Below are 104,078 nucleotides of genomic sequence, written 5' to 3'. Positions count from 1 at the left end.
CACCTGTGCAGGGGAAGAGGCAGCTGAGATGGGAGTGGTTTGAGCATGGGAGAGCGGTGGATGTTTCAACAGGTGGGGGCATGAGCAGGCTTCTCCTCGTCTCTCCCGGACACCCCCTCACTGAAGGTTTCTAAGCAGAGTTTGTGTGTTCACCTCCAAAGGATCCTTTAGCCGTGATTCTCATGATATCACTGTATTACAGTGGTACGTCGGGTTAAGAACTTAATTCGTTCTGGAGGTCCGTTCTTAACCTGAAACTGTTCTTAACCTGAGGTACCACTTTAGCAAATGGGGCCTCCCGCTGCCACCGCCCGATTTGTGTTCTCATCCTGAAGCAAAGTTCTTAACCCGAGGTACTATTTCTGGGTTAGTGGAGTCTGTAACCTGAAGTGTCTGTAACCTGAAGCATCTGTAACCTGAAGCATCTGTAATCCGAGGTACCACTGTATTTATTCGCATTCTTCACAGCACACTTGTGGGCTTCCTGCACCCACTTGACACGACTGCTGTGGGATACTGGGCTGTTGGCACAATGCAGCAACCCAACCTCTGCTGGTCGAGAGATTCCCCAGGCAGATTTTAAATAGGCCTTCTTGTTTAAAAAGAGGCAGTGTGGTGTAGTGGTTAAGGGCTGTAGACTCGTAATCTGGGGAACTGGGTTCGATTCCCCGCTCCTCCACAGGCAGCTGCTGGGTGACCTTGGGCTAGTCACACTTCTCTGAAGCCTCTCAGCCCCACTCACCTCACAGAGTGTTTGTTGTGGGGGAGGAAGGGAAAGGAGAATGTTAACTGCTTTGAGACTCCTTAGGGTAGTGATAAAGTGGGATAAACTACGGAACTCCCTCTCCTCAAGAGGTGGCGATGGCCTCCAGCTCGGATGGCTTTGAAAGAGGGTTGGGCAAATTCAGAGAGAACTACCAATGGCCAGCTGGCCACAAAGGCTATGCTTTGCCTCCATGGCTGGAAGCAGGAAACGATGCTGGAAGCCACAGGAGGGGAAAGGAGACTCGATTTCGGGTCCTGCAGGAGGGTTTCCCATAATGGGCATCTGGTTAAAGGTAAAGGGACCCCTGACCATTAGGTCCAGTCGTGGCCAACTCTGGGGTTGCGGCATTCATCTCGCTTTACTGGCCGAGGGAGCTGGCGTACAGCTTCCAGGTCATGTGGCCAGCAGGACTAAGCCGCTTCCGGCGAACCAGAGCAGCGCACAGTAACGCCGTTTACCTTCCCGCCAGAGTGGTACCTATTTATCTACTTGTACTTTGACGTGCTTTCGAACTGCTAGGTTGGCAGGAGCAGGGACTGAGCGACGGGAGCTCACCCCGTCGCGGGGATTCGAACCGCCGACCTTCTGATCGGCAAGTCCTAGGCTCTGTGGTTTAACCCACAGCCCCACCCGCGTCTGGTTGGGTACTGTGAAAGCAGGAGACTGGACTAGATGGGTCTTTCCCTATGCTATTAACACAGCCTGCCTGCCTGATCTCTCAGGATCAAGATGCTTCGCTAGGCAGGTTCTTTGGCCGGATCATGTTTTTTCCAGCTTTGCCATTCTCGGGATGCGCACTCCCGCCTCTGTGGCACGAGGGAGCCTTGGCAGCGGCTGCAGAAAGGCCTCCCCCCACCTCCCCCCCAAAATGCTGTTTTGGAAACATCTGGGCTCAGCGCATGATGTGGAATGTGCTTCAGCAGCGGGGTGCAAAAGCTGCTCTTCCGGAGGCCCCCCAAATTCAGCCTCCCACAGGTCAGAGCAGAGGCATCTGCTTCCTCCAGCGGTGCCAACCTTGCTGCACTCCTGTCCTTTGCCATTTTAGATTTTTTGGGGGGTGGGGTGGGGAGACCAGGCTTGTAGATAAAATCCCAGGCTTGCGTGCGGCCCTTTCTTTGAAAATCAGATGCCTGCTTTAATTTCCGTTGGGGATTTTATTTACTCTTTATCTACATATTATTTACATTTTTAAAAAAGGTTTAAAATTTTTATTTTTTACCAACAACCAAAACACAAACAGTGAAACCCCCCAGGCGGCTGATACATTGGGTATACATTATCAATAATAACATATTCGAATCAACCATATGTACAATTTTATATACGTTAACACTCCTCCATCCACAAGGTTTATTTTAATTGCCCCAAATTGTTCAAGCCTACCTAAATAACTAAATATTTTCTCGAACCAATCCTCCTCTTTCTCGCTGACCTTAAACCCTTTCATTCTGTGTATCTGCACAGGTAGATATTCTAAAATTATAATATTATTCAGTTTTTTCCTCCACTGGTTCACCACTAGCTCTTCTGCATTTTTCCGATTACGCGCTATAACCTGTCTGGCTGCCGTTACCATCAATTTTACATTTATACCCCACCTTTCCTCCAAGAATTTTGAGTTGGAGTACAAAGCTGCCCTCCCCACTCCCCTATTTCATTTAATAATAATTATAATAATTTATTATTTATACCCCGCACATCTGGCTGGGTTTCTCCAGCCACTCTGGGCGGCTTCCAACAGAACACTAAAATACAATAACCTATCAAACATTAAAAGTTTCCCTAGACAGGGTTGCCTTCAGATGTCTTCTAAAAGTTTGGTAGTTATTTTTCTCTTTGACATCTGGTGGGAGGGCGTTCCACAGGGCGGGTGCCACTACCGAGAAGGCCCTCTGCCTGGTTCCCTGTAACTTTGCTTCTCGCAGCAAGGGAACCGCCAGAAGGCCCTTGGCGCTGGACCTCAGTGTCCGGGCAGAACGATGGGGCTAGAGACGCTCCTTCAGGTATACTGGGCTGAGGCCGTTTAGGGCTTTAAAGGTCATCACCAACACTTTGAATTGTGCTCGGAAACATAATGGGAGCCTGTGTAGGTCTTTCAAGACCGGTGTTATGGGGTCTCGGTGGCTGCTCCCAGTCACCAGTCTAGCTGCTGCATTCTGGATTAATTGCAGTTTCCGGGTCCCCTTCAAAGGTAGCCCCACCTAGAGCGCATTGCAGTAGTCCAAGCGGGAGATAACTAGAGCATGCACCACTCTGGCCAGACAGTCTGCGGGCAGGTAGGGTCTTAGCCTGCGTACCAGATGGAGCTGATAAACAGCTGCCCTGGACACAGAATTAACCTGCGCCTCCATGGGCAGCTGAGAGTCCAGAATGACTCCCAGGCTGCGCACCTGGTCCTTCAGGGGCACAGTTACCCCATTCAGGACCAGGGACACAACAATAGGACCAGGGAGATACCGACAAATGAACTGTTAAAACCTGCTCTCCCTTCTTCTGTCCCCTCCCACCCGGCCAGTTTTGATCTGACTCACTTTGCAGGGAGTTCACACTGTGGGTGGCCAAGCAGAGGCCCCCCCGCCCCGCCTGTGTCTGTCTCTCAGCGCATCGGAATGCGGCACATGCCTGCCCCGTTCCATGCTCCATGCGCCAAGGTTGGCATCGTGGCCGCCCTCTTGACGGAGAGATGCTCCCTGCCCCCGATTTCCCCCCTTTCTTGCTAAATCCCTGCCATTTGGCAAGTCATCCCCAGGGCAAAGAGAACAGGGCAAGGCGCCAGGGGAGGCCGGGGCTGGCATGGATGCGGAAGAGGCGTCCGTCATCGCTGCCGCCGGCTTGGAGAAAGGTTTTAATGTTTCCTTCCCGGCCTCAATCAGTTATGGCTCTTCTGCTGTCACCGGTTAACAACTGCCCTCCTGGCTAAGCGTATCGGGTCTGGCTGCCTCAAAAAGGATACTGTGGAGTCGAAAAGGGTTCAGAAAATTAGCAAGCAAAACGATCAAGGGGATAGAGCAATTCCCCTGCAAGAAAAGGGACTTTTTAGCTTAGGAAAAAAAAAAACCACAAGTGGCGACATGGAAAAGTTTGTAACATGATGCATGTCCTGGGTAGGAAAACGTCTTTCTCCCTCTGTCTTAATACTTTTCAGTTGTCGGCATCCAATGAAACTGAATTCTGGAAGGATTCAAGATGATGATGATGATGATGATGATGATGATGATGATGATGATAATTTGTACCCCGCCCATCTGCCTGGGTTTCCCCAGGCACTCTGGGAGGCTTCCAACAAAGATTAAAAATACATCAAAATGTCACACATTAAAAACTTCCCTGAACAGGGTTGCCTTCAGATGTCTTCTAAATGTCAGGTAGTTATTTATCTCTTTGACATCTGATGGGAGGGCGTTCCACAGGGCGGGTGCCACCACCGAGAAGGCCCTCTGCCTGATTCCCTGTAGCTTTGCTTCTCGCAGGGAGGGAACCGCCAGAAGGTCCTCAGCGCTGGACCTCAGTGTCCGGGCAGAACGATGGGGGAGGAGACGCTCCTTCAGGTATACTGGGCCGAGGCTGTTTAGGGCTTTATAGGTCAACACCAACACTTTGAATTGTGCTCAGAAACATACTGGGAGCCAATGTAGTTCTTTCAAGACCGGTGTTATATGGTCTCGGCAGCTGCTCCCAGTCACCAGTCTAGCTGCTGCATTCTGGATTAATTGCAGTTTCCGGGTCCCCTTCAAAGGTAGCCCCCACGTAGAGCGCATTGCAGTAGTCCAAGCAGGAGATAACCAGAGCATGCACCACTCGGGCGAGACAGTCCGCAGGCAGGTAGAGTCTCAGCCTGCGTAACAGATGGAGCTGATAAACAGCTGCCCTGGATACAGAATTGACCTGCGCCTCCATGGACAGATAGATAAAGGGAAGTCCTTCACACAGAACATAATTAAACTAGGGTACTCACTGCCTCAGGAGACAGTGGTGACCACCAATTGGATGGCTTTAAAAGAGGATTAGGCAATTTAAGGTTATCAGCGGCTATTATCGAAAATGATGTATGTTCTGCCTTCACTGTCAGAGGCCTCTGAATGCCCGTTTCTGGGAAATGCAGGGTGGCAGAGCACTTCAGGTGGGCAGTGCGCTGTTGCATTCAGACCTATTGAGGCATCTGGTTGGCCACTGTGAGATTAGGATGCTGAACTAGGTAAAGGGACCCCTGACCATTAGGTTCAATCGTGGCCGACTCTGGGGTTGCGGCGCTCATCTCGCTTTATTGGCCGAGGGAGCCGGCGTACAGCTTCTGGGTCATGTGGCCAGCATGACTAAGCCGCTTCTGGCGAACCAGAGCAGCACACGGAAATGCCGTTTACCTTCCCGCCAGAGTGGTACCTATTTATCTACTTGCACTTTGAGGTGCTTTCGAACTGCTAGGTTGGCAGGAGCTGGGCCCGGCAACGGGAGCTCACCCCGTCGCGGGGATTCAAACCGCCGACCTTCTGATTGGCAAGTCCTAGGCTCTGTGGTTTAACCCACAGGGCCACCCGCGTCCCTAGGATACTGAACTAGATGGGCCTTTTTTCTGTGACCCAGCAGGCTCATCTGAAGCCTACCAACAAATACATTGCCCAATGAAAGCTCATGCCCTTATTTCTTTTGCATTGATCCATGACCAAAATGCATTTAAAACTAGACACACACCCCACCCCAAAACTGTTTTTAAAAAATAATAATTTGATTGCTGTCAATTAAAGCACATCTTCCGAGGTCAAATTTGTGCGCTCTGCTTTAAAGGCCAGGGGGGTGGAGAAGGAGTGCTATCAGTCTGCTTAAAAAACAAAGGGGCTGCTGGGAGAGAAGAAATCTGATTGCTTGCAGATGAAGCTATTTAGTAAACTCGGCATTCCTTTGGGCCCCGTAAAAAGAGAGTGCTGCCCTCCGCTCCGCCTTCCACGCACGTTAATTGCTTTTGTTCCGACATCACAGCCCTGGTTGCATGCAGAGATGAGAACGGAGGGGGGATGCGGAGATACTCTGGCTCCCATTTGCGTTCCAAAAGGATGTTTTCCAAAGCCGGCAGCATCTGACGGAAAAACGCTGCGGTGGCGATAAAGAAAGGCAACAGAAACAGCCCTCCACGCAACAGACCTTTGGCACTGTGCTCACCGCAGGCAAGGTGCTCCTAAGCAAACTGAACAAATAACGCCTGAGTTTGGGGCAAGCTCATTCTTACATGTTTGGCATATACTCACCGTGACCAACTCCCGCCCGGAAACCTACGTCCCCCCACTGTGGAAGGACATGTGGATCCAGAATTGAGCCTCCACAGTCACTTACGGAGACACCGTTAAGACCGTGTTCATGGAAGACAATCTTACTCGGCCACAAGTGATCACTAAAGACGACCACACACACACACACACACACACACACACACACACACACACACACACTGGTTACAGATCTAGCATTTTTACATGTAGCTGTTGCGGGCCTGGACCCAATCCAAAACACAGGGCAGAGGAATGAGCATGGTGGAGTTCTTCCATGTTTTTTTTTCTGGGGGGGGGGGAGGAATCCTGCATCTAGAAAGCTAGCATGGCACCCTCTTCCTCTATGACAGGCTGCTTTTCCAGATGCAGGGCTTTCCACAAAGCCTATGGGATCATTCAGCTCGCCTGCCCATGTTCAACTACTCCATAGTAGTAATCCAGAGACAAACCTCACAGCCCTGGGTAGCTGTGTGGTTAGGTTAGGTGCAAAGGAGGAGATCTAAGCATTTCCTCCAAGCCTTAGGGAAACGGAATGACATCTCTCATTAGGGACTCAGGTTCACTGGCGCTACAAAACTGCCCGAACGCTGCTAACCCCTGCCAGATCTGAATTGGGATCATAATGGCTGATTACAGAGGGGAGCGGCGCCAGGGTGGAGCTGTTGCCTATGTGCCCTGAATGTGGAATTCCCTGGAGGGAGGCACCCAGCCGGGCGCCTTGGGGAAGAAGCAGGCTCTTGTGCTAGGCGGACTACCGGTCCGATCCTCAAAGGCTCCGCTTGCATTTTTACCCCAACTCTCTCTCTCTCTCGCTCGCTCGCTCTGCTGCAGGGGATTTGCACCCATCTTTCCTTCGCTTACCAGATGGTGAAAACGAGAGATGGGCAAGCGCTTCGTTGGAAGGGAATCAGAGTTGCATTCTGGAGCTTGCTGAGGAATGCAAGGAATGGGGAAAGGCCGTGGCTCAGTGGCACAGTGCCAACTCTGCAGGCAGAAGGTCCCAGGGTTCAAACCCTGGCATCTCCCTGTAGGGTTGGGAATGCCACCCCACCCTGCCACCGTCTGAAACCCTGGGGAGCCACTGCCAGTCAGTGTAGACAGATTGATGAACCAAGGATCTGACTCAGCACAAGGAAAGCTTCTGATGATCCTTCTTAACAAGCCATGATCAACTCAGCAGCACGAGAACTGGCCCTTCCCGAGACAGGTCCACCAAAATGGCTTTCGTAGACGCAGAGGACATCCTACACAGAAAGCAGATTCTCTCTGCAGCTGATCTGTGCTACTTCTATTCTGCCTCGGTCAGACCACACCTGGCGTCCTGTGCCCAGTTCTGGGCGCCTCAATTTAAGGATATTGGCAAGCTGGAAAGGAGGGCAACCAAGAACTTCCTGACAGTAAGAGCTGTTCGACAGTGGAATTTGCTGCCAAGGAGTGTGGTGGAGTCTCCGTCTTTGGAGGTCTTTAAGCAGAGGCTTGACAACCATATGTCAGGAGTGCTCTGATGGTGTTTCCTGCTTTGCAGGGGGTTGGACTCGATGGCCCTTGTGGTCTCTTCCAACTCTATGATTCTAGGATTCTAAGATGATCAAGGGTCTGGAAGGGCCTTATGAGGAACGGTTGAAGGAGCTGGGTATGTTCAGCCTGGGAAAGAGGAGACCGAGAGGAGATATGACAGCCGATATCTCAAGGGCTGTCACAGGACAGATGGAGCAGGCTTGTCTTCTCCCGCTCTGGAGGGTAGGACTTGAACCCACGGCTTTGAGTTACAAGAAAGGAGATTCTGACGAAACATCAGGAATAACTTTCTGGCAGTAAGAGTTGTTTGGACAGCGGAGCAGAGGTGGTGGACTCTTCTTCCTTGGAGGTTTTTAAGCAGAGCTTGGATGGCCATCTGTCAGGGATGCTTTAGCTGAGATTCCTGCATTGCAAGGGGTTGGACTAGATGACCCCTGGGGGTCTGTTCCAGTTCTGAAATTCTATGATTCTCCTAAAGGCAAAGTAATATTCTAGTGCTCATGGTTCTGAATAAAGGGCTAGTTTAAACAAGAAGCTGCCTTGCAGTGAGCCAGGCCCTTGGTTCATCTAGTCTATCCCACCCAGCAGCAACTCTCCAAGGTTTCAAATGGAGGACATTCCCAGCCCTACTTGGGAGATGCTGCTGGGGACTGAACCTGGGACCTTCTGCATGCCAAGCAGGTGCTCTGCTACTAAGCTACGGCCCTCCCCTTAAGGCGCAAGAATATAGGAAGCTGCCTCATAGCAGTCGGACCCTCAACCCAACTAGCTTGGAACAGTCAATGCTGACAGGCGGCAGCAGCAGCAGCAGCAACTCTCCGGGGTTTGGCAGAGCTACATCTCAGCCCTGTCTGGATGGCGGAGACTGAAATCGGGTGCCTTTGGCATACAGAGCGGGTCAGAACATCAGAAGAGTTCTGCAGGAAGCAGGCCAATGGTCCATCTAGTCTGGCATCCTGCCCTCACAGTGCCCAACCGGATGGTGCCTGTCTGCGGGTCTCCTGCCAGCTTTGAACACAAGAGCGCGTTCCCCTCCTGCGGCTTCCAGCCACTGGAAGCAGCCTCTGAATGTGTCAGTTGCTGCAATCACAAGTCACAAGAGCCCTGCTCTTGAACTCAGCTCCTGCTTCCCAGGCTCCCCTTGAGGGAATGTGGCTGGCCGCCATGAGAACAGGATGCCGGATTAGAAGTGTGTTTGCCCTGATCCCATGTCCTCCTGTTATCTGACACTGAGCTACAGGCCCCCATCTTCCTTCCCCATTGGGGCAGGACGCCAATGTCTCCAGCTAGACCCCATCCCCAGATCCTCTTCTATCTGCCTGCTCATTTATGAGTTTTGGTCTTTTTTCTTTAAAGACAGTCGCTGCTGCTAAAGGACATCTCCAGACTACAGCAGAGATAAAGAGGGTGATCTATGGGGTGGGGCTGCTTTTCTTTAAACGCAAACTGTAAACTTCAGCAGGGGCTGATTGCAAGTGGGAGAGGAACAGAGGACAGCTGTCACGGAGGGGGGGGGTGCCTTTCAAAGAGGAACTTAACCAGGTGGCCACAGCTGCTAGTTCAAACGGAAAAATAAGCCGTCCCACACATTCCCTTTCTACACACAGCAGACGGAGAAGGAGGCAAGGGGGTGGACTCTCGTTTTTATTTCACTTTCCAGAACAGCACCTTCCCCGTTTTTGTTTCCAAAAGAGGGATTACAAAAAAAAAAAAAAAAAAAAAAAAGATATTCGGTTCCAGGTGTCGTGGGGAAAAAAGAGCAACGGGCCGAGCGCTTCCAAAGGCCGTTGCCTCAAGGCCGGGACGCTTCGACCTTCCCAAGGAATTGCCAAGGTGCCGCTGATCCTCTGGCAAAAGAGAGGCGTGGGTCGGGCCTGCGTCATTGCTCCTGGTGGAAGGGGAAAAAACAGCTTGCGGTTACTCATTTGGCCTTAGGGTTGCAGGTCTGTTCCTGCTGCAGAACTTTAACAGAGGAACATTAAGAGCCTGCTGGACCAGGCCAATGGCACAGCAGCCACCCAGACACTTCAGTGGGAAACCCACAAGCAGACCCTGAGCACAAGAGCCCTCTCCCCATCTCTGGTTTCCAGCAACAGTGCTGCCTCCGATAGTGGAGGCAGCGCATAGCCATTGTGGCTAATAGCCATTGACAGCCCTCTCCTCCCCATGGATTTGTCCTATCCTCTCTCACAGCCATCCAAGAGTTACCTTTATATGAGAGGATCTCCCGCTCCATAATAAATATTAATAAAAAAATTTTATTTATACCCCGCCCTCCCTGGCCAGAGCCGGGCTCAGGGCGGCTAACACCAATAAAATTACAATAAAAACATAAGGGGGGGGGAGAAACCAATTTAAAATACAGGTTAAAAATACAATTTAAAATGCAGCCTCATTTTAATACTAGCCCATAGATCAAAACCATAAGGGGAGGGAAACATAAGGGTCAGACTGAGTCCAAACCAACGGCCAGGCGGAACAGCTCTTTCTTGCAGGCCCTGCGGAAAGATGTCAAGTCCCGCAGGGCCCTAGTCTCTTGTGACCACAGCTATCCCCCTCCCCTTAGATCCCTGACATGAGGACTCCCTGGTCTCCAAGCACATAAGGGGAAATGGATCCCTGCATCCAGGAAGTCTCAGCTTTAAGGAAAGGTGCTGTTGTGCTACTGCTGCCTTTGCAAAAAGACACTCAAAAGCCTACAGAGCCAAATGCCTGGTGGCATTTCAGTAGAGCATGAGACTCTTAACCTCAGAGTCGTGGGTTCGACCCTCACGTCGGGCAGGGGGTTGGACTAGATGACCCTCATGGCCCCTTCCAACTCTACGATTCTATGATAAGAGCAAAAGAATACATTTTTTCTCCCTGCTCCCCCACAATTTGAAGAAAAAGAAGTGCTAATATATGTTTGTGTGTGTGCGACACAAAAGCATAGAATTGTTGGATAGTGTTTTTGAGGTTACCAGCATGAGTTTGACCAAATTGCGGGAGGTAGTGGAGGACAGAGGTGCCTGGCGTGCTCTGGTCCATGGGGTCACGAAGAGTCGGACACGACTAAACGACTAAACAACAACAACAACGATCCTTATCAACTCCTTCCTTCTGCTCCCATATAGACAGTAATTATTTTTTAAAGAAAGCAATAGGTTTTATGGAATGTAACAGACTCTCTAAACAGTGAATATAATATCTGAAGATCAAGAGTGTTTGTATTAGGTCGTCTGAGGGAGGGTGATGGAGGGAATAATGAATTTCTATTGTTTAGCTCTCCATTTGCATTGGTTATACCTGCAGTAATGAATTGTAATTCTATTTTTTACATAAAACAATACCCCCCCAAAAAAGTACACCAAGCCCCAACATTAAGCGACGTAGAGTTGAGTGCACAGAGTCACAACTTGCCATACTAGAGGGCTTATTCATGCCCGAGGCTGTTCTGCGATTTGCTCCTCCATAAGAGAGGTTTTGTGCGTTTGTGGGAGGAAGGGAAACCACGAATAGAGTCTGTTATAAACTTTATACGGCCGTTTCGCAAGATTGTAGGAAGCATGACGCAGTTTTGATGTGGACAGTTGAGTGGTCTGGAGGCCTCAATTCTTCCGGGGGGGGGGGGGGGGGACGGTGAGGCTGCTAGATTGGTCTCTCCCCCCACACCACTCCACCTATACCAGTCATCAAATTGGAATTAGCAACTTCTTCTCCCATCTGGAAAAAAGCCACAACCAACGCTTGCTTGGAGTTAAGTCATCAAACTAATTAGCACTGACGGTGTGCAAGGCCAGACAATTGAGGCCTGGACTGAGAGGTGGGCAGAATGTAGCTTAGGATCAACCGGCAGATCTCTGGGTAAATCTGCAATCGAAGGCAGCAATGCTTCTAAATATCAGTTGATGGGAAACACAAGTGGGGAGAGTTGCTGTTGCATTCAGATCCTGATTGCAGGCTTCCCAGAGGTATTCGACTGGTCACTGAGAGAAAAGGATGCTAGACGAAAATGCTCTTCAATTCTAACAATAAGACTTTTGCACCAGGCTCTGGTTGGTAAATCTTGGGGTTCTAGCAAAAAAAAAAAAAAGGCAGGCAAGCACGAAGCTTGCCAATTTCCAAGAGGGAGGGAGGGAGGGGAAGCAATTGCCAAAGAAAATTCAAGGGAGAATTAGGTGGCAGGAAACCTGCAAGCAAGAAAGAGGCTAAGTTGGCTCAAGGGTGGTTTGGCTAAGAGGATGAGGAAAGAGAGAAGCAAAGGGAAAGGGGGTTTGGTAAATCAACAAGAGTGTGGAGGGAAAACCCCACTCTTGGCTGAGTAGGCCAGGAAGCTCTTGCAACCAAGCCCCATAGCTGTACTCTGGTTACATTTCCAGACTTATATCAGAAGAGACAGCACTTCAGAGCCCCCTTGCCAAAGAAAAGTGGCTGAACTAGATCTTACATGCTGGGGCTCAACCAAGACCAGGGTTTCTTGCTGCACCGTGGGAAAATGGCTGAATCAGAAACTGGGTTGTATCCAACTAAGTTCACTGAAATGAATGAACCTAAATCAGGTCTGCCCATTAACTTCAGTGGGTCGGTTCTGAGTAGGGCTAGCACTGGATGCAACTCCCCAATCCACAACTTTCATAGTTCTAGTTGAGGGCTCAAATAAAGACCAGGGTTTCCTCACCCACTACAGGCGTGAAATTTACCCCCCAATTATTGGTGTTGCAAACGATCACATTGACTGCCTAGCACTCTTTTAAACTTTATGTATAATTGTCACAGACTTCTACTCTCTTAATTTTCGTGACCATTTGGTTCCACTGGTTACAATCACCCCACCCCAAAGAGCCGTGTGCATTTCTGCCAAATGTGCAGAGCATTCGACTCCAGAATGTGAAAACCTTTGCTGCAAGACATCCGTTTGTTTTCAAAAACAACAGTGTCCCATGGCCCTTTTTTAAGACGGCCGTCTGCTAGACCCACAAACCTCATACTCTCAACTGCACTGGTTGTTAAATGAAAAGGGGGAAAAATCTGGAAGGCTACCCGCTTTCCCCTGAGTTTAATATTTAATTATAAAAATATTTATATGATTCTATGATTTATATACTGCTGAGCCATAAAAAATATCAAAGTGGTTTAAAGCAATAAAAACACAGAACCATACAATAAAAACGTAAAAAAGTTAAAAACAGGGCATCAATTAACCACTGTGGAAACAGGTATTCTTGCTTGCCCGCATAGGCCTGGCAGAATAGAAAGGTTTTCAGCAGGCGTTTAAAAGTTGGCACAGAAGGTGCCTGCTGTGCTTTTAGGAATTACTCCCTACCCCAGACCAAGCAAATATCTATAAGGTCACATTTTAAGTACATTTAAGAGACTCTAAACTGTCATGGTTCCCCTAAAGAATTCTGGGAAGCGTAGTTAGCAGTTAACAAACTGCAGTCCCCAGGATCTTTTGGGGAAGTTAAAGTGGTATTTGTTGTTGTTTAGTCATTTAGTTGTGTCCGACTCTTCGTGACCTCATGGACCAGAGCACGCCAGGCACTCCTGTCTTCCACTGCCTCCTGCGGTTTGGTCAAACTCATGTTAGTAGCTTAGAGAACACTGTCTTTTAATGTATTATGTGGATGCGACCGAAGAGAGGAGTTCTCAAAAGCAGACTCACCTTGACAAACCGCCCGTGGAGAAGGTAAGGAGACCGGAAGTCATGCTGGCAGTTTGAATAAGCCATTCCTAAGCCCATTCCTGACCCGAGAGTGATGGGCCACGTCTTCCCTGGAACAAAAGAAGGTGGAAGGAAAGAGAGGGAGGGAAAGAGAGAAAAAGAGAGAGAGAGAACAGAGATGGAAGAATGATGGGAATGTCACTATGAAATGTGGTCCGAATCAAGGTCCAGATAATTAGCAATGCTTCGATGAAACAAGGAATTCTGCAAGGGCATCAATGATAGCTGGTACAGCAGCACAGTGAGAGGTTAAGGGACTGAACTCTGAATGGGGAAGTTCTTGGATCAAATCTGTTATGGGCCCACTGGTGGGTCCAAGGCAAGCGACTCTCGGGCTTAATTCTGAAACAGAGGGATATTACTGATAGGGATTTGCCTTATAGCAGAAGTGGCCCTCCAGGCCTTGCTAAGTGGCCCCTGGAATTCTCCCCAGTTCTGTGCCCCATCAACGGCCCACTCGCCACTCTCCTTGAGTGCTTTTGCCTAGTTGAAATACGTCCTTGAACTGGGAGAAGTGACTCTTGCTTGCCTGAATAGAGAGGCATTTGGGGAGGGAGGCTGCAGAAGCCTCAGGATGGCCTAGTACAGGGGTCTGCAACCTGAGGCTCCGGAGCCGCATGTGGCTCTTTTACACCTTTGCCGCTGCTCCGGGGCGGATACTAGCGAGGGGAGGAGGCGCATTGTGCGCCCCGACACTCCCCACTGTGGCAGGCGCTGTACTGGCTGTGACGTCGCATGGGGGCGGTGCGTGCGTTACTCACGTACCGTCCCGACGTCACCTTCCCGCCCACCCGCTACATTGTAAGGGGCATGTACGCTAGTCACTGTTTTGAAGGGGAGTGAAGAACACACACACACAAAAAGGTAACTTGTTAATTTAACGTTTATTTCTATGAGGGGGGAGTAATTCTGAGGGGTCAAACAAAGAAATAATAAAAAAGTGACAAAAAAGTTATTTTTATAATGACGAGTTTTGCGGCTCCCAGTTTTTTTTTCTTCGGAAACGGGTCCAAGTGGCTCTTTTTGTCTTAAAGGTTGCAGACCCCTGGCCTAGTAGATAAGAGATGAAAGCCATCCATTGCTCTGTCCACATTTGCACCTAGCCCTGCCCACTATTGACATGTGGTTTCCACCCCGCCCCCCCAAGAAGACTGCCAGTGAGGAAATGGGGCACTTGGGCTGATAAAGGTTCCACAGCCTTGCCTCGCAGGGCTGTTGTAGGGATTGTAACCAGGTGGCACATGAACCACCATAACAAAATTATTATTTGTTTATTTCATTGATTGCATTGTATTTATATCCCACCTTTTTCTCCAAAGAGATCAAGGTGGCATGCATGCCCCCCCCCCCAAAAAAAAATTAATCCCCACAGCCAGTGTTTGAAACTCCCATAGCTTTAGGCACATTTTGCGACAGGGAATTTCATTAGCGCAAGCAGTTTCTGAGCTCTGGGTGCAGCGCTGAGCCTAAGATTTCAGATTACAACTGCAGAGTGGAAGAAAGGAGGACCCTTTTCTTCCTCCTCACTTCCAGCCGCTCTCCTTCCCTTGGTAAGGAAATAGGAGGAGGAAAGTGGCTCCACTCACCTCTGGCTTGACCCCCCCTCCCCCCCCACTGACAGCAGCTGACCCCTGACAGATTGCCCCCTCCAAAGGTGGCAAAGCAAGGGAGGTTCCTCACCCAGGTTATAAAGAAATCCTCTTTCCACAGCTACCAGGTTGATCTTTTCAAGTGGCTCATCCCTGTTTGCAAATCCTAAAAACCTGCACCCCACCCTATCCCACAAAATGCATGGTGGAGTAAAACCTGTTTTAAAAATGGGTCACGGTGCTGGGCTTGGGGGACGGGACGCAGATGGGCTCCACAGTGCTTGTTGTTTTTAAACAGAAGGAAGTTATTGCATAAATATATATTAAAAATGTTTGTCAAGCTGCAAATGGCTGTTGGAAAGGGCTCTTCCCGTGTGCTCAAATCCCATCCTGATGTCAACAAGGCAACTTTTATTTAGAGAAAGCAAATACCGCAGTACGTTGTGAGGAGGATCTTTATTTAGAAGGGGCTACTAAACCTACCTTTGAAACTCAGGCTGCAAAACACACACATAGAGTTACTAACACATCACTGGTCATCCCTGATCCTGTGGCTGTGCTGGCTGGGGGCTCACAGGAGGTGGGGCTCCCAGCAACCACTGGAGAGCTACCAGGTTGGGGAAATAGTTGAACTCGCTCAGTATTTCCAACTCTGGTCGGCAGTGGAGCTCCAGGATCTCAGGCACAGAAGTGTCTTCGTCATCAGCTGCCTACCTGATCTTTTTAACGGGAGGTGTTGGGGATTGAATCTGGGACCTCTCGCATGCAAACAAAGTGCTCTAACGCTAAGCTATGGGTCCCTGCTGCCCTGCCATCTTCACTGGCCAGCCAATATCCAAAAGCATAAAGGGAGGGATGGTGGCACAAGTTCCCCTCAGAATGGATGTCAGGAAGACAAGAATCTGGACCGGAAGCGGGGTATTCACCTGGCAGCTACCCATCACTTACTTTTGAAGAAGATGACCGAGAAGACGACACCCAACCCAAAGCCAGCACCTGCAAGAGGAAAGAAAGAGTTAGCGGAGCCTGCCAGGCCTCCCCACATGCCCACAAGGAAACAATACTATTTGTTACAGGGCATAAGAAGATGCTGCTGGATAAGGCCAATAGCCCATCTAGTCCAACACCCCGTTCTCAGAGTGGCCAACCAGATGCTCTAGTAGGAAACCCACAAGCAAGACCCAAATGCAAGAGCCCTCTCCTCTCCCATGGTTTCCACTGATGCCTCCAGCTGTAGAGCATAGCCATTGTGTCTAGTAACCATCAATAGCCTTAATCTTCCGGAATCTGCCCAATTCTCCAAGCTGGTGGCCATCACTACCTCTCCCTTTCTTTTTTTAAAAAAGTGCACAAAAGCACAGCAACAGAAGGAAAAGGCTTATTAGCTTCTACTAGCAAAGACGGCAGGGACTTTAACTGACATTTCACATGCAAAGCAGGAGTGCCTACCGTTTTGCTACAGGCCTCCTAGGGATGCCTGATGCCGAATTGGGCCATTGGCCAAGCGAGCCCAGTGCTTGCTCTGCTTGCCAAAGGCTTCCCCAGGCCTTCTACCCAAGACTGAGCCATGGGACCTTCTACACACACAGCATGTGCTCCTTCAGCCCTGAGCTGCGGTCCCTGGCAAGCCCGGTACGTCTCGCTCTGGATTTAAATGTGGAGGCAGCAGACGGCCTTCAAAAATGTTCTCCAGATATTGATGGGCCCCCAAAATGTTCTGTGGGACACTAACTCAGCCCTGCGTCAACAGGCTGGGGTCGCCTGGAAGGCCAGTTTATTCCCAAGTCAAGTGGCCCGGAGCCGTCTTGGAGGAAAATTGCTTCCTTTGCGGTCTCCCCGTCCTCTAGTGCTCATCGTGGCTTGGGAAGGTGGGAACCAAAGGGGGGCCCTCTGCTCTGCTTTTATTCCCTGTCTGCTTGTTTTCCTTTTAAGTGAGAGCTTTCATCTTTTATTGTTATGAAGTTAAAGGCTGGCCTGGAGGTGCCGGTCTTTAGTGGAAACAGCTGCCTGCTGCAGTCCCTCGATGTCCCCTCGGTCAGGTGGGAGGCCCTTCTGGAGCAGCGCCTTGCCCTCTTAAAAGGAAATTGAGCGTGCAAGGCCCCAAACCGACATGGCTGGTTTATTGTTCATGGCAGCTGTAAAGCAAGCACACTCTGCCCATGCTCTGGAACACTGTCACGTCCTGAGGCTAAGCACTGGCACCCCCTCCTGCAGTAGAGTCCCAAGCTCCATTTATATGTCAACGTAAGTCATAGATTTGGATTTGGAAGAATATACAATACAGTGTGTGTATTTTTGCAGGAAGTTCTTCCTGAGATTTTATTTAGATGGTATCTTACACAGCTTAGGTTAAGCTGAATCTATTACGGGAACTCATTTGTTTATCTTGGCAGCGGAGCACAGGGCAGACAAGATCTGAAATCATATTTAGATGGTGTGCCCCAGGATTGTGAGATACTGCAAGCTGATTCCTGGCAAGATAGAAGAGATGACAGGATATTGTCCACCATAAAGATTATTAAGGAAAGCCCTGCTGGGTCAGGCAGTCCAGCATGACATTTTCACCAGATGCCCCAAAGCAGCGGTTCTCAACCTGTAGGTCCCCTTGCTAGCTAGGGGTGATGGGAGTTGTAGTTCAACAACATCTGGGAACCCACAGGTTGAGAAAGGCTGCCCCAAAGGGAAACCCGTAAGCAGGATTCGAGCACAAGAGCACTCTCCCCTCCTGTAGTTTCCAGCAGCAGCATTGCTGCTTACAACCATGGAGCCAGAGCATAGTCATCGCCTTCCTCACATTACAGAACATTTTGACTGGTGTGATTGGATACTGCAACCAGCGTTACCACACAGCTAGAAGCATGTTTTTTGTGGGTTTGTAATTTTAAAATTAGAAAATAAATTTTAAAATGATGCCCAGGGGGGCGGCAGGGCGCACCTGGAGTTTGTAGTCAAGCAGGCATCAAGGCACAAATGACTATTAGCAACAACCGATGTCTCCCCACCCTACTCCAGCTTCCCCGTGGAACAGCTGGTGTTGGGGGGTGTGTGGAGAGGGTGTTTATGCTATTAAACCCAAATTACCATCTGCACAGATCCATCAAAAGCACAAACTGGCCTCCTTGACCCGAGGCTCAAACAAACTCCTTCCTTTGCTACACACTGCCTTTCCTTTCTTTCTCGAGTACCACTGCTGGAAATCAGGCTGTTTAGAGAAAATAATTATTTCAACACGCAGAACTTGGGGAAGGGGGGGGGGACCGATGAGATGGGCGTTCGCTCAAACTGTCCAGCTCAGCAAGTCATGCTGCGGTCCAGGCTTAGACTTCCTGCTCAAGGATGGCTTCTCTCTCTCCCCCTCTGCCAACTTAAACAAGTTAGCTAATCAATGAGAAATGGTTTACATGGGAGATGGACTGTGCATCACGCGAACGCCGACCTTTAAACAGTTGCTTCTGTTACCATTTTCCATCCTGTTAGGGAAAAACCAATGTCCGATGATTGCCCAGAATACGATAACCGCAGAGCTTGGGGGAGGGGACAACTAGATCATTCTAAGTAGATCAAACTGGTGCCCTCCAGATGAGTTAGGAGTGAACATAAGAGCCTGCAGAACACAGACATCATGGCTAGTAGCCACTGATAACCTTATCCTCCATGAATAGATTCAGAGCAAGTTATCGTCTAAATAAAATCCTTGACCATGGGCTGTGTTGGGTGGGGCTGATGAGAGCTGTAGCCCAGCAACATCTACAAGGGCACAGGGTTGGTGAAGGCTGGATCGGGTGAGGAAGATGTGCTGGATTCAATAAAGGGGCAGCTTCTTATGGGAATGGCCCCACAGCTCTGGGGCAGAGGCTGTGAGGGTCAGGCAACTTTGGTAGATTTTCAAGAATGTCCTATCCAGCTTTCCACTGCAACCTGGAGGGCCGTAAAGACTGATGTCACATGCCAAGGTTATAATGGAGGGCACTGCCAGTCTTTATTGAGAAGAAAATGCAGCAAATGTTTCCCCCTCCCCTGTCTGCCCAACCAGCTGCTCAGTTCAAATAATTTCTATCCAGGACAATTTTGGCCTGCAATTCAACAGACACACACACCAAATTCGAAGCAAAAGCAAGAATTAAGATCTATGAAACTGTTGCTGTGGACTCTTCATCCAACCAGGAGGTTGTTGTGGTTCTGCTGTCATCTCCTTAATGTCGCCAAGAAAGCAAAGGGGAGTTTGAGTCAATCTTTCGAAGCTGTGTGTGTCCAACCCCACTGGGGGTTTTCCTAGACACAAATGCTGCTGGAACAAATGAGTCTCATCCAAGTGACGTCCCTAGAGGTGAAACGGCCAAGTGCCAGTTTGGTTATGGACGGTACTGTACAAAGGGACCAGCAAAGAGGCAAAAAGCCACACCAGCCGATGGCTTTTGCCCTTTTGGGGAGCTGCACGCTCAATTTCCTTTTAAGAGGGCAAGGCGCTGCTCCAGAAGGGCCTCCCACCTGACCGAGGGGACATCGAGGGACTGCAGCAGGCAGCTGTTTCCACTAAAGACCCGCACCTCCAAGCCAGCCTTTAACTTCATAACAATAAAAGATGAAAGCTCTCACTTACAAGGAAAACAAGCAGACAGGGGATAAAAGCCAAATATCTTGCAGTCCCAGACCCCCTCCTGCTTCTCCCTCCCTCCCTCCAGAGCCAGGAAAGGCACAAGAGGAGGGGGAAGACTTGAAGAAAGTGGTTTTCTTCTTTGAGATGTCTTCAGCCACTTGGCCTGGAGGAAATGGGCCTTCCGGGCAACCCCATCCAATTGACCCAGCACTGAGTTAGGGCCTCACACACCATTTGTGGGTCCCATCAATGGACGGGGAATGTTCCTGAACAAAACATACTGAACTTTACCAACGTGGTGCCCTCCGGATGTTTTGGAGTACAATTCCCAGCCAGCACATTGGGAGAGCCTCAAATTGGATTTTGAAATCAGTTCAGCCAGGCCATAACTGCTTTCCTCAATCCTTGGGGAGGCAGGAACTGTGCTTTTGTTCCCCACCCACCCCATGCCAAATGCCAATCTTCTCTGCCACAGATTAATTTAACCCCCATTTTTTACTCTGTTGCACCATCTGTAAGTACTGCAAATGGAGCAATGACACAGAAAGATGAATTAGATCCAAAGTTTTTTTTTCCAAACCAAAGGCACGTGCTACACTAGCCATTGCCATATACAATGTCATTCCAATTTCATAAAAAATGGGTTTTTCTTTTAAGGCCTCTTGTCAATTCACCCCTTTCCTCCCACCTCCTCAAAAAATAAAAGATAGAAGACTCTTTTCCAATAGCTGCAATCCTGCCAAATATCAGGTTTGCGGAGGCAATTAATCTACGTTCTTTTAATATAAGCACTGGCGAAATGGACGTTATCACCTGGCCATATTTTAATGCAGACAAGTGAGATCTGCAACAAAATCATGCAGTTTTATCCTTCACCAAGGTGCTGCTACTCACTGTTCTAGAAAGCCAGTTTTGCCCTCTTCCAGTACACTCCATTCTGCTCTTTCCCCCCACCACATTTTTTCCTTTACAACTGAAATTCAACATCCCTTGGCTGCTAAGTTTACTGCCTTGTACTGAGCTATTTGGGAGGAAGGTTGCCCCTTGGGGCTTCCTTTAAAAAACATGTCTTGCACTTGTGTATTTATTGAACTTATATCCCCCCCCCCCCCCAGTGAGATCAAGATGACATTTGTGGTCCTCCCTCTCTTTTTATCCCCGCAACAATCCTGTGATGTAGTTTAAGCTGAGATGCAGTGACTGGCCCCAAGGTCACACCCAGTGCGCTTCTTTGCCAGGTGGAGATTTGAACCCTGGTCTCCCAGGTCTTACTCCAACACTCTAACCACTGCAAATCTTGGGGTCCCCCCTGAGCATGCAGATACCTCCCTTTTCTCTCTCTCTCCACCCCCACCCCGGCATTTGCCACCAAAACTGGCTCTTCATACAGTTCTGATCAGCTTGACACTGATTTGGTCTTCCAAATCAGTCAAGTTCTGGAGACAGAAGGGCTATTTTGAAGTCTAATCCTAATCCCTCAAGGTCACCATGTATTTTCCAGTTTGGAGACTTATGCCAGCTAGTCGGAATTGGGTTTGAGAATGGAAGGAATACAGGGGCACAGGCAATTTCCCAGACTCTCTGCTCCAGCTTCAGACTTCAAAGCAACCCGCAGTATTATTTCACTCCCACAGAACCCATCCTCAAAGCTTTCCTTCTCCCCGGGCATCGGACCCCCACAGCTGCAGCTGTTGGGAAGCCAGACAACACCCCCCTTTATTGCCCCCCACTTATCCCACCACTTATTAGATCAACAGATGCTGAATAAGACTTTTCCTAATTACCTTCCACCCACCTACAAGAAGAGAACAGATTGGTCTCTTAAGAACCTAAGAAAAGCCTGCTGGCTCAGGCCAATGGCTCATTAAAAAAAAAAAAATAATAATAATAATAATAATAATAATAATAATAATAATTTATTATTTATTCCCTGCCCATCTGGCTGGGCTTCCCCAGCCACTGTGGGCAGCTTTCAACAAAATATTAAAATACAGTAATGCATCAAACATTAAAAACTTCCCTAAACAGGGCTGCCTTCAGATGCCCAGCATCCTGTTCTCACAGTGGCCGACCCAAACCTGGAAGCTCCATTTAGCTAAGGTTGCCATATTTCAAAAAGTGAAAACGCTTTGCTCAAGGTTCTTTTCCTGGACATTTCCGTCTGAGTACTGCTTAAGGGGGCTGAATAATTCTAGATGTATGGCAACCCTACATTTAGCTCTTATGATGTTAGGCCATGAACCTGTCCAATGTGTATCTGAGTGGTTCTCTCTGACTATAGAAGCAGAAAATCCCCTAAATTATAAACTGCAGGAAACTACAATCGAAGGTCAAGTTGATCACCTCCCCACTCTCAAAAGAAAATCCTTATAATTTAAAAAGGTGTATTTTGAAAGGAATATTTAATAGTTTGAAGTGTTTTATTCCAAGATGTCAAAACAAACAAAGGATTAGAGGCGAAAGGCACATTAGTGTCTTCGGGAGAGGAGCGGGCAATTTATGAACTTGCAGGCTGTTGCCAGTTCATGTATAGGCGTGGCTCTACGTGACAACATGGCTTGCAAAGGAGTGGGTGCCCAGAAGGGAGCCATCAGATATGCCTTCCTGGAAAGGAGCAGTTTTCTCGTAGTCACTTGCCCAGCGACAAGCGGATTAAAGCGCCTTAGATCACTTCCTTCATTTAACTGTTTCAAAACCCACCACTATGACAACTTCAAAACAGGCCAACTTCACTGCTTTTGAAGGATGAGGAAGGGCTGTTTCAGCTCGCAGCTCCTTTTGTGGAAGTGGAGTGGAATTGTGCCCACCCCACCGGGAAAAACAGCCCGCCTCTCAGCAGTGGCATTGCCGCTGCTGAACAGGGATGTGTTCAGCATACGTAACAGGCATGCCTTTCACATCACACTTCATCAGCAGAAGCTATCAAGTTCACTTCCCAACTCCAGTTATAACAGCAAAACAGGAGAGAGTTTTTCTCCAAGGCTCCTGATAAGCGGAAACTTATTCTGGGTAGGAACTGGAGGCAAAGAGGGTTGTATCAAACAACAGAGTAGACTCATTGAAATTAATGGGCATAGCTTACCTAGGGCCAGTCATTTCAATGGGTCCACTCCACTCTGAGTAGGATTAACGTGAGATACAACCCAGAGTTTTCAGGCCAAATAAGGTTTTCAGTGTTAGCCCTACTCGGAGTCAGAGTAGACTCATTGAAATTAAAGCACTCAGGCCCACCAATTCCAGAGGGCCTACTGTGGGTAGGACTAAGATTGGACATAACTCTTTCCTTAAAAAAACACCACAAAACCCCCTCTGCAGGCACTTTGCACCTGCCCCAGTAGCAGCTTACCAGAAAGAGCAGCAAACGATATGGCAAATCAAGCACACACAACACTTTTTTCAAAGTTAGATGCCTGAAATTTAGATGTATCCCCATACAGAGAACAGTATACATCTGTAAAGCATGTTCTTGCAGATCACTTTATAAGAACATGTTTTACAGATGTATACCGTTCTATGTATGGGAATACAGATTTTCATAATGTATTTTCAGGATACTCTGGAGAAATCGTAAAAAATAAAAAATTGTTTCATTGCCTTGTTGTTTGTTTTCCTGAAGTTTTTGCAGGTCATGTTTTGCTTTAAAAAACAAAACAAAAAACTTGTTGAATAAATATATGGACTTTTATTTATAAAAGGCTTTACATCTTAAGGTTTTATCAGGCCTGCACGTTTGGATTCAGCAAAAAAGGAAATCAGAAAGTGTTCCCAGAGAATTATGTGGGCCCTGGTGGGTTTGGAATGCCACTGTCAACTAGGCAAAGCTCCTTTATGCTTACCTCTGCAACTGCGGCCCTGGCTCTGTGCATACATGTCATTAATTCCTGATACATGTGAAATAAGCATCACTGCTCCCTTTCACGCTCTGGGCCAAGTGCCTGTGCCTAAACACGACTCTGGCCCAGTTCAAGCAGGCGGTGAGAAACTCCCGCTGGGAAACCTCTGGCAGGGCTTCGGTTGGGAAAAATTGAGTCAATTGCCTTGTGCAATCCTCAGAACAAGGCGTGTGTTCGGTTCAAGCAAGAGCTGGGGGCATGCACACCGACAGGGGATCTACATGCTCCTCTGCAGCAGTTTATTGTGAGGGCAGCCTGCAAACCTAAGACCTTTCCCCTGCTTATGAGAACAGGACATAAAGAGGAGCCTGCAGGATCAGGCCAATGGTGCATCTAGTCCAGGTTCCTGTTCTCACAGCAGCCAAGCCAATGCCTGTGGGAAACCCTCAAGCAGGACGAGGGCAACAGCGTCAGATGCTGAATGGTTCCCTCACTGGCACAACAGGCCCCATCTCTCAATGGTTCCCTCATTATTTCAGCCTCACACAGAGGCAAGATCCTCCGACTGTTTGCCACTGCTGTGGACTAATCAACCAGTATTCAGAAGTACTGCTGTCTCTGACTGTGAAGGCAGAACATAACCATCATGGCTAGTTACTATATCACAGTGTTTCCCAACCTTTTTTGGGCAAAGGCACACTTGTGTCATGAAAAAAATCTCGAGGCACACCACCATGCCAGATGGGGAAAGGCCACTTTTTACTTATGTAAAAAAAAAAAAAAAAAAAATAGTAACAGCATAGAAGGTAATGGTAGATGACTGTTAGGGTCTCCCCCCAAATGCAGAATTCTATTAATATCTTCCTTAGCGAGCCGCGTTAACCCCTGTAATGCTTTCTATAGAGTAAGCATAGGGGACACTGGGGGATGTGGAACCAAGGGGGCAGTGGGCCAAAAGAGTTCGGGATCTACTGCTTTAAACAGAAATAAGAGCCAGTGGGTTCTTCCTTTTTTAAAGTATCGTTTCAGCGGGGACAGCAGTCCGGATTTCCAAAAAGCGGCGCTTTTTTGCGTCTGAGCAAAGAAGAGAGAGAGGGGAAAAAAGAGAGAGAGATTGATTTGTGGCTGCGCAAAGGGGGGAGGAGCCCAGGAGTAAAAGTAGGAAGGACGAAGGGAGGGGAAAGGAAAGTTAATAGAAGGAAAGGCGGGTGGGAGAGAAAGAGAAAGAAAGAGGGAAGGAAGGGGGGAAGAGAAGTGGAAAGGAGGGAGACCGAGGCGGGGGAGAAGCGTCTGGAGAGTTGCTCCGAAGTTTGGGGGGCCACGGGGGTGGGCGCGCGTCCCAGGAGGCGGAGGCCAGCCCGGGCTGGGAGCCGCGCCGCGGCCCGGGGGCGGTAGGCGGACCGCGGCTCCTAGGATGTGGAAAGGGGACGGCGGCGCAGGGGGAGGAGACCCGCACGGCTAGGGCAGCGCGCAGGGGGAGGGGAGCGGGCCGGAGGCGGGCGAGGGGGGCCGCGATCCCGCGCGCCGCGAACATGGCCTCCTTCCCCGCGGGCCCCGCCGAGCCCCCCCGGCCGGGGAGGGCGGCACACCCCCGCCGCCGGAGGAGAGCAGAGGCAGGAGGAGGAGGACGAAGGCGCTGCCGAGGAGGCGCGCCAACCTCTGCCAACTTCGGCGCCCGCCCCGTCGCCGCAGGCTCCTCCCGGCCGAGAGCCAGAGGACGGCGGCGGAGCAGGAGGAGGAGGATCGGGTTTGGCGACGGCTGCTGCGTCCTCTCCAAGCGCGGGGCTGGCCTCCGCCGCGCCCGATCCTCCGCGCTCGCCCGCTTCTCGGCGGAGCAGGTCTCGTGTGGGTGCGAGGCGCTGCTGCAGGCGGGCGACCCCGGCCGGCTGGGCCGCTTCCTGGGCTCGCTGCTGCCCGACGCCGAGACGCCGTGCGACTCGCCCGCCTCCCTCCCACGGCACACCAGGCAACGTCTCGCGGCACAGTAGTGTGCCGCGGAACACCGGTTGGGAAACACTGCTATATCAGATACTCTACCCGGTGAGACTACTGATCCATCTAGAGCCGGTGTGGGCAAGTTTTGGCCCTGTGGATGTCACTGAACTACAACTCCCAGTCTCAGCAAGGATGTAATGAGAGTTGTGGTTAAGAAGCATCTAGAGCAGGCTTCCTCAATCTCAGCCCTCCAGATGTTTTGAGACTACAATTCCCATCATCCCTGACCACTGGTTCTGCTAGCTAGGGATCATGGGAGTTGTAGGCCAAAAACATCTGGAGGGCCGACTTTGAGGAAGCTTGATCTAGAAGGCCAAAGGTTCCCCATCTTTGATATAAAACACCATCAAGATAACACATCTCTTTATGAAGATCTGCAAAAGGCTACTTCTTCCCAAGCTGTCTGCAGCAAAAACAGAAAAGAGGTGGGTGGGTAGCAAGGGGAAAACAAAGGCAAATGCAGTACTTAAGCTTGGTTACTGGTGGGGATGAGGAGTAAGGTGTCAAACCAAATACATTGTAGTAGGAGGGACAGCTGCAGTACCAGCCACAAATAAGTCAAATGCTGACTTTTTAAATGGGACAGCTTCACATTGATGCAAGCTCTCACATTTCACAGAAGTCTTCATTACTCCATCTTACTGTGAACTCTGTGAAACCCAAGAGCTTACACACACTCACATCTAACTCAGCAGCCTCGAAATTTGCTGTGCACAAAGGGGCTCACCAAACCCACTTCTCAAGATGCAGAAGTATGCATATAAATGCAATAAATAAGATCTTCTGCTTAACTGCTTAAGAAAGCTGGAGGGGCCAGACAGGTTGTCACCAACCAAGCATCCAGAGATCTCCAAATGGTCACAATTGGGCCTGTGCCAATCGCAAAATGCGCCTGGCACTTAGGGGATTTTGGGCACTGACCCACAGGCACTTTGTTGTGTGATTATGCTTTGTTTTAAAGAAGTATGAATATGGAATTACTCTAAGCTCTGACAATTTCCATCAATACTTTGTAGATGGTTTATGAAAGGATTACAACAACTTCATGAAGGGGAAGTCTTATCAACCACTAAACTGTCCCTCCATCTTCCGACGCAATTTACCTATGACTGTCAGGTGCTAGGGACAAACAGTTCAGCGGAAGAGCACCCGTACTGTACACAGAAGGCCCCAGGTTCAATTCCCATCATCTCCAGGTAGGCTGGGAATGTCCCGTCTGAAATCCTGGAGAGCTGCTGTCAGTCAACATGGACAGAACTACCCTAGATAAGGCAGTTGACTCAGTCAAAGGCAGCTTCCTATGTGTTCTAAAGGAAGGGCCATAGTTCAGTATCTGCTTTGCAGTCAGACAGTCCCGGGTTCAAATCTCCAGGAGGAATGGGAAAGAGTCCTGTCTGAGACCCTGATGTGCCAGTCAGTGTACTGTGCTAGATGGACCAATGCTCTGTCTTGGAAGAAGGCAGCTTTCTATCTTCCTAAGGATAGCCGATGCCTCCATACTCTCCTTGTGGGCTTTTTGAAGGCATCTAGTGGGCCACTGCTTTGAACAGGATGCTGGACCAGAGATGGTTTCTCTTTAGCCTGATCCAGCAAGATTCTACTTAGGTTGTTTATCAACCCAGAAACCTTCTTATCACATCCTCAATCCCTCTTACAAAGCATGAGACACCTGCTCATTTAAAATCAAATTAATACCTACCCAGAAGAAGCCAGAGAAGAAAATTGCAACAGCAAGCACAAATCTGATTATTAACTCATTTACAATTCAAACTGGATCATTATTTCTTCTTGCTCTTCTTACCCGCCCCACTTGCATGTAAACAAGTCTTATAACACAAAACTTAAAAGCACTTTCTCCCGGTATGGGAACAGGGGAGTTGGCTGCAGACAGAAACCTCAAAACCACAGCCAACTCTGGGCGCAATATTACTGGGAACATGTTGCACAACTCTCATTTCAAAGGGGTTCATGCGAGGTTTTCTGTGTAGGATTGCAGGAGAATCAAGACACATCGGGGGCAGCCACCCTCCTACCTTGGGAAAGAGGGCAGAGTCCCAACCTCTTCTCACTAATGCTCATCAGTGACAACGAAAACAAATCAACTTAGTGACCCACAAAGCAAAACCAAGCCCGGATATGAGCACGCCAACGATTGGGCAAAGGACACATATTATATAGAATTTGTGGCTTCCAATGCAGATTGGCTGAGCTGAAATGATGGCATAGAATGTTCACAAACTTCCTAAGTGCTCAAGGAAGGGAAAATATTTTAATTTGGCTGGGATTAATATGATCACACAGGGACGCGGGTGGCGCTGTGGGTTAAAGCCTCAGCGCCTAGGACTTGCCGATCGAAAGGTCGGCGGTTCGAATCTCCGCGGCGGGGTGCGCTCCCGTTGCTCGGTCCCAGCGCCTGCCAACCTAGCAGTTCGAAAGCACCCTCGGGTGCAAGTAGATAAATAGGGACCGCTTACTAGCGGGAAGGTAAACGGCGTTTCCGTGTGCGGCTCTGGCTCGCCAGAGCAGCGATGTCACGCTGGCCACGTGACCCGGAAGTGTCTGCGGACAGTGCTGGCCCCCGGCCTATAGAGTGAGATGGGCGCACAACCCTAGAGTCTGTCAAGACTGGCCCGTACGGGCAGGGGTACCTTTACCTTTACCTTAATATGATCACACAGGTCCTAAAGACAGTAATAGCTTTGCAGGGCAGGTCAAAGACTGGAAAGAATCCCAAGAGGCAGCCAAGCTAAGAAAACCTTTTGACAAGATGGAGGTGATAGGAACCAGAGGCAAGAAGGGGCTGGTGGGGAATCAATTTTCCACATTAGTCTGAACTCATTCTCTGCTTGTACTAAGCTAGTAATTAAGTTCAGCTATTCCCAACTATTGCTTCCTTGTGTCTCAACACAGACCCACCCCTTCAGGTCTCCATTTCACAGCCATCAGAAGAGCCTGACTGCTGGATCAGGCCAAGGCCCAACTAGTACAACTAGCAGGATATGAGAGCAACTGCCTTCTCTATCACCTACTGTGAGATGGGTTAGGCTAAATGCGATCCGCCCAAGGCAGAACTTCATAGCTGAGTTGGTATTTGAACCCAGATCTTCCCAGCAGAAATCCAACATACACACCATCTACTGCACCAACATGGATCTCAGTTAGGCAGGTTCCTCCTCACATCACACCGCAGGAGAAATCCCAAACTCTCATCAACACCTCAGTCTCCTGCAAACTAAGCTCCTTGGAGAAAAAGATGGGATATAAATGCAATGGAACAAATAAAATAAATATAGGAAAGCCAGGGGCACCACTGTGGTTGGAAGTGACCCTACCCCCTACCATCAATAACCTGCAATGGCCCCATCAGCTAGGAATTGGGAGTGGTAGCTAAAATATAACACCACAGAACTAGTTACAGATGGGTAGCCGTGTTGGTCTGCCATAGTCAAAACAAAAAAAATTCCTTCCAGTAGCACCTTAAAGACCAACTAAGTTAGTTCTTGGTATGAGCTTTCGTGTGCATGCACACTTCTTCAGATACACATGCACACTTCTTCAGATACACGTGCATGCACACGAAAGCTCATACCAAGAACTAACTTAGTTGGTCTTTAAGGTGCTACTGGAAGGAATTTTTTTTGTTTTGACCACAGAACTAGTTATTAGTTTTGATTTCACCTCAGCCAAGCCCAAGGACAAACCAGGTGGCTTTAGGCAAATCACTCTCACAGCATTATCCCCACCCCCATACTGAGTGCACCTTACAGGACTGATACAACAACTGCTGTGATGGCGTCAAACGGCTAAATATTACAGAAATGATACACATATTGCTGCTATTTTGTAATTGAACGTTACCGCCCACTCTCGCAGGCAGCATAATCTCAAAGTCTTTCCCAGACTGGCTCACCTACAAACCTTTTATTTGGATGTGCTGGGAATTGAACATGTGACGTCTGCCATGCAAAACAGGCACTCAACCAATGAACTATGCCTCCACTAGACCTGTAAACACACCCTGACAGCATGATTTTTGTTACTGCTGAAGAAGACAATCCTTTTCAGTGTGCATTTTAGAAGTTTAACTGCAATGAAAGCTATTCAGCAGACACAACACAATGAAACATTATTGGTGGCTCCACAGCTATTCAATTCCTACACACAAACTTTGACTGACTGTCTCCAGTGACAGGCCATTTGAAGGCTAGCGCTGTATGATCCAAGTGGAGCACATAGCTGCCAGGGTCAGCGCTATACTATCCCACATTTCCCAGACAAAAATAGGGACACAGCACCATGGACCCCCATAACGCAGCTATGAACAGTGGCGGTTCTATTCACAATATTTCTGAATACTCCTGTCTCCTCAAGGCAACAGCACAGGACACCATATAGGAGGTTGCACCTTCTGAAGACTGGCTCCTGCGAAATCAGCTGCAGGGTTTGGGTGTGCTTCAAAATTGCTTTTGGGGGAACTTTTGAAATTGATGTAAAAACTGGGGTTTGGCTTTTGCTGCCCAACTCCCCATGGGACTCAGAGTCCCCTAAGTCCATGATCGGTCAGAGAAGAATGAATGGAGGCAGGATCCGGTGGAAAGCAAGGCAGATATTTATTTTTCTGTTGCAACAGAGTTCCCTCCCCTCCTTCCAGGAAGAAAGGTCTGCGATGAGGGGGGCAAGATATTATATATATATATATATATATATATATATATATATATACACACTCCCCCCGATTGCTTTTCAAAAGCAGGCTGCCGTATTTAAAAATTTGGTGGTTTTTTTAAGTGGGTTGCAATGTTTTGGATGCATTGCAACTCCTTTAAAAAAATGTCTTTGAAAACTGCGTGCGTGCATAAATAACTTACTCCTGCAGCACGACGATTTATTGGCAAGCCAGGCACCGACCCTCTAATCCTAAGGACATAGCTGCTAAATGCACGAGGCCTCACGCCAGGCGAGGATAACCTGAGCAGGGCCTTAGAGCAAGGACTGCCCCTTCCTTAACCCAGGTCTTCCTTCCCCCTCAGCACCACACCGTAGACACAGGGCGAGCCTCCTCCCGCTCCTTATTCCACAGCTCCCACCCTCGCCCCCTTACCCAGCTTGACGGCGGAGTCAGCCAAGCACCGGTCCCATTTCCTGCCCAAATCACCCTCCGACGCCATCTTGACCACCGCCTCCTGCTCCCTCCGAGAGCTGCCACTCAGCCTTCCCGCCCGCCTCCTTAGGCGTAAGTCTCGCGAGATGTACCGCTGCTGTAGCTGACAGCTGGCGGCTCTCGCGAGTGTCCCAAGGAGTTGAAGGGAGGGGATGGAAGAGGTTTTCCGCTTCCGCGGCCTCAGCTTCCGCTGCCCCACCCGGCAGAGCTGGCTCCCGTTGCCAAGGGTAACCTGGGGTAACCTTAGCAACCTGGGCCGGAGGCTTGACCTTGGGGCGGAAACCGGCTAGGCCCGAAAGAGAAAGGCTAGGATGAAGGACGCACCCTAGGCTGCAGGCCTCGTTAATTGTAATCTGCGGGCATCTTCGTCTCCAGAAGGCACCCGTGGCCCTTCAGCCCGTCAGTTTTATTGTGTGGTATTTACAACCCCCCTTTCCAAAGAGATGGATGTAAATGCAGGTCAAAAACAAACCCACCACGTTACTTTGGTTACTTTGGTTGGGCAAGGGCATAGGGTGGTTCTGGGTTCAAATCCCCACAGCCATGGAGCTCACGAGGTGAGGTAAGGCCAGCCACTTAGCCTACACTACCTCGCAGGGTTGTTGTGAAGATTAAACAAATGTGTGGGTGACTGGGGAGATTGTATGTTGCCCTGAGCTAGCTGGGGCTGGGGGGGTTAAATAAAAGGATATACATTCACTTACATATTCCTACTTTTTTCTGTTGCATATTTTAAATAAACAGTAAAAATATCCCGACTTGTAAAAAAGCAAAATCCACTTAGCTTCAGTTTGACATACAGAGGGCAGAGAAGAGTGATATGCAAATTAAGCTGCAATTGTTGGTGTTAACGAAAAGGAAGTTACAAATACACAAAGAATGTCCTTACTTGTATCTGTGAAACGGTGAGGAGTGTGTGTGGATGGGCGGGGTATAAATAAATTATTATTATTATTATCATTATTATTATTGCCCCCTGACTCTTGGTTTCATATGTATAATATGATATAATATAATATATTCATTCTTTATTCAATCAAAAGTATATATTCCATTAACATATTAAAATAACAATATTAAAAGGAAACTGCAACTGCATGATAATTAAAAATGAACATGCAAAATACAATTTGGGTCAGTGCATTCACAATACACAATTAACTATTACTGCTATTGGAGGGTAATAACATGCCATTAAAAAAATATATATTTGGTAAATATCAAGACGTTCTCAAGGTCTTATGCTATTCTCCCTGGCTGCTGATGGTAGTAACCAATCAGACAGAAACACTGACCCACCAAGTCTGTACCTAGGGTTGCCAGACCTTCAAGGCTGACCCGCAGTCTCCAGGTTTGCCTGTCTCCTCCACAGCTCCTGCAGGTGGCAAGGGAGTGTCTTGAATATCCAGGTAGGTGAGAGAGCCTTTAAATTATGATGATAACTGTGGCCACAACTTGCAAGCTTTAGCCTGGCTGGAGCCACCTACAAATTATGGCATAGGCTCCAATGATGGGGGGTTCCGCCCTTCTGCTCCCTCCCCACTCCCAATTAACCTCCGTCTCCAGGGCTTAGTGATGTGAGGAAATGCAAAGGAAGAAAAACCAGGCTGGGCTCAAGGGGAGGATAGGGTTGCGAGGGTGCATGCATGCCTGGCATGGGACTTGCCCCATGTGACATGGCAACACCGCCTGTACCACAGGACAGGACCATCACCATGTGGAATCTCGTGCCAATCTGGTTGCACCCTTTCCAGCACAGCCTACTCTCAGCTGGATTTGTGTGATGACATAACCATGGTAGTATACCAACAGTATACCAGTTTAAATGTATCTCTCAGTCTCACTGAGAAGGATTTCATTCTTGAATATGGATCGGATTATCCCAAAGAACTTCTCTTCCCCCACCCGTGGTCTCTGGCAGTCATCATGCATTAGATTCCCCAGGGTGCAAAATTCTATTTGAGAGGTATGGAAAACATCCCATCTAATTGTTTCCTAAGTCTGACTTTTTTTCTTTTTTCGGTGAATTCCGTCTGCTGCTTTTTAATCCGGGAGTCGCCAGGCTATCAAAGAGCAGTCTGGAAGACGTTTTCCATTAGCAGCCTTGAATCCATTTCCCACCTCCTGGGAAAGAAAGTTGATGGCAGAGCAAAAAATGTATACAAAAGGTCAGGGTCCGTTCGTCCCCCCCCCCCCCCCGTTCAGTTGCCATGGACACACACCAGCAATTAAACCCATCCGATGCAATTGTGGATATTTATTATCAGATGACGCTGTTCCCAAATCCTCCCCGCCGCCATCTCATGACTTTTACAAGCACTTTTCATAATGCCGAGCCTGATAAATAAATAAGGAAAAAGGAGAGGAATTTTTAAGGGCAGGAGGGGAGTCAGAGGGGAACCAGGTTCATAGCATGATAGTGAGTAAGCTTTTAAAGAAGCCACATTCACAGTGATTAGTAAATAACAAGTTAACCACTCTGTCACGTCCGCACCATGCATTTAAAGCACTCTTGTACCACGTTAACAGGAACGGCTTCCCCCAAATTATCCTGGGGACTGTAGAGCTGAGATTTGTTAGTAGGGTTCCTGTTTCCCTCACTGAGCAACAAATCCCAGAGTGGTTTAACCACCAGTCCCTCTTTCAAGGAACTCTGGTCCCAGTTAATAATTATAATCCATCTGATGACTTCTGCACTAGCTGCAGTTTCCAAACAGCCTTTGGGAAGTAGCCCCATGTGCAGTAATCTAACCTACAGGCTACCAGAGCGCACTACAATCTAACGCCAGTGGGGCCTCAAAGACTGATCTTAAAGCACAAACGGGAAACCTTGTCATGCGTGGATCTGACCTGTCCCGTAGCTGAACATTTGGGGGTTACTGAGTTAAAGAGAGCTCTCCTTTGCTTAAGGCCGGTGGTTATGGCTTCTTTCCACATGCAGTGAATCTTTGGGAGATCTGCCACAAACCCCACACACTTTAAAAAACCCTTTTAAAGAAGAAATCCTGGCTCACTGTGATGAAATGCTTTCCAGTGCTCATAAAGACAGCATCTCCCCCCCTTTCCTGTAACATAGAGAGAGAAAGTGCGTGTATGGGAATTGATTGTCACTGCCCATGCGATCCAAAAGACCCCTTATTAAAGGGGTGCCTTTGCGAACAGGTTAAGTGCTATCAAGCTAACCTCTTTGACTATGTTTGTTAGTACGCTTGTAACTGGGAGATACAGAATCTAATAAGATGCTTTATATGGAGCCAGACCATGGATGTGACTGCATTTGGAGTACAGCATACAGTTCTGGTCACCTCAAAAAGGATATTGCAGAGTTGGAAGATTCAGAAAAGGCAGCCCAAAATGATCAGGTGGCTGGAGCAACTCCCCTACAAAGAACGGTTGCAGCATTTGGGACTTTTTAGTTTAGAGAAAAGGCGACAAAATTAGTCCTGACATGGAGAAGGTGCATATAAGTTTTTGTTCCTCTCTCATAATAACAGAACTTGTAGACACTGCCTGAGATTCATCTTGGACCTCCATTCTCCTTTATAACAGAATACCTTAAAAAATAAATATATCATAAGCCAAGAGTACGGGGTGGGAAATCTCTTAGGATTTTCTCTTTTGGCTCGATTCAGTCTGCCCCCCACCCCATGGACGGTGGTACTCCATGTGTGTTCAAAAGGCCGTAGAGATTCCTGAATGATTCGTTAGTCCACGTAGCATCATTTCCTTAATCATTATTTAGTACACATCCAGAGTTCAAGGCAAGGATGTCCCCCCCCCCCCTTTATGGCTCAGAGACAAGCACCGGGGTGGTGGTGGTGGAAGGCGGGGGTTTGTATTTGCTCTTAAGAAGAGGTATAAAAAGGATCAAACAGCTGCTTTTCGTTTTTGCCCCAAATATTTGCATTTAAGTTCACCGGCCAAAAAATGTTTGCGCTCTCCAGCCTCCGAGAGAACATGGTCTGAAATGAGGACCAGCTGCATGCACGTGGATGTTTATGGCAGGGCCCGTTTGGAAATGAGCACATTTGTTTGGTGGGAAAGAGGATGGAGTGAACGGCTAGGGCGATGCGTTGTAGGACGTGGGGTAGGGGAGACCTCTGCATGGAGGGAATGAAAGCTTAAGGCTCACAGGGTGGTAAATGAGCACAGACAGCTGGACGAGGCTGAGTACCAAGTAATCAAGATCAGGAACGCAGAAAGCTCTTTTGCACAGAAGAAGCTCTCCTAAACATAAGAGGAGCCAATTGCTCATCTAGGCATAGAATCAAGAGTTTGGAGGGACCCTGAGGATCATCTAGTAGTCCAGCCTCCTTTGCAGCTGTTCCTTACGGGGATCAAAACTGCAACCATGGTGTTATCAGCACAATGCTCTAACCAACTGAGCTATCCAGTCGATGCGCTTCTCCCACATCTTGTTCCATGGGCGTAGCCAGGATTTGGGTTGGGAGGGGGGCAGCCAAAGTTGTTGAGGTTTTTTTTAAGGAAATCAAAGTTGCGGGGGGCAAGCTTCTGCTGGGGGGCAGGGAGAACCTCAGATAATTGCATACTTTCAATGCTTTTCAATAATATTTGCTACGCTCATGTTTTGTTCTCACAGTGGCGAACCAGATGCCTCTGGGAAACCAGCAGGTAGGGTTAGAGCGCTCTCCCCTCCTGTGGTTTACAGCAACTGGTATTCCAGCAACCGTGGAGGCAGAGGATATAGGTATTATCCACTGACAGCCCTGTGAATGTGTCTAATCCACTTTTACAACCATACAAACCGGTGGCCATCGCTGCCTCTTGTGGGAGTGAGTTCCATTGTTTAACTACGCGCTGCGTGAAGGAGGACTTCCTTTTCTCCATCTTGAATCTTCTGATATTCAGCTTCACTGGGTGTCCACGAGTTCTAGCGTTATGAGAGAGGGAGACAAGTTTCTCTGTATCTGCATTCCCCGTGTCAGGCGTCATTTTATGCTATCATGTGACCTCCTGCTTGCCTTTCTCTAAACTAAAAAGATCTCAGGAGCCCACTTGACCATAACACACAGCAGGGCCTTCGGTGTAGCTGCTCCTCTGCTGTGGAACAGCAACCCTGCCAAGAAACCACAGGCGATCACTTTATCTGCATTTTTTAAAAAACAGCTGAAGGCACTTCTGTTCCAACAGGCCTTCGCAGCTGGATACGTGGGTCTCTGCCATGGGTGTCTTCTTTATACTGTATTGCTTTTAAGTTTGTCTGTGTTCATTCCAGCGGTTTTAAAGCTGTCTTTATTGCATTTTGAACGTCACCTTGAGATGTGTGTGTGTGGAAGGTAAGGAAAAGGAGAAGAGAATTCAGCGGTCAAGGATGATGGGAACAAGCATAGATTGCAGTGCAACAAACATCGGGGGGGCACTAATTTGTCTACCCTTGGTGTGGGTAGTAATGAGCTACATGGATCAATGGTCTCCAGGGGTGAAACTAGGCTTTATTTCACCTGGATCAAAGACCCAGTTTAGTACACATACCCCTACGCATTTGCATACTCACACACACAGGCTGGAGGCGTCACATGGGGCAAAAAAACCCAGCTAGCCCCCATGTTGCTACGGCTCTACCTGACTCTGTGCAAGGCTGTTTCTTATGAACAACATTCTTCTTTGATGCTGCGATTTAAACCATGCCCTTTATGTGTCAGTGCACATCAGCAACCTGGAAGATTTCTGGAGGGCACCACTTTGGCTATCCTTGGAGTGGACAACAGCGAGCTACATGGCCTGAATCGGCGCAAAGCTGTTTCTTATGATCAACATTTTCCTCTGAAGCTGTGATTTAATCCATGCACCTATGCGCTGGTGCGCATCAGTAACCCGGAAGAAAGGGGGAAAGACTTGAACCGAGAACTGTCACCATGCACCAGTACCGGGATTAATTTTAGGGAAACCTCTAGGTCAAAACAGAAGGCAGGCGCAGCGAGAGAGGGGGCAGGGTGAATCCATGGAACAATAGAGGAACAGAAAGGCTGTCCTCCATCCATAGCAGTGGGCATTTTACCAATTCCGCGCGAGCAGGCAGCCTTTCTGCTCCCAGCCACAAAGCAGCCTGCCGTAACACAGTTCACAGCGAGATCAAAGCAGTTCTCCAGCCTGCAGGACCCGTGTGTTTGATGTGATGTCTGTGGAAAACCTGAAACAGTTCTCCCCCGGGGACATGCGGTTCCTGTTACAGCTCCAATATATCGGAGTACCCCGTCCCATCCACATCAAATACTGTACTGCACCAGCTCTGATTCTGTTATCTGTCCAGGAAATGTCTTTAAATTCTGCTGAAAGTGCAACAGTTTCTACAGTGCTCGTATCACTTCCTGGTTATGGGGAAAGCACATACAGTGGTACCTCGGGTTACATACGCTTCAGGTTACAGACTCCGCTAACCCAGAAATACTGCTTCGGGTTAAGAACTTTGCTTCAGGATGAGAACAGAAATTGTGCTCTGGCGGCTTGGCAGCAGCAGGAGACCCCATTAGCTAAAGTGGTGCTTCAGGTTAAGAACGGACCTCCGGAACAAATTAAGTACTTAACCCGAGGTACTACTGTAATAGGAAGACAGGGTAGGGTGGTATATAGAGTTGCCAATGGAGCAAGGCAGAGGCTGGCTGCCCCACTCTCGTGCCTTGATTTGCAGAAGTCAGGCGCTGAAGCGCCATGAATATTGCAACTACAGTAGTCTAATTGTGAGGTTACTAATGTATGGACTGCTATGGCAAGCCTCTCTCTGTTAAGGAACAGGCATAGTGGACACATCAACCAAAGCTGGAAACGTGTTCTGAGCTGCTGAGGTCACCTGGGCCTCTGACAAGTGATGGATCTAGGAGCACCCCAAAACTACGAAACTGCAGAAGGAGTGCAACTCCTCATTGCTGGTAAACAACCTTATTGGGACTATATAAACAAAGGAAGCGGCCGCATACGGAGTCAAAAATTTGGTTCATCTAGCTCAGCATTGTTGAGTGGCAGCAGCTCTCCGGGGTTTGAGGCAGGGATGTTGCCAGCCCTACCTGGAGATGCTGGGGATCCAATCTTGGATGCTTTGCATGGAAAGCTGATGCCCCTCCATCAAGTCTCCTCCTTCTCAAGATTCACAGCCACAGTTGTAATAGTGCCACTCCTGCTTAAACCCACAGGTTTAGGAGGTAGGAAAACTGAAGAAGGGCCTAGATTGTCTCTTTAGGGTGACCCAGCAGGCTCATATTATTATTTTGTTTTGAATTCCCCAAGGAATATAACAGCCATGACATTTAGGAAAAGAACCTCCAGGCTCAGGAGCAGTCTACCCTCTCTGAACCTCTTGTTGGGATCAAGCAGTGGGGAGTGGGGGGAGGCGCCCTTTCCCTTTAAATTCTGGGTAAATGTTGCAGATTAGGGGGGAACAGGCTCTTCCCATCTTGAGTCACCCCCCCCCGCACAACTTCTTGTTTTCCCCCTCTCTCTATTACCCACCAGTTGGTCTTTCCCTTCCCAAACCCTCCTCCCGCTCCAGCTAGCAAATGGTCTCTCCCTCCCAAGTCCTTCCTTTCTTGCTTTGGATTTCCCCTTCCCCTCTTCAGCATAATTGTCTCTCCCATGCCTTTGCGCTCACTCTCCCCCCTCATTAGTCCTCCCAATGGACTCTTCCTCCCAAACCCTTCGTGTCCCCTTGTTCGGAGATCCCCCTCCCCTCTTTAAACCAAATGGTCCCTCCCACAACCTGCGCCTGCTCCCCCTTTCCATTCATACCCAAAATGGTCTCTCCCACTCCTTCCCGCGCCGCGCACCGCCTCCAGCTCCATACTTGGCGATGGCCGGCGAGCCGCCTTCTGATTGGCTGACGAGCTGAGGGGCGGCGGCGGCAGTTCCTATTCTCGCGCGCTCGCGCGACGCTGACCCGGATGCGCTACTGCTAGGCAACGGCGGAAGTGGCAAAAAGAAGAAGAAGAAGAAGGGAGGCGGTGGAGGAGGGCTGCGGCCTGGCTCAGAATTCGGAGAGGCCGGACGGAGGGACTGAAGAGCCGCCGTCGTAGCCGCCCCCGCCCCCCCGCCACTGCTGAGAGGCCCCGTCCCGAGGAGGCATCATGGTAAGAAGACGGCGACTCCTCTGGGGAAGTGGGGAGCCGCTTCCTGTGAGGGAAAGGCCGGCCTGGGTCCTCTTGGGGGAGGGGCCGCTGCTGAGGGGAGCGGGGGGGGGGCGGGCGGAGAATAGAATCCAGGTGTCACTCGGAGGGCTCACGGGGGAAGCTGTTGGTGCTCCCTGCCTGGGGTTACAGCTCGGGGGCGGGGGAGCCAGGTGTGGTGGCTGCTGGTAGGGTAATCAGGGGTGGTGGTGTCGAGGGGGTCATTTGTGCTTCTGGCCAGGATCGGGGTGGTGAGGCGAGGCGGGGGATAAAAGCCAGGACCCGATCTGGTTCTGGAGCAGGGCTGGGTGGGGGAGAGAAAGAGTTATTCGCGCTCCCTGTCAGGTCCTGGAAGGGGGGAGGGCCGGTCTGAGACCTCCTGGGGGAGAGGGCACCGGGGAGGAAAGAAGACTCCAGGTTTCACTTTAGGCGGTTACCTGTGCTTCCTGTCAGGATCTGGGCTGGAGTAAAAAGTGGGGAGGCGTTGTAGATACGCTCGGGGGGGGGGGGAGGAGCCAGATGTGCATTTGTATTTTGGGGGAGAGGAATCGGGTAGTGGTGGCTTGAGGAGAGTGATTTGTGCTTCCTGTCAGGGTCCGGGTTGGAGTAAAGAGAGGCAAGGGGCTGGGTGTGGCTCTGGGGGAGAGGCAAGGCATGGGCCGGGGAAATAGAAAGAGGGTGTATCTGTCAGGAAGGGAAGTTCCTCCCCGTGTTCCTTTTTCTCCCCGCCCCACTGCATGCTGAATTGTTGGGGGTGGGGGGAGAAGAGGACAGATAGAGGACTGTAGGGTGCAGCTTGTTTTTGTGGTAACACCATGTAGCCAAAGCTACATGTGCAGGTGGAAGGCCTTGCAGGAGGCAGTGGTGGTGTTGAGGTCAAGAGGGCTGCATTTCCCCGCTGTCCCGGAGATTTCCCTATGGGCTTTCGTCTTGCGAAGGAAGCCCATAGGGAAATTCGTTTTGCGAAGCGCCTCCAAAACGGAAAACCCTTTCGTCTAGCGGGTTTTCCGTCTTGCGAGGCACCACTGTAGATAAATAGGTACCGCTCCAGCAGGAAGGTAAACGGCGTTCCCGTGCGCTGCTCTGGTTCACCAGAAGCGGCTTGGTCATGCTGGCCACATGACCTGGAAGCTGTCTGCGGACAAACGCAGCCTATAGAGCAAGATGAGTGCCGCAACCCCAGAGTCGTCCGTGACTGGACCTAACGGTCAGGGGTCCCTTTACCTTTAAGGCAGAGACATGAGTTCCATTTGGGTGGCCTGCAGCACAGTGAAATATATCTGTACTCAGCCCTGCACTGATGATAGGGAACTAAGATGCCCAGCAAGGGATCCATGATTCACATGGCAACACAGAAGCACATGACACTGGCTCAGTGGAGGTTTCAGTCGCTACCTGGCACCCAGAAATCTCCACATAGTCACAATTAGACCAGCTCCAATAGCAAAATGCACCTGGCTTTCGGGGTATTTTGAACACCTTGAGTAGGAGACAACTGGGGGTTTCCATGAGTGGGTGAAAAATAACAGTAAAAAAGAGAAAACAAAAAAAATTCCTTCCAGTAGCACCTTAAAGACCAACTAAGTTAGTTCTTGGTATGAGCTTTCGTGTGCATGCACACTTCTTCAGATACCTGTGCATGCACACGAAAGCTCATACCAAGAACTAACTTAGTTGGTCTTTAAGGTGCTACTGGAAGGAATGTTTTTTTGTTTTGACTATGGCAGACCAACACGGCTACCTATCTGTAAGTAAAAAAGAGAATTACCCATAGCCTCCTTTACATGATAAAATGTTTGTAGAGCTGGCTGTTAGGCAGCTGCTTGTAAATGGGAAGGACCTACCAATGTAGTTTTAAAGAGGCATCCTAATTCTTCTTGCACTTGGGGTTTTCCTGACCAGGACACTTGGAAATCAATTCCGGTAGAGCATTGGTGTTGGTGGAACTATAGCTTACGCTATACTTTTGTACTGTATAGCTTATGCTGTACTTTTGTACTGTTTTATTGTTGTTAGCCGTCCTGAGCCCGGCTAAGGCTGGGGAGGGCGGGATATAAATAAAATTTATTATTATTATTATTACCTGTAGAAAGTGGCAGTGTGTTCCAATTGTCTACGATGTCTCTTCACTATCTCATATCTCTTTCTTGGTCAACCTGGCACCCTCCAGATGTTTTGGACTACAGATTCCATTAGCTGCGCTGGCTGGGGCTGATGGGAGCTGTAGTCCAGAACATTTGTTGTGGAGTGGGGGGATGTTGACGAAGACTGTTGTATCTGCTGGGCTCGGTCGAAGGAGTTTTGGTGGGAAACACAGGCTTGTCTCATTGAGTCATAAAGGTGGGGCATTTCTGCAGTGACTGCTGTGGTTTGGTAGCTGTCACTGTGGTCTCTAAGACAGTAGGAGGACCTTGCACTAGCAAACACCGTATGGCACTCAGCAAATGTCATGGCTTTCCTCTTTCAAAGGGAGCTGTGGTTGTGTGCACAATCTCCTGGAAACCTGAGGTGGTGATGGTGTGAACAGAGAGGTTTACCATTCCTTGCAGATTGATACAAAAGTATGCCAGCTCATGCACAGGTCCCTTTGAATGACTGGGCAATCCATGTGGCAAATCTCTCTCAAGTTACTAATTCATTCTGTGTGATGGCTTGCTCTGCCCAATTACCTTAACTGTATGACTGCCCTTACAGAGAGCAAAAAAGGGCTCTTTAATTAAGCTGCTTGCTAGTCTGTTATATTTGAAGTGGTCTTATACAGAGCCAGACCCATCTAGCTGAGTATTATTTATTCTTACTGGCAGCAGCTCTCCAAGATCTCAGGCTGAGAGTCTTGCCAGTGACTGACTTTAACTGAAGGCCCATTAACTCCTTTAACTGGAGATGCCAGGTGACAGGTCTTGAGCCTGATAACACCTGCATACAAAGCAAATGTTCCTCCCTGAATTTGGGGGATTAGGTTTGGCGGTATAGATTGGGGAGGAAGGAGCCAGAACTTACAGTTGCCTCTGAGAACAGGAGGCTGGACTAGCTGGGCAACTGATCTGATCCATAGGGCATCTTCTCTCCTGTTCTTATGTTCTGCTCATGGTCATTATCATTTTTTCAGTTATACGTAGCTTTTTCACATGTTCAATGCAGCTCACAACACAAACAGCTGTGCAACAGCAAAAGTATACATTGAGACATGTCAGTGCCTGAGTAGACCTGTAGTCTGGAAAGTCTGTGTTAAGTGGAAAGATAAAACATCTTTTCCTGTCTCATATCTGCCAGATTTAGTTCAAGAAACAAGCTTGTTTCTGTTTCATATAATTTTGCACTAGTTCTGTTATCACCTGTCCTATATGAATATACTTGGGCACACTGACTGACTTGTGATCAGTCCAAACCTGTTAAGGCATTTCCATATAATGTAAAAAAATGCTATGCATTCATTCCACCCTGCTAACCTCAAAGCTGGGTATGTGCACATCAAAACATAAGAAAAGCCCTGCTGTTAGATCAGGCCAAATGCCCCTCTGTTCCAGCATCCTTTTCACACAGTGGCCAGGCAGGTGCCTATGGCCATGAGTGCAACAATGCTCTCCCCCAACATGTGATTCTCATACTGCCTCTGTCTCCCTCAGATATGGGGGCATGAAGTATATAGTCATGCATAAAATAGTTGTGCCTGCTGATAGCACAGTTGGCATTCGGGGCATGGTGTTAACTTCATAATGCAGGGCAGATCTTTTGCAAAGAAGCCGGGGCTGTTGGTAGTTAACGAGGAAGTTGTCCTTTCACACACTTGCATCTTCCTTGGGATGGTGGTGGGCAGATTGTTCCGGGATCAGCCAGGTGTGTGCACTTATACTTACAGAATTTCTGACTGCTGGGAACACATAACAGAGGTGTACATTTGTTCACTTACCCAAGTTCTGTTTGTGCATCCAGGCATCATAGGCATCTAGGGTACACAGGAACACCTGGCCATGTTAAGGGTTGCAAGTTAAGTCAAACGTAGGCAGATGTTGAAATTTTACAGACCATCAACATTTTAGGGGGGTGTCATTTCCTTTTGGGGAGCAGGTATGTCTGCCTAATGCACTTTTTAAAATAAAAAAGGAAAGCTTCCTTTTGTGTGAATTGCTGGTGGTTCCCTACTGAACTTGCAGGAGAATGGAATGCCTGGGTAAACGGGAACGTTTTTAGTCATGAAAGTCAATAATGAGGGAGACAGACTTTCCTCCTTAGGGAGGGCATTCCACAAATGGGAAACCAACACTGAAAAGGCCATGTCCTTGCTGACCATCAACTCTGGAAACCCCATGTGGTGGCGTTACCAACAAGGCCTCATCTGCTGTTTGTAGGGTTTGCAATGGTGAGATTCAGGAAGGCATCTTTACTTGCATCCCCAGCCTTTTAGGGATTTGTATGCTAGCACTAATACCAATTGAGCCCAGTAGCTCACTGACAGCTGGTGCAGTGCTTCCAGGACACATGGTCCATTGACCTGTCCCAGTTACTAGCTAGCAATCATGTTCTGCCCTAGCTGTGGCCTCTGGACCATCTTCAAGAGCAGCCCCACATAGGAAGCATTACTGTAGTCCAGGTGATAGGTCACCTAGCATGGACAACTGAGACCAGGCTGTCTCAATCTAGGAATGGCTGCAGCTGGTGAATCAGCCCAACCTAGTGGTAAGTACTCCTAGTCACAGGAGCCCCTTGAGACTCCAGTGACACATGGGAATTCAGTATTCCATGAATATGAACCTGTGCCTTCAGGGGGACTGCAGCCCTGTAGGACAGCTCATAAACCTAATTCCAAGACCAAGACATGGGAACCACCCACCCACAGTAACTCCATCTTATCAGGATTCAGCCTCAGTTTATTAGTCTCCATTCAGCCCTTCACTGTCCCTAGATAATGGTCCAACACCTTCACAGCCTCTTCTGTCAGATGGAGAGAGAGAACTATGTGTTGTGAGCATACTGGCGGCACTTCACTCTGAATCCCTGGATGGTATTTCCCAGCTGTTTCATATAGATCTCTAAAGCCATATTGCTGAGCAACCAACTCCTAGTCCTACTTTCGGGGAGCGACCTTGAAGGTAGGAGCTGAACCACTGCAAGATAGTGTTTCCACCTCCCAGCTCTCTGTGTGGCTTCAGAAGAACACCATGGTCATTGGAATCAAAAGCTGCCAGGGGGCCAAGGAGAACCAACAGGGTTGCACTCCCCCTTGCTCTTCCCTAATAGAAGTCATCAGGGCGACCAAGTTTAGTAGGTGGCAAACACCCTTACAAATGGCATATTGCAATATTTCTCTCATTGCACTGTATAGTGGTTTCTGGTAAGCTTGTTCCACACTCCTAACCACTACCTGTTCTTTCTTTCTTTTTTTAACTGAGTGTGCCAAGTCTTGAGCATGACAGTTACCTGGTTTTGGATTCGTTTCTAGTAGAAGCAATACTGCATTCATTGCCCAGGCAGTAAAACTTAAGCATACAGTATAATGTGGCGCTTGTCTATTTTTAGAGTGCTTGATACTGTACTTGCCCATAGGAATGGCTCCTTTTGGAGGAGATGGGGGCTGTCAGCAGGCGTTGCTTCTGTTTCTCTCCTCCTCCCCAGCTGACTTGGCACCCTAGAAATGGAGAGTGAGGAAGTGTTCCAAGGAAGAGGCGCCAAGTCCCATGGGTGTTCTCTGCTTCTGTCTAGACCAAGAGTGTAGTTACCCTAGTGTGGCATATTCATTTTCTTCATTATTCTGCCTTTCATCCGGTGTTTTTTTTAACCTATTATTATTGATTTATTGCATTTATATCCCACCGTTTTCTCCAAGGAGGGTACATGGCTCTCCTCCTTCTCATATAATCCCCAAAACAGCCCTGTTGGGTAGGTTAGGCTGAGAGGTAGTGACTGGCCCAAGGTCAGTGAACTTCGTGGTCTAGTAGGGATTCAATCCAAGGTGTTCTAAATAAAGCAGGTGGCCATTCCACTTCTGCTTAAAAACTTCCAATGAATGAGAGTCCACCACCTTCCATTCCACTGTAATGTGCAGCTGTAGTCAAGTCTTGATGTTCACAGGCTGATAATAGTGGCAAGACCATCTCTGACCAGGGGGAAGCTGCTGTTGGTGTGCTAGCTGGCGAAAAGCACTTTGTCCTGTGAATGTGCTGGCAGTGGTTGTCACAGTTGCCTTGGTGCGTGTGAATTTTCAGTGCACAAAACATCTTCGTCTGTACCAGTTCTTCTCCAAAGTGTGTGCTGGAGTACAACAAAGCACCTCAAAGTTGTATTTGAGCACTCACAGCACTGCCTACAAAGAAGGCTGCTGCTGCAACTCTATGTGAGTCTTTGCCCTAAGTGTACCACTTCCCACTGTTTGCCAGCTTTTAATTCCACAGAAATGTTTCCCATTGAGTGTTGGGGGAGGGATAGTATCTCTGGTGGGGGACACATTGTGTGCTTGCAGAAGTACAGGAAAAACCCAAAAAAACTCAGGGGAATTTTTTAAGGGGGCAAATAAAGCCCAAAACTGCACAAGGACTGAGCAAGAGGACTTGGGCACACAAGCCAAGGTTTATTAAGAGCACCTGTCATTTCTTTGGCTTTTCCTATTCTTGGCTGGAGTAGGATTTGGGTCTGAGGTAACCAAAGTGGTGCCCTCCGGATGTTGCTGGGAACTCCAATTCCCATCAGCCCTGCCCAACATTGCCAGTAACCAGGGATTATGGGTGCTGTAGTTCAGCAACATCTGTGAAGGGCACTAGGTTCACTATCCCTTATTTAGAATGCTTGCCCCCAGATTTAAGAGCAATCTTGATGGATCAGACCAAAGGTCCATCTTCTTTGGTATCCTATTTCCCATAGCAGGCAGATGAATGCTTCCATCAGAGGCTACAAGGAGGGCTCAGTGAGGTAATAGCCCTCATCAGCACTTTGTCCCCAAACCCAGTATTCATATATGCTAATAGTGAACTCATTCCCAGAATGTGGGTTGTGGATGTTGTTAGACTAATTAGCCTGCCCTTCGGCACAAGGTGCCAGGGTGGGGTCAACAATGTAAAATATAATATTAAAAGCGGCACACCAGGTATTAGCAGCTTGAGGGAACCCTAAGTTCCCACATTTCCATTTGTAGTTATAACAGAAAAAGTAAAAACAAATGATAATTTATAAAACTGCATTAATATAAGCATTCCAAATACGTATCTAAATGGAATTGATTGTTATAAGCTATGTGTTCAGACCTAGAAAGGAGAGTGAGATTTTAAAATGGCTGGATGACTGATGGTGAACATTTGTCCTTACAGTACAAGTCCCTTGGTCACTATAAGGGCTTGCAGAACCCACCTTTGCTGGCTATTTGTTAGTTCCTACACCACAGAAGCATCGGTGAAAATCAAGGATTTCCCCAAGACAAAGTGAATATGAACAATATCTCCACAGCACATGCCCAACACATTTGTTGTTGTTTAGTCGTTTAGTCGTGTCCGACTCTTCGTGACCCCATGGACCAGAGCACGCCAGGCACCTCTGTCCTCCACTACCTCCCGCAGTTTGGTCAAACACATAATATGCCTCAAAAAGGCCTTTTCAGTGTTACATTGCCAACACCTATCTTAACTTACAAAATTCTTTTGGGAACCTTGTGTTTATGGCTCATGTCAAAGTGGGTGGTCAGGAATGCCTTTTACCACCTTAGGCTGGTCTTTCAGGAGATAGAACTACTGTGGTCACTCATTCTTCAGTATCAACCGGGTTGGGACTTCTGCCGCAGTGTGTTTCACATGTGGCTAACATTTGGAAACCTTCACTGGCCTAGTATGTGGCTGCCAGAGTGTTGGGCTGGGCAAAATGTACTGTGCATAAGACGAATCTAATAGATCAGGCCATTGGCCCATCTTGTCCAGCATCCTTTTCTCACAGTGGCCAACCAGATGCCCTTGTTAGAAACTCTCAAGCAAAATCTGGGCATAAGACCCCTCTCTCCTCCTGTTGTTTCCAGCAACATTCAGAAGCATTTCTGCCTGTGGAGGCAGAGCATAACTCTGGTGGAAACAAGGGTGTGACCTGTTCAGTTGTGGTGCCACTGTTGTGGAATGCCCTCCCGAAAGAAGCCTGTCTGGCCCTGTTGCTGGTGCTCTTCTGTAGCAGCACTGTTGAAAACTGAAGTTGTTGTGTGTTTTTTGTAAAGTCTTGGGTGGAAGCCTAGTCAGGTAATGAATTTTGCCTCCCTACAGTTTGGGTTCTTCGCTGATTCTCATAATGTGCAGCTCAAGATGGCCCCTATAAGGAGTAGCAGTAAGTTGCAGAGAGCTCTCAGCATGTTCCTAGAACTTCTTTTGCAAGATTCAGTAAGAAGCATAAGGAAGAACTTCCTGACAGTAAGAGTTGTTTGACAGTGGAACAGACTCTCCTTCATGGGAGGTTTTTAAACAGAGATTGGATAGCCATCTGCTAGGGATTCTTTAGCTGTGATTCCTGTCTTGCAGGGGGTTGGACTAGATGACCCTTGGGATTCCTTCTAACCCTATAGTTCTATGATTCTATAAGCCTCTGCACAAAAGAATTCATTGTCACCAATTGAAAAGTAGAGAGCACTTTTAAATTTGAATGTGGGTTCAAACCATGCCCCTACTGCAGACAGGCCAAGCCATTTTATGGCCCAGGGGCCCAGTCCATAGAATAGGATTACGTGCATGGGAGCTGACAGAAAGCACTGTGAATCTGAAAGACTGTTATGCTTGTGAGCACAACTAACCCACTAATCACAATAATGACTGGTAAATAAGTCCTAAAATTTCAGAACTGAAGCTTGTACGTTTGTCCCAAATTGGTAAGAAAAACTAAATCCTGAGGGAAGTGGGTGGTGTGGTGGTTTGAAACACTGAGTCAGGATTCAGAGAGCTGTAGTTATAGCCATGTGGCCTTTGTACTTTGAGGTGGTCCCTGCTGCTTCCCTCCTGGGGGCGTTGTCCAACTTTCAACTTGAGGATGCTAATTAAGTGAGGAGGCTGCAGCAAACTGTGCTTTAAAGCAGTGTCTGGGCATGCTGGAGAAATCGACCAGATCCCTTCCTAGCTAGCCCTGTACGACTCTTCCTAGCCATAAAGCAGCTAGCTGCATGTGGTACCTCCAGCTTGTGCAATCAGCAGCACTCACCCAGGATGTGTGAAGCAGCTGCCTCCTAAGACAAATCTCCATTCTGTTATGCTGCGGACCATAGCATATATTTTTTGTAAAGGAGAACCACTGTGCATGTGGACTAACCTTTGTGCTTGAATCATTTTGCAAGCATGGTACAATGTCTAAGCAAGCAAGATGTGTTTAAGAAAGATAGTGTGGGAACATGGTTTTTTTGAGGATGGATGGAAGCTCTCAGGGTTCTAGTTAACGGGGTTAAGCTCAAGAGCACCTCTGTGTGTGTTCAGTTGTACACATTATCTCCAGGCTTTAAAGGGGTTTTCTGCGTGGTACATCCCAGGTTCCCCACCCTCTTTGCTCTTCTCTGTACCATATGCCGTGTTGATGCTTGCCAAGCATGATTGACGACGGAACTGAACAATTTGCACTTGGTTTCCTAGTCAACGGGTTAGCGGAGTTCCTCTTGAAATGTTGGAAGAGGAAGCCAGATGTCTTGCTTTTTAAAAAGCAAGGAGTGCATGTGTGCGGAAATTAAGAATGGTCTGCTCAGTTAGGTCATGTGTGACAGACCCTGGGAGTCTTTTGGGGTCTTTGAGGTGTTTGCTGTGTCTGATTTAGTGAGGCTCCAGGTGCTGAAAAATGAGTGAGGCCTTCCTCTGGCGCTCCCAACAGTGTGACGTAGAGGTTAGAGTGTTGGACTAGGGCCAGGGTTCTAATCTTCACTTGGCCATGAAGCTCAGGGGCTGACCTCAAGCCATCCACTGCCACTCAAACTAACCTACCTCACAGGATTGTTGTGGGGATTAAATGAGGAGAAAGGGGTGGGATATAAATGCAGTAAGGAAACAGCTGCATGGGAAGAGTGGCTAAACCAATGCCAACTGCTGCAGTCACCCCCCAGTTGTGATAGTTGCTTGTTTTGAAAAGGAGGACTCCACAAATTCATAGTGCAAGGGAAGTCTGCTAATAGGGATTGGCTCTGATGGCAAAGTGGAACTTCCATGTTCAGAGGCAGGCAGAGTGTGTTGTTCCTCAGGGGAGAGGGAGGGACACTACCTTGAGCCATTCTTCTCATTTATGTGCATTATCATGCATATGTGCCTTGAGCTGAGGCCTGGCATTGCCAACAGACTCGGGCAGAGTCCAGGCTCACCTTAATACCTACTGCTCATAGATGTTTGATACTGGATTCAGAACCCGAGGGAGGCATTGCTGTTCTTGTTCCATGGCAAACATTCTAATCTGGCTCCCCAGCCCATAACTTCCTCATTACTGTTTAGAAACTGCCTGCAAGTAACTTTTAAAAACTGCGCTGTAAATGAAACCTCCCTGATATTTCTCTAGGGTATCTGCTATCCTTACCCCCGCCCTGCCCCGACCCCCAACTCTTTCCTTCTTACGCGGACTGTGTTACTGAGCTTGAAACTGATCTCCAGCTACCTGCCTTCCCCAGTTTTATTTTTTGCACACTGGTGCATACCAGAAATAGAAAAGTATCTGGAGGACCAATGTCTGTGGCTTTTTAGCTGGGCTCTCTTGCTGCGTCTCCGCGCTGCAGGCGTCGGAAATATAACCCTAGGCTTTGAGGGGGGAAGTCGAGAAAAGCCAAGACAGAAATGGAACTGCGGGAGCCAATGCCAGGCCAGAGAGCGCTGGTGGCAGTAATAAGGTTTTGGCAGGGCCTGGAGCTGGTCTCTTAATGCAGTGCCAGGGTGCAGCTGACAATAAGAGGATGGGCATACATTAAGCCTGCTGGCAACTGATGCCTTGGCAGCTCTCCACACACTTCTCCTTCATTTACTGGCACACTGGAGGGAGTTGGCATTTGGGGGCACTTGTTTGGGCAATTTTGGCTTACATTAGGCTTGTGAGAGCTCTCACTTCCACCCCCTTCCAAGCCTTCTGAACAATGGAGGCTGGCTCACTACCTTGTCAACCTCAGCCACTCCCCCCACCCCACCCGTGCACCTACCTTCCTTCTTTCTTACAGTCTTTCCCCATCTCTCATAATACTAGAACTCATGAACATCCAATGTACAGTGGTACCTCTGGATGTGAACGGGATCCATCCCGGAGCCCCGTTCGCATCCTGAAGCGAACACAACCCGCGTCTGTGCGGGTCACAATTTGCTGTGCACGCATGCACGTGACGTCATTTTGAGCGTCTGCGTGAGCGGCGAACTGTAATGCGTTCTGTTACTTCCGGGTCGCCATGGAGCACAACCCGAAAACGCTCAACCTGAAGCTACTTTAACCCGAGGTATGACTGTAGTTGAATGTTGGAGGATTCAGGGCAAACAAAAGGAAGGACTTTGTCACAGCACTAAAATTCATGGGAGAACAAGGCTATAGGTGGCTACATGATGGCTGTTCCCTGCCTCCACAACTTGGAGGCAGCATTGCTTCTGAATAAGATTTGATGGAAACTGCAGCAGGGCAGGGTTGCTGTTGTGCTCAGGTCTTGCTTTGGGGCTTCCCATTGGGGCATCTGGTTGGCCACTGCAAGATCAGGATGTTTGACTAGAAAGGCCAGTAGCCTGATCCAGCATCCAGACTCTTCTACTCTTAACACCAGGCCTTACTTCACAGGGCAGAAACAAGATCTCAGGTTCAGTGTTGGCTCCTTGGGTTCAAGGCTGTTGTGTTTTAGCACACTGTAAGTCTTGGGCCTCTCTGTCTGTTTGCTTTCGGAGGGTTGGGCCAGTTAGGATTTTGTGATAAACTTCTTGGCAACTTCCCAGAACAAGCTTTGTTTCAAGCTAGCATTGCCTTTAGTTCTACTCTTCCCTTGCCCCCTCTGAGTTTTGTTTTGCTTGCCTGCCAACAGAAGATCATATCAACGCCCCAGATGTAGATCTGTAAAATACCAGGTGGATGAGGGAAGAGGCACAGCAGCTGCTTCTAAAGTCCTTTTTAAAAAAGAAGACTGAGGGGGTCAATGTAGCTTGAGGACTGTATGTGGGATAGGTGCCAAATGAGGAGCCCAGAGGGGTCTGTTGCTACCCTGTGTTGAGAACAGAGCACGCTGGACCCATTCTCCTAGAGCTGGATTTAGAATAATGGGCTTTCTCTGTACTAGCATGGACTTTTTCCTCAACCAGAATAGCTTCCAACTTCCTTTCAGCGCAGGCTATCCAGTTTACACTGTGCTCTTCTTTTTCTATCCTGCTCTTCAGCCAAAAGGGCTTTCAGAGTGGCTTAGGTGCATTCAATTAAAACAGGACAGTCCCTCCATGCTGACAGTCTAAAAGGAACATGACACACAAGGGGAAAGGGACAGGGAGGTAAGGGGGGAAATCAAACTCAGACCACCAATTCTTAAGCTGCTGTTCTTATAATGACGAGCTGGCACAGTTTGGGGGCAGGAGATGCCTGATGGAGCTGGGCTTTTGGCAAAGCTGATTGAACGAGCCCCTCTTCCATTCTGTCTGAGGCCTTCTGATGGAATGGCTGCCCTCAGATGACAGTTGAGGAAGAGGAGGCCTGATGGAGCTGGCCTGTCACACAGTTGGAGAAGTTCCTCTGTTGCCATGAACAGGGACCTGATGACAACATGCAATAGTGTGTGCGTGTGCCACTTCTGATGTAGCAGCACAGGAGGTGCCTGACAGCCCCTGTTTGTGGTTTTAGATGTGTAGAGGTGTGAGGAGGAAGGGATTAGTGCAATGTCAGCTGCTGTTGTCACAGTGACACAGAAGCCGGTCTTACCAGCCTTGCAGATAAACTTATACAGTTGTTATTAGTTCCAAGGTATGAGTGCAAGAGTTTGCTCGCCTCGCATCCTGTTCTCACAGTGGCCCAAAAAGAAGCCAGCAAGCAGGTCCTGAATGCAACAACAGCACTCTCTCCCTGCTTGTGGCCAGTGGTATTGAATTGAATGGGGAAAACCTGATCCTCTCTCTGTGTGTGAACTCCCAAAGTGAGCTAGTATTCCTTTTAGCATTCCTCGTCCAAGTATAATCCCCAACTTTTTCTTTTGAAAAAAGACTCAGTGTTTGGAAAACAAATTTATAGGGAGACTTCGTGAAGTTAATCCTGTTTCTTGTAAACACATCCGCTCTGGCAGGTGGAAGCTCTGACAACAGAGCTTCCACCCTCAACAACCATGGTGGTTAAAAGCTGTGAGTGGGAAGGGGAGCCGAGGCTGTCTCTGCCACAGCAGGGCTGAACTGGCTAATGTCTGCTGAAGTCTCTGGGCGGCCGCCACTGCTACGCTTATGGGTAGTATCGTAAATCTGTCCCAGGCTTTGTAAGAAAGCCAAGCCAGCCAACCAACCAGAGGGGATACAAACTTCCTCTGTCCTGAGACTTAGCGGAAATGGTGGGGAGGCATCCATATTTTCATTTTAGCTGCAAATCAAAACAGTCTCTCGTTCAGCTCTCCTTTGCGTGGGGAGTAAATGCACAAATCTCTATATTGCAGGATTTTGCTGCAAAACAAAATGGATTGCTTTGAGCCCCAGGTCTTGTACCTCAGCTGATGCCTACCCAGAAATAGCATGCTTGTGTGGGTGGGTGGGTGGGTGTTGTCAGTTTTCAGGCTTGCCATGGTGTGAAGCCAAACTCTAGGCTAGTGGTTCCCAAACTTTCTCAGGCCACTGCCCCCTTGGGTTCAGTGTCAGATATTTAAGCTAATCGCCAAATGGCACTTTAAGCTTAGGTTATGGTTACCAGCACAGTGTCTAGGCACCATTTCCCCCCCACCATGATGATGATGATTTTTTATTTCTATACCGCTTTATATTTTACAGAAAAAAATCTTGTTCCATAACACATTAAAACATCAAATAAAAGCAATCCAGAATAAAGCAAATTCAAGCTTCAGGGAAAATATTTCAGATCCTTCTCTAAGTGACATTTGGCTTTCCCCGTATTTATTTACCTACTTGATTTATGCAGCTGCCTTGTAGAAGAAGTAGTCTAGTGTAGTGGTTAGTGTGTCAATCTAGGACCGTGAAGATCAGTGCTCAAACCTCCACTCAGTCATGAAGCTCACTGGGTGACCTTGGGCCAGTCTCAGCCTAACCTACCTCATAGGGTCATTGTAGGGTTTAACTGAGGAGGTGGTGAGTCATGTACTTCTTGTAGGAAACGGTGGGATATAAATGCAATAAGGAAGCTGTTCTACTTACCTGCTTAAGAAAGCTGGAGAGGGTAGCCAGATGAAGATGTCCCAGCATCCAACCCAGCATCCAGAGATCGCCACATGGTAGTAATTGGATCAGTGCCAATTGCAAAAAAGCGCCTGGCACCATGGGAATTTCTAACACTGCTTGGGTTCCATAAACTCATTCCCAGCAACTGCTGCCATACACTACAAAAAACATTATTCAATGTATTGGCACAATCCACTAAGGAACATACTTGGCACAATAAAATTCAGAAGTGTATCAGTTAATTGCACATTTATTCAAAGTCCAATTCAATAAAATGGGTGAACCTGATCTAGTAATACCAGTTTTTCAAGGTCATCAGCATTTCACTCCCCTTGCCTCTTAGTGCCCATCTGGGTAATCCCACTGCCCCCCCCCCACCAGTGGTAGTACTGCCCACTTTGGGAACCACTGGTATATATACCTTGCACATCCAGGTAGTGTCTCTTACATGCTGGTTACAGCCAGACCAGACTATATGCTTTTTTAATGTTATGTTGGCTGCCTGTTAACTGTCACAGTAAGGGACAGAAACTTGGTTTGAAAGCTGAGATTCTTAAGAAGGTCGATTTAAGGCTTCTGCAGAAATGTGGCATGCGCACACACCATGTGTCTTGTTGGGGCTTATTTCTATGCAGCATCCCAGCCTGTTGATGCCATTTCCTTCCTCTCTTTAGTGGCTGCTAAAATATCCTGGCTTCTGCAAAATGCAGTTGCTATGAATGCAAATTGCATGCAGTGGGGTTTCTCTTTTTTTTGTAGCATTCATTTGAAACACAGTATTTTAACTTGTTTTGCCTTGATTGAATGCTTTTACTGCAGCCAGTGGCTCAAGCAACTATTTTCCCCTCTGCTTCTTATCTTTCAAGTTCCTAGATTATTTGTCTCTTTCCTCCTCCCCCCCCCCATCAAATTTCAGCTTCTCTATACATACATTCCAGGAACATACCATAGCTGCTTTAATAAAATGCTGATATTTTGCTGTGAAAGTGTCTGGCACTGTATTTTGGGGGGTGGCTTGTGGTGAAAAGGGGAACACGTAAGAGGGAGCATAAAACATAATTTCCAAGCTTCCTGCTTAATAAGCCAATTCATTGAGTTCATGCTTGTCTACTGATGCCGTTCTGAACTGGGCAGTGATAACCTTCTTTGGTCATGTTCCTTGCTTGGAATTCTACTCTTGTCAGATATTTATCTGGACCATGGATAAAAGCAGTACCAAAATAAAGCATTTATCTTACTTTATTATTTTGTTTAGAGCTTTGGTATCCTGCTCTTTGGCCAGTTAAAACGAGAGAGTCTTGCAGGCTTAAGGTCGGAAAAGCACAACACAAAAGGGAAGAAGGGGCAGGGAAGGCAGAGGAAGAAACCAAACTGGGGCATCAGTATTTAAATAGTAATTTTCTTATAATGACTAGCTGGCATAGAAACAATTCAGGGGGCAGTAGCTGGCCTTTCAGCAAAGCTGATGAATGAAGCCCTGCTTCCCATCCCTCCCTCTGAGGCATCCTGGTGGAATGCATTATGACCACAAACCTGTTCGCTAGTGCCCTCTGAAATGTTGCTTTCCAAACAAGAAGAGAGCATGTCTGTGTTCCAAGGTTTTTGCGGCCTAGAAATAGACATGAGGGAAACAGAGGGTAGAAGGTAAGGGAGGCAGGAGTAAGCAGGGGAAGAAAGTATATACACACTATTTCAACTACATGTACTTAGCCTTAGTTACCGTATTTTTTGCTCTATAAGACTCACTTTTCCCCTCCTAAAAAGTAAGGGGAAATGTGTGTGCGTCTTACGGAGCGAATGCAGGCTGCGCAGCTATCCCAGAAGCCATAACAGCAAGAGGGATTGCTGCTTTCACTGCGCAGCGATCCCTCTTGCTGTTCTGGCTTCTGAGATTCAGAATATTTTTTTTCTTGTTTTACTCCTCCAAAAATTAGGTGCGTTTTGTGGTCTGGTGCGTCTTATAGAGCAAAAAATATAGTGCAATATCTTGTTTAAGAAATGCCCATAAGCCATGTGCATAAAACAGGAAAACAATCACCAGTGATATACAGATAAAATCAGTAGATTTTTTTAAAAAAAACAACCAAATATATGTAACTAAATTATAGACTGGCTGAAATAAACTGAATTGCAGGCATCTAAAATAGCACAAGAAAGGAGCTTTGCTGAATATTAGTAGGCAGGGAATTCCAAAGACATCACACAAGAACTAACCAACAGATGTGGGCAGGACTAGGGAGCCTCAGGCCCAAGGGCCACATGTGGTTCCCAAGGCTTCTCTGCCTGGTCCTCAGGGTTCTCCCCAAGGCATGCCACTCACTGACCCTCTATCTGTGGCCTCTGTGAGTGCTTTTGCCTGGCTGGACTGTATCCTTAAAGCTGTGGTTATGCCAGTTGCTTGCTTCGATTGAGGCCTCAAATATGTGTGGAAACTTTCTGCTTTTATGTGGTTGGAGTGTAGTGTGTGCTGTACCAAAAGAAATCACATCCATTCTTCTGGCCATTTTTGCTTCTGACCACAGCCATCGCTGGCATGTGGCCCCTGGAGGGTTCCCCGTGATAGAATGTGGCCCTCAGGTTAAAAAAGGGTTTCCCGCTCATGCAGTAGGGTTATTTGGACAAGTCTGTGTGCAAGGTAGGTCATCACATAGCAGGCCTTCATAAACACACAAAATTGTGTTCATAGTACAAATACTGCAATCCATACAACTGAGTCATAACCTGCTGCATGACAATCAAGGCAACCTTGGTGCTATCTTGCTGCTGCAGAGGCATAGGAAACCTTTTTCATTCTGTTTTGCCAGTAAGTAGTTGATGATTTGTTGGCTGGACTAAGTTACACGCCCCGTAAGCTATGAGGGCAGAGACATGTGCAGCAAATGCCCCTGGCGAAAGCATTAATTGCTAGCCAAACATCTTAGTAAAATGCAGGGGAGAGATGCAGTTCCTCCCCCTGCTTAAGCTATTGATGTCACTTGTTCCTTCCTCCTGACGCCACGCTTATTGGGTAATGGATCCTTCTTTTCGGTCAAGTTTATAGTCCGTGGGTCTCCTTGGCACTGGATGAAAGCAGCCAAATTGCACAGTTACGGTTAATGACAAGTTGTACAAATAATCAACATCCCTTTTATTATGCAGAAGATAAACAGAAACACAGAAGATGCAGGGTCAAAGAGAATGCCGTCCTCTCTCCCAACCTCAGCCTGTCTAGAGGGAGCATGTAGCATAAAATTCTGGTCTGGGGCTGTGGGGAGATATTGGCTCTGGGGAGAATTTCTCTGTTTTGGTCAGCAGATTTTGGTCACTGCTGGAACGTCAAAGGTAACATTGTTCTTACGTTCCATCTGCAAGACAATGCACAAGCCATATTTCATCTGAAAGGGAAGTTCTAAAATCTACTGTCTTTTCTTAGAACCAACCAAAATGTCACGAAATAGTGAGCAATTTGATTCAGCTTGGAGAACTCTTCAGGGTTTCAGAAAGTAAATGTTGGATTTGTTGTCAAATGTTATTTAGGAAGTTGTAGCATATTGTTATACCATGTGTACACCCGTGTGTGTGTCCTCGGGCGCATAGTTTACCCATCCTTTGTGCCTCCTGGGGTGTTCTCCAAAACTCAAACATTTGCATGCTTTTGTAGCAAGTTGACATGGCGATAAAAATGGTGTTTCACTCTGTGACAGCCACAGCTTTAGACAGCACGTGCTTTCACTGCTGTTATGTCCTTGAAGTTGTTTCTCTCCTTTGTAAAGAAAGAGAGAGAGAGAACTTCACACAGATAGCCCTGAATTTTTCAGTCTTGTAGGATTCACGGAAAGCAAAGCAAGAATATATTAAGTAGAAGGGGAGCTGGTAACAAAGCAGATGTCAGAGTGAAGATCCCAAGGAGTGAAAGCATCTTTGCAGGAGGTTTATTAAAGGAGATTTACCTTGGCTGAGGGTTCCCGTTAGCTCTAGGCTCTCAGATCTCTCCATCCTGGAGTGACTGGAATTGTAAAATAAGAAGTTCATTTAGAACATCCCCTCTGCACTCCCCACTCCTGTCACGGCAGTTCGCTCCTGGGGTGAAGATGCGAGCAATGGAAAATTGCCCACATGCTCTGAAAATCCCAAAGCCTTGGAGATCTTGGCTTGCTTTGCAGCCCACACTGGGATTGGTATGCAGAGCTCCGCAGTTGCCTTTTTGTGGAGCAAAGGGTTGTTTTTTCTTATTCCCTGCACTCTGGGGCAGGAGGAAATGCCCTGAAGGGCCACGGTGTTGGTGGGTAATGCAAGCATTAAGTCCAGTTCAGTTTCTGTTGGCAGGTGAGGGCGTGTTCAGAAACTCTGTGTGTGTGCTGGGCGGGGGAAAGGTCAAAATTATATATCAGAAGGCAACCCAGAGTGAACCATAGTCAAGGCAGTTTTGTAATTGGAAGACAATTTGTGGTTTTCTCCATTCAGGGCTTCAGTGTGCGATGAATGGCCAGATATGTGTGGTCATGAAGATTAGTAACTTTGGAGACTCACTTGCAAGATTGAGGAGATCTAAATTTTGCACCAACAACAGAAGTTATTTCTGTTGAAATAATGCAAATTTGAGTAGTTTTGCTTGAGTTACAGAACAGCTCCCCGCCCTGTCCCCACAGTAGTCATGGGGGATGGCAGAGAGGTCCCTGAAGCCCAACTTCTTAACTCACTCTTCTTGCTTCAAATACGCCATCTGGTGTGTTTTTTTGCACACTCTCAAGCTTGTATCTGTGTCCAGTCTCGCCTTGCTCTGCTACACTATTCTGGTTCTCTGAAATAAAGAAATAGTGGGGAAGAAAACTTACTGAAGAGTGCACATTGGATTGTGTGCATTACTTGCCTTTTCTTCCTTACCATTCAGCATTGTCATTGAACTGCCTTGTTCTTGTCTTGTGTTGATGCTTGATGGGCTAGAACTGGGAAGGGGAAACACATTTTGCTAGACGCCAACTACCATCATCCTTCCTGACCACTGGCCATGCTCCCCGGGGCTGATGGGTGATAGGGTTCAAGAATCACATAGGTGCTTGACCCCTGGGCTAGAAACTTGAAATGCTTTGCACACCAAAAGTCTTTGGTTCAGCTCCAAATGGCTCTCGCATGGCAGGTCTTGGAAGGGCCGTAGCTCAGTTGTAGAACTTCTGCCTGCAGTTAGAAGGTCCAAGGTTCAATCCTCAGGCATGGCTGGGAGGGCCCTAGAGAGCCACTGTTAGTTTAGGTTGGGATGCGGTTGGCGCTGTGGTCTAAACCCCTGAGCCTCTTGGGCTTGCCAATTGGAAGGTCCCAGCTTCTGCCAACCTAGCAGTTTGAAAGCATACCAGTGTGAGTAGATAAATAGGTACCTCTATGGCGGGAAGGTCAACAGTGTTTCTGTGCACTCTGGCTTCCGTCACGGTGTTCAGAAGCGGTTTAGTCATGCTTGCCACATGACCCGGAAGCTAGCTGTGGACAAACGCCGCCTCCCTCAGCATGAAAACGAGAAGAGTGCCGCACCCCAGTCGCCTTTGACTGGTGTTAACCGTCCAGGGGTCCTTTTTATCTAGTTAGTTTAGACAGTCCTGAGCTACATGGAGCACTGGATGTGACTTGGTATAAGGCAGTTTCCTCTGTTCCTAAGATCTTTCTTCCAGAGATCTTAAGAGAGCTGCTGCCAGTCAGTGTTTACGGCTCTCAACTAGATGGACCAGCAACTTCCTATGTTCCTTAAATGTCTGTCTTCCTGAGATATGGGAGAGCTTCTGGCAGCCCAGGATAGGAATAATATTCAGCAGTTTCAGTTATGTTCCAGAGTCTGTCCAGAGATCTGTGTAGGTGGCATGAAAAAACACTGTAGCCTTGGGCAGTCTTGAAGTTTAACTCACCTGTGATCCAGCCCTGTAGCACCACATCATTAATCTTTTATGAGCGATGTGTAACACTTTTTCTCCCAACCGAAATTCTGAGTCATAGGAAAGTGCTTAAGGAAGCAGCCAGTGAAGTTTAGTGTCTCCTTTCCCCTTCCACTCCTTTTTAAGCAATTCCAGCTGGCACTGGTGGGGCAAGCTGCTTCCTCTAGCGTTCTCACGATCCTGAAGCAGAGACCCTGACCCGGCAACTGTGTGCTCGCTTTCTGAAACCTTGTTGCAAGGAGCGGTGGGTGGCAATGACAGTATGTGGCCAGAAGGATCCTCTTTCTGGGGTCAGCTGCTAGTTGCATCTTCCTATGCCAACCTAAACAGTGTTTTGGTTTTGGTTTATTTTTCCTTTGTGAGGGGATGAGCAGGGAAGAGGGTAGAGCAGGAGTCAGCAACCTTTCTCAGCCATGGGCTGGTCCACCATCCCTCAGACCATGTGGTGAGCTGGACTGTATTTTGAAAAAAATAATGAACGAATTCCTATGCCCCACAAATAATCCAGAGATGCATTTTAAATAAAAGGACACATTCTACTCATGTAAAAACACACTGATTCCTGGACTGTCCACAGGCCGGATTGAGAAGGTACTTGGGCTGCATCTGGCCCCCAGGCCTTAGGTTGCCTACCCCTGGAGTAGAGCAAAATGCTTTTCTGCATCTGTGCTAAGTAAAAAGTCCAGGCTCCTGAATTTGGAATTGCTTCTACAGGTAGCTTGGCCCTGGATTTTCATCTAGTTACCAAGAGTGACTCCGAACCAAGTGGTTCAAATGGTCTTCTATGGCATGACCTGGAGGCTTGAACACTAGAGGGCAGTGATATGGTTTGTTTTCTTTGCCATGCAAGCCATAGTTTATTCTGATGTATGAAATGGGAAACTCTGGCTTGCTCTTATCCTCCAAACCAGAACTGTAAACCATGGATCTGCTACGTTACGTTACGTTACGTTACGTCTGCCTCCACAATTGGAGGCAGCAATGCTTCTGAATACAGTACCAGTTTCTGGAAACTCCAGGAAGGAAGAGTGTTCTTGGGCTTGAATACAGCTTTGCGTGTTTCCAACAGGCATCTGGCCACTGTGATTACAGGATGCTTCACTATATGAGCCATTAGGCTGATCCAGGAAGGCTTTTCTTATATTCTTTATATTCTTATTTTAACAAGTATTATCCCACTTTTCCTTCAGGGGCTTAAGAAAAGAGTAAGTGGTTCTCTTTATCCTCAGAACCATGTTATGAGGATAAAGGCTGAAAGGAAGTGACTGGCCCAAGGTCTCCCAGTGAGCTTCATGGCTAAGTGGGGATTTGAACCAGGTGTCCCAGGTCTTAGTCCAACACTCTAATCACTACACAACACTTGCCTCCCTGGAGTTCTGGCCTGGAGTTTGCTGATTCAGACATTGTAAGCAGCTGCAGGTTGTGTAAAATAGGAAACTGAAAGTGACGTTGGGGGTGGGGAAAAACAAAAGCTTGTGGTTTGATGACAACTGGGTTGAGACAAACCTCCAGTATTTCCCCTTTTCTTGTTCGTTATATTTACTATTTTATTTAGAAAAAAATTAATATCGTGCCAAAAAAGGCTCCCAGAGCAGTTGATGCATCACTACAAAAAGCAGGCTGGCCGTGTCGTCAGGCTTACAATCACAAAAGGCTTACAGCACAAAAGGAAAATGTACTGGGAGGGAGGAGGAAATAAACTCAGGGTTAAGTTCTTAGGTTCTAATGACCAGGTGGATTTTTCTTTTTTAATTGTAGATAACTTTTTATTATATTTTTAATACTGATAGTATACAAGAAACTACAATGACCACTGTCAATTATCTGCTTATTGCTGTGAAAGACTAGGACTCCTCTGTGCCATATTTCGTTTCTAGCATTTCAAACTGCCCTCCCAAAATTGCTAGCCTGATTTCCCGTGTGGTCCTCTGTCATTTTGTGGCACTTTGAAAATCACTCTGCAAGAGTTTTCCATAGCTTAGTGGTAGCGCATCTACTTTGCTTTCAGAAAGTCTCAGGTTTAATCTCTGGATAGGATTGGGAGACTCTTCCTGTCTGAAAACCCCAGGAGCTTCTTCCAGTCAGTGTCTGATTAAGTATAAAGGCAGCTCCCACTGCTGCTGTGTTCCTGCTCAACTGCAGGCAATTCTTGCTCTTCATAGGTGAATTACTACTACAAGCCTGCCTTTTGCAGCAGTGAAATCCAGCTAACGGAACCCTTTCCCCCCTGCTTCTCCAAATATATTTTAAGACATTGAAGCAAGTACCGTCTAACAAGTTGCTACACAAAAGAGTGAAGAGGCGGGGGGGGGAGAGGAGGGGGGGAATTGTTTTTATATTTTATTCCACCTCTCCACCAGTCAGCTGAAGGTGGTTTTCATTAAAACATAATGAATATAAACATGTAAAGGATTTGTGTTTGTTCTTGCTGATTAAAAATCTGAGGACTGGTAACTTGTTTTCAAGACAATTGCAACCTGTTCTGTACAGTTGGTCAAAAGTATCCCCCCACCCTCAACTTCAGGCGCCCCCATAGGTTCCACCTTCCGCCATGTCAGCATTTGTTTATTTGGCCTGTCTCTTTTGAGAGAGTGCAAGTGCTGCATGATCAGGGGTGCGTGTGTGTGTGTGTGTGTGTGTGTGTGTGTGTGTGCTGTGACCTCTGAAGAATTCATACCTAAGAATCCGTTCCCAGGCTCCATCCATGGTTGGCATTTCCAACTCCTGCAAAGGAGGAAGCGCTGACACCGCTTGCTAATGACAGGTGGTGCGCTGGGAGCCCTTGGCGCCACAAAACTGTGCTGAGGACAGTTTGCAGGCACATCTTTGGGGCTCTGTGTTCTTTCCTGTTGAAATGGGGGGGGGGGGGAGAAGTGCACAGCTCCCAGCCTTGCTGCTCCCTGCAAGTGTGTGCTGCCTCCCTCTCCCTGCCAACATCAACAGAAGTTGTCTTCCCTCTGGATGTACTCTTGCAGCATAAAGTTACACTATTCTGTCACTGTCACAGGCTGTGTGCCTCTGAAAACCAGTTACTAGGGTTTGACAAATTGCAAGAGAGAGAGAGGTGCACACGTTGCACTTGGGTCCTGCTTGTGGGCTTCCCTTTGGGTCCAGTGATAGAAACTCAGATATAGAAGCTAGGCGCCAAATGGTTGCTTAAACCAGGGTTACAGTCACCAAAACAGAATGCCTAGTTGCCGTTTTTGGCCAGGCGGCTCAAAAGTCATACAGTCATATCTCGGGTTGAATGTGCTTTGGGATGAGCGCGTTCAAGTTGCGCTCCGCGGCAAGCCGGAAGTAACGGAGCGCATTACTTCCGGGTTTTGCTGCTTGTGCATGCGCAGAAGCGGTGAAAAGCAACGCGTGCGTGCGCAGACGTGCCATCGCTGGTTACGTTTGCTTCTAGATGCGAACGGGGCTCCAGAACGGATCCCATTCGCATCTAGAGGTACCACTGTATTTTCAACATGACTTTGGGGTCCCTGAAATTCATTCTGATTGTGCAGGTAAGATATAATGGACAGAATTATACAGGATGTGTTGCTAGTGTGTGAAAACAGACAAGATCCAAGGATCCCCTGGTGTGCACCTCCAGATGGTGGAGGCATCTGGTGCCCGGGCATCTTCATGGTCTCAAGTGTCGGATAGTCAGGTGCAAAATGTGCCTGGGAAATTTCAAACGCTGTTTGGGGCATCTGGGTGGGCTGTTGAATGCTGGGCTAGATTGACCTCTTTTGGCCTCATTCAGCTTCAAGTCTCTTCTTATGAGAGGGAAGGCCATTGTCTTCATGCCCTGTGTATAAGCTTCGTGTGGGCACTGTTTTGGTTGCTGTGAGAACAAGATGCTGAACTAGATGGGCCTTTGTATTCCCTGTTGCTCCTAATGGCAACAGTTGTGTGTGTGTTTCTTGTACAGTGGTACCTCGGGTTACAGACGCTTACAGACTCCGCTAACCCACCTCGGGTTAAGAACTTTGCTTCAGGATGAGAACAGAAATCGCGCGGTGGCGGCGCGGCAGGCCCCATAAGCTAAAGTGGTACCTCATGTTAAGAACAGTTTCAGGTTAAGAATGGACCTCCAGAACGAATTAAGTTCTTAACGCGAGGTACCACTGTACTGTATCCTATTTCACTTGTTCACCTTTGCTTAGGCTGGGAGCTAAGCACTGTAGACTAAAAGAAAGAATAGATGTGGGATGGCACTATCCTGTTGAAGGCAGGGCCACTCGACCTCAAGTGGCTGGTGGTCACAAGTATGGCAAAGGGAGCAACTGGTTGTTGTTGTTTTTTGGGAGGGGCAATCTCTTCCCTCCTTCAGTTTGATCCTAAATTGCAAGATTGCGCCAGTTACCAGGAGCCCAGAAAGTGGGATGCCTTTGGGCAATAATTTGGTGATCCCTCAGATAATAATTCCATCGCCACGAAGCTGTGCCAAGCGAGCCTCACTTCCAGTGTGTATTGAATGATTTCCTTTATGGTGCAAGATGTCCCAAGTTGTGAAAAACGTACTGACATGGTTTGCCATGTTCAGCAGCAATGCAGTGATCTGGGGTCAAGGCTTAGCTAAGTGACAGAGCACCTGCTCTGCATGCAGAATGTATTATGTTCACTCCCCAAAACAGTATAGATAAAAAGGATCTAGGGCTGGGAATAACATCTGTCCAAGATTCTGCGGTTCATCAAAGTAGGCTGTCCTGGGGCTTGGTTGGGTCAACATTCAGTCTGGCTTGGTACAAGGAAACTTCATGCTGTTCTCTGAATGATTTAACATTCCCCCCCTTCTGTTCCTCCTCCCACAGAGTGACCAGCAGCTGGATTGTGCCTTGGATTTGATGAGGCGTCTGCCTCCCCAGCAGATTGAGAAGAACCTTAGTGATCTGATTGATTTGGTGAGTATTGGGGTATCTTAAACTAGAGCAGAGTTATAATGTCCCCTGTTCATGCCAAACCATTGTTTGCACCAACCAATTTAGATCCCGGTAAAGGCACATGGTAGACCAGCTTACCCCTGCCTGGGGCTCTCCAGATGTTTTGAGCTTCAGCTTCCATCCTTGCGGCTAACTGTTGACCAGCTAGCTGGTGGGAGTCCTGGTACAACAATATCTGGAGGGTAGCAGGTTTCAGTAGAGAAACCATGGTTTAGAGTTGATTGTCTTCATTTTCCACCTGCTCCAGATTGCAGCAGGCAAATCAGTGTTCGTAACTGCTTGTCTGCTCTCACTTTCCATCTGCTTGACGCACTTCTTTTTGGGAGCAGTGGATGCTAGAAGTAAGGCAGTGGCTGCAATTTTGGCTTCTTGCCTCAGACACTGTGGCAACTCTTTGTTTGCAAACCCCTTTCAAACAGTAGTTTGTGGTTCTGCTTTGCTAGCTGATTTTGTAGCTGAAATTTCACAGCTCTGATATTGGGAGAATTGTAGCTGAGGACTTGTGTAAAGACTGCAGTGCCCTTAATATGACGTCTGAATTAATCCTCTTGGTGTGAGACTGCTGCTGTTTTCAGGAGGTACACTGTGACCTCATCCAGAGGGTACACCTCTGTTCCTGTACCTGTAATTGGAGAAACGCCATAGTTCTGTGGTAGAGCATGTGCCAGGGCCCTGACTTGGCATAAAGCAGCATCTTATGTTAGGAGAATCCCAAATTCCTATAAACTTTGTAGCTCAGTGGAAGACCATCCATTTTGCATGCAGAAGGTCCCTGGTTCAACCCCCAATGGCATCTCCAGGCAGGACTGGGAGAGATTCCTGAAACCCTAGAGAGCAACAGCCAGTCAGTGTGGCTTGATTGTATAAGGCAGTTTCCTGTGTTCCGAATATCTCTCTTCCTTCCTGAGATCTTGGAGAGCTGTTCCAGCCAGTGTAGCTTAAAATATGTCTTCGGAGTCTATCCGAAGATTAATCCACGTTGGTGGCACAAAAAGGCATTGTGGTCTTGGACAGCCTTGAAATTAACTTACCTATGAGCAGGCATTGTAAATCTTTACAAGTGATTTGTAATGTTTCTCCTTGGCAGAGCTGCGAAAAGACCCTTGTCTGAGATCCTGGAGAGCTGCTGCCAGTCAGTGGCTCAGTGGAGGATAGAAGTTTATATAAAATTATGCATGGCATGGAGAGAGTGGATAGAGAAAAGTTTTTCTCCTACTCTCATAACACTGGGTGGCTTTAAAAAAGGATGGGACCAATTCATGGAGGAGAGTAAAGCTGTCAATGGCTACCAGCCACAATGGCTGGGCTGGGCCTCCACAGTTGGCAGCAGCGATGTTTCTGAATATTGGCTGCAGGAAACTGCAGGAGAAAGTGTCCTTGTACTTTGACCCTGCTTGCTGGTTTTCCACGTGCAACTGCTTGGCCACTGTGAGAACAGGAAGCTCCACCAGATGAGTCATTGACCTGACCAAACAGGCTCTTCTTTAGGGTCTTATGGCAACTTCCCATGTTTCTATAACTTCCTTGTTGCTTGCAGTGCTTAGGTAGGCCAAAGGCCTGCATACCTCACAAGTTAAGGGGGCCCACTGAGGGCGTCTTACCTGAGGCACCTACCCACCCGCATATCTGGGCCTGAACTGGTGGAATGCGAAGGTGGAAGCCTCATTTAGGCTGCTTAGTGATAAATCCCCCAAAAGGTCCTTGCAGCTCCCGTTTGTCAAGCTGCATGAGGTGCCTTGCTCTGTACACAATTGTGCTGACAGAAGGGGAAATATCCAACTTGAACGTGAAACCAAAAGGGCACGGCCTGGCGGGAGGTGGGTAGAGCGTGGAGGCCCTTTCTGGGTCACTGCCCCTCATCAGCTCCCAAACGCTTCCTTGTTCATTAGCAGAGCGGCACGGCCGACCCCTCTCCACCACCCCCGTCACATCTGTTGTGGCTTCCTTGGGCCGCTGCTGCCGAGCCTGTAATTAGAGTTCATTAGAGCCCTTGTCAGTCACGGGCCTCCCCAAAGCACAGCCTGAAAGGAGCGGGGCCTGCGGGTGCCAGTAATCCGCCTTGGCAGGGAGCGCTCAGGCTTGGCATCTTAATTACCAATTATTTGGAAATGGGCAGCTTGGAGCAGCCGTTTGGGTGCTTTGCAAGGTTTTTAGAAGTTGCTTGTTGGAGAGGGGCAGGAGGTGGCTGATTTTTAGGGTTGCAATATGAGGATTGTTTCGGCAAGTAGTCATTTTAACGGTTGTTCTTCATGCAGTACGTAGTTAAACTATGGAACTCACTCCTGCAGGAGGGAGTGATGAGCACCAACTTGGATGGCTTTAAAAGAGGAATGGACAAATTCAAATTGGAGGATAAGTCTAATAATGGCTACTTGCCATGATAGCTATTCTCTGCCTCTGCAACAATGCTTCTGAATGCCAGTTGTTCTTGTGCTTGAATCCTACTTCCTGGGTTCACATAGACATTTGGTCAGTACTGATTTGAAAGGTGTTGGTTTAAAAACAACAACATTGTTGAACACTATAATTTATTTATTGCATTGATATCCAACATTTTTCTCCATGGAGCTCGATGGCGTACATGGTTCTCCCCCTCCTCGTTTAATCCTCACAGCAACCCTGCAAGGTAGGTTAGGCTGAGAGGCAGTGACTGGCCCATGGTTGTTCTTCAAGCTTCACGGCCAACTGGGGGTTCAAGCCCTGGTCTCCATTGAGTGACCACTGTGAGAACACTATGCTTGACTAAGTGAGCTCTTAGCCTGATCCTGCAGGGCTTTCCTTGTGTTCTTAATAAGCAGAAAGGCAAGCAGAACTATAAAGCCTCAGCACAGCTTGACTTAAAGCCTTATCCTATCCAATGAGAGAAAGGTACATGTGGGTGTAGATAGAGAATATCTGTATCACTTCATGGGTTGTAGAGGAGTCCTCTGCCACCAGCCAAGGGACTAAAGACCACTTGAAGGCTCAACTCCCTGAAGGATTATCACAGCCAGGAGGGAAAACCAACCTGGCTCCATCCTTTAGCTAGTGCTGCAGCTGCTCCAGTGCGTAGCTTTTTTTCTTCCCTCCCCATTTTTTTTCCTTTTGTGCCACGTCTCTTAGATTATGAACCCGCATGCAGGGATGGTTAACCATACAGAGCTTAGGAAACGTGTTGTGCCTTGCATGTTAATAATGTATGAGAGAGCTTTAGTGGTCACCATTCTGTTGTCACACTCTCTGGCGACCGGTGGACAAACATGGTGTGATGTGACAGATTTCTCTCTAAGCATTTGTTGGCTCTGATAAAAGCAAATAAGGTTTTTCTTGTGCTTTCTCTCTCTCATTGAAAAGCAAAAACCCTGCCTTTAAACACACACACAGTCTGGCAAAAGTCTGGTAAAAGGAACTACCGTATTTTGATAAGATGGGAACTGCAGCAAGGTGGGGATCTAGAAACTGCCAGGGATCCACTTCTTTCCTTGCCGCCGCCCCCCACCCCCAGCAGAAGTGTAAGCATCAAAGCAACCCTGGGCTGTCCAGCTGCTCGAAAACTGATCATGTCTGAGTCATTTCTCCACAGTTTTTGTCCCAAGAAAGTTTTGTCTTGGAGGCATGCCTGTTTCATGTTGTGTTTTTTAAAGGCAGCGTTTCCCCGTAAAAGTCACACCATGATATTGTCCCATCTCAAATGAGTTAAGCACTCTCAGGCAGGGGTTAGGCAAGGAATCTCCATCCTGTGGGTAAGATGTGGACCTCAATTTCTCTTTCTCCCCGGCCCTTAGGACTCTTCTCCAAGCCACACCCGCCTCTGGCTTTCTCTCTCCCCTCTTTAGGTCCTTCCCACCCACCATCCTTTTTTCCTTTTATTTTTTTAATGGAAGATGCCAGAGTTTTAACCTGGGACCTTCTGCATGCAGAGCAGGCGCACTTTTCACTGAGCTTTGACCCCTTTCCACCCAAAAGGAGAGGCAGGGTGCTTTGAAGCCCTGACCTCTGGAATCATCTCTCTCCACCCCCCGCCCCCCGCTTCTGACTCCTGGGACTTCAGCAGGCATTCTCCATGCCAACTTTCAATCATATGTTCACCGCCATGAGGACTAGTACCTTGAGGCATCTGCAAAACCTTGGCATTGAAAGTTTCGTGTAAGGCAGCAAGCTTGGTTCTGCACCCCAAGTCACATTCTGTGCCCCTAGGTACCCAGCACATGCCTGAATGAAGTCCTCCTTCCTAGCTGGAGGTGAGCAGTTGCTGTTCACCCATTTTGTATGTGATCAGGCTGAAAGCGGCTATATACAGCCTTCGAAAGATAATAATTTAGCTGTGAAAACTTGTCCATTATGTCCGTCTCCCCCGGCAAGAGCTGACAAACTGGTGTGTGTTGGTGGTTGTGTGCCTGCACGTCCGAAATAAATGCAGGAATCCAGACCATTGCTAGGAAGCCTAGTAAGCTTGGGAAAACTGCCTCTTGTCCTGCCTGGCTTTCCTTGAGCACCTTGATGGGAAGAGACGCCCTGCTGACAGCAGCCAGGGGTTCAAAAGGGCAGCCTTTTATGAACTTGGCGTTCTTTCCAAAGGATGTTGAGCATGGATATTTGTCAGGGACTGAAACCGGGGAAAGGGTGGGTGGAGTCTGGGAATCCAAAGGGTATATAATTATAATTTGTTTTGTTTTTATTTGGCTTAGCTATCTGTATGGAAATTGGGAAAGTCGTGGAAGGGAAATTTTGGTCGACTTTAGGAAAAATATTTAAGAATGAATAAGGAGGTATAAGTATTGAGGTTGAAGTTTGGATAAGTTAAAATGGTTTTTTTAAATGGGCTAAATTAAATGAAAATAAGGCTTGTAAAATAAATGGAGGAAATGGAAGAAAGAAGAAAAGTAAAATAACAATATGTTAGAATAAATTATTAAGTTAAGGATTTGCTGAATCGACAATTTAAATTGGAATACAAGAAGGGGAGGTGTGAGGAGGTCTGAGAAACAAGTTATAAGAAAATAAGTAAGTGAAATTTTATGTGTTTTTAATTGTTTTTAAGTTTTGGATTTTTGTTATTTTTTGTCTATTTTTGTTTTGTGTGGTTTATGAAAATGCCAATAAATATTCATTAAAAAAAAAAAAGGATGTTGAGCATGTCGGGCATGGTGCAGCCGGCCATTCCTAATGTTGAAAGCAGCTGTCGGGGATCCAAACTGGGGGTTATTGGCATAAAAATCAGGGGACTTGGCACAATTAGCGCTGCGAGCCAGTTTTCCACCCAGCGAGCGCAGCTGTAAATAGAAATGCCTTCAGCTTAGAAGCTATTACCATTGGGGTATTCAGAACTTCTTTTAAAACACTCTTTTGTTTTAAAAACCCCCATCTACAGGCAGTCAAGGAAGGGCTCTGTTTAAATCAGGCTTCAACGACCTTTAAGCATCCACAGATCAGTGACTTCACTGAAATGGTTTTCATGTGGCACCTTAATCTGGTTAACACAGAGCGGCCTTCACCACTCCTTCTGGATGTTTTAGACTACAACTCCCATTGTTTCTCCTGACTTGGGGTGCTAATGGGCGTTGAAGTCTAAAACTCACCTGAAGGCTAGCATGCTGAACCTAAGAAGAGCCAATGGCCCATATATTATTATGGTTACGTTTAATTACCCACCCGTTGCTCTTAGGTCCCAGGGCAGCTTACAACGTTAAAACATTAAAAACAGTTTAAAACAACATAAAAATAATGGTGGTTTGACAGTCAATCCCTCTTCCCAGAGTTCACTGGGAATTTCAGCTTCTAACTACTCTCAGCACCTTTAACAAACTACAGTTCCCAGGATTCTGCACTGTGGGTTAAACCACAGAGCCTAGGGCTTGCTGATCAGAAGGTTGGCAGTTCGAATCCCCGCGGCTGGGTGCGCCTGCCAACCTAGCAGTTCGAAAGCATATCAAAGTGCAAGTAGATAAATAGGTACTGCTCCAGCGGGAAGGTAAACGGCGTTTCCGTGCGCTGCTCTGGTTCGCCAGAAGCGGCTTAGTCATGCTGGCCACATGACCTGGAAGCTGCGCACCGGCTCCCTTGGCCAATAAAGCGAGATGAGCGCCGCAACCCCAGAGTCATCCGCGACTGGACCTAATGGTCAGGGGTCCCTTTACCTTTATGATTGTCAAAGTGGCATCATAGGGCTTTAAAGATATAGCGTAAGAGTTGCCCTGGTCTTGAGATGTGTTTAACCTCTGAGTTCTGCTCTATGGAGGATTAAGCTAATTCAGTGTTTCCCAACCACTGTTCCGCGGCACACTAGTGTGCCGCGAGATGTTGCCTGGTGTGCCGCGGGAAAAATTAAAAAATTGAATTATTTTTTTTAAGTCAAATTTTCAATTGGGGCGCCGTCACTAGATGACCCCTGGGGTTCCCTCCCTCCCTCCCGCTCTGCGCCTTCCTCCTCCTCCGGGGAGGCCCTTCCTGGCTCTCGGCCAAGGCTTGGCGGCTGCCACTCACTCACTCGCTCGCCCACCCGTCCCTCCATCCCTGCACCCGGCCTCTCCCCCTCCGTCCCCGGCGCGGGGGCTGCCGGGATCCGTAGTCCCCTTGCCCTTGGGCTCCGCGCCCGCGCGGGGTGCGCGAACTACGTTTCCCAGCGTGGCCTGGCGGGCCGGGCGTTTTGTTTGAAGCGCTCTTCTCCCGGCCATGGAATGAGCGCAGCGGCGGCGGCCGGGTGGGCAGGGGCTCTTCCGCGCAGACCCCGCGCAGCCTGCCTGCGCCCCCCGGAGATCGGGCGGCAGGATGGAGCCCGGGGATCCCCGCGGAGGCGGAGCGGCGGAGGTGGAGGCTGCCCCCCAGGTAGGGGTTTTTTTATTTTTGCAATGCTGCATCCGCGCTGGAGGGGACGCATCGGATCGCGGGGAGACCCTTGGCGGGCGTGCAAGGCAGTGCATGTGTGCAGGCGTTGCATGGAGTGCAGTGCAATGCAATGGCAACGCGGCGCCCTGCATGCATGCATGCAACTTCCACCGGCGCTCCGGACTTGGCAGGTGAGGGAGGTCCCCAGTGGGCAGCAGAGAGAGCCGGGAGGGCGAAGGGGAGCCGGGGGGGAGCAGCGCTGCTCCCCGAGCCGAGCCCGGGGGAAAACTTCGGCGTCGTTGCGCCGGGTGTTGGAAGCGGAGGCTGGCGGGGGGCCCTCACCTGCAAAACCTGGTCGCCTCTCATATATTTCGTGCATTGCATTCATCGCCCACTTTCTCCTCCAAGGAGCTCCCGGGGGCGCGCGTGGTTCTCCCCGTGTTATCCTCGCAACAACAGCCCTGCGAGGTGGGTCAGGCGAGTGGCCCAAGGGAGCACCCAGGGATTGTCCTGGCCAGGTGGGGTGATTTGAACCCTGCTCTCTGCCCGGTCTTCGTCCTCATTTAGCCCCCACATGTGCATGACTGTGCATGACTGAGGTTTTCCCCCCTCGTCTTGGCTATGGTGTGAGTCTGTGCTGTTAATTAATGGGGTTCTGCCTTCGGAGAAGATGAGCCAGCCCTCAAGGAGGTGATTATGTAATTTGCTAGCAATTGATGTCCCTCCCGGCGTGACGCTGCGCGCTGACGTCACGGGGCTGTAATGGTGGTGTGCCTCGAGATTTTTTTCATGAAACAAGTGTGCCTTTGCCCAAAAAAGGTTGGGAAACACTGAGCTAATTTATGTGTGAGAGAGATGCTCCAGAAGTTTTTGCCAGCTCAGTTTTGGATGCAGATGATACATAGACCTTTCCTTCTCCCTTTTCAGACCTTTTAGGCCAGTGTTGCTCAAACTTTTGGCTGCTACCGCTCCCTTGCTTCCCTAAACTCATCTCAAGCCCACTACCCTACCCTATAAAAAGCATTATACAGAACAGGGGCTTGCCCAACACACTGAGGATGATAATAACCCAATAAAACAGTAACAGTTAACAGCACATTTGTTCAAAGTGCAGTTACCGTATTTTTCGCACCATAGGACGCACTTTTTCCCTCCTAAAAAGCAAGGGAAAATGTGTGTGCGTCCTATGGAGCGAATGCAGGCTTTCGCTGAAGCCTGGAGAGTGAGAGGGGTCGGTGCGCACGGACCCCTCTCGCTCTCCAGGCTTCAGGAAGCTATCCGCTAGCCGTGGGAGACCCAGTTAGCGGAGACCTTGCCGGCACCCAGAAGCTTGGGGCGCGCTGAGCTCTGCACGCCCCAAGCTTCGGGATTAGCGCTCCGCTAGCCGTGTCTAGGCTGCGGATAGCAGCCTGCTTCCCCGAGCGTCGGGCACCCTGAAAGCAGAGTGCCCGGCGCTTCGGGAACACACCCGCAGCGTGGAGAGCCTTGCAGGAGTTCCCCGCAAGGCTCCCCACGCTGCGGATAGCAGCCTGCTTCCCGGAGCGTCGGGCGCCCTGAAAGCAGAGCGCCCGCGCTTCGGGAACACACCCGCAGCGTGGAGAGCCTTGCAGGAGTTCCCCGCAAGGCTCCCCACGCTGCGGATAGCAGCCTGCTTCCCGGAGCGTCGGGCGCCCTGAAAGCAGAGCGCCCGCGCTTCGGGAACACACCCGCAGCGTGGAGAGCCTTGCAGGAGTTCCCCGCAAGGCTCCCCACGCTGCGGATAGCAGCCTGCTTCCCGGAGCGTCGGGCGCCCTGAAAGCAGAGCGCCCGCGCTTCGGGAACACACCCACAGCGTGGAGCGCCTTGCAGGAGTTCCCCGCAAGGCTCCCCACGCTGCGGATAGCAGCCTGCTTCCCGGAGCGTCAGGCGCCCTGAAAGCAGAGCGCCCGCGCTTCGGGAACACACCCGCAGCGTGGAGAGCCTTGCAGGAGTTCCCCGCAAGGCTCCCCACGCTGCGGATAGCAGCCTGCTTCTCGGAGCGTCGGGCGCCCTGAAAGCAGAGCGCCTGCGCTTCGGGAACACACCCACAGCGTGGAGCGCCTTGCAGGAGTTCCCCGCAAGGCTCCCCACGCTGCGGATAGCAGCCTGCTTCCCGGAGCGTCGGGCGCCCTGAAAGCAGAGCGCCCGCGCTTCGGGAACACACCCGCAGCGTGGAGAGCCTTGCAGGAGTTCCCCGCAAGGCTCCCCACGCTGCGGATAGCAGCCTGCTTCCCGGAGCGTCGGGCGCCCTGAAAGCAGAGCGCCCGCGCTTCGGGAACACACCCACAGCGTGGAGCGCCTTGCAGGAGTTCCCCGCAAGGCTCCCCACGCTGCGGATAGCAGCCTGCCGCCCGGCGCAAGAGGCGCCCTGAAGCAGAGCGCCCCTCGCACCAGGCATACATCCGCAGCGTGGAGAGCCCTGCAGCAGTTCGCCGCAAGGCTCCCCAAGCTGCGGACAGCAGCCTGCTTCCCGGAGCGTCGGGCGCCCTGAAATCAGAGCGCCCGCGCTTCGGGAACACACCCACAGCGTGGAGCGCCTTGCAGGAGTTCCCCGCAAGGCTCCCCATGCTGCGGATAGCAGCCTGCCGCCCGGCGCAAGGGGCGCCCTGAAAGCAGAGCGCCCGGCGCTTCGGGAACACACCCACAGCGTGGAGCGCCTTGCAGGAGTTCCCCGCAAGGCTCCCCATGCTGCGGATAGCAGCCTGCTTCCCGGAGCGTCGGGCGCCCTGAAAGCAGAGCGCCCGCGCTTCGGGAACACACCCGCAGCGTGGAGAGCCTTGCAGGAGTTCCCCGCAAGGCTCCCCACGCTGCGGATAGCAGCCTGCCGCCCGGCGCAAGGGGCGCCCTGAAGCAGAGCGCCCCTCGCACCAGGCATACATCCGCAGCGTGGAGAGCCCTGCAGCAGTTCCCCGCAAGGCTCCCCAAGCTGCGGACAGCAGCCTGCTTCCCGGAGCGTCGGGCGCCCTGAAATCAGAGCGCCCGGCGCTTCGGGAACACATCCGCTGCGTGGAGAGCCTTGCAGGAGTTCCCCGCAAGGCTCCCCACGCTGCGGACAGCAGCCTGCCGCCCGGCGCGAGGGGCGCCCTGAAGTAGAGCGCCCCTCGCGCCAGGCATACATCCGCAGCGTGGGGAGCCCTGCAGCAGTTCCCCGCAAGGCTCCCCAAGCTGCGGATAGCAGCCTGCTGCCCGGCGGGTGGGGCGCCCTGAAGCAGAGCGCCCCTCGCGCCAGGCAGACATCCGCAGCGTGGGGAGCCCTGCAGCAGTTCCCCGCAAGGCTCCCCAAGCTGCGGACAGCAGCCTGCTTCCCGGAGCGTCGGGCGCCCTGAAATCAGAGCGCCCGGCGCTTCGGGAACACATCCGCTGCGTGGAGAGCCTTGCAGGAGTTCCCCGCAAGGCTCCCCATGCTGCGGATAGCAGCCTGCCGCCCGGCGCAAGGGGCGCCCTGAAAGCAGAGCGCCCGGCGCTTCGGGAACACACCCACAGCGTGGAGCGCCTTGCAGGAGTTCCCCGCAAGGCTCCCCATGCTGCGGATAGCAGCCTGCTTCCCGGAGCGTCAGGCGCCCTGAAAGCAGAGCGCCCGCGCTTCGGGAACACACCCGCAGCGTGGAGAGCCTTGCAGGAGTTCCCCGCAAGGCTCCCCACGCTGCGGATAGCAGCCTGCCGCCCGGCGCAAGGGGCGCCCTGAAGCAGAGCGCCCCTCGCACCAGGCATACATCCGCAGCGTGGAGAGCCCTGCAGCAGTTCCCCGCAAGGCTCCCCAAGCTGCGGACAGCAGCCTGCTTCCCGGAGCGTCGGGCGCCCTGAAATCAGAGCGCCCGGCGCTTCGGGAACACATCCGCTGCGTGGAGAGCCTTGCAGGAGTTCCCCGCAAGGCTCCCCACGCTGCGGACAGCAGCCTGCCGCCCGGCGCGAGGGGCGCCCTGAAGTAGAGCGCCCCTCGCGCCAGGCATACATCCGCAGCGTGGGGAGCCCTGCAGCAGTTCCCCGCAAGGCTCCCCAAGCTGCGGATAGCAGCCTGCTGCCCGTCGGGTGGGGCGCCCTGAAGCAGAGCGCCCCTCGCGCCAGGCATACATCCGCAGCGTGGGGAGCCCTGCAGCAGTTCCCCGCAAGGCTCCCCAAGCTGCGGACAGCAGCCTGCTTCCCGGAGCGTCGGGCGCCCTGAAATCAGAGCGCCCGGCGCTTCGGGAACACATCCGCTGCGTGGAGAGCCTTGCAGGAGTTCCCCGCAAGGCTCCCCACGCTGCGGACAGCAGCCTGCCGCCCGGCGCGACGGGTGCCCTGAAGTAGAGCGCCCCTCGCGCCAGGCATACATCCGCAGCGTGGGGAGCCCTGCAGCAGTTCCCCGCAAGGCTCCCCAAGCTGCGGATAGCAGCCTGCTGCCCGGCGGGTGGGGCGCCCTGAAGCAGAGCGCCCCTCGCGCCAGGCATACATCCGCAGCGTGGGGAGCCCTGCAGCAGTTCCCCGCAAGGCTCCCCAAGCTGCGGATAGCAGCCTGCCGCCCGGCGGGTGGGGCGCCCTGAAGCAGAGCGCCCCGCACGCTAGGCAGACATCAGCCAGCCCCACAAGCTCGGGGGACAGCAGGGAGGCGCAGCGCCACTATCCCGCTGTTCCTCGACCTGGTTCGGTTTCCCTGACCTGCTTTTGGGGGGGAAATAAAGGGAAAAAATTTTTCCTTTATTTCTCCCCCAAAAAACTAGGTGCGTCCTATGGTCCGGTGCGTCCAATCGTGCGCAAAATACGGTAATCTGTTTGGTTTATTTGCACAAAATGGATGAACTGGATCCAGTGATACCAGGCTTTTCAGTCTGATAGTCGTTTACACCTCTAGGGGCCCCCTTCCTCTTGGTGCTCCCCTAGGGAATCCCACCGCCCCCCATGGAGTGGTACCTCCCACTTTGGAAACCACGGTAGCCCATTGCTATCTTAGGAATCCTTCTGAGGCCTGGATGGATCAGCAAGAGTCGTTGAATTGTATTTAATGTCAACCCTCATTAGAGCAGTCCCACTGAAATCAATGGACATGACTAACTTAGGCCTATTAACTTTCATGGATCTATTCTGAGTAGGACTAGCATTAGGTGCATCCCATCATGTATGAGATCCTCTCTCCCCACCCCTCCGGTCCCATTATTACTACGACAGTCCTTGGACTGGACCTGTTTTTCTGCTTCAAGAGGAAGCTTTTAAAAGCCTGCTGGGTGACTCAATAGAATTATAACAAAAAAAATTATTAGATGTGGGCCTAGCATGGCTGGAATCCAGTCTGGGCTTGTCAAGTGGGGGGGGGGGGAGAGAGAGAGAGAGAGAGAGAGAGAGAGAGAGAGAGAGAAGGACACCAGTTCAATTTGTCATTATGGAAGTGTTGGCTCCCTTCCGTTGGCTCCAAACATCCGAGTGGTTTTCGCCCTGACATTGACCAACTCCGATTTCCGTGCCCCCCCCCTTCACTTCCATACGGGTGACATCAGCCCTGTAAGAATTCAAATGAGAACCAGAACTGTAAAGGCTTGAAATGCAATTAAATAATAAAACTTAAGTGATCACACTCCTTCCCTGCCAAGGAAATCTTTGCTTTGGAGGAAAGTGGCTTTGCGGTGGGCACCATTGTGGGACAAAATAAGGATGCTCCATTCTTGGGCTTTAACTCTAGTGCCAGTGTGGTGTAGTGGTTAGAGTGTCTAACCAGGACCTGGGAGAGAAGAGTTGGAATCCACACTCTGTTATGAAGTTCACTGAGTAGCCTTGGGCCAGTCACCTCATAGAGGTTGTTGTAGGGATTAAATAAGGAGGGAGAGAACCATGTACACCACTTTGAGCTCCTTGGAGAAAAAAGTGGCATATAAATGCAATAAACAAACAAGCAAGAACCCATTGGCCTACCCCATCATCCCCCATGGCCCTGGTTATGTTTTTGCCTCCCATGATCCCTTTGGGGTCCTCTATTCGCATGGATTCCCCCTATTTCCGATGTTTAAGCTGAGAGTGCCAATCACTTTCTTAGCTAGAAAAACACCTCCCACACATAAAGGGCAGTGTCAGCAGGCTCTGGAGAATTCCAGGTTCTGCAGAAGTGCACAAAATCTTTAGGGGAGAGGACCAGGAGGGTTGGGAATCCCCCTAAAACAGTTCATGAGCTTCCTGTGTTCCTACAAAGCACTCTCAGGTGACCAGACTTCCAGTATCTCTCTGGGGGCTACAAGTTATGGAATCCAAGCACTTTAACCTATGAGAGCCTTGCTGGGTCCTCTTTCAAGCGGTGGCCAGACAGAAGCCACTAGGGAAGCCCCCGCCACCACAAATAGGGTATAAAGGCAGATTAGTCTCTTGTGGATCTTTCTTGTGCATTCGGCCATGGGTGGCTGCAAGGTTGGATTTGGCGTTGCCTGCCACCTCTTCAGAAACATTGCCTATTCTATAGTTGTTGCCTATTCTATAGCCTATTCTATAGTTGTTGGTTTAAACAATCCCCATGGTGCTTTACAGTTCAATAAGTTTTGAACTGTGGCGTTTGCCAGGAATGACTGCCAACTACTCAGGTATGTTTAAGAAAAGTAACTGTGTCCAAGGAACATTATTGAAATAATGTGGCACAAATCAATATGGTGTAATCCCCACTCAGCCATGAAGCCACTGGGTGAACAGCAGCCAGTCACTGTCTCTCATCTAACTTACCTTACAGGGTTGTTGTGGGTATTAAATGAAGAGGGGGAGACCAGTGTACCCCGCCTTGGGCTCCTAGGAGAAAAAGGTGGGCTATAAATGCAATCAATCAATAAAGGTGCCTCTGCTGCTGACAGCCATAATGGATTCCTGTCTGGCACTTGCTCACAAAATCAAATGTGGCATTGTGAGGGTAAGAGACTATGGGATAAATTGGAGAACTCACCTCTTTTATCTCTGCTTCAAAACTGGAGGGGGAGCGCTTCCAAACCTCAACACTTCCCCCTCCTTCTGCCAACACCCCAACAATCCCTGCAAGATGCGAATAACACTAGCCTATGCGGGTGGTGCTGTGGGTTAAACCACAGAGCCTAGGACTTGCCGATCAGAAGGTCGGCGGTTCAAATCCCCGTGACGGGGTGAGTACCTGTTGCTCGGTCCCTGCTCCTGCCAACCTAGCAGTTCGAAAGCACACCAAAGTGCAAGTAGATAAATAGGTACCACTCCGGCGGGAAGGTAAACGGCGCTTCCGTGCGCTGCTCTGGTTCGCCGGAAGCGGCTTAGTCATGCTGGCCCCATGACCTGGAAGCTGTACGCTGGCTCCCTCGGCCAATAAAGCGAGATGAGCGCTGCAACCCCAGAGTCAGCCATGACTGGACCTAATGGTCAGGGGTCCCTTTACCTTTATCTACCTTACAGGACTGCAGTTAGGTTTCCTGTGGCAATGAATACGCAGCGCATTGAACCAGAGCAGGGAACTCCAACTGAAACTGAGAGTGAGAACAGCCCCTCTCCATCAGGAACCCCCAAACCAATTCCTGAATAGCAGAATCCTTTTAAGAACTCATTATCGGTGGTGTCATGATCTGGGCATCTCCTCCCACCCCATTCCAATAATCAGTTAGCAATGGGGACAGAGAGGACTGTGGCCCTGACCCCAAGCAGGATGTGGTGAAGTGTCTGCCTTTTTCACTTTTGCTTTTTCTGTTCTCTTTTCCTTCCTAATCTGTCACCTCCTTTGAGATCCTGAGCCTGCGGCTAGGCCCTCTAATATGGCTACAGTGTGTCTTTTAATTTTAGTATTGCACCTGGCACTTTTAGGTGGTTTACAAATAATTATGTTTTGAGCATGGCAAGGTGTTGGGACTGGCTTCTACACAACAAGGACTTCAACACGGTCCAAAGCCTCGAGGGCAGCCACAAGTTGGAAGTGTAAAACTTTATGAATCAAAGCTGCACAAGAGCTGGATCGTATTGAGGGTCTGATCCAGCATCCTGTTTTTAAACCGTGGCCAGCTGGAAACTTAGAAAAATGCCACCCAAAGCCTTTGCTCTTCATCCATCTTCTGAATGAATTTGTGTGTGTCTGTGTGTTGCATCAGGAGTAGTTAATCCTGCTGGGGAACAGACACTGTAATTTTTGATGTGACTTTCCTCTCCCCACACTCACCTCTAGGTATGTTCCTAATAAAGCAAAACTAATTTCAGAAGGGGGAAATACCTGACATAAGATCATGGGTCATGCCAACTGTGCATCTAGGGTAGCCTCCTATTCTCACAGTGGCCAACAAGCTGGTTATGGGAATCCCAAGAGCAGGACCTGAGAACAGCTCTCTTCACTTGTCATTCCCAGCAAGTAGCATTCAGGGCCACATGCCTCTAATTATCCCTGATTTACACACACACAAATCTACTTATATGAAAATAAATTTTGGCAGTTGATCTGGTATGTTCCCCATTTCAGCTCTAATCCCAGAGACCTTCTCTGATGCTACCTGACACCCACGTACACCTTTGCCTCAATGTGCCCAGTTTGTTGAGCTTTCAGTAAGTCCGTCAGCATTCTGACTCCTGAGCAGGAAGCAAGAGTTTGGCCAGCTGCTCAGGGAGGTGTTTGGTTTCTGGCCGTGCACAGGTGGCCACTTGTCTCTCTGGTTGGAAAGGTAGTCTATTTTTAATTAAAACTTTGTCCCAGTACCTGGTTCACTGGTTCCAGCCAGATTAGCATTTCAGGAGGACAATGCCATCCCTTGTTTGAAGCCCACAGTAAATGTAGCGTTCTCCTCCTTTTCAATTTGTTTCCCTCTTTGTCTGCGGCTAATCTCTCTGTCCCTTCAGGATGTTACCACTGTTTTGTAACCCCCTCCTTCCTCCCCCCCCCCCCCAAGTTGTCTCATTCATTCATTCATTTGAAGGGACAAAAAAGTCTGATCTTTTAAGAGAAATGTCTCTGGTATTTCAGGGTGGTCTGGGTCCAGATGTGCGCTACGTGAACAGGTTATAGGACTCGCCAGCGTGTTCAGCTAAAGGTCTGGAGAGCCTTAGCGACCTTTTATTTAATTTAATCCATTTATGGATCGCTTCCTATGAAACATCTCAAAGCAAATAACAGCAACAATAATTTATTACAGATAGGAAGCCATGTTGGTCTGCCATAGTCAAAACAAAAAAAATTCCTTCCAGTAGCACCTTAAAGACCAACTAAGTTAGTTCTTGGTATGAGCTTTCGTGTGTGTATCTGAAGAAGTGTGCATGCGCACTAAAGCTCATACCAAGAACTAACTTAGTTGGTCTTTAAGGTGCTACTGGAAGGAATTTTTTTTGTTTTAATAATTTATTACTTAAGCAAGTTTATGGACCGCTTCACTGCTTAAATCCATCAGATTGGTGTACATGGTAAAAATGGAATAAAACCACAGAAACACATGCTCTAAGATTAATAAAACCAATTTGACAGACAGAAAAGCTTTCATGCAAACTCTAAAAACAATGGAACAATTTATATTAAAAAGAATACCGCCAGTTGAAACAATTACTAAAACACCGCACCCATAATATTTTCCCCCAGGGTATGTAAATGAAACAACCCAAATATATACCGTGTGATGCGTGTGCATGTTTAATTTTTGTTTTCATTCAGTTGTATTCATTTCTTCATTCTTGCATGTTACTGAAGTATGTGTTTTGTTTAAAGAAAACAAAAAAGATTCAAAGCGCAACATTTTCATGTATTTTACAAGGAGAGATCAGCAAGGAGCGGCTGCCTCCGGCTTGCCCTGTTTGTGAGCTTCCTGGGAGCATTCGTGAACAAAAGAAACTTTCCTACCCTTGATCAGACCATTGGTCCACCTTGCCCAGTAATGTCTCCTCTGGCTGGCTGTGGCTCCCCCAGAGAACCGCTGCCAGCCAGTGTAGACAAGACTGAACTAGATGGGCACAAGGGTCTCCTGACAGTATTAAGATTCCTTCCAGTAGCACCTTAGAGACCAACTAAGTTTGTTATGCACACAAAAGCTCATACCAATAACAAACTTAGTTGGTCTCTAAGGTGCTACTGGAAGGATTTTTTTTATTTTGTTTCGACTACGGCAGACCAACACGGCTACCTACCTGCAACTAGTATTAAGATTCTCATTCCCAACTCTTCTAGCTGCTCCTTTCCAACTAGAGATACTAGGAGGCTGATGCTTGTGGGGAGTAACTTCTACATGCCAAGCAGGTGCTCCACCACTGAGGCTCAGTCCCTCTGTTGTGACGTTTTCTGTGCATCTGGGAAAGCACATTTCCTGTGTGTTTGAGAGAGAAGTGTGTGGTCGCGCGAGAGAGAAAGAAATTCCTTCTCTAAGATGGTACCCTGCCACCTACAGCTTATAAACATCCTTATACTTAAACAAAACCAGTGGTATGTGATAAATCAGGTGTGCTTTCAACATTAAAAAAAAAATTAAACAAGTTTGCTAAGCGCAATTCTCACGTGTGTCACTTTTGTGGACTTATTTGAAAAAGACTTTTCAAAAATGTATGGTCTTATTTGCAGCTCACTCTGTTTTATGTTTAATTTGTACCACGGTGTTTGCAGTGCCACCTCCCTTGAAAAAGCAGCACGTCAGAGGAAAACGTATTTAAAAAACAGAAAAAGTTATCCAATATAGTAATGTTTGGCAGTGTGCCTGGAAAGTATATTAAACTCCACCCAGAGCATGAGTTAGTGGAAAAAATTAAGCTGCCGTTCACGGGGCAGCTTATTCTCTTAGCAGCTCTTGGATTTCCACTCAGTTATAAATATTTACCGCTTTTTCAAGGTCTGTTCCCCCCGCCACCGCCGCTGCCCCCTTCAGCAGTTGCTTTACAGCCCTCGATTTGGCAAGAAGCAGAGACTGTGACTAATAGGTGTATGTGCGCACATACATTTAACTTTGAGACCACACCCGTGGCCACAGTGCTGAAACCTGAATTGCTTTAGACAAAACTCTGGTGTGTGTCTGTGTGTGTGCATGTGCACACACATGTATAAGGGCACACCAGTGTGCCACAGTAGTGGAATTATCATCCAGTGTGATACTAGGCAGGCCCCAACCCTGGATAATTTCAAAGGGGCCTTGAAAACTGTCTTTAAAACCTTGGCTTACAAAATTGCAGCTGGAAATCTCATTGTGTGGCCTGGCCTTGGAGACTGTACTATTTATTAATTTTATTTGCTTCCATAAAGCTTACACACCACTTTATGGTTGTTGGGTTTTTTTGTTTTATTCCCCTAAAGCCACCAAAAGGGTTGGTAGGTAGTGGGGCAGGGAGGGGGGTATTTAGTTAATTTGTTATAGTGGTTCAGTGTTTTTTTGGTGTCGTGGTTCTGTGTATGCCTATGGGGTTGAGGTAACTATAGTGGTATGGTGAATTTCATCAGCATGCATTATTCAACAGAAAACTTCCTCTGTTTATGTGTTTGCTTATACTTTAAAACCAGATATATATATAGATATGAATTTGCTGAACCAACTGTTAAAAAGGGATACAAAAAAGGGAGGCGTGAGGAAGTCGGGAAAATAAGTTATCAAAGATAAGAAAATAGAAAAGAGTGATCTGTGTTTTACCTTTTTGTATTGATTTTTCCTTTTTCCTTTGTTAGGTTAAATGTTTGTAGTTTTGTATTGTGAAATTTTGTATGTTTTATATCCCCTCAGTGTTTATATTGTTTTTGTGAATGTTTCCCCCCCCCTATTGTTAAACTTAATAAAATATTATTTAAAAAAAACAAACCATATATATATAGATATATAGTTGTAAATCCTCAAAGTGATTTACAAAAAAAAAAAAGAGATATTATTTACAACAATTTAAGACGTTCAACAACTTAAAATAACAATAGACCATGGATTTCTTCAGATGTTTTTTTAACTGTTACCTATTTTGTTTTGTTTTATTTTTAATGGGAGCTGCCTTTGGAAGAACTTTTTATTATTGAAAGTTCCTATAGAAATGTATCAAAGTCAATGTGGTGTAGTGGCTAGAGCAGGGGTAAGCAACCTAAGGCCCAGGGGCTGGATGCGTCCCAATCGCCTTCTAAATCCAGCCCGCGGATGATTCGGGAATCAACGTGTTTTTACATGAGTAGAATGTGTGCTTTAATTTAAAATGCATCTCTGGGTTATTTGTGGGGCATAGGAATTCGTTCATCATCCCCCCCCCCAAATATAGTCCGCCCCACCACATGGTCTGAGGGACGGTGGACCGGCCCACAGCTGAAAAAGGTTGCTGACCCCTGGGCTAGAGTGTAGGACTAGAACCTGCTGGGAGACCAGGGTTCAAATCCTCCCCTCCCACTCCACCATGAAGCTCTCACTGAGCGACCATAGGCCAGTCATTGCCTCCCAGCCTAACCTACCTCACAGGGTTGTTGTGGGGATTAAATGAGGGGGAGAATTATGTACGCTACATGGTGCTCCGTGGAGGAAAAGGTGGAATATAAATGCATTGAACCAGTGGAGTTAAGAGTAGGTGATGAGGTCCTTCTCCAGGGGACCCTTCTGGGTGGGGAAGAGCTGTCGCTCAGTGCCTTACATGCAGAAAGCCCAGACTGAGTGCTTTTTTTCTAGAAAAATAGGTGCCAGTACTCACCATGAAGTTGTTATAGTAAGTGCCACACTTTTTAACAACAACAAAAAAGAAGAGGTGCCGATACTGCAAACCCTTGATTACCCCCTGAAAAAAAGCAATGCCCAGACTCAGTTCCAGGTAGCATCTCCAGGTAGGGCTTGGCAACATCCCCTGTCTGGAACTCGGAAGAGCCACTGCCAGTCAGTGTGGGTGGTATTGAGCTAGGTGGGTACGTTCCCATGATCCTGCTATGGGAAGTTAGGTGGACAGCGACAGGGCAATAGGCTCTTCTTGGTTAAATGGCCTACCCAGGGAGGCTCAGGTATGGAGATGCAGGGTTGGGTCTTTGATAAGGGTCTAAGCAAGCAAGTTTGCATGGAAAACGGTGTCCCTTCTGACATCCTGGTCACAAAAGCTGCTTTATAAAGTAGCTGCAATTCAGACATACATTTACAGGAGCTTGCTGAAGCACCCCTGCCTCACTTTTTGCATCTTGTGTCCCCCACAACTTCCTGCTTCTCTTTACAGGTCCCCAGCCTCTGTGAAGATCTCCTGTCTTCTGTTGACCAGCCCTTGAAGATCGCTCGTGATAAAGTAGTGGGGAAGGACTACTTACTGTGCGACTACAACAGAGATGGAGACTCCTATAGGTGACTGCTTTGCTCCTCTGGACAGGGAAACACTCCTTTATACTATCCATCTTTTTATCCCTTTTGATCTCAGGCAGGTTATTAGGAAGTGGCAATCATCAAAAATTGTGGGGGGGTGGGGAGCGCCACCGAGTGCAAGTTTAAAAACAGACATAAACACATTTTGCTCACTGCTAGACTAACAGTGTGGATTTACAGAGTTTGATTCACAAAGATAGCAGTCTTGGAAGCTCTCTTAAACTGAACCAGGCTCTTGAGTCCATCGAGTTCATTATTGTCTGCACTAATTGGCAGCAGCTCTCCAGAATTTCAGGCCTGGTTCTTTCCCAGGCCTGGAAAAGAACTCGGAAGATTTTACCTGGAGATTTTAGGAAAGGGAGCTTGGAGTCCTCTGCCTGCCTCTACTACTAAGCTACAAATGGGTATAGTTGGGGGAACCTTCTGGAGTTCTCTCCTAATGACCCAGCTAAATAAGATAATAACCCAGAGATGTTCACAACTTTTCAACTATCCAGTAGACTATAAAACGTGTGAGCTTTGGGAAGGAGGCACAGCTCAGTGGTAGAGCATCTCCCTAAAACCCTGGAAAGCCACTGTTGGTCACTGTGGACAGTATGAGCCAGATGACCTGGGTGGCAGAGCTGTAAAGTAGCTTCCAGTTTTTCTGTTGAAATCAGCCCTTGATTCAGAATCATAAGGACTAGGGTCTTTATTTGTAAGGAGAGGGCTATACCTCAATAGCAGAGCTCCTGCTTTGCATGTAAAATGTCCCAGTTTTAACCCCTGGCAACTCCAGGTAACACTGGGAATGTTTCTCTGGTTTGCAGATGGGTCCAGAAGGGTTTGCAACCCCCTGGATGATGAATCGGTAGCATGTGCTATGTATTTTTGAAGCTTTGGGTACTTTGAGCCCCTTACCCACATCTCAAAAGATCTTGCCCATTATATCGTTTTTCCTAGGTAGCTGAGTGCAGCTTCTGACATGCTGTCGCATGGCTCTTTGAGCTAGAGAATCCTGTATGGTGGATCCCTTGTAATGTCTAAGGCCTGGTTGCAGCTCCCACAAACAGACAGGGGTTAACTGGTGTGGTGCAGTGGTTGGAGTGTCAGACTAGGACCTGGGAGAGACCAAGGTTCGAATCCCCACTCAGCCATGAAGCTCATGGGGTATCATCTTGGGGCTTGTCAGTGTCCCTCAGCCTTGAGCTACTTGGAGAAAAAACGGGGAAAAGTGAGGTATAAATGCAATAAAGGTAAAGGGACCCCTGACCATTAGGTCCAGTTGTGGCCGACTCTGGGGTCACGGCACTCAACTCGCTTTATTGGCCAAGGGAGCCGGCGTACAGCTTCTGGGTCATGTGGCCAGCATGACTAAGCCGCTTCTGGCGAACCAGAGCAGTGCACGGAAACGCTGTTTACCTTCCTGCCGGAGCAGCACCTATTTATCTACTTGCACTTTGACGTGCTTTCGAACTGCTAGGTTGACAGGAGCAGGGACCGAGCAATGGGAGCTCACCCTGTCGCGGGGATTCGAACCACCGACCTTCTGGTCGGCAAGTCCTAGGGTCTGTGGTTTAACCTACAGCACCACCCGCGTCCCTTATAAATGCAATAAATAATAATAATTAACCAGCCCAGTTCACCTCTGCTGCTACGGTTGGTGGGTAGCACCTGGGAGGTGCCAATGGCAGAGACACCCAGCAAACACAAGCTAACTTTTTTTAAAAAAATAACAAAACAAGACCAAACTCCCAGCCCCCTCCCCTCCGGCTTTCCTCTGCACATCCCTATCCTGGTGTTTGGTTGCTCTCCTTAAATAGGATCCTTATGGGGGGAAGATGCTGATGCCAGCAACACCGTCTTGGAACCTGTTGGCTGCAGCAGAAACATTGCTCTTGCATGAAGCTCCATCGCTTTCAGCCAGGCGGGCTCCGTTCAGCTGCCTTCTTTCAAAACAGCCTCCCATCTAAGCCCGTAAATGCGTTTTGAGGGCTTGTCTGCTGTGAAAACATCATTTGAGGGAGTAATGTTATGAATTTCTCGTGGATGAAATTACTGCTGCAGCCAGCAATCTTTCTTACTTTCTCTCTCTTCTCCCTCCACCAAAAATCCCCTTTTTAGAGGTGGTTTGGGATGTGCACGGTCTCCAGGCCAGGAAAGTGCTAAGTCGTGGCTGTGTGCTCTCGCTCTGAAATTCCATTCCTCGTGCTCTGCAGAAGAAATCTACTAACCGCAATTAAATCAAGCCCACCTTGCTTAAAAGTGGCTTGGAGGGGTAGGGGAGAAAGGAGATTGTTTGGGTTGGAGGCAGAAACCTTGAGCACTTGCTCAGCATTTACCTGCTGCAGAAATGGAGGGTAAGGGTGTCAGCGGCTGCTAACCATGATGGCTGTGCTCTGGGGCAGCAATGCTTCTGAATGCCAGCTGTTGGAAACCACAGGAGGAGACAGGGCTGTTGTGCTCAGGTCTTGCTTGCTAGCTTCCCAGAGGCAACTATTCAGCCACTGTGAGAACAGGATGCTGGACTAGATGTCTGTGGGCCTGACCCAGGCAGGCTCTTCTCACATTCTAATGATATAGGTGAGAGTTCCTAAATGGAAGAAGTAAGTTAGTTCTCCACCACCATCACTCCCAAGAGGTGATGGAAATTTCAAAGCTCGTATTTCTTGTGTATTTTTACTGCCACCTGCAAATGAGGCTACAAAGCTGCTAAAAGGTAAAGGGACCCCTGGCCACTAGGTCCAGTCGTGACTGACTCTGGGGTTGCGGGGCTCATCTTGCTTTATTGGCCGAGGGAGCCGGCGTACAGCTTCTGGGTCATGTGGCCAGCATGACTAAGTCGCTTCTAGCGAACCAGAGCAGTGCACGGAAACGCCGTTTACCTTCCCACCGGAGCGGTACCTGTTTATCTACTTGCACTTTGAGGTGCTTTCGAACTGCTAGGTCAGCAGGAGCAGGGACCGAGCAACGGGAGCTCACTCCGTCACGGGGATTTGAACCCCCGACCTTCTGATCGGCAAGTCCTAGGTTCTGTGATTTAACCCACAGCGCCACCTGCGTCCACACTAGCAAAGCTGCTAGTCCACACTTTTTTGCCTTTTTTATATTCGGTATGAATATTTACATTCTGCCTTTGGTCATAGCCTTGTGGTGGCTCTCAAAGCATGAGAAAACCGTTTTGCAACACAGAAGACATCATGAAAAACAGCTAAAATAACACAAAGCCAATCTGGCACCAAAAGAGCTTTTGAGCTCTCTGCCTTGCTTGGATTTTAACTTGTGCAGGGTTAGGGTTAGGGTTAGGGTTAGGGTTAGGGTTAGCCACAAATGGCTGAAATTGTGCAACTTAAATGCACGTTAGGTGCCATTGTGCTGTGCTAGCAGAGCCTTTGCTTTAGACACCCAGCACCAGGCGCATGGTTGCTGGAGCTGTTGGGAGGGGCAGTTCAAAACATCTGCAGAGACCCATGCTAGAGATGGCACACCCATCATTCCCTGTTCTGAATATCAAGCACGGTCTGCACATTCAAAGCAATGAGGTGAGAGTTAGGTGGAAGAATGCTGGGGTGGAATGCTCCAGTGTGTTGGACTGCAGTTGTGTTGCATGTCAAATTTTTGCTTAAAAGATACTTATCTCATCAAGGGGAGAGGTTCTGCCATATTCCTCTGTGCCAGCTGTCCTCATTTCCTATTGCTAGGAAGAATTTGTTCCTTTATGTAATCTTTTGATATTCTGCCTTTCTCCCTAATTGGGATTCAGGACAGCTTCCAACATGGTAAAGCTTCATTATAAAAGCTAAACTAGTTAACAATAGTTACAATACCTCAAAACGCTCTTAGAGCCAGCAGTTAAAATCCAGTGTGCCTTGACGGCAGCCCAGTGGACAACATCATCTGCACCTCAGTTTCCAAAAGGCCTGTCTAAACAGGAAGGTCTTAGCCTGCTGGAGAAAAGATAACAAAGAAGGAGCCAGTCTGACCTCTCTTGGGAGGATTTTCCACAATATGGGAGCAACCGCAGGAAAGGCCGTCTCTTGTTACCACCAGCCGTGCCTCTGATGTTGATGGTACCAAGAGAAAGGTGCTCACCCAAGGCTCTTAGAACCTGGGCAGGTTTATAGGGAGAGATACGATCTTTCAGGTAGTCTGGTCCCAAGTTTTTAATGTAGAGGGACTTTCAAAAATGCGACACAGACCTCACCCCGCAATCTGAAATAGTGCAGTTCATTCTGCCACTCTCCTCGCGTGTATAGACTATCCCTGACATTGTCTGGGTGGTATCTAGCTATCTATTCAGAGCAGACCCATTGAAATCACTAGAGCGAAGTTTGTCATGCCTATTAATGGTAAAGGGTCTACTTTGAGTAGGAGTGCTGTGAGATACACCCCTAAGCTTCTTGGGACAGGGGCTCTGTTGCAAAATGAGTAATTAATAGCAACACCCATGCTTGATTGTCTGGGGGGGTGGGGGATTCTATTGATGCTTTGTGTGCTGAACAAGTTTGCTTACTCTATCTTTCTCCTGCTGCAGATCGCCGTGGAGCAACAAATACGACCCTCCTCTGGAAGACGGTGCCATGCCATCCGCCCGCCTGCGCAAACTGGAGGTGGAAGCGAACAACGCCTTTGACCAGTACAGAGACTTGTATGTTGGCTTGTGATATCATCTCTCTGGATGTTTGTGTCTATTATCCTCAGGGCAAGAAGGAATCCTTTTGATTTCTTTAAGATGGTGACTTAGAGGACAGCTTAGTCGGTATTGCACAGGACTCTTAATCTCAGGGTTCGAGTCCCCACATTGGGCGAAAAGATTCCTGCATTGCAAGTGGTTGGACTAGATGACCCTCGTGGTCCCTTTCAACTTAAAAAAAAAAAGGAAAAGAAGGTGGTGACTTACTGCAGTTGTGGTAGCCAACATGGCTTTTCCAGATGTTGTTGAACTCCCATCAGCCCTAGTTACCATGGCCCAGTGATCAGGGATGGTGGTAGTTGGAGTCCAGCAGTATCAAGGTGACACCAGACTCCCCATCCTTGTAGTGATGCAGAATAATGATGCAGGTAGCTATGGACAGTAAAGACAAGTGACAGTCTGATTCAGGGATGGGGGAACCTGCAGCCCCGGAGATGTTGTTCAACTCCTTTCTGCCCCAGCCACCATTGCCAGTGATCAGGGCTGATGGGAGTCATAGTCTATAGCGATATCGGGAGGCCACCATGTTGGTTAAGAGCATGATATTTTTAGGAGTGAGTCGTGCCTCCTTCCTGCCTCCCTGCTTGTTATCCCCTTTATTTTTGCAGCTTGCTTTGATAGAAGGATGTGGATTTTTCCATCAGAGGGAGTTTGTCTTCAGTCTCTCCTAAGGCACTGTTGTTGGCTCTCTCTCTCCACTTTGTGATGTTGCAGACAGGCTTAGATGAAAATCTAAACCAGCCCCTGAGTTCAACAGGAAGCAACCTGCTGCCACAGGTTTGGGAAGCGTTGGAATAACAAGCATGTAGTCTTCAGCAGCCAGGGTGGAAAGAGATTTCTTCCCCCACCATCAGATTTGATCTTCCAGGTGGCAGCTTAGATTTGAAAAGGCTGCTTGCTTAGAAATGGTGGCATGTTAGATGCAAAACCCCATTCTCAACACGAAGGCAACCTCTTCTCTCATCCTCTGACAAAAGGGCATCCCGCTTTTATTTTCGAGATGATAGGCTGGCAAAGACTGGTGGGGGTGTAACTACAATTTATTATTTAGGTAAAGGTAAAGGTACCCCTGCCAGTACGGGCCAGTCTTGACAGACTCTAGGGTTGTGCGCTCATCTCACTCTATAGGCCGGGAGCCAGCGCTGTCCGCAGACACTTCCGGGTCACGTGGCCAGCGTGACAAGCTGCATCTGGTGAGACAGCGCAGCACACGGAAACGCCGTTTACCTTCCCGCTAGTAAGCGGTCCCTATTTATCTACTTGCACCCGGGGGTGCTTTCGAACTGCTAGGTGGGCAGGCAATTTATTATTTATTTGTATTCATATACAAATCACACACACACACCAGAGTCTGGCTTTCTGGTGTCCATGTGGGCCACTCGGGGCAACTGACAATGAATGCAGCACATAGTTTGGGTTGTTTTAAAAGTGATTGGACAAATTCATAGAGGAGGAGGAAGCTATCAGCAGCTGCTAACCAGGATGGCTACTCGGGACTGTTCTCCTCCTCACGGGCAAGTGTTCACGCCTTGCCTTTTTCATAGCCACACGCTGACAACCTGCAATACCCAAAACATGTTTGTAAGCAGTATGGGAAAGAGCTCAGAGAGAGAGAGAGAGAGTTTTTGTCTGCCGCTCTGTTTAAGCTGGAGGGGAGTAACAGGCTTATTACTAAAGAATGACCACAAATGGGAGAATTTGGATTGTGAGAGCAAGACGTGTGCTTTTGAGGTCGGAAGTGGGAGCAGGATTCAAACAGAAATTCCAGCTACAACCTCGATGGCTGTGCTCTGCCTCCATAATGTTTTTGAATACCAGTTTCTGGTATTCAAATACAGTGGTACCTTGGGTTAAGAACTTAATCCGTTCTGGAGGTCCGTTCTTAACCTGAAACTGTTCTTAACCTGAAGCACCACTTTAGCTAATGGGGCCTCCCGCTGTCACCACGCCGTCACCGCACAATTTCTGTTTTCCTCCTGAAGCAAAGTTCTTAACCCGAGGTACTATTTGTGGGTTAGCGGCATCTGTAACCTGAAGCGTCTGTAACCGAGGTACCACTGTACTTGTGTCCTCCTTGCAGCTTTCCCATGAGCACCAAGTCAGCCACTGTGAATAAAGGCCTGGTTTTAAATAGAAACACAGGAAGTTGCCTTCTACCGAGTTGTACTGCTCAGTACTGCCACAACACTGACTGGCAGCTGTTCTCCAGGGTTTCCGGCAGGGTCTCTCCCAGCCTACCTGGAGACTGAACCCGGGTCCATCGGCACGCAGAGCAGATGCGCTACCACTGAGCTACAGCTCTTTCCGCTTAGTAATGCTTGCAGTTCTCTTCCCTTTTAAGTTAATGGGCCTGTCTTCTGCCACAGGAACACAAAGTGTGTGGAGCAGCTGTGGCTCTGGATGCATTTATCCGCTTTACTTTCCATGCCGTCGTCTTCCTGTGGGGCAGCGGGGAAAGGGGATTGAGCGGGAGGATGGATCCAATTGTGGAATGCAATCATCCCTGATTGTTTTGAAAGCAGGGGCCTTAGAAGTGAGCTGAGATCGTCTCCCTGGCAGGAAAGCGATTGATCTCTTGCCCTGTCCCAAAACAAATGCCTCTTGACGGGGCGTGACAGCTATTGGCCAGATGAGCAATATGGCAGAAACTGGTTTCCATCATCAACAAACGGCACTTGTCGCCTCCTATTTTGTTGCAGTGCCTAGGTTTTTCGTTTAAAAAAAAAAAGTTCACATGAGACAGCGCCATATGTTCTCGTTGTCCTAGTGGTTCATAATCATTTGTTCAGGCAGAGGAGCTTTCTTCATGCTTCAGCATGCTACCACTAAGGTGGAGGTCCTAGGCGGCCCTCTAGATGTTGTCAGGTTCCAACCCCCTTCCCAGACTCAGCCAGCCTGGGTGATGGTCAGAGGGATGATGGAAGGCAGAGTCCGTCAACATATGGAAGGCCACAGGCTGCCGATCCCTGCTGGGGAAAAAGGAATACCTCCCCATGGAAGGTAGAGCAAGCTTGTTTTCTGCTGCTCTGACCTGCTGCTCACTATACAACCCAAACCACTGAATTCAAATTACAAGAAAGGAGATTCCGACTAAACATTAGGAAGAGCTTTCTGATGGTAAGAGCTGCTTGACTGCCTGGGAAGGTTGTGGGCTCAGCTTCCTTGGAAGATTTTAAATCAAGAGGTTGAATGGCCATCTGCCAGAGATTCTTTAGCTGCGATTCCTGCGTTGTAGCGGGGTGGACTGGAAGACCCTTGGGGATCCCTTCCAACTCAACAATTCTGTGAAACTGTAGCTGTAGTCTGGGGTGGGCAGTCGGTCTCTGCTTCCTTGCAGTGCAATGCTGAACACTTCCCCCCCCCTTCCCTTTCCGCCTGCCGCGAGCGCTTTCCCCACCATCTGTCTCTGGATGTGAATCAAGCATGGCCAAACCTGAGAGACTCAACCAGCAAAGCCTTTTGAAGTGGGTTTATTGCCCTTGGCTCATGGCTCCTAAACCCCTTGTGATGATCTACCTCCCCTGTCTCTGCTCGGGCACAATAATTTGCCACAGCTTTGGCAGCTGGGGCCCCGACGGATTGAATCCAGATGCCACAGCCCCAGAGAAAGTTGGGCTCCTTTCCCTCCCCCCGCCCCAAATATTTTCTAGCCAGGTCTTTGCACAAGGGAGTCCAGAGCTGGGTTTGTGTTGCCTGCAAGATTCTTCCCCTTCAGCTTTGACTGACTTTTAAAAGTTAAGCAGCAACACATATACAATGAAAGAAGCTCCCCACAGCCAACAGTAACTGCACTTAGTACTTGTGCTGCATCATTTTACACAAACCACACACACACACACACACACACACACACACACTATTTACTGGTATTGGTGTGCACCCTCTGTTAAGAGCAGTAGTCTTCATTCCCCGCCCCCCGAACTGGGACCCTGCTTCTAACTCATACATGCATTTGGGGGACTGTTTTTAAATTATTCTTCACTGTACATTTATACTGTGGAAGTGCTGCTGTTGCAATCCACGTAAAAATCCGCCTTAGACCGAGTTCTGAGGAGCTTAGAATCTAAGATTCAGTGCAGGGGGAGGTCAGGGAAGTCCAGGCAACAGTAATCTGACAAGTAATATGCTGTTGTTTCAGCTGAATTGGGGCTGAGCATGAAAATTAAAAAATAGATATTACGTGGAAGGAAATGGGAAGAGACTTAGCTAGCCAAACAAAAACCAGAAAATGCCCCACTCGTGGTGGGAGAGGCTCCATTGCCAAAATAGGTGAGTGTCAGATGCCCGCCTTGTGGCTTCCCGCCTTGTAAGCACTGGCCGACTTTGGACGCAATGCTAAGCGCCCCTCTGTTGCGTCTGAATCCGCCCTTTGTTCTTCCAGGGCCGACTGCCTCCCTGAGCAGTCAGAGCTGCCCAGCTGCCGGCCAGATGTGCACTCTTTTAAGCGTACCTGGCATGGAGGACATACATACCTAACCAGATCGGTATGTTTGCTCGAGGGCTGCTTTTGCACCTGTGTGCCTGCTGGAAAGAATTTGCCAAATACCTGCACAGGGACCCACAGGCACTGTTTTGGGACGGATTTGCTTAAGTTGCGGGGGAGGTGAAGGAACAACTGGACTGAAGAGGCTTATTTTTCTCTCCCCTTCCTGCTTTTACCATCTGTGGAAAGTTCATGGTGTGTGTGTGTGTGTGTGTGTGTACTGAATGTTACAGAATATATGGTGGTGTTTTGGGGACTCCTATCTAGGCTCTGCCCAGACCCAACTTTTGCTTGGCAAAGTGGCTGTGCCATTTACCTTCAGATCAGGACAGTGGTACATGGCTTTAATATTTGCATCCTGGTTTTCTGTAATCATAGAAGGGACCATGAGGATCATCTGGTCCAAACCTCTGCAGTGGAGGAATCTTTTGCCCAATGTGGGGCTTGATCTCAAGAACCTGAGATAAAAAGTCTCATGCTATCATGAAATGAAGTAAATGGGATCAAAGCAGCTTACAGTAACAGTATTTATTGATTTTACTTATGTATAGCATTTATATCCCGCCTTTTTCTCCAGGGAGCCCAAGGTGGCATACAGTGGTACCTCGGGTTACATACGCTTCAGGTTACATACGCTTCAGGTTACAGACTCCGCTAACCCAGAAATAGTGCTTCAGGTTAAGAACTTTGCTTCAGGATGAGAACAGAAATCGTGCTCTGGCGGCGCGGCAGCAGCAGCAGGCGGCCCCATTAGCTAAAGTGGTGCTTCAGGTTAAGAACAGTTTCAGGTTAAGTACGGACCTCTGGAACGAATTAAGTACCGTATTTTTTGCTCTATAAGACTCACTTAAGATGTGTGTGCATCTTACGGAGCGAATGCAGGCTGCGCAGCTATCCCAGAAGCCAGAACAGCAAGAGGGATTGCTGTTTTCACTGCACAACGATCCCTCTTGCTGTTCTGGCTTCTGAGATTCAGAATTTTTTTTTCTTGTTTTCCTCCTCCAAAAACTAGGTGCGCCTTGTTGTCTGGTGCGTCTTATAGAGCGAAAAATACGGTGCTTAACCTGAGGTACCACTGTGCATGGTTTCCCCCTTCCTCATTTAATCTCCACAACAACCCTGTGAGGTAGGTTAGGCTGAGAGGCAGTGATTGGCCACAGTATCACCCAGGGAGCTTTATGGACGAGTGGGGATTTGAACCCTGGTTTCCCAGGTCCTGGGGTCTGACATGCTAATTCCACAACAATGGTTCTATAGATCTCCTGGCCTTGGAAGATGACAAAGGCAAAAAGGGAAATAAATAAAACAAGACGTAGAAAAATAAGCACTCCCTCTCTTGGCCTACTGACAACTCCCCATTTGCACACGCTCAGCACACACATTTTCGGCACTGGAAGGGGACAGGACAGGCTTGCATACCTCCCACTGACACACATAGTGCCTCAGAATGCAACCCCCGCGTAAATGAGGAATTCCCCTGCTGGATCAGGCCAGTGGCCCACCTGACCCAGCATCCTCTTCTCACAGTGGCCAACCAGATGCCTGTGAGAAACCAAGCAGAATTCAAGCACAAGACCCCTCTCGCTTTCCTGTGGTTTCCAGCAACTGCTATTCAGAAGCATTATAAAGGTAAAGGGACCCCTGACCATTAGGTCCAGTTGCGGCGCTCATCTCGCTTTATTGGCCGAGGGAGCCGGCATACAGCTCATGTGGCCAGCATGACTAAGCTGCTTCTGGCGAACCAGAGCAGCGCACAGAAATGCCGTTTACCTTCCCACCAGAGCGGTACCTATTTATCTACTTGCACTTTGACGTGCTTTCAAACTGCTAGGTTGGCAGGAGCAGGGACCGAGCAACAGGAGCTCCCCCCATCGCGGGGATTCGAACCGCCGACCTTCTGATCGGCAAGTCTTAGGCTCTGTGGTTTAACCCACAGCGCCACCCGCGTCCCTATTCAGAAGCATTGCTGTCTCCCAACTGTGGCAGCAGAAGATGGCAATTGTGGCTAGTAGGTAGCTCCTCTCCTCCATGAATTCAGCACTGGGAAAGAAAACTGGAGCCTTACGACATTTGCAACGGCAGGAAAAAACCCACCACACCAAGCCAGTGCCGGCACTCAGAGATCAGCGTGGTTCCAAGCCACAGAACAGCAACTTGGCTGGTTTTTTTTGCCTTGCCGGCCACATCCCCCCTGCCCAGCGGGGTGGACCTGAGGCACTAGCTCCAGTCAGCTCCAAACCAACTTGAAATAGCATGTTAGTATTTAAAACAATATTAATGCTATATTTGATTCATTAAAGGTACAAAGGCCATCCTGAGTGTTTCCATGTGTGCGCTTGTTAGTTCTGGCTGGAAGCATTCCCTCCGACGGCTTTATGTGGTCTCGGACAACGTTTTAGCACGTTCTTAAAATATGCCCGCAAAAGCCTTTATGCAGAATCTCATAAATGTGAAGTGTGTGAAAATTAGAGCGCCTCTCTCTCTCTCTCTCTCTCTCTTTCTCTCCCCCCCCCCCCCATTTCATGTCATTAGGATCAAAGTACAGATTTGTAAGGTATGGGGTATTCCTTGTAGTGGACCCCTTCGCCTCCTAATTAATGTCTCGTGCTCCGAACAACCTGGTAAAATGTGTAATTGCAACAAATGGAGAAGGCTGGTTTGGGAGGGAGGCCGTACACCAGTCGTTCCTAAATTTCTGAATAGATTTTGGTCGTATGTTTTGTTTTCGGTGTGAAGTGGGAGACGGACTTCTTTCTTGCGTTCAACGTGGCTTATTTGCGGGGTGGAGAAGAAAGCCTGCTCTCTGTCGGGCTGTAGTTCAGCGATAGAGCCCATCCTTTGTGTGCAGAAGGTCCTGATTTTGATTCCTGAAGTCTCCAGTTATGGCTGGGGACGACCTCACCTGAAACCCTGGAGAGCCGCTGCCAGTCAGTATAGACAGTATTGGACTCAACAGACTTGCCGTCTGACACTCCAGAAGGCAAATCCCTGTGTTTCTATTTAAATTGCCCCTTTATTCCGAACCATGAGGGCTAGAATCCTGCTTTATTTTTAGGGGGAAGTGGTAGAGCATCTGCCTTGCATGCAGGTGGTCCCAGGATGTCGGGGATGTTGTGAATGGCCTCTGCCTGACTCAGTGCAGATATTCTTTGAACTGACAAGGAGCCTTTTGCTATTTAACAATTATTCAGCTGAAGCTAACTGATCTGCAGTGGTGGTGGGCAGGCTTGCAGGGTCTATTTTGACCATTGCAAAGCACGCCTAAAAGTTTTGCTGGATTAGACCAAGATGGTTTCATCCTGTCTAGCTCCCTGCAGTGGCCCTCCAGATGCTTCTGGGAAGGCCAGAAGCAGGAATATGAAGGCAACGGGCCCCCACATCATATAATTATTATGCAGAGTGTCCCTTTAGGTCACTGCAGGGAGCTTGAGAACATTCAAAGAGCCCTGCTGGATTTGGACCCATTTGGGATCCAGTATCCTGCATCCCACACTGACCCTAACCAGATGATTCTAGGAAGCCCATAGGCGGAACTTGAGTGTCATAGCCCTCTCTTCCTACCTTCCACAGACACTTCAGACTTGACCAGGCTTTGCACCAGCATCTGGCATCCCAAGGGATGCTGCCTCTGAACATAGAAGTTCAATTTCTCTATCATGGCCTAATAGCCATTGCTAGATCTGCCCTCTGCTTCCACAGCTTTTTAAATCCCTCTTCTTAAAGCCATCTAACAGTCATTGCGGCTAATCCGACAAACTGCATTGTGTAAAGGGGGGGGGGGGCGGAAGGAGTCTTCGTTTTGTTTTACCTCAACCCACTCCCAGACAAACTCCCCAGTTCCAGGGTTTTATATATGAGAAGAAGGAAAAGTTACTTTTCCACAATGTGCATGAATCAGTATACCCTTATCTTTCCGTTCCCCTACCCCAATTTGTTACTGCCCTCAGGAGCGACTCAACAAACACCTGTTTGTGGGTGGATTCCGTGCTGCCTCGGTTCTGCAGGGTCAGATTCAGACAACCTTTCAGTCCTGACACCCTCCATTGTTTGCACTCAGGTTGCCTTGGATGGAGGTGTGGGTGCGTGTGGGTGTTTCCATGAAGGCTTCAGCATGCGCCAGACAGAGCGCCCAGGAATTCTGTCGGCCAGTGTTTAGGGCAGTGTGCAAGAGATACCAGCAAAGGTGTCAACTAGGTCAGCAGAAGGGCAGGTGTGAGAGGCTCACGTACAAAGCAGCTCAAGTGTAGCAGCTTTTGCAGAAAACAAAAACAGAAAAACCTCCCAAACTTTTTGCAGGCACAAGAGAAATGGCATTCACAGTCTGAACCAGCTCTCTGCGTTCCACACTGGACGCCAGGTGGAGGAACATTTAAACCCAGTCATGGGACCTCTGTTCTGCAGAGGCTTTCGACTTGGTTGCAAATCTGCAATAAATCAAAATATCGCCTCTCTCTCTCTCTCTCTCTCTCTCTCTCTCTCTCTCTCTCTCTCTCCCCACACACACAACGGAGGGCCTGCAGAGCCAGGCTGCCACGTACCTCTTGTTCCCTTTAGTCTTAATTAGGCAACCTCACTGTAAAAAGGTGGGCGGAGGGGAGGAAAAGAGTCTCCCAGCCCACACTGTTTAGCAGCGACGAGAGAAAAGAGAGCTTGGGAAGAACTGAGCTGTAAAAATGCTGGTTTTAAGTTTCAGCTGTGCTCTTTAACAGCTTGTTGCCATTAATTGGAGTCGATGGCATTGTGCAGGTTTGAGTGGGATCCTGACAATGACAGAATGGAGGGAGTTGCCTTCCACTGCACAACTCTTTGCTGAAAAAGGTTCTCCAAGCCGTCCTACGGAGTCAAACTATGGTGGTGGGAGGTTTGCTGAGCACTGAAGCCCCTGCCCACTGGAATCCTTCCTTGCTAACACCCCCCCCCAAAAAAAGAATTATGGAGATTTCAGGAGGCACAGCTGCATGAGGGCTAGAAACTTGTTTTAAAAGAAAAAAGACATTTTTCAGGAAACTGCTTCACCTGGTCTGTCAATTTACTATCAATTTACACCAGACACTTAGCTGTGCATCTTTGGAGCTGATCTTTATATACATACATGCATATGCATGCAGAGTGCTCATACAAATATATACATACATAGATATTTATAATAAATGGTGATGGAGTGATGGTGCTTTGTTCTGCCCTGCTCTGCTCCTAACAAAGCTGATCAGCTGGTCTCTCTCTGTTTTGATTGCAGGTATTTCGAGGGGGGCGTTTCCTCCGTCTACCTCTGGGATCTGGATCACGGATTTGCTGGCGTGATTCTAATTAAGAAAGCTGGCGATGGATCAAAGAAGATCAAGGGGTGCTGGGATTCCATCCATGTGGTGGAAGTTCAGGTACGGCCTGGTCTCTCTCTCTCTCGGGCAACTTGCAGTTCCTGAGGAGGGAAGAGAAGTCCTTGTTAAATTCCAGGCGGCTAATGAGTGCAGGTGCTCAGCCAAACAATGCGATATTGTTTCAGGCTCATAAACTCCCCCTGCCACCGCTGCTCTTGATCTCCCCCTCACTGCCTCCCCTCTGCAAAAACAAAAAAACAAAAAACACCCTCCTATTAATTTTGGAAAATGCTCCGAAGCCGTTTGGGGGAAAAGGTAAAGTCAGATCAGCAAACCCAAAAGCTCTCTTAAAGGCCCATGAATTGCTGCTGTTTCTCCCCGCAGCTGTCTTTCTATAATTTCAGCCTCCAGGTCTATTTTCCCAGTTGGATTGTTTAAAACAGGCCCTGGGTATTCTGGGGAGACAAGCAGAATTTGACTGGCTACAACTGAAAAAGATGCTCCCAGATTTTAAAAACAACAACAACAAAAGTATAAAAATGTACCTTTTAAAAGCAGGTGCTTATTAAAAGCAACAGGTAGTTGTGCCAGCGACAGGCAACATCCTTCTGGGTCAGCAGATTGATGACTCCCAAGCGCAAAAGAAAAACACATCTTTTCTTGGTTCAGTAGAGCCAATTGAAAACCAAAGGCATTCTGGGGGCTTTCAGGAGATGGGCAGGATAGAGATGCTCTAGCCCATTGGGGGTGGGGGAGGTTGTTGACCCCTTGCAGCCTGCAGGGAAGAAAATAGATGGTGCACCAGCACCAGAGCAACCCTGATACGGGGAGGGGGAAGAGACAGGCGGCTGGCTTTTATTCAATAGCTATCTATTTTCAAGAGAGGTAACTCTTTTCCCCCCTTCCCTCCAGGAGAAATCCAGTGGCCGCACTGCCCATTACAAGCTGACCTCCACAGTGATGCTCTGGCTGCAGACGAACAAAACCGGCTCTGGCACTATGAACCTTGGGGGCAGCCTCACCAGACAGGTACAAGAGCATTCCTTCCTTCCTTCCTTCCTAATTTTTTTTGGGGAGAAGCGATCTTAACTATGAAACTTGCAAGGAATCATGAATTGCATGCTTTGTCGGCTGAGGGTCCCAGGTTCAGTCCCCAGTATCTCCAGGTGTGGCTAGGAGAGGCTCCTGGTCTGAAACCCTGGAGAATCGTGACCGATGGGCCCCACTCTGTATAAGGCAGCTTCCAGTGCTACTGTGTCTTAAGTGCAGGGCTGTAGCTCAGTGGTAGAGCATTTGCCTGGCATGCAGAAGGTCCCAAAGTTCAATCCCTGGCTCACCTCCAAGGGTCTGGCTCAGTATAAGGCAGCTTCCTATGTCTTGAAGGAACAGGCGTAGCTCAGCAGTGGAGCACCTGCTTTGCATGCAGAAGGTCCCCGGTACAATCTGCACTGGCATCTCCAGGTGTGGCTGAGAATATCTCCTGCCTTGAAACCCTGGAGAGCCACTGCCAGCCAGTGCAGACTGTACAGAGCTAGATGGATTAACTTGGTATAACTTGCCCTCCCCTGCTCTTACTTGTAGGTACATAAGGAAAGTCCAGAGGGGTCTATCTGGTTGAGCCTCCTGTTGCCCATTCCTGGGTGCCCGCTGGAAAGCCACTTCCCACTAACTTTTCCATATAAATTTTATGAAATTAATTAAATTCAGCCGCCTTCCTGCGCCGACAGGGGTTAGAACATCATGGCAGCCACGCTTCTTTTGTATGGAAGTCTTAGGTAGCAAAGGTGAATTTTATGTCAGGGTGTGGGCTCTGCCTTTATTTACACACTTAGACACACAGAGAGAGCATCCTTCCTTCCACAACGGAAAGCCAGGCCATAAATCACTCCAAGCCTCACCGTAACGGGGAGAGCGCTGTTCTGCCTACTCTCTGCTGTTGTATATTTTCACCATGGTTTCACTTTCAAATTGAGGCCCATCCCGCAGAGCTCCGGGTGTCGTCCTCGGGTGAAGTGGAAGAGCAATGGTGGACTTTGTGCAGTGGGGTTGTGGCAGGTGGAAAAGGGGGTTTGCGCCTTCCGCCAGAGAGATCTGAAGTTGCAGTGCGTCACACGCTCTGTGCTCAGGCTCTCAGTGCCCCAGTTTCCTGGTACCGGTGGGCGGTAGGGGGAGAAACTCTCCCCCTGTTTGCCGAGCAAGAGAGGAATTGCTAAATTAAGGTTGAGATCCGCTGCCCCAGCCAGGGAATTCCTCCTGTTTCTCCATGTGAACATTCTGGCCTTTCCGTTCCTCTGGTGACTGGATAATAAGACAATGGGTGGTAGGGGAGAATTGGGAAGGGGGCACAGCATGAGCTGACAGGGGGCAGGTCTCTAGCCTAGTCACAAGGTGGGTGAGTCACTCCCTCCCCTTTCTGAGGGCGAGGGAGGCAGCTGGAACAACCCAGTTGTGAGATAGTGGAAGAGGAAGTTCATGGCATGCTGTGGGAGGGAAAGAGGGAGGGAGAAATCTTGTTCCTTTTGCCCCCTCAGGTTTTTGCTAGTTGTATACTTTAAAAAAACAAATACAAAAGATAAACACGAACGGGATGGTTATGGGTTGTCTCCAGCTAAGTCCTGCACAGCATAGACTGTTGAAATTAAAGGACCTTTATGATCCTTGACAATTAGTTAACTTCCATTTTTTAAAAACAACAGCAACAACATAAAATGAGATTTTCAGGGTGTGGCTGTTTGCACCCAGTTACCATGCTCTGGGTTCTATCCTAGTGAATGCCAGGCCTACTCAGAGTAGGCCCTGAGTTGGAAACGGGGGTGCAAAGCAGGTCTGGCAAACAGAAGAGAGAGGTGGCTTCAAAAATGGGTCTGGAAAGGTAAAAAGGTAGCTTAGCTTTTGCCTGAGGTGGGAAGAGGAAGCTCTAAGGGGTTGATGTTTAAGGAGTGGCAGGGAGGTTGGCATGCTGAGCGAGCAGGGGCACACACCCTTGTGTTTGTGTGTACATACACATGGCCCCTTGGAACACCTGGGCTGCTCAGGAAATACGGGGGGGGGGGGCAGATTCCTTTCAATGGGGGCCCTTCAGAGCAGTGCCATAATATCTGCACCATACATGAAAATTTATTTCCAGCTCCTGCGGCTCTTGCCAGCAGGGTGTCCAGGTGTGGGAAGGGGTTCTGTGTGTGAGTGTGTGCGTTTTTGCATGTAGAGAGCGGAAACTCCCAAGGGACTGCGGGCACCCTCCCTTTCCCCCCGCTCCCCATGCTCACAGCAGGGCCCCACAACCTCGCCTTGCAGATTCTGCATTCTCTTTCAGTGCAAAAATCCTAAACAAAACGGAGGCTGTAATCTCTCCCCCCGCCATTCCCCAATTTCCCTTTTGTATGTCAAAAACGAACTAGGGCCAGCTAATTGGAGCTGGCGCCTTGCCACCGTGCAGGTCACATCTTGCCTCGGAGGCTCTGACTAAATTACACGCCCCGTTGGGCCCAGCAGACACACTTGGCTTGCGCTGGTCTCTCTCCCCCCCCCCCCCCCGGGCTGGTTTTGCAAGCAGAGGGAGAAAGACCTGCAAGTGCCTCTCTCCTTCCTCTCCTCCACTCCCCCCTGCAAACTTCCCGTCCCATGGTTCTGGGGGAGCTCCAAACAGCTGGGCGAGAGTCTTCCAGGGACGTTCAGAAGCCTTTTTTGAAACCCCTTTGTTGTCTTGACCCGAGAGTTCTTTTTTCTCAAAGGGCTTCGTCCAGCACAGCATAAGAACATAAAAGAGCCCACTGGATCAGGCCAGCAAGCCCGCCTAGTCCAGCATCCTCGTCTCACAGTGGCCAACCAGGTGCCCCAATGCAAAGCCCACAAGCAGGACCTGAGCACAGGAACCCTCTCTTGCTCCCCTGGTTTCCACCAACTTCCATTCAGAAGTATTTGCTGCCTCCAGCTGCAGAGGTGGAGCATAGCCCTCGTGACTAGTAGACACTCATAACACAGTCGTACCTTGGAAGTCGAACGGAATCCATTCTGGAAGTCAGTTCAGCTTCCAAAAATAGTTCGCAAACTGGAACAGTCACTTCCGGGTTTGCGGCGTTCGGGAGTCAAAATGTTCAAGAACTAAGCTGTTCAAAAACCAAGGTACGACTGTACAGTGGTACCTCTGGTTGCGACGGGATCCATTCCAGAGGCCCATTCGCAACATGAAAAGAACGCAACCCGCAGTGGCGCGTCTGCGCACATGCGGGTTGCAATTTGCCGCTTCTGCGCATGCGTGTGACGTCATTTTGCTCTTCTGCGCATGCGCGAGCGGTGAAAGCCGGAAGTAACCCTTTCCGGTACTTCCGGGTCCCCACGGGACGTAACCTGAAAGAACATAACATGAAGCGGACGTAACATGAGGTATGACTGTACTAATCATCCATGAATTTGCCCAATCCTCATTTAAAGCCATCCAGGTTGATGGCGACTGCTGCCATCTGCAGGAATGAGTTTCATAGTTTGTCCCTGCGCTGCGTGACAAAAGTGTCCTGTATCCAACATATAGCTTTATTGGACACCCCCAAGCTCTAGAGGGGGACGGGGGGTGGGGGACAACCCAATCTACTTTCTCCATGGCGTGCATGATTTTATAATGAACTTTTTTCACGTCGTCTCTAACTTGCATTTGATTTACTGTAAACAAAATGAGCTGGTACCTGCCTGCATGCCCACTTCTCACATGCAGGTGACCCCCAGATTCGCTATTGCTTAGTTTAGGCTGTGTCTGAATCTACTCCTGTTGCGTGCGTGCGTGTGTTTATGAGTGTGAAATCATGTTATCTTAGCGCCGATGCATTTCAGACAACGTTGCAATTATCATTAATCTTGTTTTCGTTTGCTTGTGTGCCGCACCTTGATGGCTCCGGAAATGAGTCCGATAAACTGCTGGTAATAAACCGAGAGGCAAAATTACGCAGTGATCTCACACCTCCTGAGTCATGCAAAATGACAGCTTTATGCAGAGTCAGCCCTTTGGGGCATCTAGCTCAGGACCTGTACTGGTAGTTCCCCAAACTTTTTGGGGGCCAATTCTAGTTTCACAAACCAATCCCCACTTCTCCCTACACTAAGATAAAGGTAAAGGGACCCCTGACCATTAGGTCCAGTCGTGACCGACTCTGGGGTTGCGGCGCTCATCTCGCTTTATTGGCTGAGGGAGCCGGCATACAGCTTCCGGGTCATGTGGCCAGCATGACTAAGCCGCTTCTGGCGAACCAGAGCAGCGCATGGAAACGCTGTTTACCTTCCCACCGGAGCGGTACCTATTTATCTACTTGCACTTTGATGTGCTTTCAAACTGCTAGGTTGGTAGGAGCAGGGACCAAGCAATGGGAGCTCACCCCATGGCAGGGATTCTAACTGCCGACCTTTTGATCGGCAAGCCCTAGGCTCTGTGGTTTAACCCGCATCCCTCCCCCTACACTAGCCTCCATAAAAAGCATTATTTGGAAGAGCGGTTTGCACAGCCCATGAAGGAAGAAAATGACAATAAATTTCTGATTGATGAACAGTTGTGAATTGCACACTTATTCAAAATCCAGTTTAAAACTGTTCAGTTTAATGAATGCAACAAAATGGATGAAGTTGATCCAGCGATACCAGCTTTCTAAAGTCTGGTGGTCATTCAAACCTTCAGCGCCGCCTGCCTCTTAGCACCGCTGTAGGTAATCCCACCTGCCCCCAGGGGGCAGTACTTCCCATTGACTGGTGGTGGCTGCCCTGGTATTCAGACCAGGCTCTCTCCCAACCCTACCTGGAGATGTCAGGGATTGAACCTGGGACCTTCTGCATGGAAAAGAGATGCTCTACCACTGAGCTACAGCCCTTTCCTTAAGTAGTTGTTGTTATTATTGTTGTTGTTGTTGTTGTTGTTGTTGTTCATTCAATTTGTATACTGCTCTTCATCCATC

The 104,078-nt window shown here is 48.8% G+C and overlaps 2 protein-coding genes and 1 long non-coding RNA gene across 3 annotated transcripts; 1 reads left to right on the top strand and 2 right to left on the bottom strand.

Annotated features, from left to right (window-relative positions):
- Window positions 1-9,168: 9,168 nt before the first annotated feature.
- MICOS10 (mitochondrial contact site and cristae organizing system subunit 10) lies at window positions 9,169-30,507 on the bottom strand. The gene is made up of 4 exons (XM_028741595.2): window positions 30,362-30,507; window positions 15,784-15,831; window positions 13,187-13,296; window positions 9,169-9,433 (listed from the first exon to the last, which is right to left on the bottom strand). The coding sequence occupies exons 1-4, from the start codon at window positions 30,426-30,428 to the stop codon at window positions 9,425-9,427; spliced, it is 234 nt and encodes a 77-aa protein (XP_028597428.1). The 5' UTR covers window positions 30,429-30,507; the 3' UTR covers window positions 9,169-9,424.
- A 929-nt stretch (window positions 30,508-31,436) lies between these two features.
- LOC144328360 (uncharacterized) lies at window positions 31,437-38,251 on the bottom strand. Its single transcript, XR_013393543.1, has 2 exons — window positions 38,162-38,251; window positions 31,437-35,312 (listed from the first exon to the last, which is right to left on the bottom strand). It is a non-coding gene; the product is annotated as an uncharacterized LOC144328360 (long non-coding RNA).
- A 95-nt stretch (window positions 38,252-38,346) lies between these two features.
- Window positions 38,347-99,249, top strand: CAPZB (capping actin protein of muscle Z-line subunit beta). Its single transcript, XM_077931094.1, has 6 exons — window positions 38,347-38,499; window positions 63,520-63,609; window positions 83,533-83,654; window positions 88,186-88,299; window positions 98,064-98,205; window positions 99,058-99,249. The coding sequence occupies exons 1-6, from the start codon at window positions 38,497-38,499 to the stop codon at window positions 99,232-99,234; spliced, it is 648 nt and encodes a 215-aa protein (XP_077787220.1). The 5' UTR covers window positions 38,347-38,496; the 3' UTR covers window positions 99,235-99,249.
- The last annotated feature ends 4,829 nt before the right edge of the window (window positions 99,250-104,078 follow it).

The sequence above is a fragment of the Podarcis muralis genome, chromosome 7, assembly GCF_964188315.1.
Source record: "Podarcis muralis chromosome 7, rPodMur119.hap1.1, whole genome shotgun sequence".
Classification (NCBI taxonomy): domain Eukaryota; kingdom Metazoa; phylum Chordata; class Lepidosauria; order Squamata; family Lacertidae; genus Podarcis; species Podarcis muralis.
The sequence above is the reverse complement of the archived record's forward strand: the minus strand, read 5'-3'. Positions and strand labels throughout refer to the sequence as shown.

Excerpts from the sequence above, each read along its gene's own strand:
- MICOS10 (XM_028741595.2), bottom strand. The coding sequence starts at position 30,428 with ATGGCGTCGGAGGGTGATTTGGGCAGGAAATGGGACCGGTGCTTGGCT. Across the intron at positions 15,832-30,361 it reads TGACTCCGCCGTCAAGCTGG|GTGCTGGCTTTGGGTTGGGT; the intron begins GTAAGGGGGCGA and ends TTCCTCTTGCAG. Across the intron at positions 13,297-15,783 it reads CTCGGTCATCTTCTTCAAAA|GGAAGACGTGGCCCATCACT; the intron begins GTAAGTGATGGG and ends CTTTTGTTCCAG.
- CAPZB (XM_077931094.1), top strand. Across the intron at positions 83,655-88,185 it reads AGAGATGGAGACTCCTATAG|ATCGCCGTGGAGCAACAAAT; the intron begins GTGACTGCTTTG and ends CTCCTGCTGCAG. Across the intron at positions 88,300-98,063 it reads TTTGACCAGTACAGAGACTT|GTATTTCGAGGGGGGCGTTT; the intron begins GTATGTTGGCTT and ends TTTTGATTGCAG.